Source organism: Aquarana catesbeiana, linkage group LG02 (assembly GCF_042186555.1).
Source record: "Aquarana catesbeiana isolate 2022-GZ linkage group LG02, ASM4218655v1, whole genome shotgun sequence".
In the NCBI taxonomy this organism is placed as follows: Eukaryota; Metazoa; Chordata; class Amphibia; order Anura; family Ranidae; genus Aquarana; species Aquarana catesbeiana.
Window position 1 is genome coordinate 90,337,446 of NC_133325.1, and position 144,179 is coordinate 90,481,624.

Here is a 144,179-nt window from a genome sequence, read left to right on the forward strand (position 1 = left end):
ATGCCTCACATCCATGGGACAATCGCTGTTTGCATTCCTGGAGGACCAACGCGTGCGTTCCCCTTTGCACACGAGTACAGGGGGGGGGGGGGGGGCAACACTTTAAATATTTATTTTACGTTATTTTTTTTAATGTTTTTACAATGTTGCTTTCAATTTTTTTTATCACTTTTACTGCTTTCAAAAGGAATGTAAACATCCTTGTGGCAGCAATAGGCATGTGACAGGTAATCTTTATGGAGAGATCTGAGTTCTACAAGACCCCAAATCTCTCCTCTGTCCTTAAAAGCAATCAATACGCCAAGATCTGTGTTTTTGAACGCTCTCAATTTGACATCCGGATAGGCTGGAAGTGATGGCAGGTCCGGGTTACCATAGCGGAATGCTGTTCAAACCTGATCCGGTTTTTGTTCGGCTGTCCAGCCAAAGAGCCTAAGCATGCTGTGGGGGGGTTAGGACATCTCCTCCCGCTACTTGTAAAAGCAATCCAGAGGCTAGTTAGCCCCTAGGATTGCTTTTACAAGATGGCTGCCACCGGCTCTAAAAAACAGTACCAGGGTGATGTCATCCTGCGGCTGCAGGCATCATCCCAGTATAACTGTATGAAGTCCAGTGACTTATGGGTACATCGCTGGTCAGCAAGTGGTTAAATAAGGTTCTTTTTAAAAGACTTTAAAAGTTTTGCACATTTTCCTCATTACTGATTTTTTTATCTTTCAGGTTAAAGATGGTTTCCAGCGAGCGTCTTGCAGATATCGGATACAAGACTTTTTCTGGCACTATGACGCTGTATGGAGGATATCTGTGCAGTCTCTGGGTGTATCGGTATTTCCACCACAGGGAACAGCTGCGGATCGCAGCAGAGAACCAGACAGAAGACATCATTAAAGACTGAATGAAGGGTTCCCTCTGAGGACACATCAGCCCATCCATTCGTTTGGTCCCAGGCTGGGTCACACCGCATTCAGCTGAAGTACACCAGTTTTCTGCTTGCTGGTTTTATCCGGTTTTGAGTATCCATTTGTCTTGGTGGATTCGGTAAATTTGTCTGTTGTAATGGACAAGGTGTTTTTAACTGACAATTGCACGTGCGACATTGTACCTAAATAAAATTGACGTCCTTTTTTCCCCTCAAATCGAGCTTTCTTTTGGTGGTATTTGATCACCTCTGTGGTGTTTATTTTTTGCTCTATAAACAAAAAAGGAGTGACAATTTTGAAAAAAACACAATATTTTTTACTTTTTTGCTATAATAAATATCCCCCAAAAATATATAAAAAAAATATTTTTTCTCTCAGTTTAGGCCGATATGTATTCTTCTACATATTTTTGGTAAAAAAATCGTAATAAGCGTATATTGATTGGTTTGCGCAAAAGTTATAGTATCTACAAAATAGGGGATAGTTTTATGGCATTTTTATTATTAATTTTTTTTTATTAGTAATGGCGGCGATCTGCGATTTTTATCGTGACTGCAACATTGTGGCGATGTAGATATTTGCCAGCAGACCAAGGATCAGCACAAGGTGGCATCCAAACGGTTTAGTTTATTGCATGATCACAACACAAAGAGGTGCAACGTTTCGGAGTCACGCAGGACCCCTTCTTCAGGCATGTGACGAAGGGGTCCTGCGTGATTCCGAAACGTTGCACCTCTTTGTGTTGTGATCATGCAATAAACTAAACCGTTTGGACGCCACCTTGTGCTGATCCTTGGTGTGCTGGCAAATATCTACATTGTGACTTGAACCAGTATCCAGCTGGTTGTTGCTGCAGCACCCAAACCTTTAGAGCTCATACCAGGAACGTGAGCGATGGGAATATGAAACATTGCAACATTGTGGCGGACACATCGGACACTTTTGACACTATTTTGGAACCATTGTCATTTATACAGCGATCAGTGCTATAAAAATGCACTAATTACTGTGTAAATGACACTGGCAGTAAAGGGGTTAACCACTAGGGGGTGATGAAGGGGTTAAGTGTGTCCTAAGGAGTGATTCTAACTGTGGGGGGGTGGGCTTCCAGTCACATGACAGCGATTACCGCTTCCGATGACAAGGACCAGGCAGAACGAGGAAATGTTTACATAGGCACTTCTCCGTTCTGCATTTCTGTGACATGATCGCCGGGAGACCGGCGGATGTCGAGTCCACCGGTCCCGCAGGCACGGTCACGCTGTATGCGCCGGGCGCGCCTGCTATCCCCGCCTCTTAAAGGGGACGTACAGGTACACCCATTTGCCCACCGCTGCCATTGTGCCGACATATATCAGCGTGCAGCAGTCGGCAAGTGGTTAAAGCGGTCCCATCTGCAGTGGCTTCCTCCTCTCTCTTTTTAGTCTCACTGGCTTTGCTGAAGCAGCAGGAGCCATTGGCCCCCGATGCTGTCAGTCAAATTATGTGGCCGGAGGGGAGGGGCCAAGCTTTGCTGTCTGTGTCTATGGACACAGGCAGTGCGGCTTGGGATCGAGCCCGCAGGTGTGCCATGATAAGAAGCAGCTTCCTATGGGAGCCCACTGAGAAGTGGAGGAGTTAGGATCGGCAGCGGGGGGCTCAAGAAGAGGAAGTTCGGGGCCACTTTGTGCAACTCCACTGCATAGTGCAGGTAAGTATAAACCTGTTTGTTCTTTGAGAGTTTACAATCACTTTAAAAGATAAGTTCATCTTTCATGACATATTTGGGCTCCGCCCACCTGGTCACGTCACTCATTGACAGCGCTCTGTGAATATAAAACTACAAGGTCCGGCCTTTGCGGCTGTCGGCTTGTAGTTTTCAATGAACTACCTTGTCGCTGTGTGCGCTGCGGTAGTTCATTCATTCTTCCAGTCAGCGTGTATCGGCTTCCTTGTACGAGGAACCAGCAAGCCAATACACTGACAAATCTGCAGGAGACCTGCATGGCACCAGTGATCTGCAACAAAAAATAATAAATGAACATTTTTTTACCTGCAGAAAAAATGTGCATTTGTTATTTTTTCTGAAAAGATGAACTTAGACTTTAAAGGATAACTCCAGCTTCTATTAGCATTGTTTAATTGGTCTATAGCATCAGCTATATCCAGTATACAGCGCTGTGCTCCAGGAGTGGTATGGGGACTTCCCATTTGCTTCCAGAACAAAACTGAGTCGGGCAGAAGGCCACTCCACCATTCACAGGCAGCCTTGTCATTTTTATGAATGAATACAAGGCCTTCTAATGATTGGTGGAGAGGCAGGTCGTTGACATTGCGATCTCCACCTTAGCCAATCAGAGGAGGCCTCAGCATATAGGTTATGTACATTCTCCAGGAGTGTTTGATTTCTGCTGCGCTCTGTGGTTCCTCTCGTCAGCCCCTAGGTCACTACAGAATACCGCTGTGTGGTAGAGGACAGAAAATCAAAACCGAGTGCAGTGAGGGAGCAGGAACCTCATACACCTAGAAGGATAGGAATCTGCAAAATCTTCAGGCAGTGTTTTCTCTTCCTACAGCTAAGATTGACCCCTTGACAGCCTTGAAATAGTAAGGAGCCGTGAGGGAGTGAAGGGAAGGTGAGTATATTGGGGGGGCCTTTTCCAGAGACCCTGTCGCTTTTCTCTGCAACAGGGTCTCTGGAAAAGCCCCCCCCGCCATGAGCAAGGTGACGGGGGTTATTTATGAAAGGCAAATCCACTTTGCACTGAAAGTGCACTTGGAAGTGCAGTCACTCTAAATCTAAGGGGTAGATCTGAAATGAGGGGAAGCTCTGCTGATTTTATCCTCCGATCATGTGCAAGCTAAAATGTTGTTTTTTATTATCCTTGCATGTCCCTCTCGGATCTACAGCGACTTTACTTCCAAGTGCACTTGCAGTGCAAAGTGGATTTGCCTTTAGTAAATAACCCCCCATTGTCTCTTTAAAGGTGGAAATTCCAGGGATTATATCCTGTTGCTGGCTGGTAAAGTCTGGACCTAGAGGCTTCTGGGTAATCGCCGACGTCACTTCCTGTCCTAACCCGAATTGTTTCCAAGCATGCTTAGGAGTTTTGCACGTCGGAATTTCCGATAGGAACTTTATCCGTCGGAAAAATAGAGAACCTGCTCTCAATCTTTTGCTGGCGGAAATTAAGCCAGCAAAAGTCCGATGGAGCATACACACAGTCGGAATTGCCGACCAAAAGCTCACATCGGACTTTTGCTGGCGGAATTTCCGATCGTGTGTATTCGCGGCATTAGTGGCGGTCTAAAGGCACTTGGATTCTGAGTGTACATTTTATATGCTTACCTTATTGATTTAAATACCGTAGATTTTAAAAACACGTTGCACAATGATGGATGTTTGCTTTCTATGAGATATCAAGACTAATGTGGAGGTGTAAGGAGTAACTATTGGCAACCTGGTTTGACAAACGCCAGATAAACCCATGAGAGTGGAGTGGTTATCCCAATATAACCCAAAGGCGGAGTTTTTTCTAGTTTCTGGTGAGTGCCCATTTCAGAGTGTGGTGATGATTCACGAAGTGGTGAAAAGGGTTCCTAAATCACGGATGTGAATTGGCGCACATGGGATTTGAATGATCAGACTATGAAGAGGATTATTGGGATTGTTTGTTAAATCTATGTTCTGGTGTTTGATATTTTGCACTATACATTGATACTTTGATATTTTGCACTATACATTGATACTTTCATATTTTGCACTATACATTGATATTTTGATATTTTGCACTATATATTTATGTAGTTTTGATGACTGAATTTATTTTCACATTGTAGATACTGTTTTTGTGGGAAAAAATATTTTCTAAGCACTTTAGGATCAGCGCAGTTACACTTTCATTATAATATCCTGTTGCTGGCTGGTAAAGTCTGCAAGATTCGAATGTCCCACCTGCATACTTGTTACATCTTGGTGGCATACAAAATGGGAAAACCATGATCAGGATGACAGCCCTGCACCTATAATAAGCAATTGCACTTATTTTGTAAACCCCCATCTCTTCCTCATAGTTTTATACTCACCCATGTCTGATCTGCAAAATTTCGATTGTGTGGCTTCATCTTTTTTTGCCAGGCCTGTGTGTGTGTGTATGGCATTCTCCATGTAGTCCTTATTCATTATCCTCTGTACTAAAGCTGGCCATAGATGGGTTGAATCTGGAGACCAAAATGCGATCCATCTATGAGCAGGCTGTTTGTACTGAAGTCGATCCATTGATCAACTTCAGTACAAACAGCCTGTCGGATTTTTAGCATGTGATTACTGACAGTGGCTGTAGCCACCAGCAGTAATCGTGATTCGGCAGGGAAGGCTACCCGCCAGCAGAAGAAAATAATGCTATGGGAGGGATTCCCCCATCAACACATTATGGGGGTTATTTACGAAAGTTAACTCCACTTTGCAGTACAAGCGCAAAGTGCACTTGGAAGTGCAGTCGCTGTAAATCTGAGGGGTAGATCTGAAATGAGGGGAAGCTCTGCTGATTTTATCATCCAATCATGTGCAAGCTAAAAAGCTGTTTTTTATTCCCCTTGCATGTCCCCCTCGGATCTACAGCGACTGCACTTCTGAGTGCACTTTCAGTGCAATTTCAAGTGCACTTTGCACTTGTAGTATGCACTTGTAGTGCAAAGTGGATTTGCCTTTCGTAAATAACCCCCATTGTGTTGATAGGGGAATCTAGCAAGTTTCTTTTCTGCTACTATGATCATTGCATCATGTATGGCTTGCCTAACTCTCCATGGCATTAAATGGAGGCTGCAGAGTACATGGGCAGGCCTGGCACAAAAGATTTTGATAATGGTGTACGGCACCAACAAGGACCAGCAGTTGATATCTTGCTGGACTGGGTACAGTTGATGGGTTGGGGTTAAAAAAACAAGTACGAATGCACCAAAAATACAACAGAACTAAAGTCCTTATACTTGCCACCTCCATAACAGTCAAAAATCCACAATACCATGTTTGTGCCAACATCTTCTCCCTGGCTCCTTCCTGGTGTGGGTCTTTGGGCATGTTCATTGGCTGGTGCGGGATGATGTAACACCTCGAACTGCACATTTTTGAGGCCAGGGTTACATCACGAGTGCCTCAAGATGTCAGGAAGTGAAAACATAGCAGCATTGGGTAGCACAGTGGCCATAGTGCCTTGAAAAAGTATTCATACCCCTTGACACTTTCCACATTTTGTCATGTTACAACCAAAAACATAAATGTATTTTATTGGGATTTTATAGGATCGACCAAAACAAAGTGGCACATCATTGTGAATTGGAAGGAAAATGATAAATGGTTTTCAAAATTTTTTTTTTACAAATAAATATGTGAAAAGTGTGGCGTGCATTTGTATTCACCCCCCTTTACTCTGATACCTCTAACTAAAATCCTTTCCTTTCACACTAAACAAAGATGGTATGAGGATTGTTGGTGGGGGGATTAATGATGAGGCATTTTCTTACTATCATGGAGGGCGCTCCTCTTCTATGGACTCTTAGGCCCCTTTCACACTTGTGCGACTTGGGACTGCAAAGTTGTACCCAATGATTTACAATGAGTACCGTTCATATCTGTGTGACTTCAAAATAGTCCCTGTAGTCCGACTTTGATGAGACACTGCTATATCTATTATCTAGAGATCGGTTTAGTGTCTGAGGGTCCTTCTAAGGAGCCTGCGTGTCTTGCATTCATTTACCAGGGTTTATACTATAATATCCTATGACATATGCATTAACCCTTAAATTACCCTACGTTTGTGAAGTTGTCCAAGGACACTAACTCTGTATCTGATATTATTGGTAAGCCTTATGCCCCGTACACACGATCGGATTTTCCGACAACAGATGTTGGATGTGAGCTTGTTGGCTGAAAGTCCGACCGTGTGTATGCTCCATCGAACATTTGCTGTTGGACTTTCCGCCAACAAATGTTTGATAGCAGGTTCCCAAATTTGCCACCAACAAAACTTTGTTGTCGGAATTTCCGATCGTGTGTACACAAGTCTGACGCACAAAAGTTCACGCATGCTCGGAATCAAGCAGAAGGAGCCGCACTGACTATTGAACTTCCTTTTTCTCGGCTCGTCGTACGTGTTGTATGTCACTGCGTTCCTGCATTCATAATTGTTGGACAACATTTGTGTGACCGTGTGTATGCAAGACAAAAATCCACGGTTTTGTTGGCGGAAAGTCCGATCGTGTGTACGGGGCATTACAGTATTCATACCCCTTGACATTTTCCACATTTTGTCATGTTACAACCAAAAATGTAAATGTGTTCATTCTGACAGAGCTTGAGCTATTTTGTAAAGAAGAATGGGCAAAAATGTCTCTCTAGATATGCAAAGCTGTTAGAGAATTACCCAAAAAGTTTTGCATCTGTAATTGCAGTGAAAGGAGGTTCTAAAAAGTATTGACTCAGGGGGGTGAATACAAATGCACGCCACACTTTTCACATATTTATTTGTAGGAAATTTTTAGGGGTATGAATACCTTTTCAAGGCACTGTATATATAAGGCAACCCCCCCCCTTTATTAACTCCGCCTCCTAGGGACATAGTTACCTGGCCTGTATAGTTATATCTTCTCTGTTTGATCCAAGATACAGACACTGAATAACTTGGAAGACGATTTGCTACTCCCTACACGTTTACTTTTCTGTAGCCACCATGAGAGCTTTCTAATGTGATACCTACATATACAGTATCTCACAAAAGTGAGTACACCCCTCACATTTTTGTAAATATTTTATTATATCTTTTCATGTGACAACACTGAAGAAATTATACTTTGCTACAATGTAAAGTAGTGAGTGTACAGTTTGTATAACAGTATAAATTTGCTGTCCCCTCAAAATAACTCAACACACAGCCATTAATGTCTAAACTGCTGGAAACAAATGTGAGTACACCCCTAAGTGAAAATGTCCAAATTGGGCCCAAAGTGTCAATATTTTGTGTGGCCACCATTATTTTCCAGCACTGCCTTATCCCTCTTGGGCATGGAGTTCACCAGAGCTTCACAGGTTGCCACTGGAGTCCTCTTCCACTCTTCCATGATGACATCACAGAGCTGGTGGATATTAGAGACCTTGCACTCCTCCACCTTCTTTTTGAGGATGCTCCACAGATGCTCAATGGGGTTTAGGTCTGGAGACATGCTTGGCCAGTCCATCACCTTTACCCTCAGCTTCTTTAGCAACGCAGTGGTCATCTTGGAGGTGTGTTTGGGGTCGTTATCATGTTGGAATACTGCCCTGCGGCCCAGTCTCCGAAGGGAGGGGGTCATGTTCTGCTTCAGTATGTCACAGTACATGTTGGCAGTATGAGAGAGTGAGAGCGATAACACCAAATTTAACACTCCTGCTCCCCATTTACACCTGAGACCTTGTAACACCAACGAGTCACATGACACCGGTGAGGAAAAATGGCTAATTGGGCCCAACTTGGACATTTTCACCTAGGTGCATACTCACTTTTGCTGCCAGCGGTTTAGACATTAATGGCTGTGTGTTGAGTTATTTTGAGGGGACAGCAAATTTAAACTGTTATACAAGCTGTACACTCACTACTTTACATTGTAGCAAACTGTCATTTCTTCAGTGTTGTCACATGAAAAGATAGAATAAAATATTTTCAAAAATGTGAGGGGTGCACTCACTTTTGTGAGATACTGTATATACATTCCCTTTTATATCTTTTCTCGTGGGGTGCCATGGGTGAAGTTAGTGAACACATAGTTGATAAGCTGTCAATTTAAATGACCTCTGACCTCACATTATATCCTTACTATTTTTTCCTTTTTTCTTTTGAGCAAGGCTCCTTTTGCCCTGGTGGCGGGTGTCTGTGTTTGTCTATGCCCCCACTCTGCGTTGTCCTTAGGTTATGTGCCAGCCATACTAGTGATGATCCATAATATCTATAATTACTGTTTGTTGAACGTCATTATTATCTGATGATGTTTGTACTTATTGCATATTCTTATATTACTCAAAATACCTACAACAAGCTCCTGAAGAAGCGCATCAGTGCGAAACATGTAGAGCTTCATTTTTCCACACCTTCACCAGGCCTACACTGTCAGAAACCATGAACCAGACCGAGACAGAAGTACAGTAAAATCACACTTGTTTATTAATAAAAATAAAAAGGTAAATAGAGTAAGCGTAGTCAAAGCATAGCCAGAGTCCAGTAACCGGATAGGGTAGTCAGCCAAGCCAGAGTTCAGTAACCGGATCGGGTAATCCGCCAGGCCAGAAGTCAGGGATCCAAGTAGAAGAACAGCAAGCAGGATAAGGAGCCAGAAGGGACGTCAGCAAAGCCAGTCTTTAAACAGGAACGCAGGAGATGGTTTCTTGTGATGTGACCAAGGCGAAGGCAGGAATGAAGTGAGCTGGAGATCTTTAAGTAGGCGGGACTGACGAGCACATCCACAACAGCTGGTTAACTGTGGAGAGAGATGAGAGCTGGCAATTAGCTGACGGCTGAGCAGCCAGCTCAGAGAAGGAAGGGCTGAGGCAGCCCTGACATACCCTGACTTTGATGGCTGCAATTCATTGGCGCACCTATATGGCTATGATAGGGCTGTACTGGTGGTCAGAGTGATGTTTATGTGTTTTTTTTGTAATATTAACATATCGCAAGAGTTTTAATTTGCACTCTGTATTTTAATCTAACGGTAATAAAAACAATTTTTAGACATTTTTGTGTATTCTGGTGCCTAAAAAGTCCATTACGGTTCACTTATCAGTTATGTTAGGGTAAGGAATGGTTGGGAGCAGTGACGATGGGGTTGATTTACTAAAGGCAAAAATACTAAATTGCAGTTGCTCCAGAGCTTAGTAAATAAGGTAAAAAAGTACCCAATCACTTGCAAGAAAAAAAAAAAAAATGCATTGTTGCTTGCACATGATTGGATGATGGAAGTCAGCAGAGCTTCTGCTCATTTACTGAGCTTTGGGGCAACTGCTCTTGCAGAGGGCAACTGCACTTTGCAAAGTGCACAGTCTTTAGTAAATCAACCCCCTAATGTGTACTGTTTGCGTCAAACAGAAGCGAGTGGGGAAAAGGAGAGGTTCAGGAGCTCACAGAGGACAAGGACCCAAGAAAAATACAGTAAAAACATTCCATTAAAAAATAGAACACATCTATACCAGACTTAACATACTGCCTTATTATAGGTATATAGTGGTCATGTCTTTGGTGCTTAAAGCGGTGTTCCGCCCAAAGAAAAAAAAAAATTCAAGCCAGCAGCTACACATACTGCAGCTGCTGGCTTTTAACAATAGGACACTTACCTGTCCTGGAGTCCCGCGATGTCGGCACTGCAGCTGATGTTTCCATCAGCTGTCGGGTGCTGCCACCGCCATTGCGGGTAAGGGAACCTGGCAGTGTAGCCTTATGGCTTCATACCAGGAACCCTACTGCGCATGCACGAGGCCCCGATCCTCTCTGCTACTGGCCTGGCGACAGGGAGAGGAGGAGGGAACCCCGGGGTCCTGTCACAGGCCGCGGCCCGGACTTCCAGAAGTAGGAGCAGGATACCTGTCAAAGACTGGTATTCTGCCCCCCCCCCCGAAAGGTGCCAATTGTGGCACCGGAGGGGGAGAGGGGACAAATGAGCAGTAGTTCCACTTTTGGGTGGAACTTCGCTTTAATACAGAAGCTTATATAGCAATGTATAGTTTTGTTTATGTGTTATGTTTTCTAATGTATATTTCGGTTTATGTGGTTTGTATAATGTATATTTTGGTTTATGTGGTATGTATCGTGTATATTTTGTTTTATGTATATGTATAATGTATATTTTGGTTTATGTGGTATGTATAATGTATATTTTGGTTTATGTGGTATGTATAATGTATATTTTGGTTTATGTGGTATGTATAATGTATATTTTGGTTTATGTGGTATGTTTTGTAATGCATATTTTTGTTTATGTGGTATGTATAATGTATATTTTGTTTTATGTGGTATGTATAATGTATATTTTGGTTTATGTGGTATGTAAAATGTGTATTTTTGTTTATGCGGTATGTTTTGTAATGTATATTTTTGTTTATATGGTATGTATAATGTATAATTTTGTGCATTTGGTATGTATAATGTATATTTGTGCATTTGGTATGTATAATGTATATTTGTGTTTGTGGTATGTATAATGTAGATTTTTATTTATGTGGTATGTTTTGTAATGTAGATTTTTGTTTATGTGGTATGTATAATGTATATTTTTTGTGTATGTGATATGTATAATGTATCTTTATGTTTGTTGTATGTATAATGTATATTTGTATTTATGTGGTATGTTTTGTAATATATATTTTTGTTTATTTGGTCTGTATAATTAGATTTTTCATTCTCACTTGGTAACTTTTAAATAAGCTATGGCTTCTCAACTGCAAGTCACATTGTATATGACCTAATTGTTGTTGATATTATATACCAAGCTTATTACCTCTCACCTTTGCTCACCAAGCTTTAATAGACGTAACGTTTGTAAGCAAAAAACAGAACACAGGATCATCGTGCAGGTGGATTATTTTTGAAGAATAAGGATATGGTTTAGTGTCCCTTTAATGACCTGATCAGATGACAATGGCAGCCTATCCAGTCCCCGCTCTGCGGACAATCTATTCCCTGCCAGGTGCACATCCTGGTACAACTCCACCACACAGGGGCAAGCCGTCATCTCTCCGCCAATCAGAGCCCGGGAGGCGCGGCCTGAGTTTCCCAAGACTGTCAGCACATGTTTAAATGGCAGAAGTTTGGCTGTGTCTGGGAACATTAGAGGACTAGTCCGATCTGGAGTTACAAAGTGCAAGGTGACAGCCGAGGACAGCTCAGCACAAAGCCATGCCTCTGAAGGTCTGCATTGTGGGCTCTGGCAACTGGTCAGTATACACACTATGTGCCTGCTACATATGGAGGCTTCTGATAAGAATTCTGTGCAAATGTTATATACAGTGTAACCTGCTGGCTGCTGCATAAGGAGTCTTATGATAATAATAATCCTATGTAGATGTTATATACAATGTGACCTGCTGACTGCTAAATAAGGAATCATATGATAATAATCCTATGTAGATGTTATATACAGTGTTACCTGCTGAATATACTACACAAGGAGTTAGTAGCTCTTGTAGATATTATATCCAATGCTGTGTGTTGATCAGCAGTCCAGATCTGGTAGAAGGTGCAGGCACTGTCACTGAGCATTAGACATTCTATGTGTCCCATGTCAGTGCATGTGATTTGGACAGAACTGCCTTTGTTTATTGTTCATTCAGCGACAGCGGGACATAATCCACCCACAATAAAATCCATGCTGTGCTGTTCTTCCATCAGATTCTGTTCTGTGCACTCGCCAGATCATTGTACACATGGGATATTTACAGTCTAAATTCCTTTTTCATACTCTGAAGTTAAGTAAACACTCCATTGTTTACCACCTAACCGATCCCACTTTGTAACCTTGCATACATTCTAGTTTCCTTTTTGTGCTTTGAGCGAACTATGCGGGAGACATGAGCAAAAATCGTTAAAAAAAATAATAATTTTGCAGCACTAAATACAACAGACTGGAAGCAGATTGATTGTTGTGCTTTGCATGTCAGTCTTAGGGCTCTTGCACATCAAAAACGCCAGGTTTTTAGGTGTTCGGGCATATTTTGTACTGATCCGAATGCAGTCTGGTGTCTTCAATGGTAACAGCGAACTAATGTTGCCTTTAAAAAAACAAAACAGAAAAACCCCACAAAAATATGCTTTACTGGTCGGTATTTTATGCGCATACAAATAAGCATGAGCATGCACATGGATCGCACCTCCCCCTTGGGTTGTAGATTATAGTATTTGAATATTTGGCATTCTGTGCACTAGAAATGTTATATCATGTATTTTTTTATTATAGGTACTCATATGGTGCCTTTACATCTGTAAAAAAAAAAAAACACAAAAATATGCTTTACCTTTTAGTATTTCTGTGCATACACACAAATAAACATGCACATGGATCCAACCTCCCCCTTGGGTTGTAGATTACAGTATTTGAATATTTGGCATTCTGGGAGCTAGAGACTTTATATTATGTATATTTTGTTATTACAAGGTATTACTAGCACCTTCACATCAGTCCCTGGAGTTTATAATCTAAGGTCCCTAACTCACATTCATACATATACATACTAGGGCCAATTTACCTACCAACATGTCTTTGGGGTCTGGAAGGAAACCAGAGTATTCAGGCAGAACATGCCAATGCCATGCAGGTAGTGTCATGGTTGGGTTTCAAACCAACAGCCCTAGTGCTGCCAGGCAGATATGCTAACCACTAAGCCCATATATGTGTTTAAATGCGTTCATACATACCGTGTGTAAGGACCCTTAGGCTGGCCATAAACAGGGCTTTTTTTTCTTATCTCGTCTGACCACTATACCACAAATTTGGTTACAAATGTTTTTTTATTGACAATAGATAAATAGTTACATAGTTACCTAGTAGGTGAGGTTGAAAAAAGACACAAGTCCATCAAGTCCAGCCTATGTGTTGGATTATATGTCAGTATTACATTGTATATCCCTGTATGTTGTGGTCATTCAGGTGCTTATCTAATAGTTTTTTGAAACTATCGATCCCCCCCCCCCCCGAGACCACCGCCTGTGGAAGGGAATTCCACATCCTTGCCGCTCTTACAGTAAAGAACCCTCTACATAGTTTAAGGTTAAACCTCTTTTCTTCTAATTTTAATGAGTGGCCACGAGTCTTGTTAAACTCCCTTCTGCTAAAAAGTTTTATCCCTATTGTGGGGTCACCAGTACGGTATTTGTACATTAAAAACATATCCCCTCTCAAGCGCCTCTTCTCCAGAGAGAATAAGTTCAGTGCTCGCAACCTTTCCTCATAACTAATATCCTCCAGACCCTTTATTAGCTTTGTTGCCCTTCTTTGTACTCCCTCCATTTCTAGTACATCCTTCCTGAGGACTGGTGCCCCGAACTGGACAGCATACTCCAGGTGTGGCCGGACCAGAGTCTTGTAGAGCGGGAGAATTATCATTTTATCTCTGGAGTTGATCCCCTTTTTAATGCATGCCAATATTCTGTTTGCTTTGTTAGCAGCAGCTTGGCATTGCATGTCATTGCTGAGCCTATCATCTACTAGGACCCCCAGGTCTTTTTCCATCCTAGATTACCCCAGAGGTTCTCCCCCCAGTGTATAGATTGCATTCATATTTTTGCAACCCAAAGCATTATTTTACATTTTTCTACATTGAACCTCATTTGCCATGTAGTTGCCCACCCCATTAATTTGTTCAGATCTTTTTGCAAGGTTTCCACATCCTGCGGAAAAGTTACTGCCCTGCTTAGTATCGTCCGCACATAGAGAGATTGAACTGTTTATCCCATTCTTCAGATCGTTTATGAACACATTTAATAGGATTGGTCCCAGCATAGAACCCTGGGGGGGACCTCACTACCCACCCCTGACCATTCCAAGTATACCTCATTTATCACCACCCTCTGAACTCGCCCTTGTAGCCAGTTTTCATTCCATGTACTCACCCTATGGTACAAAATATGGAACAAAGTTATTTTCCAGCATGATGAAAGATATGTGGATGGGAGATTTATTAATGTAACACATTGCGGTGACATCTATGTAAAATCTGCTACATCACTACTAGCACATAAATCAGAATAATGGAACATTTTAGGAGACACTTTACATTTTGCACAGTGATCATCTGCATTTTAGAGCATTTTTACTGTCTCCTACTTCATATTTGGGGAAAGTCTTGTTTCTGAGACTTCCTTGTTAAATAAGCCCAACCATGGCCTTTAACTATTAGGCTTTGGGGGAAAAAAGTAGCATGAACCCCACAGAGACCAGTAGGTACTCACCATTTATAGGGCAGCACATTGGCGTAGTGGTTAGCACTCCTGTCTTGCAGCAATGGGGTCTCCAGAATGAATACCAACCAGGACACTACCTGCATGGAGTTTGCATGTTCTCCATGTGCTTGCATGGTTTATCTTCAACATTCCTGGTAGAATAATTGGCTGCTGTCCAATGTAAGAGATCTTAGATTGAGAGCCCACAGAGAATGAGTGAACGAAAAATGATTGGTAAAACTTTTTCAAACACCTTTTTTCTTTATACTGGCTTTGCAAAATGCCAAATGCAAAAACATAGAGGTTTAATCCAATTTCTATTACGGTATAACACTTTTGGCAGTTAATTAGTACATAACTAATAGAGGTGTATATATCAAAGGGAAAATGGGACAGGAATGAGGGATGAATTTGGTTCACAAAGAGATTGGGGGATATGCTGAATATTTCTAACTTCCATCAGTGGGATGCATGTTCTGCTGAGGGGGGTCACAATCACAAAACTCTCTGTAGGTCAAACAAAAATCAGCAATCCTCTTTCTCTGCATACAATTGACTAGTGGGTTGTACAGCCTCATTTAGTTCTGTATACAAAGCATATACTATGCTGGCCCTATGACATCAGTACTTTGAGCCGCTCACCCAGAACAAGTATTCAAATCAGAAAAGTCGGAAGTCTCTGTGTAAGAGGGTCAGTGAGACAGCTGGTATTTTCAGAAGTAGAGAACAACTTTGCCAGCCTTGAAGTTTATCCCCATGACAGGTTTTTATACTTAATAAGTTGTCATAATGCTGCAAGCTCCTTTATTGCCTTCAGTGTCCCTATGTCCCTATACAACAGATGGTGGCAGTGAGTGGCCCTGATCCGATGATATCATTAGATCAAAGTTCTCCTGAGATCTGTTTTATTATTGATCTGGATATTCTCTACCAATGTTTATGGCAAGCATAGTACACACATGTCCATAGGCCACTGAATATTATCTCAAAGATATCACCCCAGCTCATAACCTCTGTTCGATCGTAAATGTGTTTGACAGAGCAAATTCCGTCCTCCCAGGCTATCCTTTTACACGTGCCCTTTGCATGCTAAGAGTAGCTGAAGGAGTTTAACGCTTTATTAACACAAAAAACAACAGATTCCCTCTCCTGAGAAAGTTTCTTCTTTTCCATTTGTAAATCTGAGGGGGGTCCTAGTCTGCTAAAGAAACCAACATTTTCTCATATTACTTTTAGCATTGGAACTGGTGGTTGGTATGAGTTGAAAGGCATCTGGGCACATTACACCTTTTAAGAAATGGGTGGAATAAACTTGAATCAAACACCCTGGAATACTGACAATGTGAACATTATGTTAACATGGATAGGGTTCATCTTTCTTCACCTTCTGCTCTAGCATCTGCTATGAGGGAAGATCTAAATTGTTACAGTTGTAGATGGGAAATGTGCTGATGGGGACACCTGTTCTGCTGACAACTATCAAAAGTGCAACTCGCTTAGGGAAGAGTTCTCTCACCTCCTGTTATATTTCCAGGCAGGGAGTAAGGAAAATAGTCCCAAACAGGAACATAGACAGAAGTTCCAAAACTTCTTCACCATCCAAAGTTAAAAAACAATAGATTTCCCTTTTGGTGGAAACCTGCGTACTAGAATTGGTGGATGCTCTAGCTCACACTAGACCTTGCTTGGCCTGTTACTATTTTATGCCAGAAAGGCAATAATGCTTCAATGGAAATCTTCTACTGCCCCTACTCTTACCTTATGTAAATTGCTTGTCAATTCTACATTTCCCTTATCGAGAAATCAACCTAATGCCAGAGGAAGTCCTAAAAAGTTTCACAAAGTGTGGGATATTTGGGCTGCATCTGATATGACAGCCATTTAATTGGCATTTCATGAAATGTCCACCTCTTACACTGTCTCCCTTAAGGTATGATATTAGCAATTTTGTTGTTGTTCTGTGTTGTTTTATTCTCCCCCCCCTTTTTTTATCTTTTATTCCATTTCACTACAAATATGCTCCTACTGGAGATAGGGGTGAGACTGTGCTTCTATGCATTTGTCCTTACACATGTTATGGTACTCTGAGCAAAGTTTCCGCCCATTGAGTGTGGTTTGTTTTGTACTACTGCGAGCCCAGGGCATGCACGGAAGGCTCTGTTTTGTATATTTTATATAACTCTCAATAAATAGAAGTTATAACAAAAAAATAAACAATAGATTTATATTAGATATAGTAGCATTAGAATGTTGGCCCTCTAATGAAACTGTTGGCCAGTGCTTTAAAGGGTATGATCAGACCAAGTGAAGAGAATCTAGTTCCATTAATATACTTAAACGTCTGCATTACAATTTAAAGCAGCCATTTTCAAACAAGGTTCCTCCACGGTTGGCTGGGGTTTCTTGAGCTGTGGTTACCTAACCTCCCATCTGATGGTGCCTTCATAGTTCCAGGTCCAACACCACTTGGCAGAGCCAGTGAAGGTGACAATCTTACCACCACTGCAAGTGGAGCATTTCTCCCACTGACCTGTGTAAGTGGTGTTTTTCCAATGACCCCTGATGGACTCCAGGGGTTCCCTGAAACCTGAATATTATTTCAAGGGTTCCTCTGAGGTAATAAGGTTAAGAAAGGCAGATTTAAAGGATCCTTAGCTACAGATAAGACACAATTATAGTTGTGATACTGGATGTGTCTGTCTCTTATCTACTGTGCATGTTAGCTTGTGGTGAATTCCTCAGTAAGGTTGCCATACATGATGTTACACCTGATTCAACTACACAATGCACAGATTTGGTCATTTTGGGCTTTTCTATTGGGAACTATGAAGCACTTTAGACCAATGGAAATTATTATTACATAGATGGGATTTGCAACATGTAAGAAAATCTCCTTGTGTGATGGTCATAATTTTACATAGTATCCACAAAATCATACATTAATATTGCAACAGGTCAGAGGGGATTGAATATGAGTTGGTACCTCCACCAACTAATTCTTGGTGAGACATCTCTATTAAAACCCTTACAGCTACCAGATGTCTTGTGACTCAGGCAGAAAGAACCTGTTTGATAATTTGCTCATGATGATCAGTGGTCCAGTTTTCTCAAGGTTTGTTCTCCCGACTGTGGACTTTACTGACAAGATCAGTTGATTAGCAATGATTAGTCTAAGCTTGGCTCTACATGACTTGAGTTTTGTGATAATGAGTTATTCCAGGGTCAATAGATAAGGAATGATGAGCATTTGGCCAAGAAGTCAACCTGAACTGTTCATTTTAGAGATTATTGAGCATTTTTGAAGTCTAAAGCAGGTCATAGATGATGCAATTTTCTTTTCTGCAACCACAGATGTGGGGAGCCATCCCTGCCGGGAGAACACAGTGATTATTATTATCACTAGCGGCTATAGTCTCTGGCAATAATCACATGTAAAAATCCAATGCTAGTTGTACTCAAGCCAATTGATGGATCGGCTTAGACAATGCCAGATTTAGACCTTGGTGGGGCCGGGGCACTTTAAGTCCGGGGTCTCCTCAACAAAGATATTTAATTATATAACAAATAAAAAAGTGCACTGAAATGAATGATAAACAAAATTTCTTCCTAAAAAAGTATGTTAGGTTCTGAAGATAACACTTGTCTGATGTTTTTTCCTCAATATTATTGACTGTAATGCCCCGTACACACAATCGGATTTTCTGACGGGAAATGTTGGATGTGAGGTTGTTGGCGGAAAATCCAACCATGTGCACGCTCCATCGGACATTTGTTGTCGGACTTTCCGCCACCAAATGTTGGCTAGCATGCTCTCAAATTTTCCGCCAACAAATGTGCGTTGTCGGATTTTACGATCGTGTGTACACAAGTCCGTCAGACAAAAGTCCAAAGTACAAACACGCATGCTCATAATCAATGACGAGCCAGAAGCGCTCGGTCTTGTAAAACTAGCGTTTGTAATGGAGATATCACATTAGCTAGCCGTACGTCTTGTATGTCACTACGTTCGTAATTGTTGGCCAACATTTGTGTGACCGTGTGTATGCAAGACAAGTTGGAGCCAACATCCTTTGAACAAAAATCCACGGTTTTGTTGTCGGAAAGTCCGATCGTGTGTACGAGGCATAAGACTACACACTTAGCAACTGCAAAATCTTTAACTAACTCATCCACTGTATCACCGTGAGGAAACATCCAGGAGGACATCCATTCAGCACAAAGCACCTAAGCCCAGTACACACCTAGTTTTTGAATGAAAAAAACTGTCAGCTCCAGTCAGAGCCGCTGTACCCACTATCCAACGTTAGTATAGCGATCTCCCCTGCTGAGCTGTTGTGTCTGACAGGGGGACAGCCCCCCCACCAGAACACTCTGATCAGCGCTCTCTGCCATTGGCTAAGAGCACTAATCTGGAGCCGTTCGGCTGCTGGTTTTCCAGCCGGCTTCTTTTGGACCAGCTGGCATATACACGGGCAGAATGTCAGCCAGTTTTTATTGAACTGGCCAATGTCGCCTGGCATTCGGCTAGTCTATAGTCTTTCATGGGTCATCGTGGTTCTAAGATAATTATTTATTAGTGCCAATTTGCTGAACAACCTTTCTCCCAAACAACTAGTAACCATCATGCTCAACTATATTCTAACAGCTACATTAACACCTGGAAAGGTATCAGCAGACCCTTCATCGTGTAATAAAGCTGCTTGTTGAGATGGAGGGAGACTTGACCGGTGTTCTGTCGAGAAGTGCCCCCCATCGAATAGTGCCTGCTCATGCACAGGATGGAGCCGCACTTAAGCTGATTTGCCGATCAGCTGGAGTAACGTGACCAGGGCGCAAGTGCACATCGTAGGAGGCATCTCTCGATGGGAGATACAATTTCACGGCCACAATTGAAACCTATACAAACATCGGGGGGGCACCATAGTTCTCACATTGTGCCTCGCTGTTGCAGTGTGCCAATGGTTCGGTTTTGTCTGTATTGCAGGGCAGGTTTTCTGTGTTGAACTGCCGGTTTTGCCTGTGTGAAAGGGCGGCTTGCAACACAGACAAAACCAGCTCTTCAATACAACCACTAGCCGCCCTCCAGCAGCAGCCATGCACAATGTGAGAAAATCCGCTCCTCCAGGCTGACATCTGCCCATCAAGACTTTTTGATATTTGCATAACTCCAGTACATTGTGTGCATCAGGGTTAGGGCTGTTTAGAGGAATACTGAAGCAGGGTGCTGCAATGTTTTTGGGAAACTTCAAAAAGCACTCTGCTGGACCTTCTACCAGCCATGATCTGCCTATAATGTACAGTGAAACCTTGGTTTACAAGTAACGCAGTTAACAAGTGTTTTGAAAGACGAGCAACTTTTTTTTTTTTAATTCTGACTCGGTTTGTGAGTGTTGTCTTGCAAAACAAGCAGAATTCAAGATAATGTGGTGTGCAGTATCGCATTTGGCCAGAGGTGCGGGGGCGCCGGGAACTCGCGGAACGGTTGGGAACTTGCGGAACAGTTGGGAACCGTGCGGAATCACCCGGAAATACTCAGTTTTCGAGTGTTTTCGAGCCTTTCCGAGGCTTTCCGAGTTCAGCCGAGCTGTCCCCAAGTATTTCCGAGGCTCTCCAGCACCCCCCCCCCCACCTCTGGCCACATGCGGTATTGCATGTAATAGAAGTCAACGCGGAACAAATTATCTTTGTTTCTATTGACTTCTATGGAGAAACTCGCTTTGATATGCGAGTGCTTTGGATTACAAGCATTCTCTTGGAACGGATTATGCTCGTAATCCAAGGTTCCACTGTATAGAGATGGTAACATCATCGGGTTTAGAGAAACCAAAATTTTAATATTTATGAATGTCAGCAGCATATTGGTTGGGGAGGGTGGGAAGCAAAATAAAGGCAGATTAACCTTTTGCTTCAAAGTCCTTTCTCTTTGCAAATACATTGGCATGCAAAATGTGTTGAAATAAAAAAAAAAAACACGCAGGAGTTCAGGAGTTTGGTAAACATTGCAAGAATAGACTGAGCAGTTATTTAATGTTGACATTGGTCACAGTTCCGCCTTCAGTGTTCTGGGTTTATCCCACTGTTGGATACTTGTTCAGCTGCCAAACATGTGATTTTGTGGCCACTACGCCATAACTAAAGTGTAGCAGATGCCTGGACACAAATAGATTAAATAAATTGTTTCCTGCAAAATAATTATGCATGAAGGGCCATTAAATGAAATCTAGCAAATGAGTATGGAGGTATTGTAAACAGCAATCACCCAGTCTAGGAGCTGTTTCTAATGTAATAGAAAATGAAACTGAGAATATGAGTGGTTTTCATGCTCAACACCTACATGAACTTTCCTCCACCTCTTTTAGGCTTCATTCACACGGGCGTACTAAAGCGTGCATCTATGTGAGCGCTGTGTTTGCGTGCTCGGGTGCTCCATGCATCCTCACACAGGCAGTCCCAGTTAGGACATAGCAGCTGCAAGGACATAGCTGCTCCTCCCAATTTGACATCTGTGTGGGTGTGTGTCCCCAAACTTATACTGTCTGCATTCTGGGACATGTACCCGCACACGTGCCCTGTATATTTTAGTTCTGTGTGAATGAAGTCTAAATGAGCTCCATTCATGTCAGTTATGGATACCATACACTGCCCAGTACAAGCTTTGCTTCATTCGACAGGAGAACACTAAACAGCCAGATTGTAGATTAGCATATATTAAAACTGGACCAATATGGGTAAATGTTTGCTCTGGTATATGGTAGGATGGGAGACTACACTGTGGACCCCGACCTACCACAACTTGTCCTGGATTTATATACACTGATCAGCCATAACTTTACAACCACTGACTGGTAAATGAATAACACCGGTTATCTTGTTACAATGGCATCTTAAAGTCCATGGCATATATTAGGCAGCAAGAAAACATGTCCCTGAAGTTGATGTGTTGAAAGCCAAGAAAAAATGGGCATCAAAGTTTGTTGTGTATGGGGCTGTGTAGCCGCAGACCAGTCAGGGTGCTCATACTGACCCGTGTCCACTCCCAAATGTGCCTACAATGGACACGTGAGCATCAGGACTGGACCACAAATGCAGTGTTATGCTTTGGGCAATGTTCTGCTGGGACACTGTAGATCCTGCCATTTATATAGATGTTACTTTATATGGGGCTGTGTAGCTGCAGACCAGTCAGGGTGCCCATACTGACCCGTGTCCACTCCCAAATGTGCCTACAATGGACACGTGAGCATCAGGACTGGACCACAAATGCAGTGTTATGCTTTGGGCAATGTTCTGCTGGGACACTGTAGACCCTGCCATTTATATAGTTGTTACTTTATATGGGGCTGTGTAGCTGCAGACCAGTCAGGGTGCCCATACAGACCCGTGTCCACTGCCAAATGTGCCTACAATGGACACGTGAGCATCAGGACTGGATCATAAATGCAGTGTGATGCTTTGGGCAATGTTCTGCTGGGAAACCGTAGATCCTGCCATTTATATGGATGTTACTTTGACACATATCACCTACCTAAACATTGTCGCTGGCCAAGTACCTCCCTTCATGGAAAGTGGCCTCCTTCAGCAGGATAATGTACTCTGCGACACTTGGTTCAAGAATGGTTTGAGGAAAACAACAGGCAAGTTCTAGATGTTGACTTTGCCTCCAAATTCTCCATATCTCAATTCAATTAAGCATATATGGAATGTGCTGAAAACAAGTCCGATCCATGGAGGTCCCACCTCTTACAGGACTTGAAGGATTTGCTACCGATGGCTTGGTGCCAGATACCACAGCATACCTTCAGAGGTCTAGTGGCGTCCATGCCTTCACAGGTTAGGGCTCTTTTGGCAGCAAAATAGGGACCTACTCAATATTAGGTGGGTGGTCATAAAATTATGGCTAATCTGTGTATATATCTTGGATCATATTATTTTCTATCAGAAAATGTGATAAAAGATGACTTATCTTGTATTTTTCTTCTTTAGTTTATGTATTGTTCACCAGCAGAACAGTTTAAACATACCTTTATATATACAGAACATTCATATGATTCTGCTGCTTATCTTGCTTTGTTGAAGGTGATCTGACCTTTAACACACTTGTCTATACACTGTAAAAGCTAAACCTGTACAGTCTTGTGGATTATCTCAAGCAGCCTTTTTCGTTTTAAACATTTTATTATGTTTAAGTTTAATCAACAGATGTACAGTAATATCATATGTGGAAATACGATATTTGACGCAATAGAAAGTAATAGAAATGAGGTTTCATTAGTAATAAACATTAAAATAAGCTATAAGGCCCCTTTCACACTGGGGCGGTCTGCAGGCGCTATTGCTCTAAAAATAGCGCCTGCAAACCGACCTGAACCCGCTGCTTCTGTGTCTCCAGTGTGAAAGCCTGAGGGTTTTCACACTGGAGCGGTGCGCTGGCAGGAGGGTAAAAAACTCCTGCAAAGAGCATCTTTGGAGCGGTGAAGGAGCAGTGTATACACCGCTCCTTCACCGCTCCTGCCCAATGAAATCAATGGGGCAGCGCGGATATACCGCCGGCATAGCGGCGCTTTACGGGCGGCTTTAACCCTCTTTCGGCCGCTAGCGGGGGGTAAAACCGCCCCGCTAGGGGCCGAATACTGTTGCTAAAACGGCGGTAAAGCGCTGCTAAAAATAACGGCGTTTTACCACCAACGCCCCCACCGCCCCAGTGTGAAAGGGGCCTAAGGTAAAAATTAGTAGAAGATGCAAAGATACTTGTAACATATATGACTGAAATTAGGATACTTCTTATTTCAGGAATGAGTTTGGAGAATAGAAATAATTCAACAGAATATTGTACCTATGGTTTTGAGTGAAGAGCCGGGTCGTTAAAATATGTATGAGATGGTACATTAGGAGTGTTACAGGGCAATCAAGAGAAATAGGTACATTTTCCAGGGCCAAGTTCCTGCAAATTGGCTTGGCATTATCTGGAAATATGAGTAATATTTCAGATTATCCCGCAAGACTCCTATTAGAGTAAAAATAACTAGTGTAAAGAGAAGGGGAAGCTTAGATCAAGTAGCCTTTTTCAACCCTTTACCTTGTACTGTATGAACCCTTCAAATAACTTTCTGGGTTCAGAGTACCCCTGCTAATATTACTACATCTACAGATGACAGTATATTAGTGTAATAATAGTAATTGAGAAGAATGCTCTTTACACTTGTAGTCACTGGGAACCCCCCCCCCCCCATACAGATAGCTAAAAATGTAATTGTCCTCAGTAGTTACTCATCTAAAAGGCAGAAGTTGCTCATTGCTCAAGGAACACCTAGTAACCTCTAGAGCAGTGGTCTCCAAACTGCAGCCCGGGGTGGGATTCGGCCCTTGGCTTGTCTTTATACGGCCTTTGGGGCACTATTCCCTCCACTGTTAGCAACAGTGGGGTATAGTTCCTGCCACTGACACCAACATTGGGGCACTATTCCTCCCACCGACACCAATGATGGGGCACTATTCCTCCCATTGATACCAATGATGGCGCACTATTCCTCCCACCGACACCAATGATGGGGCACTATTCCTCCCATTGATACCAATGATGGCGCACTATTCCTCTCACCGACACCAATGATGGCGCACTATTCCTTGCACTGATACCAACGATGAGGCACTATTCCTCCCATTCATACCAATGATGGGGCACTATTCCTCCTATTCATACCAATGATGGGGCACTATTCCTCTCACTGACACCAACGCTGGGGCATTGTTACTCCCCCTAATACCAATCATGGGGCATTGTTTTCTCCTGCTGACGCCAGGACATTTTCTACTGACCACAGTCTGGACCCCCTAAAGATGGAAGTACAGTAAACTGGCCGTTTGTTTAAAAAGTTTGGAGACCCCTGCTCTAGAGGAACCCTGGTTGAGAAAGGTAATAAAAGCAGTTGTATGACAAAGACATGTTTTCCTGAGGTTGTAGAACTTTGGATGATACATACAGTTCATTTCTTCTACCTGGTATGATGAGGAGACACAAGTTAGTGCAAACGCCATATACAGTATATCTTTGCATTGAGGTCAATCCTTGGGTGTTACCTGTATATGTACATTACCCCAGTCTTTGCATAGTCTTTGCATAGTCTTTGCAAGATGCACAATAAAAGCTAACCTTGGTGTTTCATTTGGCCTAAGGAGTCTGCGAATGTCTTAGCATGTCTCAGCATCCTGTTTATCAAGTCTGTAAGCTTACCGGTTCTGCCTATAGAATAATTCACCATCCGATGATTTGATCCAATTAATGCACAATTCTAACGTACTCTTTTTCTCTCTACAGGGGATCCGCCATTGCAAAAATAGTGGGCGAAAATGCTGCAAAGCTGCCTCAGTTTGATAATGTGGTGAACATGTGGGTGTTTGAAGAATTAATAGGAGGGAAAAAACTGACAGAGATCATCAACACAGATCATGAAAATGTCAAGTACTTGCCTGGACACAAGCTGCCTGCCAATGTGGTACGTGGGCCGTGTTCTTCTGTATTGTAGATTTCTTCAGGAATTGAGTTTGTGTGACTCAGCCTGCCATGTAATAATCAGGATAACCCTGCACTGTTATTATCAGTAGTCGTAAATGTATTTTTCTGGGATTTTATGTGACAGACCAACACAAAGTGGCACATAATTGTGAAGTGGAAGGAAAATGATAAATGGTTTTCATTATCATCATAAATATCTGAAAAGTGTGGCGTGCATTTATATTCAGCCCCCTTTAGACCCGGTTCACACACGGGCGGCACGGCTTGCAGGTCGCCTCAGCGAGGCGACCTGCAAACGACTTCCGCGGCGACTTGCAAAACGACTTCTGTATAGAAGTCTATGCAAGTCACCCAAAGTCGTACAGGAACCTTTTTCTAAGTCGGAGCGACTTGTGTCGCTCCGATTAGAACGGTTGCCTGACAAGTCGTCCCTGTGTAAACTGAGTCTTACTCTGATACCCCTAACTAAAATCTAGTGGAACCAATTGCCTTCAGAAGTCACCTAATTAGTAAATAGAGTCCACCTGTGTGTACTTTAATCTCAGTATAAATACAGCTAAAATCCCAATAAAATACATTTACATTTTTGGTTGTAACATGACAAAATGTGGAAAATTTCAAGGGGTATGAATACTTTTTCAAGGCACTGTATCTTGCTCTTCTGGGAACATTCAAACAAATGTTCACGTAGTTTTTAAGAGTGGTGGTCAAAAGCATTACATGCATGTATTCACACTGGGGTTGATTTACTAAAACGGAAAAGTGCAAAATCTAATGCAACCCTGCATAGAAACCAATCAGCTTCCAGTTTTTTTTTTTTTGAAGTTGGAAGCTGATTGGCCACCATGCACTGCTGAACCAGATTTTGCTCAAGTTTTAGTAAATCAACCCCACATTGTTTGAAATCTAGTATGAGTGTTCTGGAGAAGAGTTTTGGACCATAATGCTGGAATCTTCCTGTTACTGATCACACCCTACAAGAAAGTCACATAATAAATGACCATGCTGAGGTCAAGCACTTGGACACTGCTTTGAGGATAAGTGCGCCTACTGGTGAGCTCTGATGAAGAAGGGACGAGCCCTTCGAAACGCGTTAGCGGGCAGTGCTATATATTCCTCTAAAGACCTTTGGAAGGCTTCGTTCATCATTTTAACCACTTGCTGTTAGTTGATGTTCAAGGTTTACGGCACATGATTTTACTACTGCTTGTGAGTAATTTCCTTTTTCATTTTATTCAATAAATGTTTTCCAAAAGATAATGCACATGGCTGGTGCGCCCTTTTCTCTTTTTATTTTTTTGCGCCTACTGGTGGCCTAGGCAATCTGCCAATTTTTGATAGGTCTGTTGCTTCCCCATTGCTTTAATATTCCCTGCATACATTTCCGAAATAAATTGCTATCTGAATATGTTTTTTAAGCTTTTCTAAGCAGTGATGTGACCGCAAAGTACCAGCTAGACTGCGTGCCCGTGGAGGGACGATAGCGATGCTGAGTCCCATCATTGGGAAAGATAGCGCTGAACCTACAAGATTGTCCAATTGGTGTTGCTATCCTATAGTATAGTCATGATGATGGTGTAAGTGATCTAGTTACTAGGCAGGCAGCTTCCACATTCCAGAAGATTTTCAAGGTTTCTTTGGTTTGTAGTGCAAAACAGTAAGAAGAAGAATAAGAAATGAAGCGCCATACCACTGTTCAATACTCCACATATCATTTTATTCCAAAGGGACTAAAAACTGCTTATTGGATGTCATTAGGGACCAAAGCTAAGGCACTATTGTGCACTCTTTATTTTAATGTTAAGAATACCTTTAACGTGGGGCCCCTTATAGATGCCTAAAAAACATTTATACATTCTAAATTGCCCTTATATAAACTTATCTATGAGCTTAGAAATAAATATACAGCTGTTTGATAAAATTTGGGGACCCTGATTTGCAACTTCTCATACTCTTGCTCCTCTGGAACAAGGACCTTCAGGATTGACCTTGCATATCATTTTTGCTCCTTCTATTGTCCCTGAAGATAGATGTCATGATACCGCAGAACATGTTTTGTCAATATACTTGGTTCTTCTGAAATAAGACATGAGCGATCGTTTTGTCTGTTATATATTTGTTTATTGCTCTTTCATTGTCTATATACAGATCGAAATCAATATAACATATATTTAAAAAGAGAGGGACCCAACAACCACTATTTAGAGTTTACCACCAGACCTAATACCACCAGTTCAATCATAAACTTTGCTATAAAACAATACTGTTATTCTTGTTTTGTTACTGTATATTGGCCAAATGTTGAGGCAATGTTATCAACTGCATTCATGTATCAAAAAAAAAAAAATAATAAGATGGACAATTAAAGGAGCAGATCAAGGAAAAACAGTGAAATCTTTATATCAAAAAAATATCGCTTCCTCGAGGTCGTTGAAAAAAAGATATGCCAAATAACATTGGATATATAGCAATATAAATGCATACCGTATATAGAATAAGAATAAATAAATATAAAATATCAAGTATGTACAAAATGAACCTAGGAATACAGAGCATTAACTTTAATGGCATCCCAGTCTTAGTCCGTAGGGTTCGATATTGAGTTGGCCCACCCTTTGCAGCTATAACAGCTTCAACTCTTCTGGGAAGGCTGTCCACAAGGTTTAGGAGTGTGTCTATGGGAATGTTTGACCAGTCCTAAAGAAGCGCATTTGTGTGGTCAGGCACTGATGTTGGGCGAGAAGGCCTGGCTTGCAGTCTTGGGGTTGAGATCAGGACTCTGTGCCGGCCAGCCAAGTTCCCCCTCCCCAAACACACTCATCCATGTCTTTATGGACCTTGCTTTGTGCACTGGTGCACATTCATGTTGGAACAGGAAGGGGCCATTCCCAAACTGTTCCCACAAAGTTGTGAGCATGGAATTGTCCAGAACGTCCTGGTATGCTGACGCCTTAAGAGATCCCTTCACTGGAACTCAGGAGCCAAGCCCAACCCCCAAAAAACAACCCCACACCATAATCCCCCCTCCACCAAATTATTTGGACCAGTGTACAAAGCAAGGTCCACAAAGACATGGATGAGCGAGTTTGGGGTGGAGGAACTCTTGACTGGCCTGCACAGAGTCCTGACCTCAACCTGATAGAACACCTTTGGGATGATTTAGAGCGGAGACTGTGAGCCAGTTCTCGTCCAACATTATTGCCTGACCTCACAAATGATCTTCTGGAAGAATGGTCAGTCATTCCCATAGACACACTCCTAAACCTTGTGGACAGCCTCCCCAGAAGAGTTGAAGCTGTTATAGCTGCAAAGGGTGGGTCAGCCACAGAGGAAGGGGACAGAGTCGGATCCTTGCAGTCACGTGACCACATAGACAAGTTTTACAAAATTCTGTTTAGATAGCAATTTATTAGAAAATGTATGCAGGGAGTCTCAGAGCAATGGGGAAGCAACATTTAACAGGTGGCTTGTTGTGTAGCCTTTCCTTCTTCTTTAAAGTACTACCAAACCCAGTATTCTAATTGTGTTTTTTAACATATGAATTTACTTCCTCACATCTGTCTGAGCTTTGGTATACCTTATATACCAGGGACTATAGAGGTTTTTATGGAACTTGTTGGTAGTTATGAATTCAATTAAAAACATTTTTCCTTTTTTGGACAGAGTGTTTCATCTGTTTCATTTATAAGATTTCCCCTCATTACTGTCTTGTAGACACAACTGAAAGTGAGAATAAATCTCTCCAAAGTGAGATAAATCACCTCTTAGGCAGTCGTCACCTCAACAAGTGATCCCATTGGAAGAATTTTCCTATATATCTGTTCTGGTGACAACTCAAAATTTTGGATTTTCCCTCCATTTTTGTCCTTGCAACTGTTGTCAACAATTAAAATAAAGCGAGTGAATCTCTCCAGTGGCGACACAGCAGTAAAACCTGACAGGGGCTCTAACCAGGCAATACCGGGGGCAGATGCCACCTACAGTCTGGACAGTATGGCTGGCAGCCACCTAAGTTGGCCTCATAGGCAGCATGGCCCTGGCTCTACCCTTTCCACAATCTATCCAGAACTAACAAGAACTGTTTTTAGCTTTAGATAGCCTTTAATGAATTCTTTCACATCCATGTTATGTGTGAGGTTCAGTAGTAGAACGGGGGCAAGCCATTTGTTTTAGATTTTTGCATAAGATCGCTAAAGGAAACCTGAACTGCAAATCTATGGAGGTTGCCACTGATGACGTTTCTCTGGAGACGTTTCCCTTTGAAAATGCTAACTCCCTGGCTGTCATGCTGATCTATTTGTTTCAGTCCTTTGCATCATTGACCTGTACCCAGTATGCAGGTTAATATAAAATGGATATGTAGAGAAAATGCTCTGTAATGGCACGACACTACTCAAACAATAGTTAAAATACAAAAAGTTTTAATTAATATGCGAAACATAATTAAATGTTGTCAATAAGCTTCAGCAGTATTTTTCACCATAAAGAAATTCCTAACTGGTAACCACCATCGACCCTCATCACTAGAATATGGCTCCCAAGGTAAATCGTAACAAAAGTGGTCATGGGGATATGTCTCCAATTTCCTAATACCTAAGGGTGACTGCTGTGTGGGGCGATGATGTCCAGTTTGTGGTTCTGCTCAACATGTTTCGTGTCAACCGCGCTTCTTCAGGAGATTCAGAGTTAAAAATGAAATTTTGAAGTGATATACAATGTACTAGTAAGGCAGATGGAAAGGGGGAGGGGAAGAACGAGGCCGCAGCCAGGCAGGGGCGCCTCAGTTCCCAGCGGTGGATGTGGGGGCATACATAAATTACAAAGATGTCTCAAAGGTAAGGGGAGAAGTAGACTATGAGGCTAGGTATTTCCACACACAGAATGGAATCCTTAAAAGACATAAGTACTAGTATAGTAAGGTCAATGAAGGGGTATACTATTGCAAAGGATTCTCAATAGCATAACGTTCATTGGTTTCACTCGGCACTTAAATTCAGAACACCATTCGAGGTAAATACATCTTTATTAGCTCATATCCACTTTGGGGGAACCTTCCCCTGGAATGGTGAAGAAGATGGAATGCTTCCACCTGCTAGAAGACCTGGAGCACACCGGTATGCAGGTTAGAAGCTTTGGCTTCATTTTGAACTCTTTCACATCCATGTTATATGTGGCCACCCATCACAATGATGAGCCGGAGGTGAGAGAGGGGTCAGTAGAAGAGAGGTGAGTTGCAGTAGGAGAGAGGGGGCAATTTTTTTAGATCTGCATAATAGATCACCAGGCATTGTGAAGCTCTCGGGGCATTTATAAAGATCACTAAAGGAAACCTGAAGTGCAAATCTATTGAGGTTCCCACTGATGATGTTTCCCTTTGAAAATACTAACTCCCTGGCTGTCATGCTGATCTGTTTGCTTCAGTCCTCTGCATCATTGACCTGTACCCAGTATGCAGATTAGAAGCTTTGGCTTCATTTTGGGACTTTCCTGATTTAAAGCCAGATAGGGAAGCAACAAGCATTTTTTAGGAAAGCAAAGCCTTCAAATTTCTCGCTGTACAGGTTTCTTATAAAGGCATGCATAGTGTCTTCAGTTTATTCATGTTGTCATTAAATTCACATTTAGTAAATGACAAGTTTTACAAAAAGTGTAGAATTCAGTTTTGGGTTTGTTGCTCCTCTGCGCTAATGTAATATGAATACAATGCTGTATTTATCAGAATAGTCGGTCGCTGCAATATATATGTATTATTTATAGGAGGTACATCCTTCTTTTTTATAGATAAAAGAATCAGATACACACCCCGTTGTGCTTAAAAGACATGCATGTAGGCAGGGAAACTCTTCACATTAACCTTGGGTCCGTAGGTGGTATACTTAAGGCAGAGCCATTAGGTATTGCTGGATATAAGTAGTTATTACAAGCCGGCTGGGAACATACAGGTGGGAGTTTAATGCAGACGTAATGTAATAATACCTCCTACAGAATAATAGCCTTCTCCATCCTCCAGCTCATTTACATGATGTATAAAAGTCTCCAGCGGCTGGCAGATAATGTAATGTATTATGTGAGAACATTTCACTTTCCCCGGTTCTTCTTGCTCCATGAATATCTCCAGAACTGTTTACACAGATGCCATGCACCGTCTCATTGGGTTACATAATCGCCTCCTGACGAGGAGCGGGGAGCCACATTATGACCAAGAGCCTCATTTCAAGCCGCTCTGAGAGATTATCAAAACTAACAAGGCTATATGATTGCTCAATAATGCAATACGACCTTTGCCCTGCATACATAAAGCCTATTTATCAATCAGAAGGCCCCGTTCTGCTCGGGGGAAGTTGTGCAGCAGACGAGGGGCATGAAAAGATGATTGATCGATGCAGATACAAGTGTGCAGTTATTTGTCAGTGTTGACCTATGAGGGGACAGCACAGCACCTCTCTGAGGGAAGATGGACATGGAGGAACATGTCTACCTATGTGTTCTCATTAGAATGTATTCACTGGAACATTCTCTCAGCAGTGACTTTCAGTCACACTTGACTTTGGGCCTCAACAGGCGTCAGTGTACATGTATTGTATGGCAGAACTAAGAGACAAGCATGTCCTGACAAGTGACTTACCAGTAGCTGGACCTCTACCTCTCTATGTGGGATTGGGTACATGACTGACTTCCACTCATTATCACCTGTTAATCTGTTTACAAAATAATACTAAAACCAGCCATAGACGGTTCAAATTTCAGCCGGTTAAGCAGGAACTGGCTGAGATTTGAACCATGTATGGGCAGGCTGAATGTACCCAAGTTGATTCATCGACTTGGGTGCAACCAGCATGTCAGGTTTTACATGCGATTATTGCTAGGGGCTATGACAGTGTTCTCCCAGCGGCAACGGCTCTCCCCGCCGGGAGAACGCTCCTCGTGAGGGATTCCCCCATTGACACTGTCTGTGTTGATGGGGGAATCTAGCGATTTTCTTTCCTGCAATGCGTGGTTGCAGGAACGAAAATCATTCTGTCTTTACCTGGCCTTATTCATCATCTCTCACGTCTTATGTATTACTTTTTTTTGGTGAATGGGTAGGGGTAAAATGTGCCCATACAACTGAATCAAAGCCTTTAAAATTCTTTATTTGTCACCGTGCCAGACAAAAGACAGGAACAATGATGACGCGTTTCACACGGACAATTCATGCTTACTTATGGGGTCTCAATAGCCCAAACAGTACACAGCTCCTTTCACAAGCATGTTTTACTCCACACCTGCTGACTGCTTCCTGCTCTTTTCAATCCTCTCTTGCTGGTTGGTTAACCTTTTCGGGGACCGAAGTATCCATAATCAGGGTTGGAGGCTCTTCCCACCCAAAATCTTGACGAGCCTCCAAATTCCAGGTCACATATGAGGACTTAAAGGAGAAGTCGAGCCTGAGCTTGTTTGGCATTGTTTCTTCTATGGGTCACAGGAGTGCAATTAGTTTTGCACTCCACGGGAGCGTGCCCGCTGAACTCGATGTTCGCCGGCGGCCCGCAATTGCGGTATGGAAAGGTAAAACAGGGAGATGCCTATGTAAACAAGACATTTCCCTGTTCTGCCTAGTCACATGACGGGGATCGCTGTCATGACAGTGGAAGCCCATCCCCCCCACAATTAGAACACCTCCCTAGGACAAACTTAACCCCTTGATCGCCCCCTAGTGTTAAACCCCTTCCCTGCCAGTGTCCTTTACACAGTAATCAGTGCATTTTTATAGCACTGATCGCTGTATAAATGACAATTGACCCAAAATGGTGTCAAAAGTGCCGATGTTTCCGCCATAATGTCGCAGTCACGATAAAAATCGCAGATCGCCGCCATTACTAATAAAAAAAAAAAATAATAATAAAAATTCTATAAATCTATCCCCTTTTTTGTAGACGCTATAATTTTTGTGCAAACCAATCAATATACGCTTTTTTTTACCAAAAATATGTAGAAGAATACATATCCGCCTAAACTGAGAAAAAAAAATAGTTTTTTTATATATTTTTTGGGGATATTTATTATAGCAAAAAGTAAAAAATATTTCTTTTTTTTTTTTTTTTTAAATTGTCACTCTTTTTTTGTTTATAGCGCAAAAAATAAAAATTGCAGAGGTGATCAAATACCACCAAAAGAAAGCTCTATTTGTACTTCATTTTTACTATTTGTACAGGTACTTCCCACACCTCCCTCTCATTCCTCCTGCTCTTTCGAAATGCACTGTATTCGTCTTTTCTCTCCAGCTTGGCTGAGGGTCGCAGTCATTTATCAGCCTCCTGGACAAGGGTCACGCTTTCTGGATGACTTCTCTGCATGGCTACCCTATTTTCTCTCATCTGAAGTGCCTGCCATCATCCTAGGTGACTTTAACATTCCAATCAATGTTAATACTGCTACCACTTCTAAACTTCTCAACCTAACCTCCTCTTTTAACCTAACACAATGGACACAAACCACCACTCATTTCAATGGCAACACTCTTGACCTCGTATTCTCCCATCACTGCACTCCCTGCAATCTCTCTAACACCCCCTTTCCTCTCTCTGATCACAACCTTATCTGTTTCACACTCTCCTTGTCTCCTACATCCCATGCTGCCAACCCACAAACCACTACCCGCAGAAACCTTCGCAACCTCAACCCTTCCCTCCTCCACTCTGCTACTGATGGCCTTTATGACAAAATCGCACCCCTGTCCTGCCCAGACCTAACCACTTCCATCTACAACACCACATTGTCATCCTCCCTAGACATACTTGCTTCTCTTTCTGCACGCAGAACCAGGCCCCATCTGCCACAAGCCTGGCAAACAGACACCATAAGTCTCAAGAGACACAGCCATGCTCTTGAGCGAGCATGGCGTAAATCTAAATCCCTGCAAGACTTTACCCTCTACAAATCTTCCCTTCTCAAATACAACTCCTGCCTCCACACTGCTAAACAAACCTATTACAACACTTTCATCAAAACCCTCTCATCCAAACCTTGTCAACTCTTTTCTACCCTTAATTCCTTACTTCACCCCCCACTGCCCCCATCCACCAACTTGCTTACCGCTCAACAGATTGCCAACCATTTTAATAGCAAAATCGACACAATTCACAAGGAGATATCCAGCATTCAAACTCCTCCCCTACCCAACACATCGGGTCCAACACCACACTCAATACTCTCCTCCTTTTGCCCAGTTACCACAGATGAAGTTGATAAACTCCTCTCCATGGCCCACCTCACTACCTGTCCCCAGGACCCTGTCCCCTCTCAATTTCTGCGACCACCTTCCTACTCTATCCTCAACTCCCTAACCCACATCTTCAACCTCTCCCTCTCCTCTGGCACCTTTCCTTCCCCGCTCAAACATGCACTGGTTATCCCCATACTCAAAAAACCCTCACTAGACTCCACCTGTTTGAATAACTTAAGACCCATCTCCCTGCTCCCGTTTGCCTCCAAGCTCATCGAACACCTTGTCCATGTCCGAATGAGTCGCTACCTCACGGACAACAACCTTCTCGACCCCCTACAGTCTGGCTTCCGCCCACAACATTCTACTGAAACTGCCCTACTAAAACTAACCAATGACCTACTAACTGCTAAAACCAATGGGCACTACTTCATACTCATACTTTTAGACCTCTCTGCTGCCTTTGACACAGTTGACCACCTGCTCCTCCTCAGCAAATTACACTCCCTTGGCCTCCGTGATTCTGCTTTATCCTGGTTCTCCTCCTACCTATCTCAGCGCACTTTCAGTGTCACTTACAACTCCATCTCCTCCACTCCCCTTCCTCTTTCTGTTGGGGTACCCCAAGGCTCCGTCCTTGGGCCTCTCATATTCTCACTCTATACTTCTTCCCTGGGCCAGTTGATAACCTCCCATGGCTTCCAATACCACCTCTATGCCAACGACACCCAGATCTATCTCTCCACTCCTCAACTCACCCCCTCGTTCTCCCCACGGATCTCAAACTTACTGAATGACATATTGATATGGATGTCACACCACTTCCTCAAACTCAATCTTTCTAAAACTGAGCTTGTTATATTTCCTCCTTGACGGCCCCCCCCCCGTGACTTCACCATTAATATCAACAACACAACCATTGGTCCCTCCACACATGCCAGGGTGCTGGGTGTAATCCTTGACTCTGACCTCTCCTTCAGCCCCCAAATCCAATCACTGGCTAAATCCTGCCGCCTTAACCTCTGCAACATCTCCAGAATTTGACGCTTCCTGACTAATGACACCACAAAGCAACTTATTCACTCCTTGATTTTTTCCCTCCTTGACTACTGCAACTCTCTCCTTAATGGCCTACCCTTAAGCAGGCTATCCCCCCTTCAGTCTATTATGAATTCTGCTGCTAGACTAATACACCTCACTAATCGATCCGTGACTGCTGCTCCTCTCTGCCAATCCCTTCACTGGCTTCCCCTACCCCACCACGTAAAATTCAAAATGCTAACCACAACCTACAAGGCCATTCACAACATCGCCCCCATCTACATCACCAACCTTATCTGCAGATATCGCCCAAATCGTCCCCTCCGCTCCTCCCAGGACCTCCTGCTCTCTAGCTCCCTTGTTACCACCTCCCATGCTTGCCTTCAGGACTTCTCCAGAGCCTCTCCCATCCTCTGGAACTCCCTGCCCCAGTATGTCCGATCAGCCCCTACCCTGTCCACCTTTAGGAGATCCCTGAAAACTAATTTATGCAGGGAAGCCTATCCCACACCCACCTAACTGTCCCCAAGCCACCCCCATCAAATCATTCTCTGCAGCTATTACCTTTTGTACCACCACCTCCTCCCTTTAGAATGTAAGTTCTACAAGCAGGGCCCTCCTGTACCTTTTGTATTGAACTGTACTGTAATTGTGTTGTCCCCCCTCTACATTGTAAAGCCCTGCGTAAACCGTTGGCGTATTATAAATCGTGAATAATAATAATAATTTGTGGGAAAAAAGGACGTCAATTTTGTTTGGGTGAAAAAAGAATGGGAGTTTTGGGACTTTAAAATGAGGTCCATGGACGGCGTGGAAGTGGATGGAATAAAATATGTATTTATTGATCATAAAAAATGTATAAAAAATGTATCAAACATATCACAGACATGAACCACATAAGAGAAAAAAACATTGTAATAAATTTCATTCCATAATTGTTGGTGTGCCTCCATCATGTGCCTCATATAAAGTCCCAAAATCCCCCCCTCTCTTATTTTGTTTGGGTGCAATGTTGCACGACCGCGCAATTGTCAGTTAAAGCGATGCAGTGCCGAATCGCGAAAGGTGCTCTGGTCAGGAAGGGGGTAAATCCTTCCGGGGCTGAAGTAGTTAAATACCACCAAAAGAAAGCTCTATTTGTGTGAAGAAAAAGATAAAAAAATTAATTTGGGTACAGTGTAACATGACCGCGCAATTGTCATTCAAAGTGCGACAGCGCTGAAAGCTAAAAAATGGCCTGGGAAGGAAGGGGGTGAAAGTGCCCTGTATTGAGGTGGTTAATGTCCCAAAAGGAAAAACTCTCTCTAATTGTCTTGCTCACCAATGTTACCCTGAATAAACATGACAGTAGATTCAAATTTTTGAGTCACCAGCAAAACAGGAAAAGAAGGGAAATCTTCCAATTGGGACGTTTGTTCCCAAGACAACTGTCTAAGGCCGCCCATACACGGAGCAAATTTAAACCCATGTTTGCAGGAAGGAAATTCCCTCTATTCCCTCATCAACACAGACAGCGCTGACAGGTGAATCCTTCCTGTCGGGCCATTGAATTCTCGAGGCAGGCGGGGGAAGCTGCCCCGCTGAGGGAAGTCAGTGATTATCACTAGTGGCTATAGCGATAATCACAAGAGAATCTGGCAGGCTGATTCAATCGATAAAACTTGGTACATTCAGCCTACCCATTAACGGTTCTAATTTCGGCCAGTTCCTGCTGAACATATATCTATCTATATCCTCTTACTACCTACAGAGTCTACAGGAAAGGAAGTGATGGGAAATCTCCCTGATGAGGCAATAGGGTGGATTTACTAAAGGCCGTGCACTCTGCAAGAGCTTAGTAAATGAGGGGAAGCTCTGCTGACTAATCATTCAATCATGTGCAAGCAAATTTAATTGTTATTTTTTTATTGTTTATTGTTTTTTTTTTGCAGAGTGCACTGGCTATTTGCCTTGAGTAAATCCACCCCACTGCTGGCAAAAAAGCAACAACCTGGCAGCTGTTATAGTCCTCCCTTACTCTATCCAAAATTAATAATTTATGTTTTGCTTTAGATATAGGAAATTTTGGCTGGAGTTCAAGGATTGTTCCTTTTTTACCCAAACAAAAGGTGTTGTGTCCTATGAAATAATCATGTCTGTGTCCTCCTGTTTACTACTTCTGTTTAGCTCTGTCCTTGACTGGGCCACAATCAGACCCCATTCACAGTTATTTGCTGTCATTTAGAATCCATGAGAAATTCCAGGCCAGCCCAAACAGTTCTGTCGATAAAATAAAATAAACTTTCAATGCATGTTATACTCTAATCCATAAAGCTCTAATGCCATGGGGCCCCGCCGGCTTCCTTTGTGCAGCCTAATGTGCCATGGGCTATGTCCGCCATCTCTGCCGGGTACTATAAGTGTAGTCTGGTCAGGGGAAAAGGGAGCGAGCGAGTGAAGTGGTAAGGTTACTTTTAGCCCCCACTGCACACCAATGCCATGGGGAAAGGGAGTGGGGAGTTGAAAACACTGCACTGACAAGCAAAGCAATGGGAAGGGGGGTCATGTGTATTAAAAAAGCACTACCACTTTCAAGAATCCTTAACCCTACAAGCTTAACATTACTGTCAGATCCTAACTGATTATTATTTTCTTCTAATCCTGATACCTGTGAGATGGAGAACCTCTACATTTATTCTTCTGTCAAATATCCCTAACCTCAATCAATATACCTGATACCACCTCCCCTGCACTTTCGAAGTAGACACCTGACCAATATATCTTAGATTATTGATGCTCATAAATAGCAGTCCTTGCTCCATTCTCCTCCTATTGCCCCACACCCCCTTTATTTTCCGAAGCCTACAACATCCTTCTTAAACCTACCCCCCCATTCTCAAGTATCTTCTTCTTCCACCCCATCTCCCTTTTATCCTCCCGTTGGGCTCCTTGGCCTTATATCACCCTTCTTTTTCATACGTACTGTTATACGTCAGCCCTTATCATCCCGAGAGTAAAAATACTGGAATGCCGTAATGTAGCACACTCCCAATAACAAATAAAGTTATTGTAACTCTTAATACTTAGATCAGGAGAATGTTTCTATTACATACCTAATCCTACCTTCTAGAAATCTCATATGTAAGTATTTATGTAATGATTGCTGTCATTTTCTTGCATGAATGTATTCCCCTCTCCCCTTGGTGCTTCAAGACTTTTTTTTGCACCCTGTCATGTTCTTATTATTCACAGATACATTATACCCTTCAATTGATTTCACATCTGTGATATTCTTTACTATAATTTTGGATTAAAGCTTAATAAAATTCTTGGAAAAGAAATCCAAAAACCAAACAAAACACTGCCACTCACCACTAATGGAAGAAAGGGGGTTAAATCACACTGCCATTAAGCATCAATGTTGGGGGGGGGGGTTAATACCACTGCCACCAATGCTGCGGGTTACAGCCCATTTGCTTTGAATGGGCTGCCTAACTTAACTCAATGTACCTAAATGTACCATGGTTGCGTGGCCCTTGAGAAGTGTCAGGGGCCGCACTTGGGGATCCCTATTTTTTCCAAGCTGACCATTACTGTCTTAAAGCCTTATTCATTTGTGCTCAAGACCAGAGATGAACAGATTGGGGTGCATTAGATACTATCAGTGGAATCTGGGAATTGTAGTTCCTTAGAGCAGCCTTTTTTAAACAGGGTGCCCAGGCACCCTGGAGTGCCTTGAGGTTTTTTCAGAAGTGCATTGGCAAAATGCCTAATGCCTAAAAATTGCCCAAAAATTGTATACAAGCCGGCAGGTGGAAGAAGCCTGCCTTTTAGTCACAAAAAGCCACAGGTTTTCATTGTACACCATTACAACCTTCTGCCATCCTCCTAACAACCAATTACATCAGTTGATAGGGAGGATGTGAGTTGCTTGCATATCATCCTTGTTTGACCCTCCCTTGCCTCTCCATCAGCTTTGGGGTCTCATTAGCTCAGTAATAGAGAAAATCTGAGGGAGGAGAGAAGCACTGGAATACTAGTCTGCAAATACTAGTTTGCAAAAGTGTATTTTCTTTGGAAGAAAAAAATCACCTCTAACGTCCGGTGTCCTACATGTACTGAAGTTGCTGCATTGTGAAACTATTTATATAGTAGAAGAGATTGTCCATAATTTTAAAGGGTACCTTGACTGGAAAAAGGTTGAGTTATGCCACGTACACACGGCCGGACTTCCCGTCAGAAAAAGTCTGATGGGAGCATTCGGTCGGACATTCCGACCATGTGTATGCCCCATCAGACTTTTTCTGTCGGCATTTCTGATGGACTCAGATATAGAACATGTTCTAAATCTTTTCATCGGAAATGCCAACGGAGTTTAGCCTGTTGGCAAGTCCGGCCGTGTGTACGCGGCAAAATACTGCCTTAGAAATCCATAGGAGAACTAAATCTGTTAAAATTAATGTTGTTTCCTGCTGATTCTGATTAAATTCGGTCCTTGGGTGGTCCTGTTGGCACCACCTTGCTCAATAAACTTTGATCTGAAGATCAAAGGAGTAGGCAATAAATTGTTGGCCATATCAGATACAGTCACTGTTTAGGCATTCTGACAGCTGGCGGCACCAGCTGTCAAAATTCAATAGCCAGCAATGGAAGCACGTTGTAATGGAAGCTTTCTCTGTCCTGTTTAAGTATGCCTTATCAATAAGCATGATGTAATGGAAGGGAGGGAACAAACACAATTTTGAGGGTTTCAGGTACTGTAAATTTTCTTTTCACCCATTGTAAGGAAGGTGATATTTTGTGATTCCAGCTATTCCCCCCGTAAAGGTTTATGTCATTCTTTGGTGTGTTTCTTTCCTCAGGTGGCAGTGCCGGAATTACTGGACGCAGCGGCCGGGGCTGATATCTTCATCTTTGTTGTTCCCCATCAGTTCATTGGGAAATTATGTGATCAGCTGAAATCTCATATAAAGAAAGGAGCGTTTGGTGTTTCTCTCATAAAGGTGTGAGTGACCGTTCCCAGATCTGTGTGGTGTGATATCATTATATCAAATAATTATATTGAGCTCCTGGAGAGTGCACTGTCTATATAACATATGAAACATTTCTTTAAGGTTTAGTTTAATTTCAAAGCCACAGGTTTTCTACCTGTAGACCCCAGCAGAGTCACATTCACTTCACAATCCCTGCAACACTTCAGTAGGAGTATTTCATCAGGGAAACAGCAGTGTGCAAAGTGCAGCCATCAACATCAAGCAAGCAGACCTAAAGCCTAACCCAATGGATAAGAGTAAAGCCCCCTACACACGATCGCACTTTCCGATGACAGGCTGTTGTCGGTAAATCTGACCGTGTGTATGCCTCATCGGACAATTGTTGACGGACTTTCCGCCAACAAATGTTGGCTAACAGGTTTTCAAATTTTCCGCGGACAAATGAGTGTTGTCGGATTTTCTAAGCGTGTGTACACAAGTCCGTCGGACAAAAGTCCAAAGTACAAACACGCATGCTCGGAAACAAGGACGAGCCAGAAGCATTCGGTCTTGTAAACTAGCGTTCGTAATGGAGAATTAACATTTGTGACGTGGCAAATTATTAAATCTCAAAATGCAGCGCACAATTCTCTTCTTCTTTAATGGGATAATAATGAAGCTGCTTTGCTGGTGATACTGATGGAGTTATTACAAACAAATTTAAAAAGGCTTTTTTTTTCTAGTGATATCAAGAATAATATTATTATGCTTTTTTTTTTATTTGGGCAAGTTACCACAACACCATTATCCCGTAGTTTTTAAGAACAAAGATACAACTATGTTGGTGTCCCTTGTCAATTTTACATTGTATTTTTTTAAATGTAACTGCCTACTCCCAAACTGTCATTTGAAGTAAAACACATAGCCAAGTATTATTCTCCTCAATTTTTTTTTATTGTGCATTAAAGAAAGAAAATAAATAAAATTAGACATGTTATCTGCCAATAGAACTTAACCGAAAAGTGCATTCTATGCATCCAAAAATATAGAAAATATACCAAATCAAATCATTATTCAACTAAAAAATAATGTCAAAGCAATAACTCCAAGGCCAATAATAAATACAGGCATACCCCACTTTTAAGTACACAATGGAGTTTATGTGTAACACGTTTTCTCCTCCGATTCCGCAACATGGCTGGTTGATGAAAGGCTGTTTAGAAACTAACTGAAAAGCGCAAACCGAAAAGTGCGAAATGAAAAGCGCAAAATGAAAAGCGTGAATCAACACTCACCAAACTTCTACTAACACAAAATTAGCAGAAGGAGCCCAAAGGGTGGCGCTAAAGAGCTGAAAAACAATGTAGTACGTCACTATGTTCGTAATTGTTGGCCAATAATTGTGTGTATTGAAGACAAGTTTGTACCAACGCCCTTCGGACAAAATTCCACGGTTTTGTTGGCCAACAATCCGATCGTGTGTATGAGGCTTAAGAGTTTCTGTCTGCGGCCCCATTGAGAAAACTCTCCCCTCACTTCCTATTCCTTTGACACTCATACAAGAACTGTTCGGGGGCAGTTGTAATTATGACAGGAATAATAGTAAAAGAGCAGAAAACTGGACTACTTGATGTCTAGCGATTTATGGTGGAAGGTGCATGGAGATTAGTAGCTGTTTGGTCCCTGGGACCCTTTAGAGTGGTCCCTGTGCAATCATGGTAAAGGATTCAGGAATAAAAGCACTACTGGTAAAAGTCCAGAAAAAATCTGCAAGTAATACCAGTGTTGTGATGTGATCAGTGCACATAGAGAGCAATTGTTTGTGCCCTTGCAGAAAGTGTGCAAAAAAACTGACCTGTCTGCACCATGATGTGAATAAGGCCTTAGGCTCTGTTCACATCTGAGCGATCTGAATTGCGGGCGGCATCGCCGCGATTCTGCCCGCAATTCGAAATGGTGGCAAATCATGGAGCGGCCGTGCGATCCATGTAACTTCTAATGGCACCACAACCGAGACACGACTTTGCCGCGATTGTCGCCCGACGAATCGTGGTAAGATCGCACAGACAAAATCACCGGTAGCCCAAAAAAAGTTCTGGAATTTCTTTTGGGTGACAGGCAACCCACGATTCTATTTGCACAATTTTACCACGATTTGGGGTGCAGTTGGAAGTGATGGAGATCGCAAGGGTGTCCCAAGATTTGCCGCTAGTTCGAATTGCGGGCAGAATCGCGGCAATACTGCCCGCTATCCGGATTCTCTGATGTTAACAGAGCCTAATGCCGCGTACACACAATCGGACTTTCTGCCAACAAAACCGTGGATTTTTGTTTGAAGATTTTTGGCTCAAACTTGTCTTGCATACACACGGTCACACAAATGTTGGCCAACAATTACGAACGCAGAAACAGACAAGACGTACGACGAGCTGAGAAGCAGGAAGTTCAATAGCCAGTGCGGCTCCTTCTGCTTGATTCCGAGCATGCGTGAACTTTTGTGCGACGGACTTGCGTACACACGATCGGACTTTCCGACAACAAAATTTGAGAACCTGCTATCAAACATTTGTTGGCGGAAAGTCCGACAGCAAAGGTTCAATGGAGCATACACACGGTCGGACTTTCCGACAACAAGCTCACATCCAACATTTCCGGTCAGAAAATCCGACCGTGTGTACGCGGCATTAGCGTCTGGACTGGGCTGAGGATTCTTTATAATAGGATAACTATGGACTTTTGTAGCATCTCTTCCAGCTCGAGTCATTGACTTACACCAAGTATGTAGGTCAGGAGCTGCAACTTCCCAGCCGCATACTTGTTCTAGTTAAGTGACCTATTAATAAGCTAGAGATAAGGGTGGCAGACTGGCATTTTGAAAAGGAAGTTAGTTATAACAGTATGTGTATTTCTCTTTTCCTTTTAAAGCTCAACTCTAACCGCCCCCCTAGACCTTGTTTAAATGCTTTGCATTGGCTGTACAGGCACAGTCGCTGTTCCCAACTGGACATCGGGGTGGGGAGCGTGTCCCTGAACTCACTTTCTGCCTTTGGGGACACGCACCTGCACCCACACAGATGTCAAATTCAGACCAGCGGCTGTGTCTGTACAGTCCCTGCATCCCAATTGACATGAATGGGACTACCTGCACACAGATGCACGTTACACCAGTGTATCTTGTGCAGGCAGAATGCAGCCAATACTCAAGTTTAGTATACAAATAACAGGTATGTACCATTGTAGGTAACCACAACTTGATTGCCTACTTACACATAGTCATATAAGGCAAGAAATCCAGAAAAGGATCAAGGTGAACCATAGATAGATAGATCCTCACTTACACACCAGCTGGTCTGAATAATACTAGAGCTTCTAGTCTGTGCCTACCCAGGTTTCATTGTCAGATATAAATATGCCAATGTGATCAACAGCCTGATCAACAAATTGCTGTGCTCTTTGTTCTACATTGGTGTTGGATTGTCTATTACTGTGTTATATCAGTGTCAATTGATTCCTCCCAGGGTGTAGATGAAGGGCCAGAAGGTCTCCGACTCATATCAGATATCATTCGGGAGAGGTTGGACATGCCCATGAATGTGCTGATGGGTGCCAATATTGCCAATGAAGTTGCCGATGGAAAGTTTTGTGAGACAACAATTGGTGAGTTACTATGAAATTAGTTGGTGGACGAGTCAAGTCATAAAATAAATATAGTCCTGAAGGTCCTATGTACATTGTTCTCCCTCAGGCTGCAAAAATAAGGAGCAAGGCAAGACCTTGAAGGAATTGTTCCAAACACCAAATTTCCGTATAACGGTGGTGGAGGAAGCTGACACAGTGGAGATTTGTGGAGCTCTTAAAGTAAGTGATATAACGACATGTATGTGCATTTTTAAAGTATATCTAAAGCCAACACTTTTTTTTTAGATTAAAGTAGGAGAGGGTTAAAACTGCTGTCAGGTCTTTTTGCCGTCTGTGTCTCATAGGGGGATTTCCCTTCAGTTCTGTACTATAGACTCAACAGGAAGTGAGAAGAGATCACAATCAGATTCCAATAGGAATCCTCTCTTAGACAGTTGTCACAGGAACAAGTGTTCCCTTTGGAAGATTTGCCCTTTATTCCTGTTTTGGTGGCAGAATGAAAGATTTTGGCTTTACCTCACTTTCATTCCTAATGAAATTGGTGACAATTAAAAAGGGTGAATCTCCATAAAGTGGTTGTATACCACTGGCCTTTTTATTTTTCCCCCCTGCAAGATAAAGTCATAATGTGCTAGCGTGCAATGCATACTAGCACATTATGTGAAACTCACCTTAAAACTAAGCTGTTCCAGCGCCCCGATGTCAGCGCTACAGCCGCTTCCATCTTTACCTGTCTTGCTTCTGGGTTTGTGGGCTTTGGCTCTGTGACTGGCCCGAGCCGCGATGACGTCACTCCCGTGCCTGCGAGCGGGAGCCGCCATTTACGGAATGGCACAGGTGTCCGTTCCTTCAGAGTGCATGCACCAGTGATGTCACTGGCTGCATGTACAGTAAATATCTCCTAAAGGGTGCAAGTTTAGGAGATTTTTACACTACCTATAGTTAAGCCTTTTTATAGATAGTCAGATATGGAGGTTTACTTTCTCTTTAAGAAGGTCACTGACACCAATAAAGATGTAAAAATGGTCCTAACCCCTCTCCACTCTATCCAAATCTAAAAAAAAGGTTTGCCTTTAGTAACATTTTAAAGCGGGGTTCCACTCAAATTTTTAACTTAATCTTACCCCTTCAGTTAATTGCATAGATGTTCAAATGCCGCACGAAAAAAATTTTTATCGCTGTAATTACCTTTATATTGTACTTTATTGTGGCACTTCCTGTCTCTCCTCCCATGGGAGTAGGCGTGTTTATTGCCTTTCCCCGGCGCCGCACTGTCTCCTGGGAGCTTAGTGTCAGGCTTCCCAAGATTCAGTGCGGAAACAATGATCATGCGTGTGAACAAGCTGTGAATGAACAGCATTCACCGCATCCAGGAAATCAATACTTGTGGGCTTCACATGCCCACAAGCAAGATGGAAACAGCCAGCATCACTTATTCTTCAGTACGAAAACAGACAGAGGCGGAAATATTACACCCAAACTGTGAGTATTATTTGGGGGTTAGCAAAGTGTCTCAATGACCTAAAAAAAAAAAAAAGATTGGTTTCCTAGACTCCCGCTTTAATAAGACAGTACAAAGGACAATGATATTGTGATGAAATTATGAAAACTCTAATTGGTTGTGAAGGTTTTGTGTGCTTTCCGCGCCATCATTGCCATTTTACATTACCTGTTTTCTCCACATAAAACCACAAGGATGTAAATTAATATCACATACTGGGAAGGTACCAAGTGGGCTGTGACCTGCGGTGATGTCACATCAATGATGAAGGATTTATATGACCTCTTGTTAAAAGGTTCATTCAAGCTTCATGCTGGTTTACCTTGTCTTTTAACCATTTAGTGACTGCTTTTGCAGGACTCTTGAGAGGATAGACTTCATACTGTGCTGCTGAGCAGTAGATGGTACTTATGCATAGATAATGGTGACAGATAATGGTGACAAGGGCATTGTTCTGTTTGACATTGGATGCTATATACTGTACATTATCGAACAATGACTTCCTCACTTCTGAGCAGTGGATATTACATGTGTTAAGATGGTGACAGCAATGAACATGGACCCTGTACAGCTCAGCTGTACTTGTTACATACATATGGGAAATGTTGATAGCGGTGACAAGGACATTTAGCTCATGAGCAATGGATAATACTTATGTATCAGATGTTAATCCAGCAAGGACATTGTGCTACTGAGATGTTTGGTTGTTGTTTTTTGGAGTAGATTTAGCTACATAGGCATTTTTTTAGTTGATTGCGGGCTCTTAATGCATTCTATGCATTAAGATAAAAAACCTTCTGTGTGTAGCAGCCCCCTCAGCACCACCAAATTACCTACCTGAGCTCCCTCTCTCTCCAGCGATGTCCACGGTCCCTTCAGCCATCCAGTACACTCCTCCTGATTGGCTGAGACAGAGCAGCGATGCCATTGGCTCCAGCAGCTATCAATCAAAATCAGTCAGCCAATCAGGGGAGAGAGGGGGCGGGGCTAGGCCGGGGCTCCGTGTCTGAACGGATACACGGAGCTCTGACTCAGCTTGGATGCCCCCTCTAGCAAGCTGCTGGCTGAGGGACACTCAAAGGAGGAAGGGGCCAGGAGCAGCAAAACGCGACCAGAGAAGAGGAGGATCCGGGCTGCTCTGTGCAAAACCTACTGCATACAGCAGGTAAGTATAACATGTTTGTTATTTTAAAAAAAAACAAGCATTTACAATCACTTTAATGGCATCCCAGTCTTAGTCCGTAGGGTTCGATACAGAGTTGGCCCACCCTTTGCAGCTATAACAGCTTCAACTCTTCTAGGAAGGCTGTCCACAAGGTTTAGGAGTGTGTCTATGGGAATGTTTGACCATTCTTCCAGAAGCACATTTTTGAGGTCAGGCACTGATGTGGACAAGAAGGCCTGGCTCACATTCTCCGCTCAAATTCATCCCAAAGGTGTTCTTTCTGGTTGAGGTCAGGACTCTGTGCAGGCCAGTCAAGTTCCTCCACCCCAAACTCGCTCATCCATGCCTTTATGGACCTTGTTTGTACCCTGGTGTGCAGTCATGTTGGAACAGGAAGGGGCCATCCCCAAACTGTTCCCACAAAGTTGGGAGCATGAAATTGTCCAAAATGTCTTGGTATGCTGACGCCTAAAGCGTTTCCTTCACCGCAACTAAGGGGCCAAGCCCAACCCCTGAAAAACAACCCCACACCATAATCCTCCCTCCACCAAATGATTTGGACCAGTGCACAAAGCAAGGTCCATAAAGACATGTATTAGTGAGTTTGGGGTGGAGGAACTTGACTGGCCTGCGCAGAGTCCTGACCTCAACCCAATAGAACACCTTTGGGATGAATTTGAGCAGAGACTGTGAGCCAGGCCTTCTCGTCCACATCAGTGCCTGACCTCACAAATGCGCTTCTGGAAGAATGGTGAAACATTCCGATAGACACACTCCTAAACCTTGTGGACAGTCTTCCCAGAAGAGTTGAAGCTGTTATAGCTGCAAAGGGTGGACCAACTCAATATTGAACCCTACTGACTAAGACTGGGATGCCATTAAAGTTCACGTGCGTGTAAAGGCCAGTGTCCCAATACTTTTGGTAATATAGTGTATCTTGGTGAGTTCTGCCTGTCTTCTGGCCGTCTCTTTTCAGGCTTCCCAGCATTCTTTGCAGCTCCTCCTCTGCTGTTTACTTTCAATTTCTCAGAACTACATATCCCATGGTACCTTGCTGCCTTCAACCAATAATTCCTGAACTGACTCCGCCTCCTGGAGCTCCTCCTCTCGGCACCCCTGTAGTTCAGCAGGCAGGCTCTGTGATATGTGTGACACAGCAGTGCCTACCTACAGGACACGTAAAAGAATTAAAGGAAGAATATGTGTGGAGATCTTCACAAGACAAGTTTACTTCAGAGTAATAGGAGTAGGCCAGAAATAATTGAAACACAATGTGGAGACAGGGGCGGACTGACAACTCATGGGGCCCCCGGCAATAGGAGAAGATTATGGGGCCCCCGGCAATAGGAGATTATGGGGCCTACCAGGCAATAGATTATGGAGATTATGGGGCCACACAGTATACACACACATACACTATACACACACAGACACACAATATACACACACACACACACATACAGTATACACACACACACAGACACACAATATACACACACACACACATACAGTATACACACACATACACTATACACACACAGACACACAATATACACACACACACAGTATAAAAACACAGATTTTTACATACTGTCCCTGGTTTTATTGACGCTGGCAACCCTGATGGGGCCCCTTAGTGGCATGGGGCCCTCGGGCAGTGCCCGATTGGTCAGTCCGCCCCTGAGTGGAGATTAATATACGATTTCACATCTTGACCATAGATATGATTCTCCTGTAGGTTTTTTATTCAACTTCCAATCACAGTATCTTTCTGGCAGTTTAGGTTTTAAAATGAAGGTCTAAAAACAGGACAAGACGACCCTAGACCAGAATCTCTGAGCATTGGTCAAGGCGTTGACTGCCCCGGCTTTAGGTGTACACAGGGATATTTACATTCAATTATACAAAGTTGCATTGTTGGCTTTATCTTTGTTTTTGACACTTTTCTCCTATTCCCTCAACTGTTGCCTTTTAATGGCTCATTATTTAGTCAATGTTTAAACAAATAACTCAGGTGAATTTCTTAACACCTGATTGTTTTGTACTCCCAATGCAGTCATTTGGTTTGAAAAGATCTGTCAAGATTACAGATATAACGTTGGTTTATGTTTGGTTACTGTTTGGTAATGGATATTTGTGCTTGGGTTGCAGATTACATTTAGCAAGGCGTCATCATTCAGATTTAAACTATAAGAGGATTATAATGCTACACACAAGATAACAATAGCTTACGGTCCATAGTGATAGCTTGTTCTTTTCTTTATTTGCTGGATAGGCTGTAATGATACCAACCCGCAACTACCTGTAACATAAAGGGAAACTATAGTGCTGCTAATGTATTTTTTGTGTAGAAAGAAAAAATCAGGATAAGCATGATAGCCAAATAAATAGCATATTCAGGTGAGGTCAACAATGACAGCCTCCATATATCTCATATGACGGGTTTCATTTAACCGCTTCAGCCCCGGAAGATTTTACCCCCTTCCTGACCAGAGCACTTTTTGCGATTCGGCACTACGCCGCTTTAACTGACAATTGCGCGGGCGTGCGACGTTACACCAAAACAAAATTGACATCCTTTTTTTCCCACAGATTGAGCTTTCTTTTGGTGGTATTTGATCACCTCTGCGGTTTTTATTTTTTGCGCTATAAACAAAAAAAGAGCGACAATTTTGAAAAAAAAGCATTTTTTCTTACTTTTTGCTATAATAAATATCCCCCAAAAATATATAAAAAAGCAAATTTTTTCCTAAGTTTAGGCCGATATAAATTCTACATATTTTTGGTAAAAAAAATAGCAATAAGCGTTTAATGATTGGTTTGCACAAAAGTTATAGCATCTACAAAATAGGGGATAGTTTATGGCATTTTTATTATTTTTTTTTTATTATTAGTAATGGCGGCGAGCTGCGATTTTTATTGTGACTGCGATATTATGGCGGACACATCAGACACTTTTGACACTATTTTGGGACCATTGTCATTTATACAACGATCAGTGCTATAAAAAAATGCACTGATTACTGTGTAAATGGCACTGGCAGGGAAGGGGTTAAACACTAGGGGGGCAATCAAGGGTTTAATTGTGTTCCCTCTCTGTGTTCTAACTGAAGGGGGGATGGGACTGTCTAGGGGAGATGACAGATCACTGTTCATACTTTGTATGAACAGACGACCAGTCTCTTCTCCCCTGAGAACCAGGATCTGTATGTTTACACACACAGATCCCGGTTCTCGGTGTGTCATGAGCAATCGCGGGAGCCCGGCGGTCATCGGCTTCGGGGGCGAGCAGCGGGCACGTGCGCGCCCCTAGTGGACACAGGGCGAAGCGTCGTTACATAACGTTGTTTCACCCAGCCGTGCCATTCTGCCGCAGTAAAACTGCGGCGGCTGGTCGGAAAGTGGTTAAAGGGAATGTGTGAATGTAGTCTTTTCAGTTATTTTATTTTTTTTAAGTATATCTATAGGGAGATTATCATTATGTAAAAAATCTTATCAATATGTCTTAGAAATGTTTTTCCTATGTATTATATGTTATTATATACAGTGCATCCAGAAAGCATTCACAGCACTTTTTCCACATTTTGTTATGTTACAGCTTTATTCCAAAATGGTTTAAATTCATTATTTTCCTCAAAATTCTACAAACAATACCCCATAATGACAACGTGAAAGAAGTTTGCTTGAAAACTTTGCAAATTTATTAAAAATAAAAAAAAAGGAAAAAAAATCACATATACATAAGTATTCACAGCCTTTGCCTTGACACTCAAAATTGAGCTCAGGCGCATCCTGTTTCCACTGATCATCCTTGGGATGTTTATACAACTTCAATGGAGTCCACTTGTGGTAAATACAGTTGATTGGACATGATTTGGAAAGGCACATACCTGTCTATATAAGGTCCCATAGTTAACAGTGCATGTCAGAGCACAAACCAAGCCATGAAGTCCAAAGAAATTGTCTGTAGACCTCAGAGACAGGATTGTATCGAGGCACAGATCTGGGGAAGGGTACAGAAACATTTCTGCAGCATTGAAGGTCCCAATGAGCACAGTGGCCTCCATCATCCGAAATATGGAAGAAATTTGGAACCACCAGGACTCTTCCTAGAGCGGGCTGCCTGACCAAACTGAGCGATCGGGGGAGAAGGGTCTTAGTCAGGGAGGTGACCAAGAACCCATGGTCACTCTGACAGAGCTCAAGCGTTTCTCTATGGAGAGAAGAGAATCTTCCAGAACAACAACCATCTCTGCAGCATTCCACCAATCAGGCTTTTTGGTAGAGTAGCCAGATGAAGGCCACTTCTCAGTAAAACGCACGTGACAGCCTGGCCAGAGTTTTCCAAAAGGCACCTGAAGGACTCTCAGACCACGAAAAACGAAATTCTCTAGTCTGATGAAACAAAGATAGAACTCTTTGGCCTGAATGGCAAGCATCATGTTTGAAGGAAACCAGGCACTGCTCATCACCTGGCCAATACCATCCCTACAGTGGTTCATCTTCCAACAGGACAATGACCCTAAGCACACAGCCAAGATAACAAAGACATGGCTATGGGACAACTCTGTGAATGTCCTTGAGTGGCCCAGCCAGAGCCCAAACTTGAACCTGATTAAACATCTCTGGAGAGATCTGAAAATGGTTGTGCACCGACGCTCCCCATCCAACCGGATTTAGCTTGAGAGGTCCTGCAAAGAAGAATGGGAGAAACTGCTCAAAAATAGGTGTGCCAAGCTTGTAGCATCATACTCAAAAAGACTTGAGGCTGTAATTGTTGCCAAAGGTGCTTCAACAAAGTATTGAGCAAAGGCTGGGAATGCTTATGTACATGTGATTTTTTTTTCCTTTTTTATTTTTAATAAATTTGCAAAGATTTCAAAAAACTTCTTTCACGTTGTCATTATGGGGTATTGTTTGTAGAATTTTGAGGAAAATAATGAATTTCATCCATTTTGGAAAAAGGCTGTAACATAAGAAAATGTGGAAAAAGTGAAGCGCTGTGAATACTTTGTGGATGTACTGTGTACACAAAGACAGTCATATTCAGTGCTGTGGTTCCCACGTCCGCAATGGCAGCCACATATTTCTATCATGATGAGTTTACTCGGAAGAAGATAATCAAGCAAGGAGGAGCTGCAAAACATACAGTTACATTGACAGCACCATACAAAGCAATAGAGCCCTTATTGGTTTTTAATACTGACCCAATCCCCCTTCTCATGGGAGTGCTGCTCTGCAGGTGATTACAGGAAACTGATAGCAATACAAATGTATGAAATATTTTTTTAATGGATACATAACTAAATTCAGTGGTGGAGTTCAAAGGTGTTTTTTATCTGCACAATGCTTCGAGTTTTGAATGCTGAAATACCAGGTGTGGTGCATGTAACTTTTTAGTATTCCAAAAAAAAAAGGATTTTTTTAAATTCTTTTAAAAATGAAGTTCTGAAAATGTTTAAGACTGGGTTCACACTATTGCCAATTGGATGCGGGTTTTTCCGCATCCAATTCACATGACAGGAGACTGTGACTAGCTCTCAATGGAGCCAGTTCACACATCTCCAGGGCAGCCGCGGAGCGTACAGCAGAAGAGTCCTGTGTGTCTTTGGCTTCCTTTCAGGTCCGAATTTAGCCAAAAATTCGGACCTAATTCGGACTTGAAACTGTAAACAGGGATGCACTGGACCCCTGCTGTGCCCCGCAGCCGCACATAGTGTGAACCCAACCTAAAGCAGTGATAGCCAACCTACTTGATACTGGAGGCCTCAAATGTGGCCCTTGATATCACCAAGTGGCCGCAAATAATATTCAATATATGTAATTAAATAGAGGCTAGATATACTACAGTCGGTGGTCAGAGACTGCATACATGCTACAGGAGATGGTCAAAAACTTCAAATTTGCTACAAGAGATGGTCAGAGACTTCAGACATACTACAGAAGATGGTTGGAAACTTTTGACATGCTACAAGATATGGTCAGACACTTCAGACATGCTAGAGATGATAGCCAAAGACTGCAGACATGCTATAGGAGATGATGGAAGACTTCAGACATACTACAGAAGATATTCAAAAAAATTAGATATACTACAAGAGATGGTTAAAGATTTCAGACATACTAGAGGAGATGGTCAGAAATGTCAAACATGCTACAGGAGATGGTCAGAGTCTTCAGACATTCCAATGGGGATGGTGAGTGACTTTAGTCATTCCACAGGAGATGGTAAGAGACTTCAGACATGCTACAGGAGATGGTCAGAGACTGCAGCCATGCTACAGTTGTGATTGAAGACTGGAGACAGTCCATACAATTATACAGTTCTTTTTACAAGTCACCTTCCTCTAATGATCCCTTAACACATTACCAGCCCCACATTTTCCTCTCAGCATGACCAATTATAAATGGTCAGAGAGAAAAAATACTCAAAAAGAGAAAAAAGAATGCACAAAACAGAAAAAAATAAGAATGTGTTGTAACAGTGCTAGCTCCTGCCACTATGTGAGTGTGGGAAAAAGTAACACAAGGTTCACACTAATGCAGAGTGCGGGGCTCTGGAGTATTGTGTCTGAGCGCGGTTTCAATTCTCTCCAGGTTTTGTAATCCCAGAACGGGGCCTGTTGCTTGAATACTTGATAGAGAATTGGGTGGTCTCCAATACTGTGTCCAGGTCTTACTAGAGACCTGCAGGCTGTATGAGTGTGCAGGTGCGTGCTCTCATTATAAGTGAGGCCTAGCCATAGTGTAGGGCTCCTGTCAGCAGACAGGTTCGTGCTCCATCCAGGAGACAAGAGTAGTCCCATTAGGAGAGGTGCTGTACTCAGGAGACAGCACTCCTTACCCACATCACTGAGAGAGTTTGGATAGCTGAGCGAATCTGGAGGACTGACAGAACTAAGGTGACTAAGGGAATCCAGGGGACTGAGTGAGTGTGTAAGGCTCAGAGGAGTGAGAGATTCCGGGGTGCTGGAAGATCTATTAAAGAGAGGCCGAGACTCTGCAGGCTGAGTGAGCCAGGAGAGCTGAGGAGATGGTCTGAGGGACCAATGAAAAGAGCAGTGGTGCTGCTGAAAAGGGAGCTAGGTGGGTCACCCTTAACCACAGTTTGGACTGGCATGGAATCACTAAAAAAATCGCTTCTACCACCAAGCTGAGGTCCCCAATATCACAGTGTGAAAGAAATGAACCAGATTATTTAGCTAGTAGAAACCAGTTTAATGAGCATTTTCCTTCACTGTCTAATGCCGCGTACACACAATCGAACTTTACGGCATACTTGGTCCGGCGTACCGGATTTCGTTGGACAATTCGATCGTGTGTGGCCTCCAGCTGACTTTTTTTTCTCAAAAGTTTGACGGACTTAGATTTGAAACATGTTTCAAATCTATCCGATGGACTCGAATCCGGTCGAAAAGTCCGCTCGTCTGTATGCTAGTCCGACGGACAAAAAATGACGCTAGGGCAGCTATTGGCTACTGGTTATGAACTTCCTTGCTTTAGTCCGGTTGTACGTCATCACGTACGAATCCGTCAGACTTTGGTTGATCGTGTGTAGGCAAGTCCATTCATTTGGAAAGTCCGTCGAAAAGTCCGCCGGGCAAAGTATGCCGTAAAGTCCGATCGTGTGTACGCGGCATAAGAGTAAATTCCTAGGCAAGTACTAAAAAGCCGTAAATGGGACACCGGGGTTTAAAGGAAACATGTAGACTGCCATTGCTCACTCTTCATTCTGCAAAATTTAGTTGCCTGGTTCTTATGCCACCCTTTCTGGTTTTGGTTTTTGTTTGCTGACCCAGAATAAAAATGTAGAAAAGACTTTTCACTTTTGTCTGACTTTTCTGATATGCGTACTTTGAAAGTATTAAAGCCTAAATGCTAGTTTAACAAACAGGGAACCAAATTTTTCAGAAGGAGGTCAGCAATATTAGCCCCATATTTCTCCAAGGAAAGGCAATTTGGACTTATGTACAACCAGTCTGTTGTTTTGTTACCAAACGATTAGTGCCACTGGCTATAGCTGGCAAAACACTGTTCATTGTATTTTCCCCACCAGGCTCCCCACCGGCAGAACGCAATAGCGCTGCAGGAAGCTTTTCCCCATCGGCACTGAGTGTGTTTATGGGGAATCGACACATATTTTTTGTTCGACCCACTGGTTGAATGAAAACAAAATATATAATCTATGGCCAGCCTTAGTCCCAGTTCACAGCTGTGCGATATGTTCTGCTTCGGTTGCTGCATGACAATGTGAGACAAGAGAAATCCCATTATTGTCCATGGGTCCTGTTCACACCTGTGCAACGCGTTTCCATCTGAAAAGGTACAGATGCTTCTTTTGGTGCAATATAGTGTATTTTTGGCCTTGTAGACTTTAATGGAGAGCATTGAAAAAACATAAAAAAACACATAAAAAAGCAGACACACAAGCACAAATCTATACTTTTTACCTGTAGGCTTATGAAGAGATTTTAAATGATTGAGCATGAGGACATAACTGAATTATGTATTGGTTTCAGTATTAACTGATGCACGTCAAGGATATAAACAGTCCAAATGTATTCCAAGGCTATCAGCCAAAACAACATATAATGTTTTGATTATGGTTAGCAAGGCCATTCTGTTTAGCAATTTTGTTAAAGTTTCCCTGCATTAAAGTAGAAGTAAAGGCAAAACTTATTTTTCATATTGGATAGAGTAAGGGAGAATTATAACACTTGTCAGTTTTGTCTTTTCCATCTGTGTCCTATTGGGGAGATTTCCGTCACTTCCTGTTGCATAGCCAAAACAGGACATGATAAGAAATCTCTCCAAAGTGAACAAATCCCTGGTTGTCACCAGAGTCATCAGAACTAGTGTCCCCATTGGAGGATGTTCTCTCTATACTTGACCTGGTGACAACCAAAAATCTAGGTGTTCCTTCACTTTCACTGTCAGTGATAATGGTAAACAGGACAAATAGAGAGAGCGAATCTCCCTAATGGGGACACAGACAGCAATAAAAACCTGACAGATGTTCTAATCCCCCATCCAAAACTAAAAAAAGTTTTATCTTTAGCTTAACTATAATATGCAGATTTGTTTATTTTGAGGAGTCCTTTAATCTCTTTAAATGTCCTGGTACTCAAGGGATTAAAACAAGCTGATGGCTGCTGTGAGCTTGTTACTATTTTGTTCACCGGGCTCCGAGCTTTCATGGAAAAGTGATCTGGGCGGCTGTATAAACGCCCGGTCATGTTTACAGGGTCTTTTATTGTAGTCTATGGGGTCCAAACACATTTGGATTTTAGTAAAAAATGCAGATTTTAACATGTGTGCGAAAAATTCAACAATTTCTCCAAAGTGGTTAAACAGGAGATTACTGGAACGAATATACTGTACACGTGATTTCCATCTTATATCTATGGCTAGATTAAAACTCTGTTGACTTTCCTAAACTGGAGCTGAGGAGTCTTTGTCCATGGACTAGCTGACGGTATATGAGGAAGTGGGACTGCTGAAAGGATAGACATAACAGGGGCACTTTAAAGATGAGTTAAGCAAATATTGACTAAACACAAGTGTTGCATCCTCCTAGTTAGTGTATACAATGCTAGGTAAATTTAGTTTGGCTCCTCTGCAGCCAGTGGAGCAGTTGTTGATTGGTTTAGCCTGATCAGTGTTTGAAAGGCTGCTGATTATTTCTCCTTGCATTCTAGAGGTTCTGGTATCACAGTGGGAAGAAAGACAGAAGGGCAGTCTAAATATTTATGAAGACCCAGCCAATCCCTGGGGAGGCGTGCCCACTAGGTGGCTGGAGAACCCATATATAGTTTGAGGCCTAGAGCCGAGTTGGAGTTGGTCCTGGGTACAGTCCGCATCTGCATTATATGGGTGTGCAGCCGCCCAATCTTCTTTCTTAATATACAGCCAGAGTTACAATAGAATGGTTTAGATCAAAGCATATTCATGTGTTAGAATGGCCCAGTCAGTCCTGACCTAAATCCAATTGAGACTCTGTGGCAAGACTTGAAAATTTCTGTTCACAGATACTTTCCACCTAATTTGATAGAGCTTGAGTTATTTTGCAAAGAAGAATGGGCAAAAATGTCACTCTCTAGATGTGCAAAGCTGGGAGAGACATCCCCAAAAAGACTTGCAGCTGTAATTTAGGGCGGCACAGTGGTGTAGTGGGTAGCACTCTCACCTAGCAGTAAGAAGGGTCGCTGGTTCGAATCCCAACCACGACACTACCTGCCTGGAGTTTGCATGTTCTCCCTGTGCCTGCGTGGGTTTCCTCCGGGTACTCCGGTTTCCTCCCACACTCCAACGACATGCTGGTAGGTTCATTGGATCCTGTCTAAATTGTTCCTAGTATGTATGAATGTGAGTTAGGGACCTTAGATTGTAAGCTCCTTGAGGGTAGGGACTGATGTGAATGTACAATGTATATGTAAAGCGCTGCGTAAATTGACGGCGCTATATAAGTACCTGAAATAAATAAAAAAAATAATTGCAGTGAAAGGCGGTTCTACAAAGTATTGACTCAGGGGGCTGAATACAAATGCACGCCACACTTTTCACATATTTGTTTTTTAACCACTTGCCTACCGGGCACTTACACCCCCTTCCTGCCCAAGCCATTTTTCAGCTTTGAGCGCTGTCTTTGAATGGAAATTGTGCGGTCGTGCTACACTGTACCCAAACACATTTTTTATCAATTTATTCACACAAATAGAGCTTTCTTTTGGTGGTATTTAATCACGGCTGGGTTTTTTATTTTTTACAAAAAAAAAAGACCAAAGATTTTGGAAAAAAAAAGTTTTTTTGCTTTTTTTCTGTCAGTAAATTTTTAGTCTTCACTGATGTGCGCTGATGAGGCAGGACTGATGGGCACTGATAGGCTGAACTGGTGGGCATTGATAAGGTGACACTTATGGACACTGATGAGGAGGCACTAATATGCCACACTTATGGGCACTGATAGGTGGCACTGATGAGCACTGATAGGCGGCATTGATGGGCACTGCTAGATGGCACTGATGGGCACTAATAGGCATCACTTGTGGGCACTGATAGGCGGCACTGGTGGGCACTGATAGGTGGCATGGATAGGCAGCATGGATAGGCAGTACTGATGGGCGACACTGATGGGCATTGATTGACAGCAGTGATGGGCATTGATGGGCAGCACTGATAGGTGGCACTGATAGCCAGCACTGACTGGCATCGCTAATGGGCACTGATTGGTGGCACTTGCGGGCACTGATTGCTGCCACTGGTGGGCACTGATTGCTGGCAATGGTGGGCACTGTATGGTGACACTGTATTGCTATACTGTAATCAGGGCACTGATGATCAGTGCCCTGATTACATTCCTAGATGTTCCCCTGTGTGGAGATGCCGCTGATCGGCTCTCTTTGCCACACACTCTGTCAGTGTGAGGCGAGGAGCGCCGATTACCGGCACTTCCTTGTTTAAATGTGACCGGCTGTGATTGGACACAGCCGATCACATGGTTAAAGAGCTGCGGACGCAGCTCTTTACAGAGATCGGGGTTGCGCCGTGTCCTAGCAACACAGTGCGGCCAAGACCACCATGCTGCGGGCGCGAAAGCCGTCATATGACGTCGTCCCAGAACGAGAGCCGCAACGCTCCGCCGTCAAATGAGCGGGCGGCAAGCAATTAAACAAATTTGAAAAACATTTATCATTTTCCTTCCACTTCACAATTATGTGCCACTTTGTGTTGGTCTATCACATAAAATCCCAATAAAGTACATTTACGATCTTGGTTGTAACATGACGAAATGTGAAAAATTTCAAGGGGTATGAATACTTTTTCAAGGCACTGTACAAATGAATCGATAGATAAGGATGGGATTTCCATTTTCCCACTTGCATTACATTACATAATAAAAATTAGAAACGACTGGTTGTGTCTGAATCCGCCTGGGCTCACCCCTGTTCTTCAGAATGGTCTTGTATTTGGGTCTTAGGTCTTCCCAATGGCATTGTCCATACGTAATGTGACTGTATCCATCCACCTTCTCGCTGGTCTCCCTCTTCTTTCTCTTCAACTTTTCCAAACATAATTTTCCTTTTCAGTTAATTGGTTCTTATAGTATCTCCAAAATAAGGCAGATTCATACTAGTTGCATTTAAAAAAAAACATTTTAATGATTTATTTTCTTTAGATATAGCAGAACTACATTTTGATCCATGACTCCACTCTGGCCCTAAAATGCCGTTCAGTTATGGGTGGAGATAGTGCCTAGTATGGACATATGTCACTGCTGACTGCACCACAAATGAGGTTCATTATCCTTCCTCGGAGTGGAATCACACAATATAACAGCACAATTATCTAGCAAATGCTTGGAGCGTTTTTATCGCTATCTTATGGAATTAAAAATACCACAAATTGTTTTTATTGTTGAGGGGAAAAGAAAAATCCTTGGCCCGATGATTGTTTCTGTAGCATCCATCTGCTGGACTGGGGATGGAGCTGAAAACAAGTTTATTAACATAATGTCAGAACATTCCGCTCTGCTGAGCAATGAATTGGAGAAGACAGTTAACAGCTGTATAGGTGTAAGAGGGCCACTAAATAGAAGCGTGGTGATTGAATCACTTATGTGGAACTAATTTGGGTCAGCAGAACAGATAAGAGTTTGGGCAATCTTTTATGGTGCCTATTCACTGCCCACTGTTTTATGCCGCGTGAAACCCTTGAGATTAGCTTTGTGATAATTAAAAGTAAACAAATGATAATGAACATTGTACATGAGGAAGGTTTATCCAGTTGGGCGAAATAAACCAGAATGCAGGAAAATGTCAGAAATTAAAGTGTGTGTGATCTCTAACCAAACATTCGGTTATTTGCTTATTTGTTATTTGTTTTGATAACTAACCCATTAAAACTATTTTATTATATTTGTTCCACAAGTGAAAAACGTAGCTGTCCATGTGGCTGTGAGCCAATAACTTCCTCTGGACTGTTATCAGTTAGCATTGTTCTCTGATATCTACATGGACTACAAAACACCTCCCCCTGTTATGGAGAAGAGAGGGAGGTGTTACAGTGGGGAAAATAATTATTTGATCCAGTGGCAGATTTTGTAAGTTTGCCACTTACAAAGAAATAAAGGGTCTATAATGTTTATCATAGGTGTATTTTAAATGATAGAGACAGTTACATAGTTACATAGTAGGTGAGGTCAAAAAAAGACACAAGTCCGTCAAGTCCAACCTATGTGTGTGATTATATGTCAGTATTACATTGTATATCCCTGTATGTTGCGGTCATTCAGGTGATTATCTAATAATTTCTTGAAACTATCGATGCCCCCTGCTGAGACCACCACTTGTGGAAGGGAATTCCACATCCTTGCCGCTCTTACAGTAAAGAACCCTCTACGTAGTTTAAGCTTAAACCTCTTTTCTTCAAATTTTAATGAGTGGCCACGAGTCTTGTTAAACTCACTTCTGCGAAAAAGTTTTATCCCTATTGTGGGGTCACCAGTACAGTATTTGTAAATTGAAATCATATCCCCTCTCAAGGGTCTCTTCTCCAGAGAGAATAAGTTCAGAGCTCGCAACCTTTCCTCATAACTAATATCCTCCAGACCCTTTATTAGCTTTGTTGCCCTTCTTTGTACTCGCTCCATTTCCAGTACGTCCTTCCTGAGGACTGGTGCCCAGAACTGGACAGCATACTCCAGGTGCGGCCGGACCAGAGTCTTGTAGAGTGGGAGAATTATCGTTTTATTTCTGGAGTTGATCCCCTTTTTAATGCATGCCAATATTCTGTTTGCTTTGTTAGCAGCAGCTTGGCATTGCATGCCATTGCTGAGCCTATCATCTACTAGGACCCCCAGGTCCTTTTCCATCCTAGATTCCCCCAGAGGTTCTCCCCCCAGTGTATAGATTGCATTCATATTTTTACCACCCAAATGCATTATTTTACATTTTTCTACATATTCTATATATCATCAGTATTTCATCCAAAAATCCAATAGAAAAAAAAACACATGATGCAAACATTATAAATTGTGTTGCAGTTCAGTGAGTAAAATAAGTATCTGATCCCCCAAAAAAACATGACTTAGTACTTGGTGGCAAAACCCTTGTCAGCAAGCACAGAGGTCAGACGTTTCTTGTAGTTGGTGCCCAGGTTTGCACACATCTCAGGAGGGATTTAGATTCACTCCTCTTTACAGATCTTCTCCAAATCCTTAATGGGGTTGTTAAGGCAGTGCACACAGCCACTGCCAGCCCCTCTGCCGGGATTACATGATGCATATACTATATGCCATTTTCTAAAATTCTTCCTATAAATACAGTTTTTCTTATTCCCGATCAGCGGTCATGTGACCGCCCGGCGCTGTCTTTCTCCGCTGTATGTATTACAGAGGGAGGGGCTGAGCTCTCCCTCTGACGTCTGCCGGGCGGTCACATGACCTCCCCCTGTAATACAAACATCGGAGAAAGACAGCGCTGTGCAGTCACGTGACCTCCCCCTGTAATAGAAACATTGGAAAAAGACAACCCTGGGCGGTCACGTGACCTCCCCCTGTAATACAAACATCGGAGAAAGACAGCGCCGTGCAGTCATGTGAGCTCCCCCTGTAATAGAAACATCGGAGAAAGACAGCCCTGGGTGGTCACGTGACCTCCCCCTGTAATACAAACATTGGAGAAAGACAGCGACGGGCGGTCACGTGACCTCCCCCTGTAATACAAACATTGGAGAAAGACAGCGACGGGCGGTCACGTGACCTCCCCCTGTAATACAAACATTGGAGAAAGACAGCGACGGGCGGTCACGTGACCTCCCCCTGTAATACAAACATTGGAGAAAGACAGCGCCGGGCGGTCACGTGACTGCCCAGCAGACGTCAGAGGAAGATGGCTGCAATATAACAAAGAGTGAAAAATGTAAGGGGTCTGAATACTTTCCGTCCCCACTGTATCTATTCCTTAAAGCGGAACTAATCAACTCTCGCAATCAAAAATTAAAGTGGAACTTCACTCTCCCAATCAACATTGTTTATTTTTAATCATCATGCTGCTAGCATTAGTAAATACTATAGGTAGGAAAGTATATCGTATTTACTTGTTTTAAACTTCTTTTTTTTTTTTTGCATTTCTTCAGTTGCTTCCTGGTTTCTGGTCTAGGCCAAAATGATGTCATACATCCCAGGAGTATTCATGGCATTTTTTTTCTTTCATCTGGAGGAGGGGCTTTCTTGGCTAAGCACACCCTCCTGCATGCATGCCTGAGCTAAGGGCAGATGGATTCCAGGAAGTAAATGCTACATGAATCATCTGCCCTTACTCAAGATGGCCATGGATAAAAATGCTAGCAGGGTGTTTTTCAGAGTGATATCTAAACAAAGTAAAGCGCGGAGACATGGATGGATTGGGGAATTTGCTTTTAATTAGAGCTGCACAATAAATCGTTAAGAATCGAAATCGCGATCTTTTTCTCTTCCCGATCTTCAAAACAGCATGTCATGATTCTTTCTAACAAGTGCAGAGAGTTCTCACAGCTGGGAAAGAAACAATAAATAAATCCGGGCAGCCTGGTGCCAAGTTTAATCACAACACAGGAATAAGTAGAAGCAAAGGGGTTCATTTACGAAAGGCAGATCCACTTTGCACTGCAAGTGCACTTGAAAGTGCAGTCGCTCTAAATCTAAGGGGTAGATCTGAAATGAGGGGAAGCTCTGCTGATTTTATCATCCAATCATGTGCAAGCTAAAATGCTGTTTTTTATTTTCCTTGCATTTCCCCCTCGGATGTACAGCGACTTTACTTCCAAGTGCAATTGCAGTGCAAAGTGGATTTTCCTTTAGTAAATAAGGCCCCTTTCACACTGGGGCGGTTTGCAGGCGTTATTGCGCTAAAAATACCGCCTGCAAACCGCCCCTAAACAGCCTCCGCTGTATGTTCAGTGTGAAAGCCCGAGGGCTTTCACACTGAAGCGGTGCGCAGGCAGGACGGTAAAAAAAGTCCTGCGAGCCGCATCTTTGGAGTGGTGAAGGAGCGGTGTATTCACCGCTCCTAAACTGCTCCTGCCCATTGAAATCAATGGGACAGCGCGGCTATACCGCGGCAATACCGCGGCTATAGCCGCGCTGTACGAGCGGTTTTAACCCTTTTTCGGCGTCCAGCGGGGGTTAAAACCGCACCGCTAGCGGCCGAATACAGCCGCAAAAATGACGGGAAAACAGCGCTAAAAATAGCGCTGTTTTACCGCCGACGCCCCCACCGCCCCAGTGTGAAAGGGGCCTAACTCCCAAAGTATCTTTTCGTTTTTTTATTAAAAGGCTAGAACTCCATCGTGTAAATGAAGGAAGTTTAACCATTTAAAGACCAAACCTTTTCTGACATTTGTTGATTACAAGTAAAAATCATTATTTTCTGCTAGAAAATTACTTGGAACACCCAAACATGATATATATATATATATATATATATATTTTTTTTTTTTTTTTTAACAGAGACCCTATAGAATAAAATGGTGGTTGTTGTAATATTTTATGTCACACCGTATTTGCGCAGCGGTCTTTCAAACGCAATTTAAAAAAAAAAAAATACACTTTAATGAATTTTTTTTAAAAAACCTAAACAGTAAAGTTAGCCCAATTTTTTTGTATAATGTGAAAGATGTTATACCGCAAGAGAATCATGATCTTTATTCTAAGCAAAAATATCATGATTCTTATTTTAGCCAAAATCGCGCAGCTTTACTTTTAATATAAAAAAATAATTAAATGGCGTTTTCAGTTTGTGGTGCTCAGATAAAGTTACATTCCACTTTAAGCTCCTTATTTGCATCCTGTACAGCTGGTATAGCTTGCTGTATACTTAGCATGTAACACTGATCATTATTAAAGGTGAACTGTAATCATTTAGAAAATGCCATATGATACAGATGGACCAGTGTTTATTCTGAAAATGTCATCCTTATATATATTCTTTTTTTTTCACAAAAGGTTATATATATTTATTACATTTAATTGGCTTCAAATTTCAGTCAAGGTGTCTGCCAGCAGTGTGGTAATGAAGGGTACTGGTGTGGGGGAGGAAGGAAGGAATTCATTTTCCACTCAGTAAGGTTAGCCATACACACATACACTATATTGCCAAAAGTATTGGGACGCCTGCCTTTACACGCACATAAACTTTAATGGTATCCCAATCTTCGTCCGTAGGGTTAAGACTGGGATGGGTGGCTCACCCTTTGCAGCTATAACAGCTTCAACTCTTCTGGGAAGGCTGTCCACAAGGTTTAGGAGTGTGTCTATGGGAATGTTTGACCATTCTTCTAGAAGTGCATTTGTGAGGTCAGGCACTGATGTTGGATGAGAAGGCCTGGCTCAGAGTCTCCGCTTTAATTCATCCCAAAGGTGTTCTACCGGGTTGAGGTCAGGACTCTGTGCAGACCAGTCAAGTTCCTCCACCCCAGACTCGCTCATCCATGTCTTTATGGACCTTGCTTTGTGCACTGGTGCGCAGTCATGTTGGAACAGGAAGGGGCCATCCCCAAACTGTTCCCACAAAGTTGGGAGCATGAAATTGTCCAAAATGTCTTAATATGATGATGTCTTAAGAGTTCCCTTCACTGGAACTAAGGGACCAAACCCAACCCCTAAAAAACAACCCCACACCATAATCCCCCCTCCACCAAATGATTTGGACCAGTGCACAAAGCAAGGTCCATAAAGACATGGATGAGCAAGTTTGGGGTGGAGGAACTTGACTGGCCTGCACAGACTCCTGACCTCAACCCGATAGAACACCTTTGGGATGAATTAGAGTAGAGACTGTGAGCCAGGCCTTCTCATCCACATCAGTGCCTGACCTCACAAATGTGCTTCTGGAAGAATGGTCAAACATTCCCATAGACGCCCTCCTAAACCTTGTGGACAGCCTTCCCAGAATAGTTGACGCTGTTATAGCCGCAAAGGGTGGGCCAACTCAATATTGAACCCTACGGACTAAGACTGGGATGCTATTAAATTTCATGTGCGTGTAAAGGCAGGTGTCACAATACTTTTGGTAATATAGTGTCGATTTCTCTTGTTCAGCCCTGTGGGCTAAACGAGAGCAATCACTTGATTCCCCCAGCATGGATGAAGAAATCTCCCCTGGTGGCTGCTGTATTTTAACAGCCACAACACCCATAGCTGTCAGAATACCTAAGTAGTATATGCATCTGATTGGCAGCAGTCACTGTTTGGCCAAGGATTTTCCACCTAGCTGCTTCCAGTCTCCATATTGAAGTTTGTCATGTCAGGTGGAGCCATCACCCAGATTTCAGATGATTCACCAGGAATCGGATGGAATTCAATCGGTGTATGGCCAGCTTAAGGCAAGCCATACATTATGCAATTGCTTGATTTCCCCATCAACACTGTCAGTGTAGATGGGGGAATCCCTTCCGCTGTGCTATTGTATTCTGACAGCGAGAGGTTTCCCAGCCATCAGAATACATTGATCACTTCCGGCAGCTGTAGCCGCCAGCAGCGATCGAACGAAAAAAACAGAAAGGCTGGTTGTACGGAAGCCGATCGATAGATACAACTGGCCTGCCCATACATAGATCGAAATTCGGTTGGCTCCTGCCAAACCGGCTGGATTTCGATCTGTCCATGGCCGGCTTAACACTTAGTAATTAAGTGGAGCTAAACTTACCTTTCCTTCAACAATCCCTGTCACTTACCAGCACTGGCATCTTCAGCTGGGTGCCGGCCTTCGGCCATCTTCGTTGGCCAGTGCGGGATGACGTCACTTCTGCACATGTGCAGTCATTTTGGCACACAGGGACCATCTTGGCAATGCAACCTGAGCTGCCCATGTCTAGCTCACTTTACAAGCCACAGACGACAGGGAGCAAGCAGGTCGGTGTATTTTATTGCAGAAGAGATATTGTATGTCTCTCTTGCAATAGAGATCCTGCCTGTTTGCGGTTTTTGACAGCGGGAGTTTAGCTCAGCTTTTCCATGTAGAGCACAGAGTGAATTTGTCTGATTCTCGATGAAAAGCTGAAAGTGGGTGGCCCTGTTGGCTGCCTCCTCCTCGACATCACAGGAGCCCGGTGGAAAAAACTTTTGGTCGAACGGCTCCAGCATCCAATCAGATGCAGCCGCTGTTTGGGTATTGTGACAGCTGTCAAAATACAAAAGCTGCAGCAGAATATTCATCAATGTTAGCATTCATAGAGAATTCTGTTACATTTTTTCCGTTGAACCTGAATGGAAATAAAATCTTTGTGCGCATGGCCAGCTATAACGTCATTTTGCTATGAGATGTTGGATGAGATTTGGGGGGTTTCGTTATGCGGTGATACAGACGTTTCCCTGCTACTTTCAAGGATAATCAGTAGGGAAACTGCTAGTAATTTCAAATAGAAAACCTTGGAATTCACAGATAATACATATAAAAAAACCTGCCTGGAGTGTTTTCATTCTAAAGTATAATTCCGCTTTTCAGCACAATTACAGAGTAGCGAGCGGTAGGAAGGAATAGTGTGCCCCTGTGACAAGCTGCACCCCAGTTGGGTACTTCCCGGCAGTTACAGCTGCTCCATGATCATTTGAAGAAGACGCAATTATTATGTTTTGTCCTTGGACAGAAAACAAGCTATTTGTATATATCCAGCAATGAAACTGCAGGGAACATACAATGTGCTGGATTTTATTATTATGTGGCTGTGACATGCCCAGTACATAATAACAATGATGGGGAAAGTTGCTCTGATTTTGGTGCTCAAACAAAGCGTCTGAAAATATAGTCATTATTCTGCGCACAGCCACAAAATGGTCCCATAATCGCTGTGTGATAGCCATATCTTATCCTACGGGTTTATTACAAATGTATAGGTCAGCTCCACTTAAAGTTTTGTCGGTTTGCTATGGTCACTGACAATCCGAATCACATAATAAACTTTATTAAAGACAGCAGCAGTCAGAAAAAAAAAACGACTGTCACGTCCAATTTAGAGTTGCAGCAGGAGTTGTATATTAGGGTTACATTTTATAAATGGGCTTCTTGCAACAGAGTCCTTTAATAAGGTGTATCCATATCCAAAACCTTTGCCTTTTGGGGAGGGGTTAGAATATCAGTCAGGTTTGTATTGTCTGTGTTCCCCCCCCCAGGAAAGATTCACCCTCTCCCCATTTGACTTGGTGAGCATTGTCAGTGGTACAGAGAATTATGGGAAATCCAACATTTTATAATTGTCGCTGAACAGCAGCTGGAGGAGACTCCTGTTCTGGTGACAACTCTCTGAGAGGGCATTTCTCTTGACTTTGGAGAGATTTCTTCTCACTTGCTTTTGTGTTTCCAGGACAGAACACAAAGGGCTCTATCAGACTTACAGTGCCCTCTGAAGGGCAATCTGTGTTCTGAACACTTTTCAGAGAGCATTTGACAGGTGGTGAGGAGGTGTTATATTGCCTCCTCACTGACTGATTTAACCCTGTAATCAGTGGCAGCTGGTGCTCAATATTTTGGGTGGGGGGGCAAACAAACCTGCCCCCCCCCCCCCCCCACTCACTCAAAAGCCCCCCCAGGGGACATGGACGGGAAGGCAGCGATCGGACGGTGGGCCATGATCAGTGGAGATGCAGGCTCCTGGAATTTGCCCCTGCCCCCTCACTCGCCATCCATGTCCTTTCCTTAGGAGGTGGTACTGGATCCAGGTCAGGGTAGGGCTCCTGGAAGCTGCCCCTCCACCTGCTGCAGCTTGCCGAGGGAAGAGCTGGGCCATTGCTTCTCCTCCCGGCCGAACAGGAAGTGGGTCCTGAGACCCGATTGGCCGGGAGTCCTAAGATTCCCTGGCCAATCAGGGCTTAGGACCCGCTTCCTGATTGGCCAAGAGGAGAAGCAGGAAGACATTAGCGAATATTAATTTGCTATCACACAACTGGGTGGGCTCAGGGCGCAGTGCTCTGCGCCCCGAGCCCACCCTTTTTTGAAGCCAATTAGAGCTTCAGGATCTAATCATGTGCTTCAAAAAAGAAAAAAAAATTGAAATCCATGCGTCCGGCGCCCTGAATGTAGATTAGGGGCCAGGCGCATGGATTAGGGGGGTCCTAATGGAGCGGCTGCCACTGCCTGTAATGTTCATGGTTGCGGTGTGACCCCATTGAACTCAATGGGCAAGTTTGACAAGCAGATCTGCTTGTCATTCTCTGCACCTAGGGTTAAAAATGCCAAGGCATGTATACAGCCCTGTCCGGCTGTATTTTGACAATTCAGGGTCAGGAGACGGTAAAAATGTGGATCAGCCGCCCCTTTTTATTACCACCCGTCTGAAAGAGCCCAAAGGGACCCAGAGGACTAAAAAAAATATAATGACAGTCATTTAGGCCTATGCAGTGGTCTATTGAAAACAAAAAAAATTAAGTTTGGACTATAGATCTGGGAAAAGTTCATTGCTGGTTGGAGTTGCATTTGTGTGATGTGGTAGTTGTTCTGAAACACAGAGAAGCATGGCCTGAAATTGGTCTAATTGCTTGTTACAAACTTTTCTTCCAGTCTGTACACAGCTATATTGCTATTTGTTTTCCACATTTGAGACATATTTGTATTTTTGTATTTGTATTTTACTTAACCTTCTCTGTTCTTGCAAAATATAGACCTTTACCTTTGTAGTCTGTTGCATTGATACGCTATGTTAGTTATTTTGCAATGTTCAGTTCTTTTATGTGTATTCATTATATATCATTTTTTTATTATGTAATTACAAAATCTGGCAAGTATGCACAAGCAGAAAAGATGCATCTTCCTATTGGTGTTAGCAAAGCAGGACGCAGCATATAAGGGCTATATTGCCCAGAATGTAGGCTGGCAGATTGGGGTTGATTTACTAAAACTGAAGAGTGCAAAATCTGGTGCAGCTCTGCATAGACATCAATCAACTTCCAGGTTTTACTGTCAAAGCTTATCTGAACAAGCTGAAGTTAGAAGCTGATTGGCTACCATGCACAGCTGCACTGAATACAATCTGTATGGCTGAATTTGCATTGCACAGACATGCATGTGATCTGCAATGCGGTGCAAATCACATGCGATGTCTGACATCGCAATAGTATGAACCGAGCCTCATTGAAGAGTGGCAAGAAGAAAGCCATTGTTAAACGAAAGCCATAAGAAGTCCTGTTTGCAGTTTGCAAGACGCCATGTGGGGGACACAGCAAACATGTGGAAGAAGGTGCTCTGGTCAGATGAGACCTTTAACTTTTTGGCCTAAAAGCAAATGCTATGTGTGGTGGAAAACTAACACTGCACATCACCCTAAACACACCATCCCCACTGTGAAACATGGTGGTGACCACATCATGTTATGGGGATGCTTTTCTTCAGCAGGGACAGGGAAGTTGGTCAGAGTTGATGGGAAGATGGATGGAGCCAAATACAGGGCAATCTTAGAAGAAAACCTGTTAGAGTCTGCAAAAGACTTGAGACTTGGGGCGGAGGTTCACCTTCCAGCAGGACATTGACACTAAACATACAGACAGAGCTACAATGGAATGGTTTAGATCAAAGCATATTCATGTGTTAGAATGGCCCAGTCAAAGTCCAGACCTAAATCCAATTGAGAATCTGTGGCAAGGACTTGGAAATTGCTGTTCACAGACTCTCTCCATCCAATCTGACAGAGCTTGAGCTATTTTGCAAACAATAATGGGAAAAAATGTCACTCTCTAGATGTGCAAAGCTGGTAGAGACATTCCCAAAAAGGCTGTAAAGTTTTTGGGTGTAACATGACAAACTGTGGAAATGTGGGTATGAATACTTTTTCAAGACACTGTATAGGCCCATTTATGAGTGTGTTACTGCAACAACGCTGTTTAGCTGAACAGAAATACTAAGCAACAACTATCTACCCATGATTACTTCTGTGGTTTACCATCTGCAAAACTGCAATATTTTCTTAAACATAATCAGGCTGTCACTTTAAAGCTGAACTCCAAGCATACCGCTAAATACACGTGATCTGTTTTACTTGCCAAAGGATTCATGTCTTTTTGTAGGTAGTCTTGTGACACAGACATCCCTGGCATACAGTAAGTATAGCCAGGTGATGAAGCTCCTTGCATGTAACATTGTAGTAAAGCATTACAACCTGGTCCAGGTCATAGACCCAACATGTGGCTGGACACTGAAGAAGCAGCCACATCCTAGGTCATCTCTTTGCTCTCTCCTCCTGTAAGGATGTTCACAGAAAGCACTATGCAAAGCAGTTGAGCTCTGATTAGCTGAGTGCTGAGCCTTCTCTGTCTATGTGCTCCTTGCAGTATTACATTTCCCCTTTTTTAACAATTAACAATTCATCAAACCATACCACACTGACATCCATTGGTAACACATGTGAAGGGTGGGTGCATGGCTTTATGGTGACACCATACAAAATCCAGCAATGATGAGAAAACCAGCACATTGAGATGGCAAAACTAAACCAGGATTTACTGAAGTCCCAAAAAGAGGACCACCATGCTCTTGGAAAATTAGTGTAACTTTTTTCCTGATATGGGACTTCAGAATCTACTTTTTTCGGTGTGCTGGTTTTCTCTTCATAGCTGCCTTTTATATATATGCCTGGAGTCTGTCCTATTCTAGAAGACATCAACCCACCCAAATTACAACTAACTGAAATACTGTCCTTCCATTTCAGAACATTGTCGCAGTGGGAGCTGGTTTCTGCGATGGTCTTGGGTTTGGAGATAACACAAAGGCTGCTGTTATCCGGCTCGGCTTGATGGAGATGATTGCCTTTGCCAAACTATTTTGTGCCCCACCGGTAACATCTGCCACCTTCCTGGAGAGCTGCGGCGTTGCTGATCTCATCACGACATGTTATGGTGGCAGGAACAGAAAAATTGGTGAAGCCTTTGCACGCACTGGAAAGGTAGGAATATATAGAATTATTCTTCCACCATTATCTTGCCATAGATCGCTGATCTACATTGTGAAATGTTTCTGGGGAACTGAACAACAGAACAGGTTTGCATAACAAAAACTGACCAACTTCATCATCGTAAATCTAAGAAAAACTTTGTGGAGGATTATTCGCCATGTAACGAAACCACTGATAAGCGCTAACACAGCAGTCAATTTGACAACAGAATTTGTTTTTCAGATTTTATTAACCAGTATCTGGGAAATTTTATAGATAGGCAACTGCTACGCTAATACGAAGGGAGGCCAATAAGTTCTTACCCTCACCAAAATCCAGATGTGTTAGGGATCTGAAATTTAGTCCACTGACTCTTCCTTCTCCACATATCCACCTCCTATGGTTTCTCACATCTGTGGGACAGATCTTTAATACCATCTGCGTAGAAGTATGCAGATTTGGAGGAAAACCAGCTATCAACTTCAGTAATGACTTTCTCATCATTGTGGAAACGTCTTCCACGTAAATGTTTCTTCAGATTTGGAAACAGGAAGAAGTCCGAAGGTGCCAGGTCAGGTGAGTAAAGTGGATAGGGCAGAGATTCATAGCCACAATCACGAACAAAAGTGACAGTTGGTACAGGTCCAAAATGCTTTGTGCACATTGTTTTTGGAAAGGTGTCAGTAACCTGGGAACCAAACGTGCAGCCACTTTGCTCATATGTAAGATGTTATGTAATATGTTGTAAACTGACCCCCTACTAATGTTCACCTCCCTAGCTAAGAAATGAATAGTCACACATCTATCTTCAAGCACTAGCTGCTCAACTGTCGCCACCACACTTGGTTCCGTGGCAGTTGACGGACGACCTTCCCTTGGGTCATCCTGTATATTTGTGTGACCAGACTTGAATTCTCTCTTCCATCGTTTGACAGTCTCATATGATGGATAATCCGCTCATACACAGCTGACATCTCTTCATGGATGTTTTGGGCAGATTTCCCTTGAAGATGGAGGACTCTAATCATGGCTCGGTATTGAACTTTGTCCGGCCTGACACCTACTCCATTTCTCTTGGCTCTAACTATAATTCACCATGACCTACAAAAACAAAAATTGGCATGCATATTACTAAGATATCCACCTATGAACTTGCACAATTTTAGATCCCTAGCACATCTAGAGCATGGTGAGGGTAAGAACTTATTGGCCTCCCCTTGTATTGATCAGCGGTTTTCCCGAGTGTGGCTCGGGGTTAAAATTTCAGTCCCATTAGCGGTAACCCCGAGCCACACTCGGGATTACATCGCAGGATCCTGGTGTGGCTTTACTTACCTTGTCCCCGGGATCCTGCGATGTCCCCCGCTGTGTCTGCGGGCTCTGTCCTCCTCCGAAGCCTCTCTTTGCCAGGCTCCGTTCCCTGCGAGCGTCGCAACGCACGGGGGTGGAGCCTGGCGACAAATTTAAAAAATTGTAAAAATCATAACACATACAGTACTGTATGAAATGATTTCACATCCCCTTTGTCCCCAGTGCTTTGGCCCATGCCCTGCATGCAGTTTTATGTTATATATACTGTTCTTTCTGCCTGGAAACTGGAGATTGTCCATAGCAACCAAAAAGTGTCCCTTTACGTCAAAAGTGGCTTTAGACCAGCTAGAAAACAGCGATAGTAAATTAGAACACTTGCAGAATTGAGCGATAGTAAATCGTGGGGAAATTTATTTTATTATTATTTTTTTCTATTTTTTTTTATTTATTATATTATAATTTATGTTTTGCGTTTAAAACTTTATCATACCCGGGATATCTACTAGACTCTGGTTTGGACAGATTTAAGTGTGTTATTGTTAAGAATTACAGGCCTACAATATAAAACGCCAAATTTCCATGCAAAATAATTGTACCGCTTTCAGCACCTAAAATCCGAAAGAATCATACCGCCAGGGAGGTTAATAGTAGTAGACCCCTACCAGCAACATAAGACCCTCCCCAGCAATGATAGGGATCCCCCACCAGCAACAGTAGACTCACACAAAAGCACTGACAATAGGTCCCCCAGCAGCCAGCACCAATAGACCCGCCAGCATGGAATGTATGCTATTACATACATTCAGTGCTGGCGGTGCCGGAACTGCGCTCCCCCCGCGTACCTGCTGAAAAAAAGCCTTAATCCTAATAAAAAAGAAAGCCCCATAGGGTGCGTCCCTTAACCCTGGGACCGTTATGGAGGCGATTCATAATAAAGGTGCAAAAAAAGTTAATATTCTCTGATGCAAAATATACACTGCCATTTTCTATTTTTTTTTTTTTTTTTTGGCACAATTTAGGCAATGGCAATTGAATCTAAAAGGCTGCAAGGTGCTTTAACACTTTTCACTAGCTATCTACATTTCTTTTCATTTGTACTATTTTATTTTAGTAGATTCATGTTATAGACAACACACACAGGTCACACAGCAATACTACTACTAAAGTGATGGTGGAAGTCACAGGGCAAATCAAATGGCAATTCATATTTTAGCACTTTAGAGTGGTGAGCACAATGAGAGCATTCCTGATTGGTTGTTATGGTTTACTGTGCTTTGCGTATTACTCTTTGCATCCTTGTTGAATTATCCAAATCTAAAGTTCTTATTCAGCGAGGCAATGCAAAGTTTACAGTGTAGCACTTAATGGCAACCAGTCAAATTTTATATATTTACTGGTGAGGGTAAAATTTTGAAAAATTGTTCATTTTCATACTTTTGATATTGATTGAATATTTGAAGATCTGTCTGACTGGCGGAGAATCACACAATTTAGGAATTCTGCCAATTGCTATTTGTGATCCGTGAAACTCTCTGCAGCTTGGAAAAACCTTTGTGTGTATGTGATTGTGTATCTACTGTATATATTATATTTTCAAGTATGCTCCTAAAGTCCACATTAGCCTTAAAAAACAACAAAAAAACCAAAAACAATAAATGCACATAACTTGCAGATAAAAAATGTGCGTTTATTGTTTATTTTTTTAAAATCAGCCTGCAAAGCATTGCAACCAGGATCGGTGGCAGGTATAATACCTGACTCCTGCCGACCCGTGCTCTAGCTCCCTATCCATACCTAGGTACAGACTTTCAGTAATTGAGCTGGAGGAAGTGTAAATGGACTATGAACGTGGTCATCAGCTCACTCATGTTCTGTCTGAAAATTTTAAAAGTGACAGCGGCTATAAGACCCCTTTCACACTGAAGCAGTTTTCAGGCATTTTAGCGCTAGAAAAGCACCTGAAAACTGCCTCCCATGCCACCTGAATGTGAAAGCCTGAGTTCTTCCACACTGGGGAGGTGCGCTTGTGGGACATTAGAAAAAGTCCTGCAAGCAGCATCTTTGGGGCGGTTTGGGAGCGCTTTATACAGCGCTTCCAAACTTCCCCCTGCCCATTGCAATGAATGGGCAGTGCTTCAGAAGCGCCGCAACACGGGCGTTTTTAACCCCTTCTTTGGCCGCTAGCGGGGGTTAAAATCGCTCCGCTAGGGGCCGGAAAGCGCTGCTTAAACAGCGCTAAAGTGGCGCCAAAACGAGCAGCGCTTTAGTGCTGTCGCTGCCCCAGTGTGAAAGGGGTCTAAAAGTGACAGGGGGAACGGGGTGTTAGGTTGGAGTGCATTGGGGGTTGACTGGGGGGTCCTGTTTGCACCATGTTGCATGTTACACCCTAAGGCTACTTTCACACTGAGGCGCTCTGCAGGCGCTACAGCACTAAAAATAGCGCCTGTAAAGAGCCTCTCCTGTCTCTCCGGTGTGAAAGCCCGAGTGCTTTCACACTGAAGCGGTGCGCTTGCAGGAGGGTAAAAAAAGTCCTGCAAGCCGCATCTTTGCAGCGCTGTAGGAGCGGTTTATACACCGCTCTTAAAGCGCCCCTGCCCATTGAAAACAATGGGGCAGCACTGCCTTTGCCGGCGATTTTAACCCTTTTTCGGCTGCTAGCGGGGGTTAAAACCGCCTCACTAGCAGCCGAATAGCGCAGCTAAAACGATGGTAAAGCGGCACTAAAAATAGCACCGCTTTTCCGCCGACGCCCGCCCCAGTGTGAAAGTAGCCTAAAAGAAGATGGTAACATGAGGCAAAAAGGAAGTTCTGGACAGCCGCACTGCGGAATATAGCCTTTATTAGTAAAAAGTCCAACAAATGCAAGCCACAGAAAAAAAATGGGACAAACGAGCTGACACGTTTCACACTTAATAGTGCTTAGTCATAGCTTGACTATGCCTAAGCACTGTTAAGGGTGAAACGCGTCAGCTCATTTGTCCCATTTTTTGCTGTGGCTTGAATTTGTTGGACTTTTTACTAATAAAAGCTATATTCTGGAGTGCGGCTGTCCAGAACTTCCTTTTTGCCTCATGTTTCTATATGCTTAGCCGGCACCTAGTTTTCCCGTTCCGAGGAGAGTTCTATATCCACATTTCCACCTGGAACGGTGATACCTTTCCCTTCCCCTAAAAGAAGATGGTGTCAGCCTTTAAATTGGACTCATGTGTAAAGTATAGTGTTTGGCTAACAGAGATTTATTAGCACAGTACACCTTTAGCACATAAATTGTGATTAGAAGTAGCAGAGCACTTCTTAACTTATGACATTCATGGAGTGGGGGGGGTAGTGAAAAGGGCAGGCATAGTCTTGATGAATGCCTATGACAGGTCCCGTGCCCCTTGTGCTGTTTTAAAAAAAGGTAATTAAACTTAGGACTTAAAGTGTTACTAAACCCACAATAGTAAAATCAGTCTGTATATGCAGTAAAACATGCGTGTTATATCCACTGTGGAACCTAAGTGGTTTATCCTCTGCATTGTGTAAAAAGGCTGTTTGATCTTGTCTTCTCCCAGATCCTCCCATTCTTTTACTGTCCCCAATCCATCTTCTGACAGTACAGAGCCTTGGGGTCACTCTGCACATGCTCAGTTTGGTGTGAATTGCTAGAGAGTTTTATTTTGTTTGTTTTTTGGGGAGGGTACATGTGATCAGCACAGGGCCAATCAGTACTGTCCAGACAGAGGATTAGAGGTCATGCAGCCTCATAGGACAGTCAGAGGAGAATGAAAACTCCTCCTACAAGCTTTAACCAGTGCTTGGCTGGATGCTGATAGAAGTCACAAGACTGCTATATACTGCTGATGAGAAAAGGTATTTAGCAGTTTATATTTACTAAAATAATTGCATTTCCATATTTTGTGTACTGTTAGAGACCAGATATAGTGAATGCAGGGTCCTGGGTTTAGTAACACTTTAAAGTGGTTGTAAAGTCTAAACATTTTTTACCTTATTGCATTCCTTGCATTAAGGTAAAAAATGTTTAGGTGTCGGCATCCTCCCCTCCCCTTTTACTCACTTGAGCCCTCATTCGATCCAGCGCTGTGCCTGTCTGCAGATCTGATTTCCCCTCACTTCCCAGGTCTCACTGGCTTTGCTGGGGCACCAGGAGCCATTGGCTCCCAGTGCTGTCAATTAAAGTCAGTGACAGGGAGCTGGGGGCAGGGCAGAGTCCCGCTGTCTGTGTCAATGGACGTAGCAGCGGGACTCTGGTGCGAGCATGGGAAGCGGCTTCTCATGTGGACACTGGACAGAGGGTAGAGGCCAGGAGCGCCGGTGGGGGACCTGAAAAGAGGAGGTTCCCGGCCGCTCTGTGCAATTGCATTGCACAGAGCAGGTAAGTATAGACATGTTTGTTATTAAAAAAAATAAAATGTACCTTTACAATCACTTTAAGTCTAAGTCTGCTGTAACCAATTTAACATCTGATTGGCTGCATTAGGTTGTTACACTGTGTACACGCCCTGTGCTCTCTGGAGAATAAACCTATAATTCTTTCCTCTGTTAGTGAATTATGCAATATGGTCCCTTGATTAGGTTATATGTTGCTTATTTATTACAACATTCACTCTGTAATGCTGTCAGCTGGCGTCTGCAGTCAGGTCTTTGGATTGTTGTGAAATCATGACTCTTGTCTAGATATAGAGAGGAAAGTTCAAGCAAATGTTCTTTTCACTTCTACTTTTTTTTCTATCTGGGTTCTGTGGCTTCCATTTGCTGTGGGAGGCCAAGTGCCTGTACTGCTCAACTCAAGCACAGCAATGTGGGGTCTAATGTGTGTAATATCACCTCCTTCTACATAAGACGTCGTCACATATGTGCTCAGAAAAAATCTGTATTAGAATGACACTGTCACTAGAATAAAACATGGAAAAAAAGGCCAGACTTATGGCCCGTACACACGATCCGAATATCGTACGAAAACTGTTGTCCGAGGAAGAATCGTACGATTTTGGGATCGTGTGTACACTACTTTCGAGAGCCGATCACGACAGTTCATCTGATATTATTTGATCGGACAAGCACGAAAATTTTCCTCGTACCATACCAGATTGTATGATTTTCATTTAGTCAGTATAGTTGTCGTCCGAAAATACAATACAAATACACTACACCACATGACATCACTTCCGATTTTTTTTTTTTCTGTCGTACAAGAATTTTCGGGACTTTAGTTACCTATTCAATTTCTACTTGCGACTATTAAAATTTCAGACCCCACCCTCACATACACGCACATGCGAATGTAAACACATGTGGCAGGGCGCCTACACGTGAAAACATAGATTGCGATACACATGTTCCATATAGTCAAGCACTAGTGAGAGCAATAATTCTAGCACAAGACCTCCTTCATAACATTAAACTGATGACCTATAGGGGGCTTTTGAATTGTCACCTATAGAAAATATAGGGTATTAAAGTTTCTTCACTATTAAAGTTTGTCGCAGGGTGGATTTGATTTAAATCATGATTTAAATCACTAGTAAAAAGGCTTAAAGTGATTGTAAAATCTCATTTTTTTTCCTATAAAAATAATAAACATGTTATACAGTGGATTTGCACAGAGCAGCCCAGATCCTCCTCTTCTCAGGTCCCTCTTCTGTGCTCCTGGCCCCTCCCTCCTGTTCAGTGCCCCCACAGCAAGCAGATTGCTATGGGGGCACCCAAGTTTAGTCACAGCTCCCTGTGTCCATTCAGACACAGAGGCCTGACCTGGTCCCGCCCACTCTCTCCCCTGCTTGGCTAGCTGACTTTGATTGACAACAGCGGGAGCCAATGGCGCCGTTGTTGTGTCTCAGTCAATCAGGAAGGAGAATCTCGGATGGCTGAGACATTCGTGGACATCACTGGACAGAGAGGGACCTCAGATAAGTATTAGGGGGTGCTGGGGCAGCTACTGCACACAGAAGGCTTTTATCTTAATGCATAGAATGCATTAAGATAAAAAACCGTCTGCCTTTACAATCACTTTAATTTAAATCAACTTGATTTAAATCATACTTTTTAAAGAGCAACTGTCATCTCTGTCCCACAGCGGCTCCTCCTCTAACCTGCTGTTGACTCACTGATAGTCCCATTCACTTTAATGGGATGGCTGGTGATGCGGCAGTGACACAACAAGGTGAGGGACGTGGCGGCAGCAGGTGAGTGGATGCCCTCTAACAGGCGCTGCCATGATGGATCGGAAATGACAGGTGCTCTTTAAATGTAAGGACTCATTCTTGCTGGTAGTTAGAATCTTTAATATTTGCAAACAAAATGAAGGTTTCCTATTTAGAATAAGCAGCTGTCAGGTTAGTAAAACAGCGATATCAGAACCAGTTCAATCATACAATTTGTAGTGTACATAGATTTGCAAAACAATGGGATAAAGGAATATTCCTGAACTTTGTTTTATCTCATGGTTACTGTGAAATTGTGTGAATGCATCAATGCAGTGCATGTTATCTCAGCTTACAGAGCTTGGATTACTTGAATGAGTTTACCAAAAATGGAAATATTGCAGAATATACAGCCTCATGCTACATAACTAAGCTCCATTTCATGCTGAATAAACTAAATTATTAATGTATTTTAAATAGATAACTATCTTTAGATAGATTTTTACTCCAAAAGCATTTTATTAAAATACATTTGATAAAAAATCGATTTGAATAAAAAAAATCAGATTTAAATTTTTAAAAAATCATATTTTTTAGATTTTTTTTTTTAAATCATTGATTTATATCCACCCTGGGTCACTTTGTCGCCATTTCACGAGTGCACAGAAATTTTAAGGTTTGACTTGTTTGGTATCTATTTACTCGGTGCAACCTCATCTTTTATATTTTTACCAAAAATGTGGGTAGTCCATAGTTTTTGTTTGCCCTAAAATTCACTTTAGTGTGTTTTTTACAGAAATGTAAAAAAAATGAAACCTTTGCAGTAATATTAAGTGACATAAAAAATTGGAACTACCACTATTTTATTTTTATTTTATTCTCTAGGCTGTCTGCTTTCAGAAAATATATGTTTGGGGGTCTTATGTAATCTTTAGGCCTAAAATTATTGTTTACACTTGTGCAAAAACCGACTCTGGCAGCGATAGGGTTAAGCAATGAGCAATATCTGCCCCTTAACCCCTTCCCGCCAACGTAATGCAAATATGCGGCCTTCGGCTTGAAGGGGTTATACCGTGGTGATGCATGCAGCTGCACGCATCACCCCCGTACCGTTTTTTAGATTCGATGGTCCGCTTTCTTGTGATAACAGCTGATGCGGCTAAGCAGCCACTCAATTGTTATCCCAACCGGGGGGGGGGGGGGGGGGGGCGTCCCACCGCCTTCTGTGGCTCGCCCGGGCTCTCCCATCCCACCGGAAGGTGATTGTTGCCAATGACCACAAATGTAAGGAGCATTCTTCCCACTGACCATACCACTAATGTACCATGGGCTGTAGGGGGAGCAATTATTAGCAGGGTTTCCCTGTGACTAGAAAGTTATTTCAAGGGTTCCTCCATGTTAGAAAGGTTGAGAAAGGCTGGTTTTTGGTGTCCATAGGTAATAGAGTACAGAAAAACCTTGGATTGCAAGCATAATTAGTTTCAGAAACATGCTTCAAATCCAAAGCACTCGTATATCAAAGCAAATTTACCCATAAGAAATAATGAAAACTCTTTGTTCCACAACCATTTATTCATAGTTCCTTCCGTTTATAGTCCATATAAAAAGATTATAGCAATGTGATAGGTTGTGTAACCATAAAATGTCCATCCACAAATGGAAGCCTCCACAAGAGGATTAGAAGCAAAATCCAGGAGGAGCTACAGAGTATAAAAGAGAAGAGAGGCGCCTCTAAGTGTAGCAATATGGTTACATTTAATGAAGGTACAACATTTAGCAACTCACATGGTTGATGATTAAAAGAGGCACATCTAAGTATGCAGACATCCGGGGTAAAGATGTCCACATAGACCATCCTCTGCACCGCCAGCTCTCACCGCTGTCAGTCTGCAATTGTGATCGGGAAGACTACCCTGCAGTAGAGCGATCTGAAAACGAGGTTAGAATCACTTGTGGTTCGCAGCGTGGAAGGGATGATGTCGATGGCGGTGCGGAGGATGATCTATGTGGACAGCTTTACCTCGGATGCCTGTATACATAGATGGTGCCTGTTTTGATCATCAACCATGTGAGTTGATAAATGTTGTACCTTCATTAAATATAACCATATTGCTACACTTAGAGGGCGCCTCTCTTCTCTCTTATACTCAGTTGTGACATGACGCTACTCGTATATCAAGACATCGCTTGTATATCAAGTCAAAATTTATTTAAAAATGTTGCTTGTCTTGCAAAATGCTCTCAAACTAAGTTACTCTCAAACCAAGGCTTTACTGTATTCCTGTCCTTCTGTTCTGTACTGGGAGACTGAAAGGGAAAATCTGGCTGTTGGGGAAGCATAGAGTGTCAGCTCTTCCCCCCAGACTTGATGAATATGGCTCATACTCGTTTTGGAAACTAGTACTCAGCCGAGAGATGGGAGCGATCCTTCCATGTATATTAATGTATCAAAAACAGGATAGAGGAGGAAGGAGGAATGACAATTTGTAAGGAGTGTTGTCTTTTTAAAGCAGCTTCAGCACTTTGCCTTTTTTTTTTCTCTTCATTGAATTGAAATATTTTGTCTTCTATCAGATGTTATACTCTGTGTACCGCTCACAGTCACTAACTAATGACATTTGTATTGCAGTCCATAGAGCAGCTAGAGAATGAGATGCTGAATGGACAGAAACTGCAGGGACCACAAACCTCAGCGGAGCTCAATCACATCCTCAAGAGCAAAAACATGGTGCAGAAGTGAGTATCCTGCTGTTATGGAGGAGATTAATCCTGACTTTGTTTACTGACTTCTTTTACTTCTTTTTCAAGTCACGTTACAGCAGACCTGTAATTTCCTAGTCAAGTAAATACGGTATAGATTCGCCCGTGGATCGAAGGAGAGAAATATAGATTTCGCCATTTACACTAAGCAGCAAAGATGAAGAAATCTCCCCTGCTGGCTATTGTATTCCGACACCCGAGGCTGTCAGAATACCCAAAAGGTGACTGCATATGATTGGATGCTGTCACTGTTCGGCCAACAAATTCCTGTCTGGCTCCTTTAGCAAAAGTCATTTGAAGATTGATTAAAGGATGAAAATATAACTGATTCCTCCATACACACTAAAGCCGAGTACACACTATGAGTTTTTTTCTGCTGGGTTAAATGATAAAAACTGTCAGCTCCGTTCAAGGCCGCTGTACTAACGATCTGACGTTAGTACAGCAATCTCCCCCGCTGAGCTGTTGTGTTCTGACAGGGGGGTAGGGGCTGGCTGCTGAGATCGCTGATAGGGAGCCGGTTGGCTGCTGGTTTTCCAGCATGCTCGTCTGACATCAGCTGGCCAAACGACCAGCTTCTGTTGGACCGGCTGCCATACACATGGGCCAAATGTCGCCCAGTTTTTATTGAACCAGCCATTGCCATAAGGCATTTGGCCCGTGTGTACGGGGCTCTAACAGTGTGAATGAAGGAATCTCCCCTGTTGGTCATTGTGTTCCGGCACCCGAGGCTGTCAGAATACCCAAACAGTTAGTGCATCTAATTGGTAGACAATTTTCCATCTGCCTCCATCAGCAAAAGTGCTGACTGGGCCACCCATGGCTCGAACATCAACGATTCAGCAGGAATCCCCTAAGATTACAACCACGTTAGGAAGGCTTAATAGGTTTAGTCTTTGTACATAAGTATTCACAGCCTTTGCCATGACACTCAAAATTGTGCTCAGGCGCTGTTTCCATTGATCATCCTTGAGATGTTTCTACAACTTGATTGCAGTCCACCTATGGTAAATTCAGTTGATTGGACATGAAAGCAAACCAGGCACCGCTCATCACCTGGCCAATACCATCCCCACAGTGAAGCATGGTGGTGGCAGCATCATGATGTGGGGATGTCCTCAGTTGCAGGAACTGGGAGACTAGTCAGGATTGAGGGAAAGATGAATGCAGCAATGTACAAAGGCATCCTTGATGAAAACCTGCTCCAGAGCGCTCTGAACCCCAGACTGGGGCGAAGGTTCTTCTTCCAACAGGACAACGACCCTAAGCATACAGCCAAGGTAACAAAGGAGTGGCTACGGGACAACTCTGTGAGTGGCCAAGCCAGAGCCCAGACTTGAACCCGATTAAACATCTCTGGAGAGATCTGAAAATGGCTGTGCCCTGGCATTTCACATCTAACCTGATGGAGCTTGAGAGGTCCTGCAAATAAGGATGGGAGAAATTGCCCAAAAATAGGTGTGACAAGCTTGTAGCATCATACTCAATAAGACTTGAGGCTGCAATTGGTGCCAAAGGTACTTCAACAAAGTATTGAGCAAAGGCTGTGATACTTATGTACATGGGATTTGTTTTTTGTTTTTTATTTTTATTAAATTTGCAAAGATTTCAAACAAACTTCTTTCACGTTGCCATTATGGGGTATTGTTTGTAGAACTTTGAGGAAAATAATGAATTGAATCCATTTTGGATGTAACATAACGAAATGTGGAAAAAGTGAAGCGCTGTGAGTACTTTCCTGATGCACTGTAACTTAGACAGCAGCCTCACATTTGCCATCTACTGGCTGCAAGTGGTAATTATGAAGTATTGTTATGGAACCCAAGGGAAAAAAAATCAGAAATGACCTCCTAATCGATTTATTGGTAAACACAAATCTGGATGCTATGGGTTAATGCAGCTTTCACTTGAATGTTGCCCTTTAGACCGCCTTATTAAATGAGGCAGAATGTGTACCTTTTATTGAAAATCTGTTTCTTTTGAGTACAGCTATAAAAAGTCAGCTAAAGATCAGCTGCTTCATGTATTATTAAGAAGTGTTGAATGTGCAGACTTTCAGAAATAGAGCACACGCACAATAAAAAGTAAAAGCAGCAGCTGTCAGTCACCATCTTCCCTATGGTTACCACATCAATACCTGGCACAGCAGGCTCTTGTATTTCTCTCGGGGATGTGGAGAGTTCTGCCGCCTGGTACTAAATTTGGTGACAGCGGGTAGTAGGATTCATGTCTTCCACAGACAATTCCTAAGGTTTCAGTGGGTGTTAATTTGCTGCTGGGATTCTATCTATGTGACTGTCAGTGTATCATTGCTAGTTATGCACAGTAGACCTTTCCCGTCATTGGATGTCTCCTTACCAGTGCAGACTTATTAACTTGATGAATCTAAACAGAATATCTAACGATGTGTCGTGATTCATTCAAAGCCGACATAAGCAGCGCTCTCAGAGCAATGCCCGTGTCACATGGGTGACTTTCAACATCGTGTTTTCCAGCTGGGAGGCATAGAGTTCTGGAAAGGCCAGACTAAATGGGATTTTTCATCAGGATTTACTTGCTCAAAGTCTAATGCCGCGTACGCACAATCGGGATTTTGGTCGGAAAAAGATATGGCGGCTTTTCCGACGGGATTCCGCTCAAGCTTGCCTTGCATACGCACGGTCACACAAAAGTTTGCTGAACTTTCGACCGTCAAGAACGCGGTGATGTACAACACTACGACAAGCCGAGAAAATGAAGTTCAATGCTTCCGGGCATGTGTCAAATTATTTCCAAGCATGCGTAGGAATTTTGTGTGTCGGAATTGCTACAGGCGATCGCATTTTCGGATAGGAGCTTTTTCCGACCGAAAAATTGAGAACCCGCTCTCAATCTTTTGCTGGCTGGAATTCGTCCAGCGAAATTCCGTTGGAGCATACACACAGTCGCATTTTCCGTGGCAGTGGATCTGCCTGGTGTGAATGAAGCCTTATGTCGCGTACAAACGAAAAGCTCTCATCGGTTTTTGCTGGCCGAATTTCCGATCGTTGGTACGCGACATAAGGCTTCATTCACACCAGGCAGATCCACTGCCATGGAGACAGCCAGCTCAGCAGGAGATCTCTCCATTGATCTCCGCTGAGCTGGCGGATGACAGGTCCCTCTCTGCTCACTGAGCGGGGAGGGGCTTGTCGAGTGCCGCTGGTTGCTATGGAGAGATCGGACGAAAACGGACAGCATGTTTTCATCAGATCTCATCCGATCCGCCAGGGACGGATGTGAACGTAGGGCCATTCGTCTGATTTTAATGGATCAGACGGGGTTGGATGTCAACGGACATGTCACCGCTGACATCTGTCGCTCCATAGGCTAACATGGAGCGCGCGTTCAGGTCCGCCGACAAAACTGACAGGCGGATCTGAACGGTCCGACAGTGTGAAAGGGGCCTAAAGTTGACTATAACTTTCTCGTTCAGCCTAGCAGATGAATGACAGAAGTCCATTGATTCCCTCATCTACATTAATGATGTAGGTATCTATCCTGCTGAACATTGTATTCCTATAGCTAGCATAGGCAACTGTCAGAATACCTGATTGGTGACTGCAGCTGATTGGCCGCAGTCTGGCTCCTTTAACCGCTTCAGCTCCGGAAGATTTTACCCCCTTCTTGACCACAGCACTTTTTGCGATTCGGCACTGCGTCGCTTTAACTGACAATTGCGCAGCCGTGCGACGTTGCACCCAAACAAAATTGACGTCCTTTTTTTCCCACAAATAGAGCTTTCTTTTGGTGGTATTCCATCACCTCTGCGATTTTTTTCCTCAGTGTAGACCAATATGTATTCTTCTACATATTTTTGGTAAGAAAAAATCACAATAAGCGTATATTGATTGGTTTGCTCAAAAGTTATAGCGTCTACAAAATAGGAGATAGTTTTATGGCATTTTTATTATTAATTTTTTTTTATTAGTAATGGCGACGATCTGCGATTTTTATCGTGACTACGACATTGTGGCGGACACATCGGACACTTTTGACACATTTTTGGGACCATTGTCATTTATACAATAGTCAGTGATATAAAAATGCACTGATTACTGTGTAAATGACACTGGCAGGGAAGGGGTTAACCACTAGGGGGCGATGAAGGGGTTAAGTGTGTTCTAGGGAGTGATTCTAACTGTGGGGGGTGGGCTACAACTCACATGACAGTGATCACTGCTCCCGATGACAGGAAGCAGTTATCTCTGTCATGTGACAAGGCAGAACAGGGAAATCTTTACATAGGCACTTCCCTGTTCTGCAGCTCCGTGACACGATCGATTTGAGACCGGCGGACAGCGAGTCCACCGGTCCCGTGGGCACGGTCACGCTGTACACGGCGGTGCACACGTACCCGATAATGTCGCCAATTAAAGGTGACGTACAGGTACGCCCATTTGCCCACCGATGCCATTGTAGTAGTCGGCAAGTGCTTAATTTCTCAATCGGAGCAACACAAGAATTAGAATGGGACACAACCAGAATTTTGGGACATTTGGGTGGATTATATTGTTGAATAGGAGTCAGTCTACATTAAAGCGTTTGTTACCCCAACATTTCATATTCTTAATATGTGTCCGCTGTACCATATACAGTATCTCACAAAAGTGAGTACACCCCTCACATTTTTGTAAATATTTCTTATATCTTTTCATGTGACAACACTGAAGAAATGACACTTTGCTACAATGTAAAGTAGTGAGTGTACAGCTTATATAACAGTGTACATTTGCTGTCCCCTCAAAATAACTCAACACACAGCCATTAATGTCTAAACTGCTAACAACAAAAGTGATTTCTTCAGTGTTGTCACATGAAAAGATGTAATAAAATATTTACAAAAATGTGAGGGGTGTACCCACTTTTCTGAGATACTGTATGTACTTGTATGAGAAAGTATTCTGTTCTCTTTGTATTGCTTCCCTTATGTGAATTACCTGGTGTTCCTGCTATTCCCTCTGCTTTGCTATTAAATACTGACCACACTAAGCAGACGAACACATCTGGGAACTCAGCCTGCTCTCCTCCAATGATCAGACTTGTTCTGACACCCCCCCTTCTCCCCCCATGCACAGCTTTTCACAGGGAAGCTCAGTGCCTGCTGCTTCTCCCCTGCCCCCACCACCACCCCGAGCTCTTTTGCAGCTGAGAACAGGGGGAATGTGATTAACTTTTAAAAAAAGAGAAAAAAAAACATATTTATAATGTTTTTTTAATCTATACACAAATATTTTGCCTTTCATTTCTATTTCAAACTGAATGGGTTGTCTTACAAGGTGATCGTTTACAATCACTTAAGCATGCAAAGGTGCAATTGTGATTTAAAGTGTTACGAAACCCACAACGGTAAAACCAGTCCATATATGCAGTAAAGCATGCTTGTTATACTCACTGTGGAACCAAAGGGGTTTATCCACTGCATTGTGTAAAAAGGCTGTCTAATCCTGTCTTCTCTGATCTCCCCTTCTTCCACAGTCCCCAATTCATCCGCTGATAGAACAGAGCTTTGGGCGCACTCTGCACATGCTCAGTTTGATGTGTATTACTAGAGAGGTTTTTTTTCTTGGGAGAAGGCATGTGATCAGCACAGGGCCAGTCAGCACTGTCCGGGCAGAGGATCAGGGGGTCCTGTAGCCTCATAGGACAATCAGGGGAGAATAAAAACTCCTCCTACAAGCTTTAACCAGACACTGATAGACGTCACAATACTGCTATATACTGCTAATGAGAAAAGGCACAGTATTTAGCAGTTTTTATTTACTAAAATAATTGCATTTCCATGTTCTGTAGACTGTGGGAGACCAGATGTAATGAATGCAGGGTCCTGGGTTTAGTAACACTTTAAAGACTTCTGCAGAGAGAGTCTGAGATTTCAAGGCTATAGCCAAGATCTGATTCATTCATGTATGACCAGCTTAAGAGATTATACTTCTAAGGTTGCTGTCTATCGCAAACTGTCTCAAACAGCTAATTGGTTTTAAAGGTACAATGACCTTTTTCAACCTCTCTGGCCTGTCTAGTCCTCAGACTTGAATATCCAGTATTACTGACCAGCCCCATGGCCATGTTAACAATGCTCTGTCTTTGTCTTTTGCAGATTTCCTCTCTTCACTGCTGTATATCTGATCTGCTATGAAGGAAAACCTGTAACAGAGTTCATCACATGCCTCCAGAATCACCCTGAGCACATGTAAGGTGGCTCAGTGAACTCTGACCTTCATCCTCTTCACCTCCTGCGCCTTTCAGCAAAAAAAAAAAAAAAAGAAGAAACTCGAGTTGTTGGACGTATGTTTTTGGATACATGTGTCTTTGGGTGTAGCTATACACCATAGGCATCTAGAGAAACGAGAACATACTCCGTGACTGTAATGATCCCATTGGCTGGATAGAGATTAGTTTATTTGGTGCTCATACCCAGAGATTGCCGGATTGAACTGTTTCTGGGGGTGGATTTGAATATTTTAAAGTATTTGCTTCAAGGGATATTTTTTTTACCTTGTTTTTAAATAACATTATATATCATCCATGGTTCCCATTTAGTTTCTGGTCATTCCAATTCACCAGATCTAAAACCTCAATAAAACTCTAACATCCTAATGGCATAGGCAGCTCTGTAGGAAGATGAGAAAAAAAAAAAACAACTAAAGCATGTGAGATGGAAACTTTGATCATTTTCATGCCTGAATTAATGCAGGCCATCTTATTTTAACACTCTAGTCCTTCTGTTTGTACTGGAATACCATTGTCTGCAGTCAGGTATAAAATTCAGCCATTTGCCGATTTCTTCAGTAATATTAAAACTCTGCTGGGCTCATTTATAAAACGTAGCAGTGCAGAGGAAGTGGACGCATGACCCATAATAATCAGATTCCAGCTGTCATTTTCCACGATAAGCTGCTATGAAAAGCTTGATTGTCTTTTTCATTTGCCTCAGGTTTTATAAATGACACCCAGTGCATTGTTCCTGGTTAATGTATTGTCTTAATGTCCTCAAACCCATCCAAGATGTTCACTGTGCATGAATAAGAAAGATGTTTGATTAAAATGCACACTTGTAAATAAAACCTCCTGTGTACAATTCTTTTCATGTCATCCTTTTTCATTGATTTATTAGCGTTCAGCAGCGGTATCTTTTGCAGTACTGAGCAAAGTGAAGACATGCACCAGACATCACAGTGGTGGTCAGCTTCCCGAATATTGGGGGCTTCAAGAGATCACTGAGAGGCTACACAGAATATTCAGTATATGTAAAGCTGGCCATACGCATGTAGATTATCGTAAAAGCGTTCCTACAGAAATTCAGCAATATCGCTCAATGATACCATCAGTGACTTGACAAAATTTAGTTTTTAAGTCCTGAAAATTTTCGATCATTGTTTTGATCTTTAACATTTGATTTCGGGACGCAGGAAAGTGATGCAATGTTCATCTATTGAAGTCATTGGAGAATTGAGAAGAAAAGACTTTTTAGGCATACTTTAAAAAAATATATATATATAATTTTTATTTGACAAAATAATAACACAAAAATATAAAAAACATATACATAAGTGCATGTGACTAAAAAGTATATCTCAATGACTAACCAGCTGTCCAAGGTCCATCTGGACTCGATAGACTCGGATGGTGAGCCAGAGGATTACTTATATTTGGCAAATACCCCAATATAGCAATATACAGGATAACATATACAGGCACAATCCTATGCATGGTACTTTAACGGAGCAAGAAACAGTTGCAGAACCGTAACAATTTTTCTTGTGACAGTGAAAATTTTACTTCTGGATGAAACCTTTCATAGCACTTGCTCATAAGTTAAATTACAGTTTTTCCAGACTGGACACCACATTCACTTCTTATCCTTCATCTTCCATTTTCCTCGTCAGTATGGTAAAAAAGAAAAAAAACATCAAATTGACACTATTAAAGCAGTTGTAAACTCTGCAAAAAAAAAAGAAAAAAACAACCTGCAAGACAAAGGCAGAATGAGCTAGTATGCATCGCATACTAGCTCATTATGAAATACTTACCTTAGAACAAAGCTGTTGCAGCGGTCCCCGTACACCGTTGTGACGGGCGATATATCTCCGGAATGTTGCTTCCGGGTTCGCGGGCTCAGGCGTTGTGATTGGCCGGAGCTGTGATGACGTCTCTCCCGCGCATGCGCATGGGAGCCGCTCGTCACGGCACAGCAACTGAAGAAACGGCATGAACGAGTTGCTTCTTCAGTGCAAGCTTAGGAAACATTCACGGTACCTACAGGTAAGCCTTTTTATAGGCTTACCTGTAGGCAGAAATGGTTATAACGGGTTTGAAACCAGTTTAACCATTAGAAAATTGAACAAACTTTTGAAAACAACCATTTTGGAACAGAATTCTAACTGTGTATTGGGAAGCGTCACCCTCCATAACAAGTTGTACAAACAAACGGCAACTGCCCCAACCTATAACTGGCCTTAACAGCAAGGAGCACATGGAAGGGCGACACATGTTAAACAAAACAAAGAACAATTCCCAGCTAGACTTACCAGCCAGTCTGCAACAAACCGAATTGTCCTGTCTAACAGTTCACGTTGAAAACAGGGGTTTAGTTTGCACACATTTGCAAATACATGTTTAGGCTGCAGAGGCCGCAACAAGGCACCCCAATATTAATTGCAGTCCTAACTCTATAAATTTTGAGAGCCACCAAAATAGCAGCACATGTATAGTAATGGATAGATTGAGGGCAGGTACACTTAATAAGTTCACCTTTTAACCAAAAATAATAAATGCACATTTTTTTGCAGGTAACAAAATGTGCATTTATTATTTTTTGTTTCTGAAGCCTCTAAAGCATTGCACCAGTGATCAGCAGATCGAGGGAGCAAACTCCTCCTTAAAGGCACAGGGGCGCACTGAACACCCAGCAAATAGCACAATGGCAGCAAATGTGTCCAGTGTGTCCCCTCACCAAATAACTAACAGTACAAACAAATGGCCACTGCCCCAACCTATAGCTGGCCTTAACAATAAGGAGCATATGGAGGGGGGCCGCATTTCAAACAAAAACAACAACAAAAATTCCAAGCTCAACTTACCAACTAGCCTACAACAGCCTACTTTGGAGGCTCTCAAAACGTATAGAGTTAGGATTGCTGATAATATTGGGGTGCTTTGTCGCGGCTTCTGCAGCTTACGCATGTATTTGCAAATGTATGCAAACTAAACCCCTGTTTTTAACCTGAACTGTAATGCCCCGTACACACGGTCAGATTTTCCGACAGAAAATGTGTGATAGGACCTTGTTGTCGGAAATTCCGACCGTGTGTGGGCTCCATCACACATTTTCCATCGGATTTTCCGACACACAAAGTTTGAGAGCAGGCTATAAAATTTTCCGACAACAAAATCCGTTGTCGGAATTTCCGATCGTGTGTACACAAATTCGACGCACAAAGTGCCACGCATGCTCATAATAAATAAAGAGATGAAAGCTATTGGCCACTGCCCCGTTTATAGTCCCGACGTACGCGTTTTACGTCACCGCGTTCAGAACGATCGGATTTTCCGACAACTTTGTGTGGCCGTGTGTATGCAAGACAAGTTTGAGCCAACATCCGTCGGAAAAAATCCTAGGATTTTGTTGTCAGAATGTCCGATCAATGTCCGGCCGTGTGTACGGGGCATTAGACAGGACAATTGGGTTTGTTGCAGGCTGGTTGGTAAGTTGAGCTGGGAATTTTTCTGTTTTTTGTTCTCCATTACATTCTTTTTTTTTAATTGTTTTTTAAAGCTCTGGACCGCCCCCATGCACATCATTCGCCTAGGCGAATGACGTACACTTTGCCCGCTCTGCCTCCTGGGATATGTACCACCCCATGTCCCCATCCTGCAGTAAGTATGAGAGCCCTACCCATAAAATCTATGCACATATTAAATTGACCTGAAAGCCAACCTTCTCTTTGGAGCTAGAGGTTGTACTTTTCCTTACCATATTTAAACCCTTCAAAGCTTTGACCAAGTGTTTTTTTTTTTTCTGCAAATTGGCTATACAGTAGAAGTTTGTAGGCTTCTATTACTGGCTTGCCAGGTTGGAAAGTATGTGCTTGTGCAGTAAACCTTGTAACTGCGTATATCATAGTAGAGCACCTGGTGTTAGTGCTGTGAATTCTATACATTTTCCTCTGATTGAATAAGTGCTGTGCTGCAATAAGGCACTGCAGGGAGATCATTCCCTATTAAATGTTCTCCAACAGAGGGATCATTGAAGAGGCTGAAATGCTGGAGGTGTACCCAGGAATTACAGATTTCTAAATTATATAATACATGTCGGGGAATAAATGAAGTGTGAGCCAGTGGTAGCAAAGGCAGGATCCAGCTGAGCTAGACTGAAAGAGATGAAAATAGTTAAATCAAATTACAATTTACCATACACATTCTTTTCTTGTTTTATGTACACAGAAAGAAGAATGATATTGCTTTTTTGTGTACTGTGACAGCCTTAGAAACATAATATTTTTCTTGGCTGTATCAGTTGAAGACCAGAATAAGGCAAATAATATGACCGATACTTGCTATCATCTGCAACATTTAGCTCATTATTATGTCATTATTACAGGGACTAGTCAGGCATATTTCAGGACAAAATGCTGTGATTCATTGCTACCAATCAGATATCAATTAACTTAACTAATTAAGTTATTAGGAATAAAGGAGAGATTTGATTACTGTGGGTTACTGCACTTTGTCCATAATTACTGCACTTTCTAGTCTCTTGATAATTAAGCCTTGTGTGCTCTGTTATAATTGTTCTGAAATTGTTTTTGCCCTCGCCTGTTTGCCTGGGACTCGGAAAGTATGGTGATTAACCATTTGCCGAGCCGCCGCAGTATATGAGAGAAAATATAGAACTGTGCTAAATATGTGGGTGTGAACAAACATAAACCATGAATAAATATACATGCACATCCATATGTACTTAAACACAGTGCTGTGTAAGTCCTTGACTAAGGCCGCGTAGACACGAGCGGACTTTTTCGGCAACAAAAGTCCGACGGCCATTCTGGCGGACTTTCGTCAGACTTTTGACGGACTTCCAACGGACTTTTCAACGAACGGACTTGCCTACACATGATCACACCATGTCCGACGGATTCGTATGTGATGACATACAACCAGACTAAAATAAGGAAGTTCATAGCCAGTAGCCAATAGCTGCCCTAGCGTGGGTTTTTGTCCGTCGGACTAGCGTACAGACAAGCGGCTTTTTCGACCGGACTCAAGTCCGTCGGAAAGATTTGAAGCATGTTTCAAATCTAAAGCCCGTCAGATTTTCGACTGGAAAAGTCCACTGAAGGTCCGATGAAGCCCACACACAATCGGATTGTCCGCCGGACTCGTCCGGTCGAAAAGTCCACTCGTGTGTACGCGGCATAAGTGATAACCTGAACACACAGCTGTGTATACTCGTGGCATGTAAAAGATGTAAAGGCTCCAATAGTGTAAAATCTTAGGTTTTTCCGACAACTAGCTCCGATCGCACATTTTCCGGTGAATCTGTCATACCCTGGAGCAAGCTGTGTCTACACTATACACTGTACACTTCCCTTGATCCTCTGTAACGGGGGATCATGGCTTTCTGGTAAGAAGTGATTCTTTCTAAAGTGGTGGTGGATTCTACACAGTCTTTTCATTCATCAGAGATTCAAGATTTCTTTCATTTATGGATGGACTTTAGCTTTGATTTGGCACGGGTGGATGTCACACTTTATTATTTATCACATCAAGACTTTTTTGTTTGCACATCATTTTCTAACATTCATTTATTTTATTGGATTTTTTATTCAGATTTGGTTTATTATATTTTTTGGCACTGTGGGACCATATTAACCACGTATACACAGCTGTGTGTTTAGGTTATCACTTAGTCTAGGACTTACACAGCACTGTGTTTAGGTTCATATGGATGTGCACGTATATTTATTCATGGTTTATATTTGTTCACACCCATATATTTAGCACGGTTCTATATTTTCTCTCACATTTTTCGCTGTTTGATGTTACACAGGAGAATGGCTGCTTCCATTTTTTGATAGTCGTCATTATTTGTAGTTACACTCATCTTAGCGCAGTTTCTCCCCTTTTTTCTACGCCGCAGTATATGTACTGCGGCAGATCGGCAAGTGGTTAATCAACATAGCAGCAGCTACAAGCATGGCGATATACTAGTACGTTGCTGCCTGTTTCTGGGTTTTGGGCACATGCGCACCCCCTCCCCACCCGCCTACACCCCTGTGATTTGACACAGCAGGAGTTCTTCAACAGATCCCGACCAATGATTCATGGCTGGGACCTGCTGATCAGCTGTGTCGAATCACATCCTAGAGCCCAGTGTTGATAAACACGTGGCTATACAGAAGTAGCGAGCTCTTTGTTCCTTTGCCCTGCAAAGCAGGGCAAAGAAACAAATCGATGTGTAGTAAAAATCGGTACACACATTACACATTGTTAGCCTCTTGATTGCCCCTAGATGTTAGCGCCTTCCCAGCCAGTGTCATTAGTACAGTGACAGTGTATATTATTAGCACTGATCACTGTATTGGTGTCAGTGTCAGTTAGTCAGTTCCCACAAAGTGTCAGTTAGTGTCAGATTGCCTGCCCAAATATCAAAGTACCATTATAAGTCGCTGATCATCGCCATTACTAGTATAAAATAAATAAATACAAATTCCAGTATATATACCATAGTTTGTAGACGCCATAACTGTCATGCAAACCAATTATTATACACTTATTGGCATTTTTTTTTTTTTACCAAAGACATGTAGCAAAATACATTTTGGCCTAAATTTATGAAGAAATTCGATTTTTACATTTTTTTACTGGATATGTTTTACAGCAGTATGTAAAAAATATATATTTTTTCAAAATTAGTTTTTTTTTTTTTTTTTTTGATTATATATAAAAAAAACAGCCGTAACCAAATACCACCAAAAAGCTCTGCGTGAAAAAAAAAATCGATACAACATTTTTTTTGGGTACAGTGTTGCATGACCGCACAATTGCCAATTAAAGTAGCGCAGTGCCGAATAGCAAAATATGGCCTGGTCATGAAGGGGGTAAAATCTTCCGGAGCTCAAGTGGTTGTATGAGAATATAGTGTGTCCACAATTATTCCAGGGTGGTGAAGGTAACCAGATTGAACTAGCATGAGTATTAAAGCTGAACTCCAAGCAAAAAAGTTAACTACACAGATGGTATAGATATACGCTTCTATTTCTGTCCATCCTGTTCTAAGATTTACTCAGCTCTGCCATACAGCACATGCCTGTGTTATGAACAGGTGTGACCAGAACTGCGTGGACAGCAACAGAGGAAACCAAACGCATGTAAAGTGAAATAGTGTAATTTATTAAGGTAAGCGAAATATAAATACAAACACCTCCAATACAACACAGTGCACAACAATCCAGCTACCAGACAAAGACCCACAAATAACAACAGTAAACAGGTATATACAATAGATGGGAAATACCAAAATCGTAAATGTAGCCAGGCCAGGGTCATCAACAGGGGATAAGCAGATGGGGCAAAGAGCAAACAGAACAGGGAGAAGGTGGATGGGATCAGGCTGCAGGGCAAGGGTACAAGGTCACAGGATCACAGGGTGGACAGGTTCCAGGGTCAGGGTCAGAGATCACAGGTACAGGTCAGGGCGCAAGGACAATACCAAGGCAAGTGTGTGAGTGCTTGCTGGGTATTAATACACATCCTCTGCAGTCTCAGGTGACGCCTGATTGCAGGAGATAATGTCTGCTCCACACTGCCGGGAAACACCCGCTGGTGGACGCCAGTACTGCGGCCCAAGGATCAGACAGTGCCACCAGCAGGTGAAACCTTTCCTGACAGTTCCAGACTGCCAGTTGACACCCGCAGGCAGTACGCCCCCTCAAAGGAGCGGCCTCTGGACACTCCATCTAGCTGCTGCTGAAAAAAGTCCATGGCATTAATCAGTGGGCAGAGGAATATCAAATAGGCATGTAAAAGGTCCATGGCTCCGGGTCATCTGGCTGGGCAACAGATTCTGGGTCATCTGGCTGGGTAGCAGGCTCCGGGTCATCTGGCAGGGCAGCAGGTTCTGGGTCATCTGGCTGGGCAGCAGGCTCTGGCTCATCTGGCTAGGCAGCAGGCTTAGGCACATCAAGCTGGGCAGCAGGCACATCAAGCTGGGCAGCGGGCATAGACATATCAAGCTTGGCAGCGGGCACAGGCACATCAAGCTGGGCAGCAGGCACAGGCATGTCGAGCTGGGCAGCAAGCACATCAAGCTGGACAGCGAGCAGTGGCACATCAGGCCAGGCAGCAGGCACAGGCATGTCGAGCTGGGCAGCAGGCACATCAAGCTGGGCAGCAGGCATAGGCACATCAAGCTGGGCAGCAGGCACAGGCACATAAAGCTGGGCAGTGGGCACAGGCACATCAAGCTGGGCAGCGGGTATAGACATATCAAGTTTGGCAGCGGGCACAGGCACATCAAGCTGGGCAGCAGGCACATCGAGCTGGGCAGCGTGCACATCAAGCTGGGCAATGGGCACATCAAAAGAGGGGTTTTTAAACTAGGCGATGGGGGGGGAGGGTCCAGAGACAGAGATAGCCAGCGCGGAAGATATTCCAGAGGGTAGTATTGGGGGCATTAGTGGTAGGTTAACAAAAACACAAGGTGAGTATAGTAGCAAGTCCTAGTTGCAATCTCGAAACACCCAATACGAGGACAATATGCGACCGGTCTAAACTATGTGGCATGTTCACCAATGCCAGGAGTATAGCGGACAAGATGGGTGAACTAGAGATACTGTTGTACAAGGAGGATTTGGATTTTGTGGGAATTTCACAGACCTGGTTCAACAGCTCTCATGATTGGCTGGCAAACATTCAAGGGTATACCCTATACCGCAAGGATAGAGAGGGTAAAAAAGGGGGAGGGGTATGCCTATATATCAAGAATAATGTACAAGCGAATGTGAGAGATGACATCACTGAGGGAGCTAGAGAGGAGGTGGAATCCTTATGGGTAGAGCTCCAAAGTGATGAAGCTAAGGGGAAAATAATACTGGGAGTATGCTATAGGCCCCCTAACCTGAGGGAGGAAGTGGAGACAGATCTCCTGTCACAAATTGGATTAGCAGCAAGGATGGGAAGTGTTATCATAATGGGAGATTTTAATTATCCAGACATAGACTGGGCGGAGGGAACTGCGCATTCATTTAAGGCTCGCCAGTTCCTTAATGTCTTGCAGGACAATTTTATGGGTCAGATGGTAGATGCACCAACTAGAAATAAAACATTACTGGATCTACTGATTACCAACAATACAGACCTGATCACGGATGTGGAAATACAGGGCAATTTAGGTAACAGCAATCACAGGTCAATTAGTTTCAGTATAAATCACACAAATAGGAAACATGAAGGGAACACAAAGACACTGAATTTCAAAAGAGCCAACTTCCCTAAACTACAAACCTTGCTAAAAGGCATAAATTGGGATAAAATATTAGGAACAAAGAATACGGAGGAGAGATGGGTTTGCTTTAAGAGCATATTAAATAAGGGCATTAGCCAATGTATCCCATTGGGTAATAAATTTAAAAGAGCGAACAAAAATCCTGGATGGCTTAACTCCAATGTAAAAATGCATATAAAAGCAAAGGAGAAGGCCTTCAAAAAATACAAAGTTGAGGGATCATCCTCAGCATTCAGACTTTATAAAGAATGCAACAAGAAATGTAAGGGTGCAATTAGGACGGCTAAGATAGAACATGAAAGACACATAGCGGAGGTGAGCAAAAAAAATCCCAAGAAATTCTTTAAGTATGTAAACAGTAAAAAAGGGAGGACAGACCATATTGGCCCCATAAAGAATGATGAAGGACATCTGGTTACAAAGGATGGGGAGATGGCGAAGGTATTGAATTTATTCTTCTCCTCAGTCTTCACGAGTGAATCGGGGGGCTTCTGTAACCAAAACTGCAGTGTTTATCCTCATGACACAACACAGGAAGCACCTCCATGGTTAACAGAGGACAGAATTAAAATTAGACTTGAGAAACTTAACATTAATAAATCACCGGGACCAGATGGCTTGCATCCGAGGGTACTTAGGGAACTCAGTCAAGTGATTGCCAGGCCGTTGTTCCTAATTTTTACAGACAGTCTACTGACTGGAATGGTACCAGCTGATTGGAGAAAAGCCAATGTAGCACCAATATTTAAAAAGGGCCCAAAATACATCCCTGGGAATTACAGACCAGTTAGCCTAACATCAATAGTATGTAAACTCTTGGAGGGGATGATAAGGGACTATATACAAGATTTTAGTAATAAGAACGATATCATCAGCAGTAATCAGCATGGATTCATGAAGAATCGTTCTTGCCAAACCAATCTATTAACCTTCTATGAGGAGGAGAGTTGCCATCTAGATAAAGGAAGGCCCGTAGACGTGGTGTATCTGGATTTTGCAAAAGCATTTGACACAGTTCCCCATAAACGTTTACTGTACAAAATAAGGTCTGGATTGAAAACCGGCTACAAGGGCGAGTTCAGAGTGTAGTGATAAATGGGGAGTACTCGGAATGGTCCGGGGTGGAAAGTGGGGTCCCCCAGGATTCTGTCCTGGGACCAATCCTATTTAGTTTATTCATAACCGACCTGGAGGATGGAATAAACAGCTCAATCTCTGTATTTGTGGACGATACTAAGCTAAGCAGGGCAATAACTTCTCCGCAGGATGTGGAAACCTTGAAAAAAGACCTGAACAAATTAATGGGGTGGGCGACTACATGGCAAATGAGGTTCAATGTAGAAAAATGTAAAATAATGCATTTGGGTGGCAAAAATATGAATGCAATCTACACACTGGGGGGAGAACCTCTGGGGGAATCTAGGATGGAAAAGGACCTGGGGTCCTAGTAGATGATAGGCTCAGCAATGGCATACAATGCCAAGCTGCTGCTAACAAAGCAAACAGAATACTGGCATGCATTAAAAGGGGGATCAATGCAAGAGATAAAACGATAAGGCTCTGGTCCGGCCGCACCTGGAGTATGCTGTCCAGTTCTGGGCACCAGTCCTCAGGAAGGATGTATTGGAAATGGAGCGAGTACAAAGAAGGGCAACAAAGCTAATAAAGGGTCTGGAGGATCTTAGTTATGAGGAAAGGTTGCAAGCACTGAACTTATTCTCTCTGGAGAAGAGACGCTTGAGAGGGGATACGATTTCAATTTACAAATACTGTACTGGTGACCCCACAATAGGGATAAAACTTTTTCGCAGAAGAGAGTTTAATAAGACTCGTGGCCACTCATTACAATTAGAAGAAAAGAGGTTTAACCTTAAACTACGTAGAGGGTTCTTTACTGTAAGAGCGGCAAGGATGTGGAATTCCCTTCCACAGGCGGTGGTCTCAGCGGGGAGCATGGATAGCTTCAAGAAACTATTAGATAATCACCTGAATGACCGCAACATACAGGGATATACAATGTAATACTGACACATAATCTCACACATAGGTTGGACTTGATGGACTTGTGTCTTTTTTCAACCTCACCTACTATGTAACTACTATATATGTAACTGGGCAGCAGGCACATCAGGCTGGGCAGCAGACAGAGGCACATCAGGCTGGGCAGCAAGTTCTGGGTCATCTGGCTGGGCAACAGGTTCTGGTCGTCTGGCTGGGTAGCAGGCTCCGGGTCATCTGACAGGGCAGCAGGTTCTGGGTCATATGGCTGGGTGGCAGGCCCCAGGTCATCTGGCTGGGCAGCAGGCTCTGGGTCGTCTGGCTGGGAAGCAGGCTCCAGGTCATCTGGCTGGGCAGCAGGCTCCGGTTCATCTGGCTGGGCAGCAGGCACCGACTCAGCATGCCGGATGACGGGTACTGGCTCAACAGGCCGGGTGACGGACAGCGATTCGGCAGGCTGGGTAGCGGGCACCAGCCCCACAGGCTGGGACATGGGCACCGGCCCTTCAGGCTGGGACACAGGCACCGGAACTTCAGGCTGGGACACAAGCGTTGGAAATTCAGGCTGGGACACGGGCACCAAGACTTCAGGCTGGGACACGGGCACCGGAACTTCAGGCTGGAACATGGGCACTGGAATGTCAGGCTGGAACATGGATACCGGAACTTCAGGCTGGAACATGGGCACCGGAACTTCAAGCTGGAACACAGGCACCGGAACCTCAGGCTAGACAGCAGGCAGGAAGTTGGCAGGGTTAGGTGATCTTTAGGTTCAGTACCATCAGAGACTAACTTGACCCCATTGATGATCATGGAGGTAGACTGGAGCGGATTGGTTGGTGTGGAGGCAGGTTGGGATAATGGTAGGATAGTATGGGTTGGAAAGAACTTCCATTTTTTCTTCGATTTAGCCACTGAAGCTCTGTAGGTGACTGCAGAGTTGTAAGTAAGGGGTGAAGCAGATTGGACAGGAGGGCTGGAATATGGTAAGGAAGAGGGAACAGTGGCTAAAGGAAGTTTTTGTGGGGTTGTTGTAGGCAGCAGAGAAGAGGCAGGTGGATTAAAGGCAGGATAGGTGCAGCAAGAAGAAACAGGGTATTTGGTTGGAAGCAAAGTGTATTGGGCTGAGACTGAGGTTGCTGTGTGTGATGGAGGGAAAGACTTTTGGGCAGGCAGGTATCTGGTAGCAGAAATGGATTGTTGTGAGCTGACAGAGGCTGAGTGCATTATATCAGACCATGCTTGGAGTACTGGTTGAACAAAATACGGTTCACATGCTGCCTGTCTGTTAAGGGTCTGTACTGAGTTAATACATTCTATTAGCACCTGTTGAAGACAAGCTGAATAGCGCTCAAAAAAGTATGCAGAGTCATCCTCCAAAAGCCACACTAGAGACTCCACCTGATCAACACTGAAAGGGGGAGAAAAATCATCACAGCCCTTTGGAATATAGGACAGGGCTAGCTCTGCATACATCTGAATTAAAGGCTGAACAACCCCAAACAGCATATAGCCCTGATCAACCAGGGAGTGACCTAATCGAATACTCTCTAGTAGTTGGTCACTGGTCCACTCTTGCAATGTCTGGTGGCAATATTCACCATCCTCTGACGCCAGCAGAGAAAAATAAACAATCTCATCAGAATTAATTTCAGCAAAACAAACAGAACCAAGATGGTTCCTCTGTGCAGCCACTTCTAGCCAGGGATGGCCTTGGTATTCTGTCATAAACAGGTGTGACCAGAATTGGACAGAACAGAGGAAACCAAACACATGTAAAGTGAAATAGTGTAAGTTATTAAGGTAAGTGAAATATAAATACAGACACCCCCAATACAACACAATGCACAACAATCCAACTACCAGACAGAGACTGACAAATAACAACGGTAAACGGGTATATACAATAGATGGGAGATACCAAAATCGTAAACGTAGCCAGGCCAGGGTCATCAACGGGGGATAAGCAGATGGGGGCAAGGAGCAAACAGGACAGGGAGGAGGTGGACGGGATCAGACTGCAGGGCAAGGGTACAAGGTAACAGGATCACAGGATGGACAGGTAGAGGTTTCAGGGTCAGGGATCACAGGTACAGGTCAGGGTGCAAGGACAATACCAAGGCAAGTGTGTGAGTGTTTTGCTGGGTATTAATACACATCTCCTGCAATCAGTCTCAGGTGACGCCTGATCGCAGGAGATAATGTCGGCTCCACACTGCCATGAAACACCCGCTGGATGACACCAGTACTGCAAGCCAAAGGTCTAACAGTCCCACCAGCAGGTGGAACCTTTCCTGACAGCCTGTCTGCTGCAGTTCAGCAACATAGATCTGCTCCCCCCATCATGCAAATGGACAGTGAAAAGAAGAAGCAGCATCCTGATAAGCTCACCTCTCTATCTCTCTGCTCTCTCCTCCTATCAAAATGGGTAGAGCTACAAAGGGAAGAAACTAGTGGGAAAGTAATACTGGGAGTATTCTATATGCCCCCTAACCTGAAGGAGGAGGCAGAGGTAGACCTCCTATCACATTTTGGATTAGCGGCAAGAATGGGAAGTGTCATTATAATGGGGGATTTTAATTATCCAGACATAGACTGGGTGGAAGGAACCGCACATTCATCTAAGGCAAATATCTTGCAAGACAATTTCATGGGTCAGATGGTAAATGCACCAACTAGAAACAAAGCGTTACTAGACCTACTGATTACCAACAATACAGACCTGATCACGGATGTGGAAATACGGGGCAATTTAGGAAACAGCGGTCACAGGTCAATTAGTTTTAGTATAAATCACACAAATAGGAAACATAAAGGGAATACAAAGACACTCAATTTCAAAAGAGCCAACCTCCCTAAACTGTGATCCTTGCTAGAAGACAATAATTGGGATAAAATCTTAGGAACAAAGAACACAGAGGAAAAATGGGTATGCTTTAAGAGCATATTAAATAAGGGCATTAGCCAGTGCATCCCAATGGGAAATAAATTTAAAAAAGCTAATAAAAGTCCTGGGTGGCTTAACTCCAACGTAAAAATGCATATAAAAGCAAAAGAGAAGGCCTTCAAAAAATACAAGGCTGAGGGATCATCATCAGCATTCCAACTTTACAAAGAATGCAACAATGTAAGGGTGCAATCAGGGCAGCTAAGATAGAACACGAAACGTACATAGCGGAGGAGAGTAGAAAAATCCCAAGAAGTTCTTTAAGTACATGAATAATAAGAAGGGGAGGTCAGATTATATTGGTGCCATAAAGAATGTTGAAGGGAATCTGGTTACTAAGGATGGAGAGATGGCGAAGGTTTTGAATGTATTCTTCTCCTCAGTCTTCACGAGGGAATCGTGGGGCTTCAGTAAGCAAAACTGCAATGTTTATCATCATGACATGTTACAGGAAGCACCCTCATGGCTAACAGAGGATAGAATTAGAATTAGACTTGAAAAACGTAACCTTAATAAGTCACCGGGACCAGACGGCTTGCACCCGAGGGTCCTTAAGGAACTCAGTCAAGTAATTGCCAGACCATTGTTCCCAATTTTTACGAACAGTGTACTCACTGGAATGGTACCAGCTGATTGGAGAAAAGCCAATGTAGCACCAATATTTCAGAAAGGGCCAAGATACATCCCTGGGAATTACAGACCAGTTAGCCTAACATCATTTGTATGCAAGCTCTTGGAGGGGATGATAAGGGACTATATACAAGATTTTAGTAATGAAAACTGTATCATTAGCAGTAATGAGCATGGATTCATGAAGAATCGTTCTTGCCAAACCAATCTATTAACCTTCTTTGAGGAGGTGAGCTGCCATCTAGATAAAGGAAGGCCCGTACACGTGGTGTATCTGGATTTTGCAAAAGCATTTGACACAGTTCCCCATAAACGTTTACTGTACAAAATAAGGTCTGGATTGAAAACTGGCTACAAGGGCCAGTGTGTCTGGTGTGTTCCTTGGCCTTCATGATGCTGTTTGTTCACTAAGGTTCTCTAACAAACCTCTGAGGGCTTCACAGAACAGCTGTATTTATACTGATAATAAATTATACACAGGTGGACTCTATTTACTAATTAGGTGACTTCTGAAGGCAATTGGTTCCATTATATTTTAGTTAGGGGTATCAGAGTAAAGGGGGCTGAATACAAATGCACGCCACACTTTTCAGATATTTATTTTTTTAAACGTTTTGAAAGCCATTTATCATTTTCCTTCCACTTCACAATTATGTGCCAATTTGTATTGGTCTTTCACATTAAAATCCCATTAAAAAAATTTTACGATTTGGTTGCAACATGACAAAATGTGCAAAATTTCAAGGGGTATGAATAAATGTTCAAGGCACTGTAGGTACAGTATTAGATCTGCTTTAAGCTGGTATTGACAAAAATATGTAGGTTTCTTTTGCTGGCATCAGTCTGATATGTAGGTTGTCCAATTACCATACTGATCCTCTGACTCCCATTCCTGGCCTGGAACAACTGTGTAGACCTGACTTCACTGGCACCATGCTTGTTCCAGGTCAGTAACTATGACAGCCAGGCAGCAATCATGTGCAGAAAGAGATCATTAATGGCATCCTCCATATGTCCCTCGGTACAGCTTAGTTTACAAATAGAATATTATTTTAAAACGAATAGTTGCTACAATCCCTAAATCTGGCCATATAACCCCCTTGCCTATGTTTTTGGTATGGACCTCCTTTGTTCAGACCTCCTCATTAAAGTATGCCAAAGGGACAGAATGGCCACATTCAGTGACAAAAAAAACATAATTTCTCGGCATGTACCTGGCAGTTATGGGTACACACTGCAATATTTAAAAAAAAAAACTGGATTAAAAAAAAAAACTTGCATTGGAAGTATGGGACCACATAGAAACTGCTTGCTGGAGTTCATAGTAAAGTGCAATCGCATGGTTTAAAGTGTCAGTCCACCCAAACCTGATAGGTTGTTTATGTGTGGATGTGGATACATCTGGAAGTCCAGCAACAAGGAGCCCACATCTAAGTTCTCGGCTCTTCCTCCCTTCAACCCCAGCAAGGAGTCTCACTTGTCATGCAGCATTTTTGTAGTGTAGAATAGTAGAATACAGGTGTGTAATCCCGCAAAAAGGATGTATGGGTTGAACTAAGTACTGATATGGCTCTGCAGGAGCCCCTCTGGAAAGAGAAGGTAGATGCTGATTCAAGTCACCACCCATGTACAGAACACTGGAATGTGGTTTTGAGTGGGCCGATCATTCCAAGCATCATCTTTGTTACTTTTTGTTCAAAATGCAATAGTCTTAGGCCGGGTTCACACTTCACAATGCATGTTCCCGCTCTTGTTTTTTTTTTTTGTGTGTGTTTTTCACAGGTTTTCGGCATGTCGATCAGAGGGCAGCCCATTCACCTGAATGGTTGTATTGGTGAGTAAGTGATCCCCTGTGGTCAGTGTGCAGAGGGAAAGCTGCTCAGCCCAGGACCTGTGAGATCGCAGTGATTACTGTAGTAGCGCTGACTACTACAGTGATTGTCAGCTTCTGGTCCATCAGGTATGAGATATACTTACACTTGTCAAAGCTGGACCAGTGTAACTACACAATCAATATCATATCTGGAGTTCAGCATTCAAGTGACATTAAAGGTTCAGCTTTAAAAAAACAAAAACAAAAAAAAAACATGTAATACTTACCAGCTCTGTGCAGTGGTTTTGCACAGAGCAGACACAATCCTCCCCCCCCCCCCGACCAGTGCCCCCAATAGCAAGCCACTTGCTATGGGGTTACTAATGTGTGCTCACTCCCAAGCCCTGCTCTATGAGTCCATAAGGCACATAGGGGGTTATTTACGAAAGGCAAATCCACTTTTCACTAGAAGTGCACTTGGAAGTGCAGTAGCTGTAGATCCGAGGGGGAAATGCAAGGAAAATAAAAAACAGCATTTTAGCTTGCGCATGATAGGATGATAAAATCAGCAGAGCTTCCCCTCATTTCAAATCTACCCCTCAGATTTACAGCGACTGCACTTCCAAGTGCACTTGTAGTGCAAAGTGGATTTGCCTTTCGTAAATAACCCCTATAGAGTCGGCCCTGCCCCTGCTCTTTCCTCATTGGCTCACTGGCTGCGAGGTACCTGCTCCCCCCCAAAACAAAATTATGTGCCAAATGTGGCATAAGAGGGGGGGGGGAGCGCTTAAAGGGGAACTTCCCCTTTTGGGTGGATCTCCGCTTTAATTTCTATGGTGGTGTCAGCCCTGCCCACCACTCAAAACCATTCAATCCAGCCCACTGTCTTCATCCCCAAGGCATAGGGTCTCACTAATTGTCTGACAGGGTCAACAGGTTTTTTATAACCTGTTTTATTTCCCTAGAAATCAGAGAGAACAAAACTTTAATGGCATATTTAACACACCAAAGGCAGCAAATAAGAGAAGTTCATTGTTTGAGTTTCCATCCACTTTAGGTGCTGCATGGAAGTGAGAGGTCAGCGATGAGCTGTGTGCAGCATACAACCAGTATGGGGTAATCTAATGTAAACAGCAGTGTCTTATGTTTACTACACTGGTTAGTGTTGTTTTGTTTCCATTATCGGCTGTTCTGTATCTCTGCTCTGCTTACTTTTCCAGACAGATCCTGTTTGTCAGTAACACACACACACTTGGCCCCCACCAGGAGCTCATTTGTAATCTGTCATCATAGGCAGTATGTGACAGAGTGAATGTAGCAGTGCAGCTAGATTGAGTTGTGTGACAATAGGCCATTGTCTCCCAAATGACACCGAAGTGTTGACTCATTGAGAACCACAAGTGGCCAAATTCCTAATGACCATGTGAGATGTCAGCCCCATGAATGACTAGGGTACATCAGATGTTCCCAACCTCTTACCAAAAGGTATCACTAATTACCCTTTAACCAAATAACGAGACAACACCATTATGGAAAAAAATGTGGTCGCAATGGCCATTTATTAACAAAACTAAAAACTTTAACATTCCTTAAAACAGAAACAGTAGTAATAAATAACATAAAGGTTGCCAGTCTTAGGAGGCACAACGAACCAACATTCATTTCGTATTTGCATGACTACTAAAAGCTCCCCACCCACGCTACACTGGCTCAGGGACAACCCACCTTTTTGAAGATACTTCTTCTTTACCACTTCCCAGTTAACGCACTATTAACTGGGATACCACAGAGGACTCCATACCTTAGATGGGCCCCTACACTGAACTATTGAAAATCTGAATGCCTTCAAAGACCCCAACCACCAGAACATTCTAACCAACATGAAAAGAGATTCAACTCAGGGAGGTTGGGTAGGAAGATTCTTCCACATCTGTTAACACCGATGTATAGATCCCACCCTGTATACCCGCTGCAGCCCTCATACTCTGCTTACTGTTCCAGACAGATCCTGTTTGTCAGTAATGCACACAAACTTGCCCCCCACCAGGAACTCATTTGTAATCTGTCATAGGCAGTGTGTGACAGTGTGAATGTAGTAGTCCAGCTAGACTGAGTTGTGTGACAATAGGCCATTGTCTCCCAAATGACACTGAAGTGTTGACTCATTGAGAACCACAAGTGGCCAAATCCCTAATGACCATGTGAGATGTCAGCCCCATGAATGACTAGGGTACACCAGATGTTCCCAACCTCTTACCAAAAGGTATCACTAATTACCCATTTAACCAAAACACCAGACAACACCATTATGGAAAAAAATTTGGCCGTGATGGCCATTTATTAACAAAACTAAAAACTTTAACATTCCTTAAAACAGAAACAGTAGTAATATATAACATAAAGGTTGCCAGTCTTAGGAGGCACAATAAACCAACATCCATTTTGTATTTGCATGACTACTAAAAGCTCCCCAGCCACGCTATACTGGCTTGGGGACAACCCACCTTTTTGCAGATACTTCCTCTTTACCACTTCCCAGTTAACCCACTATTAACTGGGATACCACAGAGGACTCCATACCTTAGATGGGCCCCTACACTGAACTATTGAAAATCTGAATGCCTCCAAAGACCCCAACCGCCAGAACATTTTAATCAACATGAAAAGAGATTCAACTCATAGCTGAGGATCCACTCCTTCATATGGTCTCTGAACTCTATCATCTGATTGGATCTGCGGCCTATGGGATGAAGCCCGCATACATCAGATCCTAGGAACAAGACCTGGGGCTAGTCTTCACCCCTACCGAACTGTCCCACCTCTATCAACTCACCTGTCCCAGGTCAATTGACTCCAAAACTTAAGAAACAAATTGTAAGATACTATCTCGTTGGTACCGGGTACCAACGGACCTAGCAAGAATTTACCCATCCACATCGGATCGGTGCTGGAGGTGCTGTGGTCACCGGGGCACACTCCTGCACATTTGGTGGGACTGCCCGTGGTCAGGCCCTATTGGGAAGACATCAAGTCCCAGATTAAAGACATTATGGACCTGGACATCCCACTTTCACTAATACACTACCTATTACACATTCTCCCTATGACAATTACCCAATATAAAAAAGTATCCTACCTCACTTACTGAATGCAGCTAAGCGGTTACTTCCCATATACTGGAAACGCTCTCAAATCCCGACTAGGTCGGAATGGAAGCGTAAGGTGAATGAGATAAGGAAAGCAGAAGACTGGATTGCCACTTGTAAGGAAACCAGAGACCGCTTCTCCAGCATCTGGTCAGCCTGGACAACATATGTCTCAGACCCAGGTCAGGTACCCTCCAGCTTAGACGTAGCCCTGTTAGAACTGGCAAACCCATCCCTTAAACGAGGCCCTCAGATCTCACAAGCGAGAGAAGAGACCGTGGACACAGTGACTTAATTTATTTTATCAGCCCAAAGGAGAGGGGAAATGTTTTTTCCCTTCCGGATGTCCATCGTACTTCAATATGGCAGCACAGAAGAAGCGTGAGAGGTGGAGCTGAACGTGAGTCTCCAGGTATGTTCTATCTAACCCTTCTTTCTTCCCCTACTCTCTATTCTCTCTCCAACTTCCTTTTTATCTTGCCCTGGTCCCTTGACCAAAGGCGATTCTGATGTTAGATGAGTGGTGTGTGGAGTGGATGAGTGGAGTGTGGACGTGCCAGCCAGATAGACCGACTGGAGAATTTGTTGACGCAAGACCACCCAACTCATTTGGGTATCATCAATAATGTAGACGGCATGGAGCAGACGCCCTGCCTTGAGGTGTTCTCGATATGGGTGGTGTATGGAGATAGGTTAGCTGGAGGCTGATTGATGTTCACCTATCCTTGTGCCCCGCCTGGTCGACCCATCCCTAAATCACTATGACACACTCTAACTTGAGGGCTGCCTGGGACCTGGCTGGCACCTCCTCGTATTACGACCCCTTTATTGGGGACACTTAGAGCGAAATGTGGACAGTGAGGTGGAGACCCCACACTCTCCATGTGAGAAAAGAGACTCCACCACTTACTCACCACCTGAACATTGTAATGGTTGGACACTTCACCCTACTCCTGTTTTTTTTCTTTCTTCCTTATCATTATTATTGTTTATTTCATTATTCTTTGAAAAATGACTAGTGCGACATTTGTTGTTTATATTATGGCACCTTTATTGAAATGTACTGCCTTTGTCTAAAGATTATACAAAAAAAAAGAGATTCAACTCAGGGAGGTTGGGTGGGAAGATTCTTCCATGTCTGTTGACTCCGATTACTTTCCACCTTCATAGGTCCCACCCTGTATACCCGCTGCAGCCCTCCTACTATCCATGAACTAACCAATCCTGGTAAGTACCATCCCCCCGCTTACTCCATTAACCCTATCCTGTCCTGCTTCCTCTGTCCCCCTTGTCATGTAGCCCTTCACTTATTTTCTATTTTCTTGGGGGCCTTTCTGTCCCAGCTCAGCTGTCCAAAGGTATGCAAGAACTACCAGTCATTCATAGTATACAATGATATATCCAGGAGATCTCCCTTACTTTATATTCAGTGAGCGGTAGAGCCTAGACAAGTGAGGCCTGATTGATTTTACTGTACAGTTGTCATCCATTAATTAAAAAAAAAATTCTCAATAGAGTATGTAAGGTTCAATATTATGTGGTTGGTCGCAATAAGAAGAGCTTTATGGTTCATTCAAACTTTGCATGTATACCATTCATTGTGAACACCACCCAATCGCACTGTACAGTAAAGCGCAATTCACATACTGTACATTGCGATGTGCTGGGTTTCGATAAAAGGGTCATGCGCATCCATTGTGGTGCAGTGGCAGCCCATTCGGAATAAGTGAACAGCTTTAACGCAATGCACATGAATGTATGCCATAACGCGGTAATGTGTGTGCATAAATGCACTGCAGCAGTTCGTCTAAGGCTACTTTCACACTGCGGCTGCTAGCGGGACGCTTTTAAACCCCGCTAGTGGCTGAAGAAAGGGTTAAAACCGCCCGTGTGAATTTTACAAACAATACGCTGATGACCTCCTACCCACGTACCGTGAAGTCCTTATGTTGGCCTTAGATAGAAACAAATTGCCTCGGTCCATGTCTGAGGCGGTGGTAGTAGTCCTCCCTAAACCGGGAAAGAACCCTGAGTTATGCTCCTCATACAGGCCGATATCTCTGCTGAATGTCGACCTGAAGATACTTGCTAAAGTGTTGGCCGATTGCCTGAACTCTGTAATAACAGCTCTGATTCACCCTGACCAAACTGGGTTCATGCCCGGCAGAGGGACCAACATAAATATACGCAGGCTATTGACACATCTGGACAGGGCGGTGGGGCGGCCTGGAGGTGGTGGTGTCCCTCGACGCAGAGAAAGCATTCGATTCGGATGAATGGGGGTACCTCTGGGCTGTCCTCCAAAAATTTGGGTTTGGACCTATTTTTATTAGGTGGCTGCGCCTGATGTATGCCCTTCCCACGGCGAGGGTGCGCACTAATAATTCGCTGTTTCCGGCTTTTTCACTGGGTAGGGGCACCAGACAGGGGTGTCCCCTCTCCCCAGGGCTGTTTGCCCTGGCGGTGGAACCCCTGGCTTCCCAGATTAGGTCTGAGCCCACAATTAGGGGAATCCGGGTGGGAGTGGTGGAGGAGAAAATATCCTTGTATGCAGACAATACTATCCTCTGTCTGAGTGATGTCTCCTCCTCCCTCCCGGCCGCTCTACTGTTGGTCGAAGTGTTCGGGGCATATTCCGGCATTAGAATAAACTGGGACAAATCCCTTATATATCCCTTGGACCACACTAGGCCTAAACCCCCCATTCAGAGCCCATTGGTCTGGGTAGACAGTTTTAAATACTTGGGGATCCGTATGGGTGGACCGGTAATCAGATATATGGATCTTAATTTAGCACCTTTACTGGAGTCATTTTCAAAACGATGTATGGAATGGAAGTCACTCCCCCTGACCCCTGTGGGTAGGATCAATCTGATAAAGATGATTTATCTCCCCAAATTTGTATATTTTTTCAGAAATCGTCCATCTCGGCCTCATTTTTTAAAAAATTGCAATCAATAGTCATTTCCTTTATTTGGCTTGGTAAGGTGCCTAGATTAGCTTTGAAAACGCTGCAGCTATCGGTGGGGCAGGGAGGGTTGGCCCTTCCTAACTTCCAACAATACTATTGGGCGGCCATCTTAGTGACAGTTCGCTGGTGGTTCTCGCAGCCTAGGGACAACCCGGCGGTGACCCTGGAGGCAGCGCTTCTCGGGTCCTATGCTACACTTAGTAACCCAGTATACCGCAGAGTCAAGGCCCACCCAGAAGTGACTACATTGATGCGTACAACAGTTATGGTATGGCACAGAGCTAGGGCGGTCTACCGATCCCCTGATGCCTTCTCCCCTCACACACCGCTGTGGGGCAATCCTAACCTCCCTCACATGCGGAGTATACCGGACCCGCATGTCTGTGGTAAAACTGCGGCATTTGGTAACGGGACGTAGGATGCATACTTTTTCAGAACTTAGGGCAGCACATAACCTCCCCCATTGGATGTACTTTAGATATCTACAGATGAGACATGCCTTCCAGCATCAATTCCCCAATGGCGTCACTCTGGAATCGGACCCGGTGGAGAGTCAGCTGTCCTCTAAAATAGTGATAGGTCCCCTGTCTGCACTGTACCTCCGCCTTTCGGTGGCCATACCTGCTAATTTAACTAAAATCTTCACTATATGGAAACAGGACATTCCTTATCTTACGGAGGAGGTTTGGGAGGAGTGTGTCTCCTCATATGTGTCAAATATGATCTCGGCTAGGGATCGTTTTGTTCAATTGAAGTTTCTGCATCGGGTATATTATACTCCGGGTAGGCTGGCCGCCATCTACCCAGACAGGTCCTCCTCCTGCCCTAGGTGTGGGGACCCAGAGTCTTCTTTTCTGCATATGGTATGGTCGTGCCCCCATCTGCAGGGATTTTGGAACCAAGTTTTAGATGATATAAACCAGACAGTAGGAACTTCACTCCCTTTGATCCCAGAGATTATGTTACTAAATATACTTACCGACCCCACAGTGCGCAAATATGTCAAACTGTTTATAGTATACTCTACCTTCTATGCTCGTAGGGAAATTCTGCTGCGTTGGAAGAGCGGGGCACCACCCACCGCCACAGATTGGAGAAATACCTTGAACACGGTTTTACCCTTGTATAAAATAACATACATTAACAGGAACTGCCCAAATAAGTTTGATAAAATTTGGTCCTCCTGGATAGATTCCTGGGGATCCTTGCAATTGGATGTACTTCCGCCTGATCCGGACGAGGATCCTTAATGGATCCGGACCGGGCTGGGCGGACAGAGGACTGTGAGATGGCGAGACGCGCTCCCCCCCCTTCTCTCCTGCCCGTCCCTCCCTCCCTCCTCTCTTTCTGTAACCCTCTGATCTCTCCCCCCCCTGCTCCCCCCTCTCTCCCCCCTTTTTAATCTCCTTGTAGCATCCTATCCACTCTTTCTACCCATTCCTTCTTTCTCTTGCCCCCCCTTCTTTCCCCCCTTAATGTACTGAAGACTCACAGGTCCAGGTGAGACTACTCTCCTATTGGTATACTTAATTCAAATGAGATATACTTACAGGATAAATAATGTACAGATGTATGTTTGTAAAGCATTACACTTTTACTTGTACTTCTATATTAAAGCGGGAGTCCGGCGACCAATCTTTTTTTTTTTTTTTTTAGGTCATTGAGACACTTTGCTAACCCCAAAATAATACTCACAGTTTGGGTGTAATATTTCCGCCTCTGTCTGTTTTCGTACTGAAGAATAACTTAAAAAATGTGATGCTGGCTGTTTCCATCTTGCTTGTGGGCATGTGAAGCCCACAAGCATTGATTTCCTGGATGTGGTGAATGCTGTTCATTCACAGCTTGCTCACGCGCTTCATCATTGTTTCCGCACTGAATCTTGGGAAGCCTGACACTAAGCTCCCAGGAGACAGTGCGGCGCCGGGGAAAGGCAATAAACACGCCTATTCTCATGGGAGGAGAGACAGGAAGTGCCACAATAAATTACAATATAAAGGTAATTACAGCGATAAAAAAAAATTTCATGTGGCATTTGAACATCTATGCATTTAACTGAAGGGGGTAAGATTACGTTAAAAATTTGAGTGGAACCCCGCTTTAAGCAAAATGTTGTAAACTGACATGTGAATACTGATCTTGAATAAAATCTACCTTTGTTAAAAAAAAAAAAACGCCCGTGTAGCGGCGCTTCTTAAGCCCTTTTCAGGCACTTCGGAAGTGCATTCCATTGGGCAAGGGCGGTTTAGGAGCGCTCCCAAACCACCCCAAAGATGCTGCTTGCAGGACTTTTTGTAATAGTATATATCTATACAGTGCAGTCATTGCAGAGTATATAATAGTGCATTGAAGTGGTTAAGAGCGACCCTTTGACAGAATTAAGAAAAAAAATACCAGGCCACTTGGTTGATTTAGATAGATTTTAAGGGGAACTCCACGCCGAAAAAACAGCATGGGGTCCCCTCCAATCCCTACCAGGCTTTTTGGGTCTGGCAAAAATTTTAAGGGGAACTCCACACCAAAAAAAAAATTGGAGTGGGGTCCCCCCCCAATCCATACCAGATCCTTATCCGAGCAAACAGCCTGGCAGGCCAGGAAGGGGGGGGGGGGCGCTCGTTTGTCCCCTTCTGAACCATACCAGGCTGCTTGCCCTCAACATGGGGAGGGTGAGGACAAGGGCCTTGTCCCCACAACCCTGGCCCGGTGGTTGTGGGGGTCTGTGGGTGGGGGGCTTATCGGAATCTGGAAGCCCCCTTTAACAAGAGGGCCCCCAGATCCTGGGCCCCCCCAAGTGAATGGGTAGGGGTACATTGTACCCCTACCCATTCACCAAAAAAAGTGTCAAAAAGTAAAAACCACAATAGACAGTTTTTGACAATTCCTTTATTAAAAAATGAAAAAAACAAGGTGTCCTGCGATGTCCATCCATCTTTAATCACGCCAGCCGACAGACTCGAAAAATAGAAAGAAAAAAAAGCTCTGCCTCAAAGGGGAGGCTTCCCGCCGACTGCAGTCTCTTGGCTGTGACAGCTATTATATAGGCAAGGGCGGGGCCACCCGGTGATGTAATCGAGCCTCTTTCAGTCGTCATGTGACATCACGTGAGCCGGCAATACATTACAGCCGTGAGCAAGTTTAAATTACATTTTTTCCTTTAGAAATGTCATTTTGCTGTGGCACTCTTCTACACATCACACAGATGCACCACTTTACAGGCAGACTAAGGGGACCCCCCAGGCATGATATTTAAAGGAATCTTTCATTTTTATTATTTCACTTTAAGTATTATTAAAATCACTGTTCCTGAAAAAAACATTGTTTTAAAAATGTTTTTTTGCATTGATACATGTCCCCTGGGGCAGGACACAGGACCCCATACACTTTTTATGGCAATAATTTGCATATAAGCCTTTAAAATTACTTTTGATTTTTCATGTTTGTGTCCCATAGACTTTAATAGGGTTTGTAAGTTCTCTCAAACTTTTTGCCTGTTCGCATGTTTTGGTGCGAATCGAACCGGTTTGGCTCATCTCTATGCTCCTCCATAAATATAGTACAATGAATGCTGTGTGTACACAACAATACCTATTGATCTGCCAGAAATTCATAACTTTCTGCTTGAGCTGATGACACAGTGCCTCCTCTACACTGAAATCCCCAGCGGTTTTGTCACTCTTGCCCAATTCTCTTTGCTTGGACTAAAGAACACCTCTCCCTCCTCATCTCCATAAAACAAGGAAAAGCTACTATGTTGTCCAAGGGAAGAATTGGGCAGGGCTGCTAATGCTGGCCAAGAATTCAGTGCAGCACAGGCACTGGGGTTGATTTACTGAAGGCAAATAAACTGTGAACTTTGGAAGTGCAGTTGCTTCAGCACTTAGTAAATGGGACAAGTTTTTGCTGACTTCCATCATCCATGTGCAAGAAAAATTGCTGTTCTTTTTTTTTCTTGCATGTGATTGGGTATTCTTTACAAAGTGAAGTTTCGCCTCATTTACTAAGCTCTGGAGCAACTCCACAGCCTTATTGCCTTTAGTAAATCAACCCCACTGTGTTGTCAGCTCATACAGAAAGATGGAAGCTCTGGATTTCTGGGAGATTAACAGGTATTTTATTATACTTGCCGTTTCTTAGGACTCATGCATGCTGGGCGCACCATTCAGCCTGTAAAACTCTATAAAAGGCTGACAGCTTGATAGCTGCTGAGGCTAGATGGTGCACCGAGCAGTACTAACATTTAGGGCAGATGGCTCTCTTTCCAGGCATTTGTCCCTAGACCCATACTGTCCTAAGTACCGTTCGGTGCACCATCCAGCTGCAGCAGTTGTCAGCCTGTTATGGAGTTTTACAGGCTGCTGGCAGCGAGGCTGGGCGGTGCACCTGAGTCTTCCAAACGCACATAAACACAGGAGTCTTCTGCTTCAGTGCTGAATGCCCAGTGTACACGAGGCCTTTAGAGGGATAAAACATTAGGAAATGTGCATGTATTGCAGGGATATACTGCATATGATTTTTTATTTTGCACTGACACATACTTTAAGACTATCCCAGTCCCATCACAATGTAAATTTCTTATTGCAGTTTAGAACTTGTTGTGGGTAGCAGTTATTCTCAGTTGTCTTATGGTTTCCGTGCTTCACCCTGAACTTTCAGGTTTCATTAAAAGAAAGGGGCTTTATACTAGACCGTAGGGGATCCCATAGAGCAGATGTCTCCAAACTGTGGCCCGGGGGCTAGATGCGACCCTTTGCTTGCTTTTACCTGGCCCTTGGGGCACTGTTTCATTCACTGATACCAACAATGGAACATAATGCCCCCCCCCCCCCCCCCCACTGACAGCAATGAAGGGACACAGCTCCTCCCAATTACAAAAACAATGGAACACAATTTCTCAGAATGACACCAACAATGGGGCCAATGACATCAATGACATCAATGATGGGGCACAGTTCCTCCCAATGACACTAACGATGGGGCACAATTACTCCTACTGAAACAAGCAATGGGGAATTATATTTACCCACTGATGTCGGGACCTTTTCTACTCCCACTGTCCACAGTCCGGCCCCCCTAAAGTCTGAAGGACTGGCCCTTTGTTTATAAAGTTTGGAGACCCCTGCCATAGAGCACTGACCTAAAGAAACTAATTCTGAATGGTGACTTTATATTCAGATAAAATCAACCTCGAGTCTAGAGGACATTAAAGTGTTACTAAACTCACAACAGTAAAATCAGTCTGTATATGCAGCATAGCATGCTTGTTATACTCACTGTGGAACTTAAAGGGTTAATCCTCTGCATTGTCTATCTGGGGAAGGCCAGCTAACACAGGAAGGGTAGCCAACCTGCACATGCTCAGTTTTGTCTTTTATGCTGGAGAGAACATTTACTTGTTGATCAGAGCTAGCCAGGTCACATGATATTGACATCACACATGTGGGCGTGTATACAGGCTGTAGTGGAAACCTCCTCCTTCCTGAACTCTCAGCACTGAAGAAACTGCAGTTTATCATGTAAGCGTGGTATACAGATCATCCAAAAAGGTATATAGTGGCAATATTTTAATGTAAAAAGAAGATTTATAAGCTGTAGGCCCTGTGGGGTGGCGGATTAACTATTTTCATATTACTGGGTTTAGTAACACTTTAACTTTCAGTATTATCAGAAGGCAGGTAACAGAGGTGATTATGTTTACTTTTCTTCTTTGGCAGTATGTAGAAAATAAAAATAAATATAATACACCGAATGAAAACACACCGATCAGCCATACCTTTATGACCACCCACCTAATATTGAGCAGGGTAATAGACTTTGGTCTGCATATGAACAAGGGCTGGGCTGAGGGGTAGGCAGATGAGGCAGCTGCCTTGGGCACTTCAGAAGGAGGGGGGGTGCAAGAAGCATGCTGCTGCAGGAGTTTGCAGCTCATGCTGAGGGACGCACTTTGGCCTTTTTGTCTTTGGTGCTAAAGGACCATGTCCTGGCACCAATATAAACTCATTTACTCGCATCTCATTAATAGCTATGATTAAAGGGGATGTAAACCCTAGTTTTTTTCTAAATAAAAATAACAAACATGCCTATACTTACCTGCTCTGTACAATCGTTTTGCACAGAGCAGCCCAGATTACATATAGTTACATAGTAAGTTATATAGTAGGTGAGGTTGAAAAAAGACACAAGTCCATCAAGTCCAACCTATGTGTGTGATTATATGTCAGTATTACATTGTATATCCCTGTATGTTTTGGTCATTCAGGTGCTTATCTAATAGTTTTTTGAAACTATCGATGCTCCCCACTGAAACCACCGCTTGTGGAAGGGAATTCCACATCCTTGCCGCTCTTACAGTAAAGAACCCTCTACGTACTTTAAGCTTAAACCTCTTTTCTTCTAATTTTAATGAGTGGCCACGTGTCTTGTTAAACTCCCTTCCGTGAAAACGTTTTATTTCTATTGTGGGGTCACCAGTATGGTATTTGTAAATTGAAATCATATCCCCTCTCAAGCGTCTTTTCCCCAGAGAGAATAAGTTCAGTGCTCGCAACCTTTCCTCATAACTAATATCCTTCAGACCCTTTATTAGCTTTGTTGCCCTTCTTTGTACTCGCTCCATTTCCAGTATATCCTTCCTAAGGACTGGTGCCCAGAACTGGACAGCATACTCTAGGTGCGGCCAGACCAGAGTCTTGTAGAGCGGGAGAATTATCGTTTTATCTCTGGAGTTGATCCCCTTTTTAATGTATGCCAATATTCTGTTTGCTTTGTTAGCAGCAGCTTGGCATTGCATGCCATTGCTGAGCCTGATCTTCTTCTTCTGGAGTGCCCTGCCAGCGCTCCAGGCCTCTCCTCTTCATCGGGTGCTCCCACGGAAAGCCACAGGATTTGATTGACAGCAGTGGGAGCCAATGGCTCCTGCTACTACTAATGAGGAGAGAGACAGCAGCTGGAGCCGCTGCACTCGTACACATCGCTGGATCGTATCGGTCTCAGATAAGAAAAAGTCTGGGGGGGGAGCTGCAGCACAGAAGGTGCTGCATTAAGGTGAAAAAAACCTTAATGAGGCTTTACAACCACTTTAAGGCCTGTTCTGGGTGGAAATGCATTAGAATTAAGACCCACTATGTTTTTTATCTGTGACAAATAAAGTTCTTGTTGAATTCTGAAGATGTGTGCCACTGCTATATACTTACCTGCTCCTCTTGTAATGATAAATGAGTAAGTAAGTGTTGAAAGTCTATGTTTAGGTTTTTTTGGGAGCTCCTTTTTTTAAAACAGAATTTCAGGCATGGCTATTTTTGCATAGTTACACTGGTCCAGCTTGGACAAAGGTAACTATTCCTGCGCCATACCTGGCTGATCCCCGTGGAAGCTGAAATTCAGGCATTAGGTAGTAGGCATTACTATTACAATGATCTCCACGAGCTTCCAGGTCCTATGCCGAGTGGCTGTCCTGATACTTAGTGAACACAGGAGATTGGTCGCTTGGCATGGGCGTCATTCAAAGAAAATTTTGCATTTTTCTGATGCGATGATGCAAAGCGTTCTCTGATTGGAAGAGGACGAGAATGTGATGTCACCGCCCTTCCTCTCCACCTCGCCCAATCAAAGAACACTTTGCATTCATTAAGAAAAAGGCAAAGTGCTCTCTGAATAGCACATGTGCCAAGCAAGTGAACTTTAACCAGATGCCGACCGGGCTATAGCCGAAAGACAGCTACAGCGCGGTCAGCTTATTCTGGGTGGGTGTCCATGGACGTCCTGCCAGAATCTTGCACTCGCGCACCCCCGAGAACATCCGTGACCGCCGGGTCCAGAGGACCCGGCGCATCACGGTAAACGGCCACTGATCGCGGTCTCACCGCTGCGATCGAAGCCAGGATCTTTTTTTTTTTTCTTTTTCAGGCTTCCCAGCCTAGAGGTGAGATGTGGGGTCTTATTGACCCCATATCTCACTGTAAAGAGGACCTGTCATGCCATATTCCTATTACAAGGGATGTTTACAAAATCAAAATTCAAAAATTGATCAAAAATTTTTTTTCGGAAAAAAGTGTCAAACTAAAATAAATAAAGTAAAATGAACAATAGAAAAAAAAAAAAAATTTTTAAAGCGCCCCTGTCCGTGTGCTCGCATGCAGAAGCGAATGCACACGTAAGTCCGGCCCACATATGAAATGGTGTTCAAACCATACATGTGAGGTATCGGTGCGAACGTTAGAGTAAGAGCAATAATTTTGGCCCTAGACCTCCTCTGTAACTCAAAACATGTAACCAGTAAAAAATTTTAAAGCGCCGCCTATGGGGATTTTTAAGTAGCGAAGTTTGGCGCCATTCCACGAGCGTGTGCAATTTTGAAGGGTGACGTGTTAGGTTTCTATTTACTCAGCGTAACTTCATCTTTCACATTATGTAAAAACATTGGGCCAACTTTACTGTTTTGTTTTTTTTTAAAGCACAAAACTGTTTTTTTTCCCAAAAAAAAGCGTTCAAAAAATTGCTGCGCAAATACCGTGCGAGATAAAAAGTTGCAACAACCGCCATTGTATTCTCTAGACAAAAATTTCATATGGGTACAGTGTTGCATGACTGAGTAATTGTCATTTAAAATGTGAGAGCACCAAAAGCTGAAAATTGGTCTGGTTAGGAAGGGGGTTTAAGTGCCCAGTTATCAAGTGGTTAATGCTCACTATGCAGCAGGGCAGCTGCTCGGCACAGGACTCTGAAGCTAGTGGTGCCTACTACAGTAGCTTCCAGTTTCCGCCGGGACCCCATGCATACCTACACTGGTACTTCCACAGAGAAGGCGAATATCCTGTCCCCATACGTTCCCCCCTTGCCCCGCTGACAATCAGCTATCTTAACATTACTGCCAGGGCCGTGAGAAAGGGCGGGCGGGAGGGGAAGCTGCCTCGGGCGCAGAGAAGCAAGGGGGCAAAGAGTAGATGCAGGGTGGTACAACCATACTACGACATGTATTAACAGTGATGGAGGGGGCGCGGTTCTGGATCCTTGCCCTGGGCTCTGGATGACCCTGTCCCGCTACAGATTACTGCCAAGCTGCAAGCTGCAGATTTTATCTGCGCAACACAAGCTGGCCATTAGAATCCCATCAATGCTCTATAAGCAGTCATAGACTTGGAGCTATGCAATGGGGTTTCCAAGCAATGGGGTGTCTAGTGATCAGGTTTTATTTTCTCTCTGAATGAAGTACTTTGAATGACATGTAATAGCTCAGTATTATAGAAGCACCTCTCTCCACATTTATAGAGTGTTCTACAGCTGTTTGCTGCATTGATGTGCCTTAAAGGTGTCCTCTGAGATCCTCCTGTGACCCAACAGCTGTGTGACTTGCTCCATGTGTGAGCAGACTATGACCTTTCCAATGCCCGGGTCTCCCTCCCCCACATACAGGGAGAAGGAACCTAATCTGCTGACGGAGCAGAGAGCTGGGAAGGTTTTCTGTGCTAAATGTCACTGTCCTGATAACTTTTTGCAGGCTAAGCAGACACAACAACCCAATTTCATCCATCCCAGCACTTATTACCCAAACCCCTGCAGTCCCCTTCATTGCTGAGCATGCTTTGGTAACAGAGATCTATATGTGACTGTGCACATCCCAGGCTGCCCCCTATCCTGCATGCAGAGGGTCTCCCTCCCTGTCTTCCTAAGGGTCTCGGATCTGGCTGCATACACCAAGCATGTATCAAATGCACATTGTAGGAATAGTGCTGGGATCAACATTCAGAGCACTGACTAAAATAGGACAGACCGCAGACTCTCTAAAGTGACCTTTCCTACAGAGGCACAGTTTTAGTTGTAGTCTCACTTCCTCTTACATAATTGCAGGCGCTTACATTTTATTTTTATCTGATATTATTGAAGTTTAAATATAGATATTTTTATTGTGTGAAGAAAGAGCTTCATCAGAAAATGTATGGTTAAAAATTGTCTATGTATATATTTATATATTTATTTATTTATTACAAGAATGTACAGTGGGTATAGAAAAGAACCACCCCCCTTAAATAATCACATTTTGTTGCTTTTGCAGCCTAAAATGAAGACAGACACAGAAAACAGAATCACTGTGTTGGGAAAAGGAGCACCCCCCTCCTAAAAAATGACTTATAAACTCTATTAGGTGTAACTAATCACCTTCTCAATGGCACACTAAGTCATTTGACTTTCAACTGTGATCAGCTGTGGTCATTTTGATTAGCTCAGCATGAAAAGAGCTTTCCTGGAGCATTTGGTAGTGCAAGTAAAGCAAACAATCAACTATGGGTGGCAAGGCCCTGTCAAAAAAACTCCAGCATAAAGTTGTGGACAGGCACAACTCAGAACATGGATACAAAAAAAAATCAAAGGCTTTATCGATGCCTAGAAGCACAGGGAAGTCAGTTAGTTAGAAGTGGAAGGTATTTGGTACAACACAGACCCTCCCTTGATCAGGACATCGCGCCAAACTGGATGAAAGAGCTAGGAGGAAACTGGTCGGAGAGGCTACCAAGAGGCCTACAGCAACTCTGAAACATTGCAGGAATTTATGACAAAGAATGGTCATTGTGTGCAGGTGACAACAATAAGTGGCTTGTATGGGAGGATTGCAAGAAAAAAGCTGCTCCTCAAGAAAGACCACATGCAGTCACGACTGAGCTTTGCCCAAACGCACCTTGAAGATTCTGAGGCCACATGGAAAAAGGTGTTATGGTCAGAAATTTTATTATTTGGCCTCAACACCAAACGATATGTCTGGTGGAAATCTAATACAGCTCACCATCCAAATAACACCAGGAGGTGAATGTCCTTGCATGGCCTAGTGAGAGCCCAGACTTAAACCCTATTGAAATTCTGTGGAAATACTTGAAGACTGCAGTCCACAACGGTCACCATCCAATTTACCTGAACGTCAGCAGATCTGCAAAGAAGATTGGGCAAATATTGCAAAGTCTATATGTGCACAGTTAGTAGAGACATATCTCAACAGACCAAAGGCTGTGATTAAAGCAAAAGGTGGTTCAATCAAATACTGACAAAAGGGGGTGATCCCTTTTCCAATTCAGTGATTCTGTTTTTGAATTTTAATTTTTTTCTGACATGTTGGTTTTATATCTTTCACTTGGATGCTATAAGTTGCATGGGGTAAATACAGCTGGATAAAACAAAAACTGTGTCTGTCTTCATTTCAGGGTGTAAAGCAACAAAATGTGAATATTTTAAAGGGAGTGATTCTTTTCTTTACGCACTGATATAGCGCAGACAGTTTATGGGGCATTGTACATTCACATCAATCCCTGCCCTAAAGAAGCTTACAATCTAAGGTCCCTATTTCACATGCATACATGCACATACTTTACATAATTTAGATAGGAACTAATTAATCTACCAGCATGTCTTTGGAGTGTGGGAGGAAATCAGAGTACACAGAGGAAACCCACCGCCTCTTTATACTGCCCCCCCTAGCCACAAGTCTAGATGAGCCCTAATAGTGCTGCACAGCCTTATGAAGTTCCTTGCTTCAGTACAAGACTTCTGCTTTTTTCTTAGCCAGAATGTTGCGTAACGCCATTCTGCCACCTGCGGCACTGGCCCTGTGCTTGCTGCTCACTACCATTACTTGTGGGCACAGAAGCCTGGCTTCGGTGTTTAGAAGAAGTAGGGATGAGCTTCGAGTTCGAGTCGAACTCATGTTCAAGTCGAACATCGGCTGTTCGCCGAACAGGGAACAATTTGGGGTGTTCACAGCAAATTCGAAACACCCTTTAAAAGTCTATGTGAGAAATCAAAAGTGCGAATTTTAAAGGCTTATATGCATGGTATTGTCATAAAAAGTGTTTGGGGACCCGGGTCCTGCCCCAGGGAACATGTATCAATGCAAAAAAAAGTTTTAAAAAGGGCTGTTTTTTCGGGAGCAGTGATTTTAATGATGCTTGAAGTGAAACAATAAAAGTGTAATATTCCTTTAAATTTCGTACCTGGGGGGTGTCTATAGCATGCCTGTAAAGGGGCACATCTTTCCCGTTTTTATAACAGTCTGACAGCAAAATGACATTTCAAAGGAAAAAAAGTCATTTAAAACTACTCGCGGCTATTAATGAATTACAGCTCCGACAATACACATAAAAGTTAATTGATAAAAACGGCATTGGAATCCCCCACAGGGGAACCCCGAACCAAATTAAAAAAAATGACGTGGGGGGTCCCCCTAAATTCCATACTAGGCCCTTCAGGTCTGGTATGGATATTAAGGGGAACCCCGGCCAAAATTTTTTTAAAAAAATGGCGTGAGGTCCCCCTCAAAATCTATACCAGACCCTTCAGGTCTGGTATGGATTTTAAGGGGAACCCTGCACCAAAATTTTAAAAAAAATGGCGTGGGGTCCCCCCAAAAATCCATACCAGACCCTTATCCAAGCACACAACCTGGCAGGCCGCAGGAAAAGATAGGGGGACGAGAGAGCGCCCCCCCTCCTGAACCGTACAAGGCCACATGCCCTCAACATTGGGAGGGTGCTTTGGGGTAGCCCCCCAAAACACCTTGTCCCCATGTTGATGGGGACAAGGGCCTCATCCCCACAACCCTTGCCCGGTGGTTGTGGGGGTCTGCGGGCGGGGGGCTTATTGGAATCTGGAAGCCCCCTTTAACGAAGGGAACCCCCAGATCCCGGCCCTCCCCCCTGTGTGAAATGGTAAGGGGGTACAAAAGTACCCCTACCATTTCACAAAAAAACTGTCAAAAATGTTCAAAATGACAAGAGACAGTTTTTGACAATTCCTTTATTTAAATGCTTCTTCTTTCTTCTATCTTCTATCTCCTTTCTTCTATCTTCCTTCGGTTTCTTCCTCCATCTTGCTCCTTCTTGGATGGAGGAAGAAACCGAAGGAAGATAGAAGATAGAAGAAAGAAGATAGAAGAAAGAAGAAGCATTTAAATAAAGGAATTGTCAAAAACACTCAAAAACAAGTCTCTTGTCATTTTTAACATTTTTGCCAGTTTTTTTGTGAAATGGTAGGAGTTCTTTTGTACCCCCTTACCAATTCACACAGGGGGGAGGGCCGGGATCTGGGATCCCCTTGTTAAAGGGGGCTTCCAGATTCTGATAAGCCCCCCGCCCGCAGACCCCCACAACCACCGGGCAAGGGTTGTGGGGATGAGGCCCTTGTCCCCATCAACATGGGGACAAGGTGTTTTGGGGGGCTACCCCAAAGCACCCTACCAATGTTGAGGGCATGTGGCCTGGTACGGTTCAGGAGGGGGGGCGCTCTCTCGTCCCCCCCTCTTTTCCTGCGGCCTGCCAGGTTGTGTGCTTGGATAAGGGTCTGGTATGGATTTTGGGGGGACCCCACGCCATTTTTTTTTTAAATTTTGGCGCGGGTTTCCCCTTAAAATCCATACCAGACCTGAATGGTGTGGTATAGATTTTGAGGGGGACCCCACGCCATTTTTTTTTTAAATTTTGGCCGGGGTTCCCCTTAATATCCATATCAGACCTGAAGGGCCTGGTATGGAATTTAGGGGGACCCCCACGTCATTTTTTTTTTAAATTTTGGTTCGGGGTTCCTCTGTGGGGAATTCCCATGCCGTTTTTATCAATGAACTTTTATGTGTATTGTCGGACTGGCAATTCATTAATAGCCGCAAGTAGTTTTAAATGACTTTTTTTCATTTGAAATGTCATTTTGCTGTCAGACTGTTCTAAACATGGGTAACATGTGGCCCTTTACAGGCATACTATAGACACCCCCCAGGTACGAAATTTAAAGGAATATTACACTTTTTTTGTTTCACTTTAAGCATTATTAAAATCACTGCTCCCAAAAAAACTGCCGTTTTTAAAACTTTTTTTGCATTGATCCATGTCCCCTGGGGCAGGACCCGGGTCCCCAAACACTTTTTATGACAATAACTTGCATATAAGCCTTTAAAATTAGCACTTTTGATTATTCATGTTCATGTCTCATAGACTTTAACGGTGTTCGAACGAATTTTTTGCCTGTTCGCAAGTTCTGGTGCGAACCGAATAGGGGGGTGTTTGGCTCATCCCTATTTAGAAGTGACATTACACTACTCGGTAGTTTCCACACCTCTCCCAGATCCCCCGATGGATAATCTTGCAGCTGCTGTAAGTGAGAAAAGCAGAGCGACAAATGGGTGTGCATTGTGTGGGGAAGTAATCTGCGGCTTCTTCTCTAGTGCATTTCTTTTAATTTATTCAGCAATTATTTCTGCCTTTCATCGGAGGTAAGCTCTGCAAATATACATATACTGGGCTTTTTTTCAGCCTGAATGTGGCAGAACTCCAATCCGCCACTTCAGCCACTAGCCCTGTGCTCACCACTCATTACTGTCACTTGTAAATACAAAAGCCTGGCTTCTGTGTTTACAAGTGACAGCGAACCACTACTGGCAGCTTCCGCACCACTTCCTGATGCCCCACTGGATAATCTTGCTGTTGCTGCAAGTAAGAGAGGCAGAGCCACAAATGAGAAACATTCTGCCGCTGCAGGAGGTACCAGAGCTGGCCAGCTGCTGAGAGTTGCTTTTTGCAGAGGTAAGTATCTGAAAGATAGTGGAGCTCTAAAAGGGGAAGGCAAAAGCTGAGGGCAGTGGAGGTGGGGGGATGCAGAGGTGAGGGCTATGGGGAAGGTGGGGAAGGGTGCATAAGTGAGATGTGAATGGAGGATGCAGAGGTAAGGAGTGGTGGAAGAGGGCTGCAGAGCTTAGCTGTTGGGGGAAGGGGGGGGGGGAGTGGTGTAGCAATAAGCTATGACATAAGGGTGTAGATATGAGCTGTGGAAGGGGGCAAGTGTGTGGAGGTGAGCTGTGGACAGGGGTGCAGAACTGAACTAAGGGCAGGGGTTCGGAAATTAATTGTGGACAAAGGTGAGCTGTGGAGGGGGGCTGTAGAAGTGAGCTGCAGGCAGGCATGCAGAGGTGAGTTGCGGACAGGTTGTGCAGAGGTGAGCTGTGCACAGGTGTGTAAAGGCAGGATGTGGACGAGGATTTCAGAAGTGACCTGAGGACTGGGGAGTAGAGGTTGAGTTGTGTACGGGTTGTGCAGAGGTGAGCTGCAGACAAGGGTGCAGAGGTGAGCTGCGCACAGGTGTATAAAGGCATGATGTGGACGGAGATTGCAGAAGTGAGCTGGGAACAAGGGTGCAGAGGTGAGCTGGGGACAAGGGTGCAGAGGTGAGCTGGGGACAAGGGTGCAGAGGTGAGCTGGGGACAAGGGTGCAGAGGTGAGTTGTGGATGGGAGATGCAGATGTGAGCTGTGGGCAGGAGGTGTAGAGGTGAACTTTGGATAAGTGCAAAATTGAAAGTTACATAAATTATTGACTTTACAATAATAAATCAAAATGATACATTATGGTTTACCCTTAAATCTGGCATCCAAGAAAACAGCTACACAGCTGAAATACAAGTATAGGAACTGCCAAATTTTGTGATTCTGTTCAGCAAGTCCTGTGGGACACCTCCAGGCCCTGAACCTCTCTGCAGATAATTCAGCATACTACAAAGACCCCGCCCCATGACTGGACAATGAAGGAGTGTAAGAAAATTGATGAAGTCATTCCTCTGATCTCTTCTCTATGAGTATGTTCACAGGATATTGTGCAAAGCTATTGAGCTGTGTGTGGATCAGAGTGATGCCCCTCCCTCTCCCAGTTTGAGAGCTGGAATCAGAAGCAGATTTAAAGACTCAGGTGTTTAAACTGAATATGTGTCCAGGACATTCAAGTATTTATGTATTCTTAACAAACAGGAAAGAAACTTTAAAGCAAGCTCTCACCAACCTTTGAAGCTGTCTTTCTCTCTTGTTAATAATAAAGATGAATTGCTCCACAGTACCCATATCTAAAGAGGTCAGTGAGGGCGTGTTTTAAAACTCATGTATGGTTTGTGAAGAATATATACAGTGCCTCCGGAAAGTATTCACAACGCTTCACTTTTTCCATATGTTGTTATGTTACGGCCTTATTCCAAAACGTACTAAATTCAAAACTCTACAAACAATACCCCATAATGAAATGAAAGAAGTTTGAAATCTTTGCAAATTTAAAAAAAAGAAAAAAAATCACATGTACATAAGTATTCACAGCCTGTGCCATGACACTCAAAATTGAACTCAACAGGTTTGAACGGGTACATCCTCTTTCCACTGATCATCCTTGAGATGTTTCTACAACTTGATAGGAGACCACCTGTGGTAAGTTCAGTTGATTGGACGTGATTTGGAAAGGCACACACCTATATATAAGGCCCCACAGTTAGCAGTGCATGTCAGAGCACAAACCAATCCATGAAGTCCAAGGAATTGTCTGTAGACCTCCGAGACAGGATTGTATCCAGGCACAGATCTGGGGAAGGGTACAGAAAATTTTCTGTAGCATAGAAGGTCCCAATGAGCACAATGGCCTCCATCATCCATAAATGGAAGAAATTTGGAACCACAAGGACTCTTATGCCCCGTAAACACGGTCGGACATTGATCAGACATTCCGACAACAAAATCCTAGGATTTTTTCTGAGGGATGTTGGCTCAAACTTGTCTTGCATACACACGGTCACACAAAGTTGTCGGAAAATCCGATCGTTCTGAACGCGGTGACGTAAAACACGTACATCGGGACTATAAACGGGGCAGTAGCCAATAGCTTTCATCTCTTTATTTATTCTGAGCATGCATGGCACTTTGTGCGTCGGATTTGTGTACACACGATCGGAAATTCCGACAACGGATTTTGTTGTCGGAAAATTTTATAGCCTGCTCTCAAACTTTGTGTGTCGGAAAATCCGATGGAAAATGTGTGATGGAGCCTACACACGGTTCGAATTTCTGACAACAAGGTCCTATCACACATTTTCCGTCGGAAAATCCGACCGTGTGTACGGGGCATTAGAGTGGGCCACCCGGCCAAGCTGAGCGATCGGGGGAAAAGGGCCCTTTGCCAGTGAGGTGACCAAGAACCTGATGGTTACTCTGACAGAGCACCAGCATTTCTCTGTGGAGAGAGGAAAAACTTTCAGAAAAACAACTATCTCTGCCACACTCCACCAATCAGGCCCGTATGGTAGAGTGGCCAGACAGAAGCCACTCCTCTGTAAAAGGCACATGACAGCCTGTTTGGAGTTTGCCGAAAGGCACCTGAAGGACTCTCAGACCATGAGAAACAAAATTCTCTGGTCTGATGAAACAAAGATTGAACTCTTTGGTCTGAATGGCAAGCGTCATGTCTGGAGGAAACCAGGCACCACTCATCACCTGGCTAAAACCATCCCTTCAGTGAAGCATGGTGGTGGCAGCATCATGCTGTGGAGAATGTTTTTCAGCAGCAGGAACTGGGAGACTAGTCAGTAGTGAGGGAAAGATGAATGCAGCAATGTACAGAGACATCCTTGATGAAAACCTGCTCCAGAGCACCCTGGACCTCAGACTGGGGCGAAGGTTTATCGTCAACAGGACAAAGAGCCTAAGCACACAGCCAAGATAACAAAGAAGTGGCTACAGGACAACTCTGTGAATGTCCTTGAGTGGCCCAATCAGAGCCCAGACTTGAACCCGATTGAACATTTCTGGAGAGATCTGAAAATGGCTGTGCACCGACGCTCCCCATCCAACCTGATGGAGCTTGAGAGGTCCTGCAAAGAAGGCTGTAATTGGTGCCAAAGGTGCTTCAACAAAGTACTGAGCAAAGGCTGTGACTACCATGGGATTTTTTTCATTTGTTATTTTTAATAAATTTGCAAAGATTTCAAACAAATGTCCTTCACATTGTCATTATGGGGTATTGTTTGTAGAATTGTGAGGAAAATAATTAATTTAATTAATTTTGGAATAAATCTGTAAAATAACAAACTGTGGAAAAACTGAAGCGCTGTGAATACTTTCTGGATGCATTGTAATTAATTTAATGTTACCTGGCTACATATTCACTTTAAAGGGGTTGTAAAGTTTTTTTTTTTTTAAAACATGTCTATACTTACCTACTCTGTGTAATGGATTCGTACAGAGTGGCCGGGAAACTCCTCTTTTCGGGTCCCCCCTGGCCCCTCCTCTGTCCCGTGCCTCCATGGGAAACCGCTTCCCATGGGGGCACTCCCACCTGAGTCCCTCTGCTGTGTCCATTGACACAGACAGAGGGTCTAGGCCCCGCCCCCCGCTCTGTCGCCACTGGCTTTGATTGACAGCACTGGGAGCCTCCCCATGCCCCAGCAAAGCCAGTGATACCCAGAAGTGAAGGGAGAAACGATCTGCTGACGTGCATGGTGCTGGATCGAAAGGGGGTCTCAGGTAAGTAAAGGGGGGCTGAGGGGGGTGATGCTGACACCTAAACATTTTTTGCCTTAATGCAAGGAATGCATTAAGGTGAAAAAATGTTTATACATACAACCCCTTTAAGCTAATTCTACTTAAAATGACTTTTATTGATTTTAATGCCCTCATACCACACTAATGTTTTTATGCCTGTCTGAAGTTCAAATTAAAGCAAAACAAATGCATACGCCTACTAGAAGCTCAACCACTAGAAGTAAAGAAAATAAGAATGTGTTTACTGATTGCAAAATGAGCCCACATCTGCGAAAGAACACTGCTTGGTCCCACGATATATCAGACATTGGAGAATATTCCAAATATGGATATTGTGTCATGCAAGCTTATAGTGGGACAGTTGCTTGATTCAATACCCACAACTAATAAAAGCGTACGTTTCATCACCTCACAGTGAAGCCAGCCATTAACTATGAGAACCCGTTCTTTTCAATTTACTTGAAAGTAATTAAATCGCTGGGGCATCCAGCATCTTTGTTTAATAAGATATGATATAATCTTCAAAAATTGGCTGACTCATACACTTATACTGAGAAACAGAGTCGTAAAGAGCAGTCATCGTATAGCAATTAAAAATATGGAAGAACAATCATGTAAAAACGTAAAAGTCGCATGAAAAATAGCTTGACAGTAAACACTGCAAAAAACAAAAACAAAAAAAAAAAACAACATACTGTATGAGCCTGAGAAAAATACAGAATGTACTCTTCCTTTTTATGATTTAACAGCATGAAAGGAATAATGGTGTACAATATGCAGATATCAAAAGCAACCAGACTTTGCTTTTCTGTCATTATCTCATAAATAACAACAAATGTCCTCAGTGAGACTAATGGAAGCAGACCCATATCATCAGGAAGGCAGTCTAGGCACAAGGCTATGGCCTGGCGGATGTCCAGAGGGTCCAGCTACAACCTTCATGCTCCTGCAGTAAACCGGGGTGACAGCTTACACCTGTGCCTGTCATCCCACAAGGGAAGATGTATTTAGGTGGTTGATGTCTGATGGGGACATAAACATAGCAAAAGAGGGAGCCTTCTCTGTGACTTTTACAATATTCATCAATGTCAATCAAAGGGCTAGGGGGAATGGAATCTGCTATCTTGCCCAGGGCCCTTTGCTGTCTAATGCCCCGTACACACGATCCGAAAATTGGACGACAGATCGTCTGACTTTTTTCACTTACTAGGCACAAGTAGAAATTGAATAGCTTACTAAAGTCACGAAAATTCTCATACGACAGAAAAAAAATTCAGAAGTGATGTCATGTGTTGTGGTGTATTTGTATTGTATTTTCGGACGACAACTGTAATGACTAAATGAAAATCGTTCTATCTGACATCGTAGGAAAATTTTTGTGCTTGTCCGATTGGATAATATCGGATGAACTGTCGTGATCGGCTATCGAAAGCTCTGTACTAATGATCAAATTATCGTACAATTGCTATAAGAGTGTGTTGAATGAAAAAACACAAAGTGCACCTGCAATGTGCAAACTACAACCTGCACAAGTGTGAATCAGGCCTTAAGGTGTTACTAAACCCATACCTCCCAACTTTTTGAGATGGGAATGAGGGACACCTATCAGCAAAAGTATGCAGGCATAGGACACACCCCTTGCCACACCCCCTTAAAAGGAGAATTGTACAAAAAAAACAAGATTGGTTAAACCCACAAGTGCTTTTTTTACCACTACTATTCCTTTATATTGGCTTTTGGAATTTACAAATGCAGCAATTTAGAAATCAGGCGAAAGGTTTACTGCTGGGAAACAGTTACTGATAGATAAAAAGTGCATTTTATATACATCTATATAGATCAGACCAAAATGAGGGACAAATGAGCAGGAATGAGGGACAGACGGACATTGCTCCAATTCAGGGACAGTTGGAAGCTATGCTAAACCCAGAAACAAAAATATCTTGCAGTTTATAAACGCATCAAAGTGATTTAAAAGCTTCTTTTTTCTTTTTCTTTAATTAAAATAATAAACATGTCATACATACCTGCTCTGTGTAGTGGTTTTGCACAGCACAGTCCCGATCCTCCTCTTCTTGGGTACCCCGCCGCAGCTTCTGGCTCCACATCCTTCTGCCAAGTGCCCCTTTAGCCCCTGCAAGCCCCTGAAAGCTGCTGGCTATGGGGGCACTCATGTATGCTCGCTCCCAAGCCCTGCTCTGTGTCCAAGCCCTGGCTCTGATTGACAGCAGCAGGAGCCAATGGCCATACCAACTTTCTGAGATGGGAAACGAGGGACAGCTATTAGCAAAAGTATGTAGGCATAGGACACACCACCTGCCACACCCACTTAAAAGAGAATTATATAGAAAAAATGATTAGTTAACTACTTCAGCCATGAAACGATTTTAACCCCTCTTCATGACCAGGCCATTTTTTGCGATACAACACTGTGTCGTTTTAACTGACAATTGCGCGGCTGTGCGACGCTGTACCCAAACAAAATTGATGTCCTTTTTTTCCCCACAAACAGAGCTTTATGTTGGTGGTATTTGATCACCTCTGCCGTTTTTATTTTTTGTGCTATAAACAAAAGAAGACCGACAATTTTGAAAATAAAAACAATATTTTTTACTTTCTGCTATAATACATATCCAAAACAAAAATGTAAAAAAACGAATTTATTCATCAGTTTAGGCCAATATGTATTCTGCTACATATTTTTGGTTAAAAAAAACAAAAAAAAAACCCCGCAATAAGCGTATATTGATTGGTTTGAGCAAAAGTTATAGCGTCTACAAAATAGGGGATATATTTATTGACTTTTAATTTTTTTTATGTTTTTACTGGCAATGGCGGCGATCTGCAATTTTAAGCGGGACTGCGACATTGTGGCAGACAAATCTGACCCCCAGGTGACATATTTTGGGGACCAGTGACATCATTACAGCGATCAGTGCTAAAAAAAATGCAGTGATCAATGTATAAATGATACTGGCTGGGAAGGAATTAACACTAGGGGGCGATCAAGGGGTTAACTGTGTTCCCTGGGTGTGTTCTAACTGCATGGGGGATGGGCTTACTGGGGCAACACAGAGATCACTGTTCCTGATCACTAGGAACAGCAGATCTCTCTGTACTTCCCTGGCAGAACGGGGATCCGCCTTGTTTAGCAGCGATTGCAGGTGGCCGACAGACATTGAGTCTGTCGAACCCACGCGCGCACTCCCGCGGCGCGCATCGGGCACGCGCGCGCCCACAGCATCTATTGCATGAAACGATGTACAGGTATTTCGTTTCGTGCAATAGAGCCGCCCTGCTATATGTACGATGGGCGGTCTTAAAGTGGTTAAACCCACAGGTGCTTTTTTTTGCCACTACTTTTACTTTATACTGACGTAAGAAAATTTACAAAATGCAGCAATTTAGAAATTGGATGAAAGGTTTAGCGCTGGAAAACACTTTTGAAAGATAAATAGTGCATTTTATATACAACTAAATAGATCAGACCAAAATGAAGGAATACATGGGGAGGAAAGAGGGACAGAGGGATTTTGTTCCAAATCAGGGACAGTCCTTGAAATTAGGGACATTATGGAGCTATGCCAATGGCTCCTGCTGCTGTATCTGAGCCAGTGAGGCGTGAGAGAGCCTTGGCACTCGTGCACAATGCTGGATCGAGAATGGGCTCAGGTATGTATTTTGGGGGTGCTGCGAGGGGAGCAGCATGCAGAAGCCTTTTTACCTTCATACAGTCTATGCATAAAGTTAGAAAAAAACCTTCTGCCTTTACAACCACTTTCAATGTGATGGCTGCATTAGGTATCCTTTTTTAGGCTTTTTTCGCCCCTTTATTTTCACCTGGTAATCTGGCATGTAACACACTTATGCCCTGTACACACGGTCGGATTTTCCGATGGAAAATGTGTGATAGGACCTTGTTGTCGGATATTCCGACCGTGTGTAGGCTCCATCACACATTTTCCATCGGAATTTCCGACACACAAAGTTTGAGAGCAGGATATAAAATTTTCCGACAACAAAATCCGTTATCGGAAATTCCGATCGTGTGTACACAAATCCGACGCACAAAGTGCCACGCATGCTCAGAATAAATTAAGAGACGAAAGCTATTGGCTGCTGCCCCGTTTATAGTCCCGACGTATGTGTTTTACGTCACCGCGTTCAGAACGATCGGATTTTCCAACAACTTTGTGTGACCGTGTGTATGCAAGACAAGTTTGAGCCAACATCCGTCGGAAAAAATCCTAGGATTTTGTTGTCGGAATGTCCGATCGATGTCCGACCGTCTGTACAGGGCATTACACTGTCATAGGGAGTCTCCACTCTGGATGGAGGAGATGGAGACACCCTTGGACCAAAGCAACGTCAGTCCAGGTAGAGGGTAGTGTTAGATGCATCAGCAGATTTAGATGGACCTGAGTAACAAACATAGCTCCCAACTGTCCCTGATTTGGAGGGACTGTCCCTGATTTGGAGCAATGTCCCTCTGTCCCTCATTCCTCCTCATTTGTCCCTCATTTTGGTCTGATCTATATAGTTGTATATAAAATGCACTTTTTATCTATCAAAAAGTGTTTTCCAGCACTAAACCTTTCATCTGATTTCTAAATTGCTGCATTTGTAAATTCCAAAAGCCAATATAAAGGAATAGTAGTGGTAGAAAAAAGCACTCGTGGGTTCAACCAATCTTGTTTTTTTTGTACAATTCTCCTTTAAGGGGGCGTGGAAAGGGCGTGTCCTATGCCTGCATACTTTTGCTGATAGGTGTCCCTCGTTCCCATATCAAAAAGTTGGGAGGTATGTAACAAATGAAGCTACTCCAGTTTTTTGTTTTTCTTGTGGGATAAAGGTTTTACATAAATCAATAAACAATGTATTATAAGCATCTTTGTCAGTGGTAAATGGTTTGTCTCTCCCCTCTGACTGTAACTTTTGCTGAACAACTTGGTCTGTTGAAGGAAGTTGAAAAATAACAGACTGGATCACCAGGTGAAAATAAAGGTGAAAAGTCTACAAAAAAAAAAAAAAAAACAGCATGAAAATATTGCAGCCACCACATCTAGGAACTGATAAGCTGCAATACATTACATTTTTGCTTTTGAGTTAAATACTGCTTTATTTGTCTTTGAATGGGTGCTTTTGGGTGTTTGGGTGTTTGTTAGATTGTAAGCTCCTTGAGGGCAGAGTTTGATATGGACATATAATAAATATGTGTAAAGCGCTGTGTAAATTGCGTGAACTGACGACGCTATAAAAGTACCAGAGAAATACATTCTGACCATAGGAACACACATGCAATAATGGCCTTTTATAAATAAGTGTTACTATGTGCATCCAGGGGTGATAGGATCTCTAGCACTACAAGGCCCATTCATTAAAGAATACTGTGCTCTCTGTGTAAGAACTGAATGTTCACAGCGTCTTTTCAATGACATCTAGTGGCCATTCTGATAATTGCACTTTTTATCATTCTATAGCGGGGTAAGAAACCCTGGAGAGGTGAAGATCTACCTAAACAACTTCAAACTTTTTTTTTTTTTTTTTTTTTTTGAGATAAGCTAGCAAGACCCTATTAAAGAGGGAGTCCACCTAAAAAGAAAATATTAAAAGCCAGCAGCTACAAATACTGCAGCTGCTGACTTTTAATAAATGGACACTTACCTGTCCTGGAGTCCAGCGATGTCGGCAGCCGAAGACGATCAATCGCTCGGCTCTAGGCTGCTGCCGCCGCCATTCTCTGTGAGGGAATCAGGAAGTGGAGCGTTGAGGCTTCACTTCCCGGTTCCCTACTGCGCATGTGCGAGTCGCGCTGCGCGTCCTAAGTGGTCCACGCTATCTCCTGGGACCTGTGTGTTTCCCAGGAGACAGCGGGGGTGGGGGCGCGGGAAGGGGCGTGACTCCCGCGGGAGTCTATTCCAGGAAGTGGGTGCAAATACCTGTAGTAGAGTGGAACTCCGCTTTAAAAAGTAAGGAATATAAACGTATCCTACCTTTTTAGCTTCAGTAAGAAACCTGTTATTCACTTTTATTAAAGCCCCACTCTGAGATAGTCTTCACCTTCCCCTCACCCCCCTCTATTGGATCATGATCTTAATGCCCTTTTTTACTCACCTTAACCTCCCTGGCAGTATGATTATGTCAGATTTTTAATGTTCAAAGTGGTACAATGCCAACTTTGCGGCACTCATGCAGGCTATCAACAGATGCCAGGCAGCACTTACCACTAAGATTGATTCCCTGCAGATTGAGATGGGCCATATGAGAAAGGATTATGAAAAGATCCGCCGGCGGGTGGATGAGGTCGAGAGCTGTGTGGGGGACATGGAGGACACTGTGAGAGATCACACTGCCACCCTTCACACGGTCCAAATCCGCCTGAAACACCTGGAGGCTAAAACTGAAGATGTCGAGAACTGTAATCGGTGTAATAATCTGTGGGTCATTGGCCTCCCTGAAGGGACTGAGGGCCCCGACATCCCGGCCTTCACCGAACACCTCCTCCGCACACGCTTTTCCCACAGGCGCCATTCCCCTCACACTTTGTTGTAGAGAGGGCTCATAGGATGCCTCCTACCCGCGGACCTCCAGGAGCACCACCGCGCACGTTTATCTTTAAATTAATGAACTTCAGAGATCGAGATCTCATACTTTGAGAGGCCCGGAAGATGGATACCATCCGCCACGAAGCTGCCCGCCTCATGTTTTTCCCAGACTTCTCGGTGGATACCCAAAAACGGCGGAAATTGTTCGACGCGGTCAAGCAATCCCTCAGATCCCACAACATTAAATATAGTATGATGTTCCCGGCACATTTGCGGGTGGTCAATGGCGAAGCGGTCCGGTTCTTCACTGCACCCGAGGAAGCGGCACAGTGGGTGAATACCCTCCAGCGTGTGTGATCCGGAGACCTCGCAGTTATGGATCCGATCTGGGCCGCGAGAGTTAATACCTGCTTTGTGATCTTTTCTGTTTCTTCCCTGCCTTTGGAGGCTGGGCGACTCTCCACTGAGCAACATGTCTTACCTCTCTATCTCTTGCTCGCCATTCTGAGTGATCCTGGTGATGCGGGGTTGGCAGCTATCTTTATACATACTTCCAGTGCCTTTTGAACCTGCCCGGGGAGGGGACAAGTTGCTGAACACAGGTAACTACTACCCTTGTACCTTGAACTAATGGATCCTGGACTAATATCTCTCCCTGTGACCCTGCGGTGACTTTTCTTCCCCCGCTCTACACCCCTTTTTGTACCCATGACCGGGGCATCTAAGCACTTATCAGCACCGCCATTACATCTGGCTCTGTGGACACACAGCCCGACCATATTGTCAACCCAAGGGAATTTATTTGACGAATGCCAGCCCTATGCTTTGTTGTCTACGCAAACTGGCACTTTACATGAGCAGCTCAAGTTTGTACCCCTGGCTCAGCCAGGAGACTCCTGAATTTTCTATCCCGCTCTGTTGGCAGCATTTCTGCTACGCCCCTATGCACTTAGTGCCCGTGTGTTCATCGCCTACTTGTGGTTGTTAACCATGCTTGTTGAGGGGATCCAGGTGCACTCAAGTTGGAATGGATGCACAGGGTGGGGAGAGTTGGGGTATATGCTTTGTATTTTGTTGCTGTTCTTTTTGTTTTCAGTTTTTCAAGTTATATGCTAGCTAATGAAGGAATGTTGTTTCTGCATGCAACGCAGACGCTGCAGGCACATCTGCAGCTGCCAAAAGGCTGTCCGTGGCGGAGATCCCCTTCGGGGGCTGTTTTTGGTGATCCAGATGCAAGGCTGAGGCCCTCCAATATATACCCACACCTTCCCTTATGGCCCCCTTGACAGTAATCTCATAGAACGTCCGGGTATTGAATTACAGGATTAAACATACCCTGGTTTTTAAATTCCTTAAACAATATTACCCTGATATCTGCATTTTGCAGGAAACACACCTGGTGGGGGGCAGGGTCCTCAGCCTCAAGAAACCCTGGGTTGGCCACTACTACCATGCCACCCACTCCACTCACGCTAGGGGGGTGTCAGGAAAGGTTCCATCCGCTTGTAATATCTGTCATTTGGCATTCAGTACTGAGGTCCACCAGCAGGTGTCTCCTGGCAGTTTGGAACTGTCAGGAGAACTTTCCCTTGCTGGTGGTATGTCATCTTTGGGCCGCAGTACTGGCATCCATCAGCAGATCCTGGCAGTGTGGAGCAGACAGCACCTCCTGCAATCAGGTGTCACTTGAGGCCAATTACAGACATATAAATACCCGGCAACACTCACATGTTTGCCTTGGTATCGTCCTTGCGCCCTGACTTGCTAGCTTGTGATCTGATCCTAATTCTGAACCTGTTCCTGTGCCCTGAACCTGTGATCCGTGTATCTGATCCTGTCTCCCTGTCCTGATCCCTATCCTGTCCCACCTGTTACCCTCCATCCCTGCCCTACAGTCTGATCTGTCCATCCTCTCCCTGTACTGTGTTCCTTACCCCATCTGCTGATCTCCCTGTGTATGACCTGGGCCTGGCTTACGTTTATGTTTCTGGAACATCCCCTGTCCATCTGCTGATCTGCTGTGTATGACCCTGGCCTAACTATTGTTTATGATTCTGGTATTTCCCATTTATTGTACTTATCTGTCTGTTGTTATCTGTGGGTCTCTGTCTGTTGGTTGGTTATTGCACTGTGTCATATTGGAGGTGGTTGTACTTATATTATTCACTTACTTTAATAAATCATTGTATTTTCACTTACATGTGTTTGGTGTTCCTCTGTAGCTAACCACGCAGTTCTGGTCACACCTGGTACATGACAGGGGGTTAGTATTTTAATCCGTAAATCTCTCCTGTTCACACTTCTAGACCTGCATCTGGATCCCGAAGGTAAATACGTGGTTCTCCACACGAGTGTTGATGGTTTGCCTTTAATTCTGGCGGGATAATCCTCCCCCAGCCTCCATTGGACTCCTCAATAAGATAACACAGATACTGGCGTCCCACTCGGTCGGTAATCTTAACTGGGGACTTCACTATGGTACCGTGCCCAAATAAGGACAAACTGTCTCCTGACCTGGCTAAGGACTCTCCCGTTGGGCGACAACGTTAGGCCTCACGGATGTTTGGAGATGGAAATACCCCGGGACCAGGGGCTACACCTGTAGCTCTGCTACGTACACGGCTATGTCACGTATCGACCTCATATATGTCAGCAGCCCTGTCTTATCTAGGGTGCAGGAAATATCCGTTCTCCCTAGAGGGATTTCAGATCATACGCCCATCCTCCTGAAGTTACACACTAGAGTGGCCCCAGGTGATTGCCTGTGGCGCTTGTCGAGATACTGGGTTTCGGATGAACGTGTCGAGCCTGTGGTGGAGTCAGCCATTACGGCGTATTGGGCTCCTGACCCCACTGGGACAGAGACACCTACCAGATGGGAAGACTTCAAACTCTACATTAAGCAGCAATATAGATCGGCCGTAGGGTCGGCACGCTCTTCTTCCCAGGCTTCGCTTGCCCAGGCTGAGGCTACTGCCCAGAGGTTGGAGACCGAATATTTGGGGTTGGGGGGGGGGCCGGAGGAGAGACTTGCTTGTGGCCCTGAGGGAGGTTCAGCATCTCAGGCTCTCTGCGGCAAAGAAACAGCTACTCTAGCAATCATAAAAAGTATTTGAGCAGGGTGAGAGATCGGGTCGTATGCTTGCCTGGCTCACTAGAGAGCCTACGGATGCTACCCATATTGCTAACATTAAGGACGGGTCAGGGAGGTTGCTGTCAGACAGGGGTGAAATAAACACATGCTTTGCTGCCTACTACAGAGACTTCTATTCCTCTAGAGCTGAATTCACCCCTGTAGAGCTCCAGTTCTTCCTTGACAATCTTCAATTTCCCACTCTATCAGAAGAAGCATGTCTGCAATTGGAGGCTTCAATCACTCTGAAGGAGGTTCAGACGGCAAATTCCTCTATGCAGGCCGGCAAGACCCCGGGGGGAGGATGGCCTCCCAGCTGAGTTCTTCAAGACACACTGTGCCTCGCTGGCTGCCAGACTTAGAGGGGCCCCATTAACTTCTCTTAGCACAAAAACTCTGCCGCCCTCTATGATGAAAGCTGTGATTGTTGTCATTCCCAAGCCGGGGAAGGATCCCGAGCGCTGCCCATCATACAGACCAATTTCACTGTTAAATGTGAATGCAAAATTTTTAACTAAAGTGCTTGCTAATAGTCTTAATGGCAGAGATTCCCCCTCTCCCTGGCTCTATTTGCCCTTGCTATTGAGCCCCTGGCCATCCTCCTCTGGTTCTCATTGACGGTCACTGGCATATCAGTTCAACCCATTGTTGAGAAAGTGTCTATGTATGCTGACGATACCCTCCTCTACCTTAAAGACCCACACCAATCCTTGTCGGCAGCCCTAGAACTGATTGATTCATTGGCAAATTTTCAGGAATTAGAATTAACTGGGATAAGTCGGTCCTATTCCCCCTAAATCAAAGTGAGCCCCCCGGACCTTTCCGCCCCCCTCCAATGGGTAGACGGCTTCAAATACCTGAGCATCCAGATCAGGCCCAGATTAAGAGCATCATGGGCCTGGTGCTAAGGATGTTGGTGGGCCTTTTTATGAAAATAAATAAAATGAAAATGCAAACAATTTTTTGTTAAATTTAAATTAAAGAGAGAGAGGGGGGGTGAGAGAGAGAGAGAGAGAGAGAGAGAGGGAGAGAGAGAGAGAGAGAGAGAGAGAGAGAAAGGGGAATAGAGAGAGGGTGAAAGAGAGAGAGGGTGGTAGGGGGTGAAGGGGGTGAGTGAGAGAACAGGGTGAAAGAGAGGGGATGAGAGAAAGAGGGGGGTGGGAGTGAGGGGATGAGTCTGTGGGGGGCACAGCATAGTACATTACACGGGGGGGGGGGTATAGCACAGTACATCACATGGTTGGCACAACACATTACATGGTGGATACATGGATACAGCACATTTAATGGTGGGCACAGCACATTACGCGGTTGGCACTGCCCAATACAGCACATTACAAGGTAGGCACAGTACATTATATGGTGGGCACAGCACATGACATGGTTGGTACTGCACAACACAACACATTGCATGGTGGGCACAGCGCATGCACACAGTGGGCACAGGACCTTATATGGTGGGCACAGCACATGACATGGCAGGCACAGCTGAGCACATTACATGGTGGGCACTGGACATTACAAGTGGGCACTGCACAGAACATTATATGGTGGGCACAACACATTATATAGTGGGTACTGCACATAGCATGGTGGGCACTGCACAGCACATGACAAGGTGGGCACTGCATGACACAGCACAGCACATTACATTGTGAGCACAGCACATTAAATGGTGGACACTGCATATGACATGATGAGCCCTGCACACCACATTCCATTGTGGGTACTGCACGGCACATGCCATGGTAGACAATGTACAGCACATTACATGGTGAGTACAGCATATTACATGGTAGGCACTGCATGGTGCAGCACATGACATGGTGGGCACAACACAGCACATGACATGGTGAGCACTGCACAGCAATTTACATGATGGGCACTGCACATGACATGGTGGGCACTGCATGACACAGCACATTACATGGTGGGTACAGCGCATTACATGGTGGGCACTGCATGGCACAGCACATGACGTGGTGGGCACAGCGCATTACATGGTGGGCACTGAATGGCACATAAGATTACATGGTGGGCACAACACATTACATGGTGGGCACTGCATGGCATAGCACGTTTCATGGTGGGAAATGCAACTGCACATTACATGTTAGGAACTGCACATGACATGGTGGGCACTGTTGAACAGCACACCACATTACACAGTGGGCACAACACACTACATGCTGGGCACAACACATGGCAGGGTGGGCACAGCATAGCACATGACATGGTGGGAAGTGCACATGACATGGTGGGCGCTGCACATTACACGGAGGGCACTGCACATTACATGGTGGGATCACTGTATGGCACAGCACATGACATGGTGGACACGGCAAATTACATAGCGGGCATTGCAAGGCACAGCCATGACATGGTGGGCATTGCACATGACTAGAGGTCGACCGATATATCGGCCGGCCGATATATCGGCCGATATTTGGCGTTTTTTACTTAATCGGCATCGGCCTGATTGTGCTGATAAAAAAGGCCGATTATAACTTCAGCGGGACTTGCAAATGACTTCTGTAATAGAAGTTAATGCAAGTTTCCCTAAGTTATCTGTGGAGAGGATTCTCTCCTCCTCTGGGCAGCCTGCCAAGTCTGATAAGAAGATACATTTGTATCTTTCAGGTTCTTTTTATCAATAGACTGAACTCCGCGTGTAGAAGTTCTCAGTTTAACCATTTAAAGACTAAATCTTTTCTGACACTTGTTGCTTACAAGTAAAAATCCTGTATTTTCTGCTAGAAAATCACTTAGAACCCCCAAACATTATATATATATATATTTTAGCAGAGACCCTAGGGAATAAAATGGTGATTGTTGCAATATTTTATGTCACACGGTATTTGTGCAGCGGTCTTTCAAACGCAATTTTAAAAAAAAAATACAGTAATGAATTAAAAAAAAAAATAAGCAGTAAAATTAGCCCATTTTTTTTCGTCCAAAAGTTTTGATTACCTGTTTTTGTGTATTTATTATTTAAGATAGTTTTTTTTTTTTTTTTGGTTTTTTTTTTTTTTTTGGTTTTTTTTTCTAAATTATACATACAAGTGAACTGATTGAAGGTTTGTTTTGTTTAATGTTTAAATGAAAAAAAATTTCTGTATTACTTAAGGCTGCTTTCACACTGGAGCGGGCATGCGTTGATGGTAAAACGCTGCTAGTTTTAGCGGCGCTTTACCGTCATTTTAGAGGTGCTATTCGGCTGCTAGCGGGATATCACACTGAGACTGCAGGGGAGCCGTTTTACAGGCACTTTACAGGCGCTGTTTTTAGCCCAAAAGCGCCTGAAAAACGCCCCAGTGTGAAAGGGGTCTAACTGTTAGATTTTATGAGATGAAGGGAAAAAAGAAAGGAAAAAAAAAAATCAGCCAAATATATCGGCCCAAAAAAATCGGCATCACATATCGGCCATCGGCCATCGGCCACCGCGATTTCTAAATATCGGCATCGGCATCGGCCAGAGAAAAACCCATATCGGTCGACCTCTACACATGACATGGTTGGCACTGGATGGCACATCACATGACATGGTGGGCACTGCACATTACATGGTGGGCAATGCAAGGCACAGCACATGACATGGTGGGCACTGCAAGGCACAGCATGACATAGTGGGCACTGAACATCACATGAAGGGCAATGCAATGCACAGCACATGACATGGTCAGCACAGCGCATTATATGGTGGGCACTGCAATGTACAGCAAATGACATACTGGACACAGCACATTACATGGGGGGCACTGCAAGGCACATGACATGACATGGTGGGCACAGCACATTACATGGGGGGGCACTGCAAGGCACATGACATGACATGGTGGGCACAGCACATTACATGGGGGCACTGCAAGGCACATGACATGGTGGGCACAGCACTTTACATAGTGGGCACTGCAATGCACATGACAGGACATGGTGGGCACAGCACATTACATGGGGGCACTGCAAGGCACATGACATGGTGGGCACAGCACATTACATGGGGGCACTGCAAGGCACATGACATGGTGGGCACAGCACATTACATGGGGGGCACTGCAAGGCACATGACATGACATGGTGGGCACAGCACATTATATGGGGGGCACTGCAAGGCACATGACATGACATGGTGGGCACAGCACATTACATGGGGGGCACTGCAATGCACATGACATGGTGGGCACAGCACTTTACATAGTGGGCACTGCAATGCACATGACAGGACATGGTGGGCACAGCACATTACATAGTGGGCACTGCAATGCACATGACATGGTGGGCACTGGGCACAAGAGAGCACATTACATGGGGGAAGCAGCAGTCTGTCCCCTAGCACAATAATTACACAACATCCCCCTAACAAATGTACTGACCTTATCATAACAGTATGGGAGATGTCCTTCCTCCCGGGCTCCTGCTGGTTAGGACATCAGCGCCCCTCCCCCAGACATGGAGGATCTGTGTGAGTGAACAGATCCTGTGATAGGAGTCAGGTATCGGCAGAGACAGGACTTGGCTGCACTGACTTGTCTCCTCCATGTGTGCACAGAGGGCTCCTCTTCCTTCAGGAAGGCACACAGGAATTGACAAGCCACTTCCATGGGCCTATATTGAGGGAGGGGCCTGGAGCTGCAGCTCCACCAGCCACTATGTTAATCCGGCCCTGGGCGGAGCATTAGGCTCCGCCTCCGCCAGTTACTCTATCTCTGCGTAGATGACCCAGGGGCGGTCACTCTGGCCAGACCAACTCATCGGCCGTCAGGGGGGGCGCCTGTCACTGGCTTCCCTCCTGGCCTCCTCACTTGCTAATTTGCTGTGCCGGCGCTGCGCTCCAGCAGGCCGGTCGTGGCGCCGGGGACAAGAGTATAGCGGGAGGCGGCCGCGAGAGGACGGGTAGTGGGACTTTATTTTTTGTGCTTTTTTGCCGCCCCCCCCTATGGCGCCCATGGCACTTGCCATGGCTGCCATACCCTAGATACGTCTCTGCATGTGCGGCTGCAGAGCAGGGACACCATGCATTTCATTTTGGCCCTGGGGGAGGTTTGAACACTCCTGACTCCCCCCTTATCTACGTCCCTGGGCGGTAGGATGGAAACAAACTGCCTGTTTCCATCTGACTGTCATCAGATTCGTCTGTTTTTATCGGATCGAATGCCGGAGGGTGTCAACGGTCTGCTGACATCCGCCGCTCCATAGAGAACAATGGGTGGTCCGGTTAGATTCGCCTGAAAAACAGACAGGCGGACCCGATCGGCCCGCTGGTGTGAATGGGGCCTTACAATGCATTTCTATTTAATTTTTAACCGCTTCCCGACCGCCCACTGTATATTGACGTCCTGTTTTTTAACCACTTGACCACTGGGCACTTAAACCCCCTTCCTAACCAGACCAATTTTCAGCTTTCGGTGCTCTCACACTTTGAATGACAATTACTCAGTCATACAACACTTTACCCATATGAATTTTTTGTCCTTTTTTTCACACAAATAGAGCTTTTTTTTGGTGATATTTAATCACCGCTGGGTTCTTTATTTTTTGCGCTATAAAAGAAAAAAGACTGAAAATTTGGTAAAAAAAATGAATTTTTCTTTGTTTCTGTTATAAAATTTAGCAAATTAGTAATTTTTCTTCGGAAATTTTGGCCAAAATTTATACTGCTACATATCTTTGGTAAAAATAAGTACAACTTGGTGTATATTATTTGGTCTTTGTGAATGTTAGAGAGTCCAAAAGCTATGGTGCGAATATCTGAAAATTGATCACACCTGAAGTACTGACGGCCTATCTCATTTCTTGAGACCCTAACATGCCAGAAAAGTACAAATACCCCCCAAATGACCCCTATTTGGAAAGAAAACATTCCAAGGTATTTAGAAAGATGCATGGTGAGTTTTTTTGAAATTGTCATCTTTTCCCACAATTCTTTGCAAAATCAAGATTTTTTTTTTTCTTTTTTTTTTTTCACAAAATTGTCATATTAGCAGGTTATTTCTCACACACAGCATATGCATACCACAAATTACACCCCAAAACACATTCTGCTATTACTCCCGAGTACGGCGATACCACATGTGTGAGACTTTTACACAGCGTGGCCACATACAGAGGCCCAACATGCACGGAGCACCTCCAGGCGTTCTGCAGCACCCAGGCCAATTCTTGTATTTCTCTCCTACATGTAAAAA

At 43.6% G+C, this 144,179-nt stretch overlaps 1 protein-coding gene across 1 annotated transcript; it reads left to right on the forward strand.

The window, feature by feature from the left end:
* The first annotated feature begins 11,639 nt into the window (after positions 1-11,639).
* Positions 11,640-88,072, forward strand: GPD1 (glycerol-3-phosphate dehydrogenase 1). Its single transcript, XM_073613160.1, has 8 exons — positions 11,640-11,850; positions 25,167-25,344; positions 40,452-40,592; positions 44,081-44,219; positions 44,308-44,420; positions 70,538-70,771; positions 80,843-80,949; positions 87,092-88,072. Exons 1-8 carry the CDS (start codon positions 11,813-11,815, stop codon positions 87,186-87,188), a joined length of 1,047 nt encoding a protein of 348 aa, XP_073469261.1. The 5' UTR covers positions 11,640-11,812; the 3' UTR covers positions 87,189-88,072.
* Positions 88,073-144,179: the final 56,107 nt, after the last annotated feature.

Coding starts and splice junctions, on each gene's coding strand:
- GPD1 (XM_073613160.1), top strand. CDS start 11,813: ATGCCTCTGAAGGTCTGCATTGTGGGCTCTGGCAACTG. Junction 40,593..44,080: donor TTGGTGTTTCTCTCATAAAG/GTGTGAGTGACC, acceptor GATTCCTCCCAG/GGTGTAGATGAAGGGCCAGA. Junction 70,772..80,842: donor CCTTTGCACGCACTGGAAAG/GTAGGAATATAT, acceptor TTTGTATTGCAG/TCCATAGAGCAGCTAGAGAA.